Consider the following 134,673-nt stretch of genomic DNA (forward strand, 5'->3'; position numbering starts at 1 on the left):
AATTAATCTTATATTTTTTAATTTTTTTATGATAATTCAAAATTTTAATTAATTTAATTATATTTTTAAATTAATTTTTAACCTATATTTTTAACATGAATATAGTGTGATGTATATTTTATTATTTTATTTTATTTTTTTAATACATGAAAGGATATGAGTTAAATTAATTATAAAATGTTGATTTATAGGTATAATAAAAATAACAAAAATTTAAATTGATGTAAAAAAAATTGAAAGTATAAAAATAAAAATATTAGATTTGAGCTAAATACTTATTTTATTTACAACCGTAGTAATATATACAGTAGTATGTATTGTTGTATATATATATATATGTATACAAATTTAATATAAAATCTGACTATTTTAGATATATCAATTAAGCTGAAGTCAAGGGTGATGTTTTTGGCAACTTTTATACGATTTATTAAGCTGTCAGGAGATAAAAGATTGATCTTTTCTTCTGTTAACAATACTTTCCCTCTCTTTCTCTCTCTCTCCTGTTTGGAACTTTGGATCTGGAAATTGTTAAAGAAGCACTGACAATGAATTGCAGTCTGACCGACGTGCAGTGGCATTTATAGTCACAGCAAGCAATTTTCTTTGCCTTTTGTCATCTACGCGTTTCTTTCTCTCCTCTCATCTACTCTGAAGCTCAAATCAGACACACACGCATACACACTCTCTCTCTGTCTCTCAGTGAGTATGGCTGGGGACAGCAGTGGAAGGGAGCTTGATCGGACGCCGACGTGGGCTGTGACCGGAGTCTGCGCCGTCATCATTATCATCTCCATTGCCCTGGAGAAGATTCTGCACAGAGTTGGAAGGGTATATTCATCACCCGCAAAAAGTTGCAGAGTTGTTGGGCTGCTCCAAATGCTGTTGCCCTGATGTTTGGTTTCTCTTGGCTTTGACGATGGTTCCTGAAAAAATGATTGATTCTTTTGCCTTATGCGCTTTAATTTTGTTGAAGTTGCTCTTTATGGAAATAGCTGGTTGAGATTTGAGTCTCTTTTGGTGTTTCTGTTTGCTTTGATTGGTTGAGTTATCACGAGTCTTGCCTTCTTCACCGGGGAAACAAGTCTAGACTCAAATTTTTTAAGCGTCAAGGAGAACCCGCAACCATTGCTCTTTGGGGGTGCATTGGGTAAACTCACTAGGCACGTGCAAATACCCAAAAACCAAGCCTAGACTCGTTACTTTCTACATTCAAGCAAGGTTATGGTCCTATAGATATTGAACTCAAAACAGTGACTGAGTTTGTTATTTTGCTTGTGTTCCATGGTCTGTATTGCTTGTTTCTTTTTGTTTTAGATTGATCTGTTGTTTTCTTCTATGCTTGTTTCTGGATTACTACCCTTGCTATTTCTTGTTGGTTTAAGATTGCTACTTCCTGGGGTTCTTCTGATTAAAATTGAGGTTTGACCCAAACAAAATCTCATTTCAGTGGTTCACAGAAAGGCACAAGAAAGCTCTGTTTGAAGCTTTGGAGAAGGTTAAAGCAGGTAACTAACAGAAATTGTGATCACCTATAGCTGTGCATTTTCCATTTTAGCATGATGAGAATTGTTCTAGAACCTCTTCTGAACTTCGGCTGCACTCTATGCTCTTTATATTCTTTTTTTTTTCTCTCCTCAGGGTTATAATTAGCCTAAAAGATAGCAATTTACCGGGGTTTTCGTTTGATTATTGCAGAGTTAATGATTCTTGGTTTTATCTCGCTACTGCTGACTTTTGGGCAATATTACATTGTTAAAATCTGTATTCCCTCTAATGTTGCCGACACTATGTTGCCGTGTTCTTCAAATGACAAAACCAGTAAGGCAGAGGAGCATAGAAGGAGGCTCTTGTGGTATGAGCACAGAGTTTTAGCTGCTAGTAGCTACAATTTCAAATGCAAAGAGGTAAATGCTCCCAATGCTGGCATGTGTGATCAACTAACACTGTAGTTGTGGTTAGATCAAGGAGTGATGATAATTATTGGGCATATCAGGCGGTTTATTTCTTTGTTCATTTTTTTTTTTCTTATTCCCTATTTTCTTTCACCAACTCTATTAATAGAAGGGAAACCTTTGCGGTTATATTTGGATGTTGGATAATTATTGGGCATATCTAGTGGTTTATCTATTTGTTCATTTTTTTGTCATTCCCTCTTTTCTTTCACCGAGTACATCTATTAATGAAAGCAATACCTCCATGGTATATTTGGACCTTGGACCTATTATGGGAAAGTAAAATGAAAGAAACTAAACAGATTTTTCCGCACAAGATTTTTTTTCTTTTTCTTTTTAATATACTTATGGAATAATGAATATGGACAAATCTTATTTCCAAGGCAAGGGTACGATTGCATACAAAGACAATCCTCCCTGACTTGCAATGCAGGAAGCTTCCTACACTGGGATGCCATGTTTTTTCATAGAAAAATGAATATGATCTGTCTCCATTATCCTTCTGTTTTTATTTTCCCCTGAAAAGTTTGTGATTGGATTGTGGTTTAGTTGTTTGAATTCTTTCCACCGCTTCCAAGTAAAGTGGGCATATCCTCCTAGTCATGGCATGATATATATATATATATATATATGCTAAAGCACTGTCTTTTAATAAACTCAATATGTTTGATTTTATTTCAGAGCTTCAGTTCGTAAACATGATTTTTTGGTAAGTTTCAGCCCAACCAAATTGTTAGAAATCTGGAACATGTTTTTAATTAGAATGCATGAGCTATGCCAGATTGAATTATTTCACAAATTTTCCCTCAATCCACCAGAAATCAAATAAGAAAAGGGGACAAAATTTTCTAGCTAATGGGCGACTGGTTCCATCTGATGACAAGATGATCCAAGTTACACATAATTTCCATGTCTTCTATTACCAATCATTGGTCCAACATGTTAGCGTGGTGAAGAGGGTGGATCCTCCATGTAGGGAAGAGATGAGTGTTAATTATTGATACTCTCATCTGCATTTGAACCCCTAACACTATTTTTCTAGTGTCTAGACTCCTCTCCCTCTCTTTAAGGTAACATTTCCCGCCTTATGCTTCTAGGCAATCCAACGTCATCTCACTGATTGCTATACTTCTTGAACACTTCCTCAATGGTTACTTGGGCACACTTACAAGTAGTGCATTGCAATTAATAGGATTTTGAAATTTTTATGTCAAAGCTATAATCTTGTCTTTCTAGTCATGTTTGATACAAACTTGTTAGGAGTGTGAATGTATACCTATTATTCCGTTTTGACTTCAAAATTCTAGAGCTAAAAAAAGTTCAATTTATCTAATAAAACCTTCTAAGGTTGCTCCTTTGTAATTGGAAGGTCATAGGTTTGAGTTGTAGAACAAGAGTAAGACCATGTACAAAATGATCCTCCCTTGACTCTCTCAAAGCAACGGAGCCTCATGCACTAGAATGCCCCTTTTCTAATAGAACCTTCTTAATAAACGTGTGGACTTCCATTCACATTTTCTTTTGATATATATATATAGACGGAATCTCCTGCACGGGATGTTCTGCTTTGCAAGGGTTGAGGGAAAAATCATATTTGTAGGCAGTCTTATCCTTGCTACCAAAGTTCCCCTTATTTTGGAATTTTAAGTACATGGAATATGAAAATTATTTCCTAATTTTTTTATGATAAGATAGTAAGAATGTATTTATAATTTGCAAATTTAAGAAATAGTTTGTATTTGCATATAAAAAAATGAAATATTTATGTTTATTTGCTATGATGTCATATCCTTTTTTTTCTCTTTTAGAATTTCATGCGTCAACCTATCCGTATAGTATTGCACGCCTCATATCTCCACACATGTTTTTTTAGGTTAGTGATTATGCTACAAAAAAATGGGTGTCAATTTAAGTTTTAGGGCACTAGTCTTTTTATCATTTTGGTACTTTAATTTTTAATTTAAAAATTGAATTTACTCATTTTCTTATGTGCCCCCTTTCTTATTTCTTGTTATAGGCAGTACTAGCTTTATATTTTCTAGTTATTTTTCTGTTTCCAAGTTGTGTTTTTGTGTCAGTAAATAATCACCTGATGTTGTGAGAATACTTTCTTTTATCAGAACATTCTTTTTGCAGTTTAGTTGGTTTTGTTTGTTTTCATGGATTTGATAATGTACTGGTAACATTTGATGAAGCAACTTGAATGCAGTGTGGATATGATCTTTGTGTTATTGTTTCAGAATATCTTTTCATAAAGATAGATTGCCATAAAATATCGAAAGAGCAATTTTATGAGTTCAAGGTCAAAATTGAGGCATACCAAAGGTTCATACTTTGCAGAAATTCAGGGTTGCTATTTTTGGTGGTTATATTTAGATTCCATTGTCAAACATCTCTGGGACTCTTTCAGAATGTTGAAGAAATGCTCCACTTCTGACACCCCATGATTGTTATAAACAGTCACACTCTCAATACAATTCTGGACCAATTTTCTGTAATTGAATATATATTTGTTTAACTTATATGTGCATAATCAGATTGTCAAACTCATTTAAGTCTGTGTCTTATGTTTCTATCATTTTAACATCTTCTCCTTCTACAAGTTTTAATTGTGTGAAATAAAGACATGCATACAGCCTTTTTACATCAACCTGGTTCTTTTCAACAGGGAAAGGTGCCGCTCATATCTGTAAACGGACTGCATCAGTTGCACATCCTCATATTCTTTTTAGCAGTCTTTCATGTGGTATACAGTGCTGTCACAATGGCACTTGGAAGACTAAAGGTAATCTGAAATAAGAGTTTTAAATGTTTCCATTATAGTGCTGGGAGATTTTTCGTGATCTATCAATTATTTTATTTGATGGAGGTTGGTGTACTTTGGATGGTTATTTAAAATAGTTAATCAACACTAGTTTTATTTTCTCGCAAAATGATTATAATAATAAATTAAACAAATAGCATTGACATAATAGAGTGGAAATGCCTGGTTTTCATAAATTTCTTAAATAATCTTAGCAGGATCAGGATACCTTTAGCTACCATTCTATGTAGAGGTTATTATACAAGGAACACAAGCAAGCCAAGATAAATGATTTGCTCATCAAGAAACCCAAACAAGCTTTTAATCAAGTCGTACTCAACTTAAAACTACTCTTATTTTGGCTCATTTCATAGCTTTACTGCGGTTGTAAATGTATTGGCCAAGTATTTTTTGCTATATAGAAAAGTAAACTGGACATGAATCGATTTGAAAAGCACAACTGCACAAGTCTTGCAACCTAAGTTTTTATCTCAACCATATGTATTTCCTAAAATCCCTAATCTCAGGTTTGCTATGTATGTCCCATGCTCCAACCCAAAACTAGAGCATTTAACTTATATATAAAAGCTTAAGCTAGCTAATGGGCTAAATACTGTCTCCGTCAAACCCAAAGAGGAGAAACCTGTTGATATCTCTTTATCTGATATTCCAAATTTCTAGTTTTATATGCAAGGGTGTCTCTACATAATAACTTGATTAAAGCTATTTTTTGCAGATTCGTGGGTGGAAGCACTGGGAACACGAGACTTCATCCCATAATTATGAGTTTTCCAGCGGTATCCTTGATTGAAATCACTACTTCCTTGTGTGTCTAGTTTGAATTTTAGTTTTTCATTGTTATTTTTATTTTTCTTGTCCTGAACTTGACTTTCTCCTTACCAGTTATTTTTCACGATGGGAAAATGCAGATCCTACAAGGTTCAGGCTTACGCATGAGACATCTTTTGTGAAGGCACACACTAGTTTCTGGACCAGGATTCCATTCTTCTTTTACATCGTAAGTTATGATTCTGTCCTTGTTGTCATTTATTCTTTTTATATGAAATAGTATAATGTATTTAAAACACTGTTGAAGCACATAAAAAACTTCATTTCAGATTACCTAATGCTTTATGGGTGGTCCTACACCTTCTTGTGGAGTAGGTAGGCAAAATAAAGCAATGGTGATTGTAATAAAGCAATAATGATAATAATGATAACAACAATAGTGTATCTTCTAATAGCCACGGCTCCTTGAGTTATGTCATGGTTTAATCTCTCAAGTTCACAAATAACTTAATCTAATTCAAACTGATGTATAAGCATACTCTTTTCATATACTTCTAAACTTGCAGGGATGCTTCTTCCGACAATTTTTCAGGTCTGTCAGTAAGTCTGACTACTTGACCTTGCGCAATGGATTCATCAATGTGAGCTTCTGTGGTGCACTAAATCTGTAAGGAATTGAGGAATTGCCTCTATTTCTTCTAACCTTGCTATTCTTATAGGTTCATTTGGCTCCCGGAAGTAAATTTAACTTCCAAAAATATATCAAAAGGTCATTGGAAGATGATTTTAAGACAGTTGTGGGAGTCAGGTATGTTCTTTATACTTGCCATTTTTCTAAAATATTCTGTGGCTCTGAAAATATAGACTTATCTGAACTGGCTTAAGCTATAGTTCCTGACTCTTGAGTTAGTTTCTTCATGATGTTGACAGTCCCGTCTTGTGGGCGTCATTCTTGATTTTCTTACTCCTGAATGTTAGTGGTGAGGCACTCTTTATAAGATATTCATTCCACTGAAATTTTTTTCAGTCTTTTGTATCATTAATAATTGATGTTGTCTCATAAATCAATATATCTTTTAGGGTGGCAGGCACTATTTTGGGCATCCATAATTCCTCTGCTTGTAAGGAATCGCTTCTCAGCCATCCATTCCATAGGATAACACAGAAGATATGTTTTGATAGTATGATTAATTCTGAAGACGAGTGTTGATCGTATAATCTTTCTCAGATAATCTTAGCTGTGGGAACGAAGCTCCAAGCTATTTTGACTAAGATGGCACTTGAAATCACTGACAGACATGCGGTTGTTCAAGGCATTCCTCTTGTGCAGGGCTCAGACAAATATTTTTGGTTTGATCGGCCACAGTTAGTTCTTCATCTTATCCACTTTGCTTTGTTTCAGGTTTGTTATCGCCTTCTATTTTCTGGAAAATGAATATATTTAAACTCCTAACTCAACAGAGAGAATGGTTTCTACCTTGATTGATTTCTCAAAATCTGGAGCAGAGTAAGTATTCCTTCTTGTCATGCCGTACAACTGGAACATGCACGAGGGGGTTGCTTAATGAAAGAAAATTCACATTGAAGTTCATAAATTCATAATTACAGTCAAGGGCATCTCTCTAGAGACCTAGAGAACTCATTGTTATCTTTCAAAAAAGATTGAAAATAAATTTGATAGGGTTTCGTGAACTTGGTGATGCATTCATAAAGTTCCAAATGTCTATGGTTGGACCCACTAGGTCGAAGCTTCTCTTAATCTTCTGAAAAATCTTGTTTTCTGTTTTAGTCATTCTCCTTAGCGCTAGTGATATCTTTCTTCTTCTCATATATTCCTTTCTGTTGATTTTACATTCTTGGTTGATCTTCCTTCTTTTACGAAAGAATGTTCATTATTCTTTTTATGCTGCATGCAGAACGCATTCCAGATAACATATTTCATGTGGATATGGGTAATGAACATCTATTTCGACCTTTGCCATTAAAATACATGTTTTACCTGAACATTTTTTCCCAGAAGCCTTAACATAAATGACGGAACTTTGTTCCTTTGCAGTATGAGTTCGGGCTGCAATCTTGCTTCCATGATAATTTCAAGATCGTGATTTTTAAAGTCGCTTTGGGGTGAGCCTTTCTTCAATACTCTCTTATTTTTCGTCGTACGTGCAATTGAGATAGACATGTTATCTGGAAAATGATCACTCAAAGACACTGAAATTGACTTTGAATTTGCTGGGATGAACTTTGTTGTGGGTTCACAGGGTCGGGGTCCTTCTCTTGTGCAGCTACATTACACTTCCTCTATACGCTCTTATCACTCAGGTACTCGATTTGTTAAATTTTCCTTCGCTTATTTTGTTGGCTCAATGGGTTTTTGTCGAAAAAGCAAACTTACCGAAGCAAGTTTTAGCCAATGCTGACTCTTTTTTCGACTCCGTTCAGTCGTGACATTTCTTATGCTTCTCAACAGTCACAGGTTTTCCTTATCAAACAAAACTATCTAAATCAGGTCTAATAAATTGAGGGCCTTCTAGTTCCAAAGTGTTAAATGTTGGTGTTGCCTGTATCTGGTAATTGACTTTGCTGATGGCTGTCACGCTTGAACGCGCAGATGGGCTCGCACATGAAGAAATCCATCTTCGATGAACAAACATCGAAGGCCCTTAAGAAATGGCACATGGCTGTAAAGAAGAAACAGGGCAGGGGAGGAAAGTCTCCCCCTACTGGAAGCCCAATAACTGGATCGAATTCAAACTGGCACTCCTCTGGAGCCAGACTCCAGCGATTTAAGACCATAGGACACTCAGCCCGTTCAACGACTAACGAGGACCGTGAAACATCTGACTTAGATGCAGAGCCATTGTCACCCACATCATCAACCGACAACGTCATTGTCAGAGTTGATAACGAGAATCCAGAGACTGAAATGGTTGCATCCCAGCCTCGAGCAGACAGCAGAAACGAGGACGATTTCTCATTCAAGAAGCCTGCTTCATTCAAGTGAAGTCGGTGCTGATAATTCTCGCGTCCCCCTTCCAATTCTTCCATTACGCGAACTCTTCTCGATACACTGTGACAAAATACATGATCGTTGTTGGATTACAGCTTCGGCTTGTCTTGTATATGCTTGAGCTCGACTTACACTTGTTAAATCCAGAATTTTGCTACTGTTGTAAGATATTCAGTTGGCTTTCTGGACGGCGAAAAATAGATGGTATTGATGCAGAAACTGTTCGAAATCGGTGTCCATTGCAAGCTGGTTTTGTGACTGATTTGTGTAGAGAGTGGAGACATAACTGGCTGAATTTGATTTGAACTTGGAGAGGAGGGTGTCCCTTTGCACTGTCTTGGAATTAATGGATCTTAAATGTGTGAATTGAAAACGTCTAAAAAATTGGACATGACCATTCATACGGGGCGTGGATGAGTGGACATGTTTATTTAGATGTGAAAGGTGTAAGGAAAGAGATATATATCTTCACTGGAGAGTGTAATCTAGATCGTCAAGTTGCGTCTAAATATAAAAGAATGCGATTTAAAAATTCAAATTAAACTAAGTCAAATAACATGATTTTTTACGATTAGACACTTGACAACTATAAATAGGATTTCATATTGCATTTTCTCCATCAAAAATCAATTGAAGTTATTGATTTCATATGTTCATTTTCCAATATATTTTCATAATTCTCTATTACTTCCAAGTACAAGAGATTTTAATCTCTATTACTTCCAAGTACAAGTGTAGAAGTAGAGTACTATCAAATTTGGTTTCACCCGTAAAGATTAGTATTGTGTTATATTAATTCTTAGAAGAAATATTGTATCTTGAGAGAGAGGCGTCCATTAATCCTTTAACACCATTGAAGGGGTGAAATCTGTCTTAAGAATATTTGCTTTGCCATACCTCACTTTAGTATGATTTTATGTTCTTTTTTCAAATCTCTTTTCATTGAATAGTTGTGTTTATGTTTTATTGTTAATGTGAATATTATCCAGTCGAATTCACATTTTATTCAACATATTGTTGGCGACAATGGCTGCTTTCATAGTTTGATTGCAGAAGAATGAAATGTGCTAGTCCCAGCGGTGGCATGGGTCTGTCTGTACCCTTCAAGGAGCAAATCCTGCTGCAAGCTGGCCCCTCATGTAGCAACTACCCATCCATCTTTGGGCTCATAAGATGATGCATTCGAGCTCGTTTCACCACTAAGCTAATGGTGACACAGAGCATAAGGGACAGGGAGGACCAGCACTGGCCCCTTGGGAGGAAAGTAGCAGCCATTGTTGTTGAAAGAGGCAACTGAGGGAGGGGAAGAAGTTAAGGGCAAGAAATCATACAGACAGAAGGGGGCCCTATTTGCCTTTTCACATCTACTATTGCTTTAAATTTATTGGTACAACACATTTTTTTTTTTTTTTTAAGATTCGAATTCATGATCCCATACTTATCATTAAAAAAAAAAAAAAAAAAAAAAGTACTTATAGTTATGTTCATATAATTATCGAGACAATGATAGCTCCTCGTATTAAAAACTTATCGAATAGTTGTTAGTTTAAAAGGTTGTCGGTATCGAAAGAAGATATAAAGAGAAAAGAAAAGAAATATAAAATAATTAATAAGAAATACAAAAGATGATATGGTATAATATAGTTTTAAAATAAATAAAAATGAATTATTTTGTATTCTTTTTTTTAGAATGATATCATCTTTTATTTATTTTAATAATATTATTTTTATAATAAAATATAATTTTAAAATATATAAATTTATATATAAAAATAATATTATTAATAATTTTATAAATATCAAAATTAAGTGTAAAAATTAATTGAGATATAAATATGTCATCAATCATTTTGGCTTTACTTTCTTTTCCAGTTCAGTACTCTTTACGTATAAAAACGACCTAACTCTCAACTGTTTAGCAACTTCCCTAAACCCTTAGCCTCCTCTCTCTCTCTCATGAGTGATGACTCGTTCACCTAGATTCCTCGCAGGCCTAAACTCGTCTTCGTCATCGGAGACTGCGGCGGCGGAGCCTCCGGAGGCAGTAGCCGTGGAATCGGACTTTGTCGTCATCCTAGCTGCTATGCTCTGCGCCTTGATCTGCGTGGTTGGCCTCATCGCCGTCGCGCGCTGCGCCTGGCTGCGACGGAACGCCACCACGACCTCCCCCGCGCCGAACAAAGGTCTGAAGAAGAAGGTCCTCCAGTCGCTGCCGAAGTTCACCTACGACTCCGAGGCGAAGCTCGAGGCCGCCGCCTCCGCCGTCGAGTGCGCCATCTGCCTGGCCGAGTACGCCGACGGCGACGAGATCCGCGTTCTGCCGCAGTGCGGCCACGGCTTCCACGTTGCCTGCATCGACACCTGGCTTGGATCCCACTCCTCCTGCCCCTCCTGCCGCAAGATACTCGTGGTGGCCAGGTGCCGGAAGTGCGGCGATATCCCGGCCGTCTCCGGTGGCGCTGCCCCGACGGAGGCGGAGCTTAACACCAGAGGAAACGCTGTATCTTCTAGTGGTTTCTTACCGTTCTGATACAAAGAAATGGATAGGAGCGAACAGTGAATTTGTGAGGCCTTGCCGTGATTTGAAGGCAGTGTTCCACGTGACGCTCCGTGCTTTGACTTGTCTGGTAGTTGCAGGGGACTTGTCGCGACCTTGATTTTAGAGAGAGATCATTAATGCTCGATTTGGCTCGACATGGAAAAGCTGAAACCATTGGTCCCCAAGGTACTTATCCGAGTACATTAAACAACAGTAGGGAAGCAAGAAAAAGCTAAGGATATGAGTTTGAGAAATCGAAACCCGTGTTTTTGGTAATTCCTGTATATCTCGATTTACATGCCTTATTTTTCAATTGTTGTAAGTAGTCGCCGCCTTCTTCTTCCTCCTCATTTTCTTTCCCCCTTTTTCTAGAACGTGGATTTGAATCATTTGATAGTATCCATTCGGAAATGATGATATGGTGGCTTAGCTTATCCGATAGAGAAAAACACCGTCATTTTGATATCCATTTTGTTGGATTTGAATTAATAATCCCTCAAATACGGTGGTAGCTCACCCGTCACAGTCCTGTGAATCTCTCTACGAATAAGTCCATTCATTTGAGACGAAATCTATAGGCGCCACAAAATTAATCTGGATTCAATAATTCCTTTTGGAAACAAGACCTTGATTGTTTTTTTCTTTCCCTTAACGCATGAGCTGTCTCTTCCATCATCTCTAGTTTGAAGATTCTTGCCTTGCTAATATAGTAATATTAGCATCCACCAATTCTCTTCAGTGGCAAGAGTCCCCTAGTTAAGAAAAGGCATCACGAAGCTTGATTGCCATGGCTTAACTTTATACTGGCCAGTTGCCATAAAAACTAATGCAATCAACGAGTCTGCAAGTGCGGATATTGGTCTCGGGATCCCTTTTTGGTTGATTCTCAAATGATAAGAACGATAAAGTGTGAATTAAAATACCACAGCCGTAAAGGGACAAAGGCCATCAGAAACATAGATAGATTAGACTGTTTGTGTGCGCTTTAAGGCTTTAGGGTTTGTGATTCGTCTTGGCAACCACTGGATGGCTTTGGACATCTGACAGCCAGCACAATAAAGTATTCCTGATTCTAATAAAAGTCATGAAATTATATTTGTTAATCTGGCTAACTTTTGGCCCTGTGGAAACCCCTTTGAGTGTGCTTCTGGTAACTTACATATACGGCTCATCTGGCCTGGCCCACGGGGCAATAAAATAATTTTAAATTTTTTGGGTCTGAATAAAAGTAAAAATAAAGAAAACCAAAGGCACAGGAAACCATAATAAAGTAAAAAATTACTACTTATCCAAATAATTGGATTATTGAGGGAATTATTGAATACGGTAAATAAAATAACAAAACGTTCTCACCCAATTTACAAATTCACTACTTCTGCCATTGGCCACCTCCTCTTTTATCTTTTATGACCGCCTCGAGCAAGCTCCACTTGGCCATTGCCTCATCACCGTCTTCGCCTCATTAATCGTTGATGCATCATTTCGTTGCTCTGTTGTAGCGCCTCACGCGATCACAGTTGCATCTTGTCGCTGTACCATCTCGTCGTTGTCGTCCCTGGATGAATCTTGATTGGGCTTCGTGAAGCCATCTCGGGTTTCTCTCGTTCGCGACACCTTGATGATCGATGATAAAATTCAATTCAATCATTGAATTTGTCATATTATCAGCATGTGTGTAGTATGGTCCAATAAACTAACCCGTTAAATATTCTCTGGAAATAATTAATTATATAATGTGAGGGATGGTTGTGCTTGGCTTATGAGGCAGCATTACTTCCCCGACAAAAAGTTAGACATGGAAAAGAAAAGGAAATTGAGGATCTTCTGATAACTTGTCTTTTTATTTAGATACCTTGCATTTGCTATACTCTTAACAAAAATTGTAACGCCATCTCATGTCTTTAAATAAAAAGATAAAAATCAGTAGTCGTCGCCATTATTGACCACTGTTATGGCTGGTTTGGGTTTGAACCCAAATCCATCTTTGCTTCGTCCAACTCAATGAGAGACAAAAAGGGCCTGGAGGAAGAAAAACTTATGAGATGGTAATGTGCCGTGGTGATAAAAGGTAGCGGTTAAAAACATATTTATGTCTCTGATTTTTTATATTTTTTATGTAATTTTAAACGTTTGTGATTTTAAATATGTTTTTAAATTTAAACTAAGAGTGTTTTTGGAACGGGAAAATTTGTAAGATTCTTGAGAATATTAGATTGAGAATCTGTATTCCCATATTTGGTACAATTTTTTTATAAAAGAATCCTTAAAAATAGAATTCTAAAAATAATTTTTAAGTAATTTTTTTACAAAAAGATTTCCATAAGGGAGTTGGAAATCTATATTTCTCGTGGAATTGAAAATATTTTTAACAAAAAAAAAAATTAAAACACCCATTACCTTTTTATAACCATATACAAACATATTATATATATACATATATTATATATTAAATATAAAAATATATATTATAATATATTTATATTATTTATTATAAAATATTATATATATATTAAAGTAGATATTCATACAAACATATATATTATGTATATATTCTATATATATACACACATATATATATATACATAATGTATAAAAAAAATGACATTTTTTTTTACTTCTTAAAAATATTGTGGGTTCTAAGACTTTATATAGTAGAAGGAATTTATTATTTTTAAACAAAAAAAATCAAATAAAAGTAATTTTGGAAAAAGAATATAAATTTTCAAAAATATTGCATTTAAACCAAATATAAGAATGTAAGATTCTCAGAGTACTCAACATTTTTTAAAATATTTAAACCTAACAAAATATAGAATTGCATAAATGCTGAGAATCAAATATTTCCAAGAGCATTCCCAGAAATTATGAATCTCAGATTTTTAAAAACTTCTCCCGTACCAAACGCCCCATAAAAGTATATTTATACCTTTAAACTTCTCATGGTTTCAAATGTGCTCTTGAATTATACAAAATTACTTGTTTAAACACCTAACCAATAAATAATACACACACACATTAACGTGATAGTTTTTTTGCATCTCCTTAACTCCCTCACTTTTATCCGACTTGCATCATCTCTGGTTATATCTCATATCTTCTAGCATTTCCTACGTCTTTTCTAATTGGGTTACGTGCTGCTTGAATTAGACAAGTTACTGATGTGCTAGAGTCGATCACCTCATCGTTTGGGGGGATCGAAGATGAAATCAATTTGAGGGTAACATTTTTTTGTAGGAGATGTAATCATAGGAGACAAACGATTATGAAGTGAGAGGAAATACAACTAGAGCGAATAAGAGTTGAGGAGACTTTGGAAAGAGAAATGGAGCTGATGAGACGCCATAAATAAAGAAGAGAAAGTTGAGGAGACATTAGAAAATTGTTACGTTAATGCATGTGTGTATCATTTGCTGATTGAATATTTAAATAAGTGATTTTATATAATTTATGAACATATTTGAAATCTCAAAAAATTGATAATCTTATAAAAAATATATAAAAATTTATAGACATATATGGAATCACGCAAAATTTAAGATTTTGCAAGAAAAAAAACAAACACACAAACATAAATTTAGGAATGCTTTTCGCCAAAGGTAGCTGAATGAATGACTCTGAGAGGGGGGGGGGGGGGGGGGGGGGGGGGGGGGGGGGTGGGGGGTGGTGTTGTAAATAAGGGAAAAAGATAGAAAGAAATTGATAAATTTTATTTGCAGTTAATTTTTTTATTTTTCATAATTATCTTTTAATTAAAACTTAAAATATATTTAATTAAAAAATTATTTTTACTCTCCTCATTGCATCCACTTTTTTCCTCTCTGAATGGGTTGCTGCCACACGTGGCCGGATAATAAGCACATATTTTTTAAAATAAAATATATTTATTATATTTTAATATTTAAATAATTATATTACATGCATCTTATAATTATTTAAAAATAATATTAAAAATCATTACATCGCATTCACATTGAAAGGGATAATAAATAAAAAAAACAATAACACATTATTTCTTTATCTTCTCTAATAAAGGACATGACTCTTAATATTATTTTTATTTAAATATTAAAAATAAAATATAATAAATATATTTTATATAAAAATAAAGTACATTTATTACAGTAGTGCATTTCCTTTTTCAAAAATTGTTTAAAGACCATGAAATTGAATTTAAACTCAGGTCAGGAAAACCGGTTCTAGTTCGAACCGGCTGTTCACTGGAGTCGGTCGAGCGGTTCATCGTCTCAATAAATTGGGCCTGAACCCTGAAATGTGCCCTAGAATCTACAGAATCGAGATCTTTCGAGCTTTCCTCTCTTCGTTCTTCTGTTTCATCTCGCTCGATCTCTGGCTACAAAAGAGGACAGAAGGGAGGACGGAGAATCTGGCCGGCCAAGCGCCATTTCCGGCGAGCTTTAAGGTATTGCGCCGTTCTTCTTCTGCTTCTCGTCCGCCCTCTCACAGACGGCTCTGCCTTTTTGTTTATTGGTTTTAATTTGTTTCGTTGCTTTGCGATTGTTGTTGTACGAGAAGGATCATCCTTCCCACTTGTTTATAACCTGCATGTTCCTTCAGTAACTTGTCCTCTTTGCCTTTTACCTGTGAACTGACCTAACTCATACTTGTTCTAGGGCTTTATTTTCCTTTTAGGAAGCATGACTCCAAACCATAGCTGCAATAGTGTTAACAACTCATACTCAACTTGTATACAATTTCGTCCAAATGATCACATTTTCATATGTTCTGACGTTCTCAACTCTGGCTTTGTCAAAAGAGGCAATGCCGAGAGGACAAAGAAAGTATACTTTTCAGGGGTTTATTTATTTCTTCAAATTGGAATAAGTTTATGAGCTACTCTGTTTTTATTGTCAAATACAGATGAATTGCAGAAATTGGAGTTCACTATCATTTATAAACATGGCGTGTTACCCAATCCAGTGATACATTGTTAATTTTGGTTTCATGACGATTTTATTTTACATGACCAATAAGAACGTGAGGGCGGTCCCAGTGAAAGGGAATGGAAATTTACCGTAAGAAAACATTGCCAATTTTCTTTTCCATTTCCTTTACTTTTTTCCAGTCCGGTGAATGGGAATCATAATTTACTGTAAGAACTAAGAAGACAGTTCAGACATTAACTGGCCTCTTAGGTTGAAATTTCTAGGAACCTGAATTTTGTGGGTTTGAAAGAATTGAGTGTTCCAGTCAATTCACAAAAAATTGCATAGCCATGGTATGGTATAAATAAACAAGTTTAAAAGAAGTCATATGGAATAAAGGTAGGAAGAGAAGAAGAGGGAAGGGAAAAGAAGAGGAAGAAGAAAATCAGAGAGAGAGAGAGAGCTCAAAGCTAGTCCAAAATTTAAACTTTGCACTTGTTAATACAACGGTAATTTTGTTATATTAATATAATCCATATTTTTACACTTGATAAAGTACTTAGAATAATTAGGGGCTGTTTAGTTGTAGAGAACATTTTCCATCTCCAATTTTCTATTGTATTTCTAATTTTCCTTTTCCACAAAAAAATTTATAAAACGTGTTCAGAAGCGAAAGCAATTTTTTTTGTCTACTTTTGAAAATTAGAAAACACGTTCAAGTTATTTTAGATTTACAACAAGAATGATTGCAGCAATTCTGCAACAACAAAACCCGTTTTAGATTTACTGGTTTTAACAACATATGGATGATGGATCTTGTTTAAGATTAATTGCAAACAATAAATCAAAAAACATCACTGTGAAATTGTTAATAGCAGAGAGAGGGAGTAGGGGAAGGGGGGGAGGGGAGAGGAGGACTTGGTTCAACAATAGAGGTTGTGAAGTAAATTTTGGTTTGAGAGGAAGAGGGAAGGGCGATGAGGTAGAGGGTTCTTTGAGTGTGAGGAAGGAGAAGACTGGTTGAGCAAACTGCATTTTCAAATGGAAGGTGTGGTCTAATTTTGTCAAGGAAATTTTGGAAAACAACTTTTTCCAGTTTTCCATTTGATAATGTAAAGTTGGAAATCTATAAAATTGAAATCTGTTTTCTAATTAAAAAATTGTCATTTGAATGTGCTCTGCAATTTTCTATTTTCTATGGAAAATCCAGGAAACAAGGGTTGTTTTCCACTAGTGAACAACCCCTCGGTACTCCTTTCAAACTAATCCTATGTAGTATACAAATCTCTAATCACAAATTTGTCATAAAATCTGTTAAAATCTTAACATAAACAAAATAGCTCAAGATAGGCTTAAGCAAATATTTTTCAAATAAAGCTAGTAATTATCCTGAAAAAAGTACACCCTCAGTGCATGAGATTCCCCACTTTGCAAGTGTTGGGGGGGGATCATTTTTGCATACATCCTTACCCTTGCTTTACAAAGAGTTGTTTCCATAACTCAAATCCCTGACCTTTCTGTCACAAAAGAGCAACCTTATCGTTATTATCAAGAACCATCCTCAAAACTAGTAATTATCTTAACCCAAAAAAATTAATGAATCCCAGCATCAATGACTTTGGTGTGTTCTTCATTGTATCAAGAAGTAAGTCTATTCTATGGATTGTGGAACATCATCCTTAAAATTTTACTCAAAAAGTACTTTTTTTGTGTGAAATAGTTTGGACTATTAAAGCATGGATGTATATTCATGCATTTTATTTTTATAAGAATTTCAATCTATTTGCTGTTGTAGAAGTTTAAAATGGTCTCATCTGTCCAAAATTCAAAATCACATCCCTCTACCCCATTCAATAAGGGGGAAATTGATTGTTCTACTTTATATGTGGTAAAATGAACTGATTAAAAAAACTAAACACAACAAAATTTAGTACATGTAGTGCCCTTCATTTGACAATCACTGAATTGCAGTATATGCATTTCATTGTGACTTTGGGGATGAAGCAAGAGGTCAGTGTCATTAGGCTAGAGGGGAAAACAACTCGAAATGATAATGAAACTCAGTGAGAGACAAAATATGTTAGGTAGGTTTGTTGAGTTTGCGTGTTGTGTGAAAGTGACAGAGAGAGCTGTGTTACCAGACATCACTAGTATCCAAAATGTTTCACCATTTTGAGCTGATGTTTTGGAAGGGATATCAACTCAACAAGCCTACTTAATATAAACAGAGCTTTCTCAAGTGAAGCTCTGTAGATCATGTTATGTTACTATAAACTATTGTACTTCATAAAAATGGTGAAGGTACACACAACATTACAAATTTGTACTCAACAGTGACTGAAGGCCCATGCAAAATTACAAATGATATCTCTTTTCAATTGATAAAACCAGCTGAACTCTTCCCTTGTCCTAGCTCTGCCTGTCTTAGCCATAAGTTGCCTCTTGGTGTTTGAAAAAATCTGTCATTTGAGCACTCTTAAAGTGCCAAGGTTTTATAATGGTCAAACCAACCTTACACTATGAAATGCCTCATCTATCTTTAGGGAGATGAACTTTATGCAGTCCACCATGTTTAGATTGTTGTCTTAATTTAGAAAATAACTTTTCAAACATAAGGTTCACCTCACACCTCCATGTTTGGTGAAATGCACTTGTTTAGTGCTTTGCAATATGCCTCTCTCTGCTGAATTTGTTTAGTTTGCCATATTGTATTCAAGCGTGCTTTATGATATAACATGACCAGTGTTGCTTTTGTTGATGTTTGCCTTGTGTGTCAGTTTCATTGATTGTCGCAAGAACAAGTAATTATAAACAAGTTCCTTTGATGGTTTTCTTCCATAGAGAACTCTCTATAATGATCTAAATTCGTGTACCTGTCTCTATATGTTATTTATTTCACTCGTTACTTAAACTGCCAGTAGTCCTCAATAATGCAGATAATTTATTTTGGTGTATTGAGCATCTTTTATTTTACTTGTTTCTTAACAAAGTTTTTATGAGATGGAGCCATCCATATTCAGGTGTGATGAATAATAAATATGGTGAAGGAGCACAGGATAATATTAGACCTTTTATTCTGCTACTACTTGTACACGTAACCCAATTAAAATTTTGGATGGAATAGTATAAGGACCTTGACTGATTTCAAGAGAACCTACAGTTGCATGTTAGTGTATTATCACCTCAATTGTTCATCCTATGTTGGGCTTTCTTGAGTTCCATTTTTGTCTTGGTATATGGTGGAAACAGATAATTCTGTGAAGGTGACTTATCATATTGGACATCCTGTGCGAGACATTGACTCTTGCTGTACACTTCCAAGGGTTGGACACTTCAAAGTGGATATTATATCCAAAAATTGCTTGTTATTTGAAATTTTTTAGTTACGTCATATTAACATATGTGAATTATTTTCCTTGTACATATATGTGATGTCTCCATGTATTGTCGCGTCCGAGTTTCTCCATATCCAGAATTACCTTGTTGGTGAGTCTGTATCATCATGCCTGCATTCGTTGTCTTTATGTGTCCTTATTATATACTTTTGCAGTAACTTGGTAATCCATATACTGATGGTCAATATTAGAATTCTTGATTTCCACTCTTTTAGATGCCTGAATTTTAGTTACACTATAAGAAGGAGATGTCCAGTATGGTCTGTGATTTTGTTTTATCTTCAGAAATATTTTAGCTAGTTACCGACCTACTTGCTTGATGTGATGGGACTAACTTGAGCTGTTATTTCTGGAACGTAGTTGATTGAAATAGTTCCTCCTCCTTATCTCAAGTAAGAAGGCAAGATGCAAATGTTACCAAGAGAGGGTGAAAATGCTTTGTCTGTGGTTGGGCCACGACCTATGGAATGGTCTGCAGTTCCTTATAGAGGTCCTCCAGCACCTGGGCCTAATGGAAAGCAACGGACATCAAGTTTGGAATCACCTATCATGTTATTAACAGGTCATCAGAGTGCTATATACACAATGAAGTTCAATCCAGCTGGAACAGTTATTGCATCCGGGTCACATGACAAGGAAATATTTCTTTGGCATGTGCATGGAGAGTGCAAGAACTTCATGGTTCTGAAAGGGCATAAGAATGCGGTATTGGATCTTCAGTGGACTACTGATGGATCACAGATAATATCTGCTAGTCCTGACAAGACCCTCAGGGCTTGGGACGTGGAAACAGGGAAACAGATAAAAAAGATGGCAGAACACTCCTCTTTTGTGAATTCATGCTGTCCTGCTCGCCGAGGCCCTCCTCTTGTTGTCAGTGGATCTGATGATGGGACTGCAAAGCTTTGGGATATGCGCCAAAGGGGTGCCATTCAGACATTTCCAGACAAGTATCAAATCACTGCTGTCAGTTTCTCTGATGCGTCAGATAAAATTTACTCTGGCGGGATAGATAATGACGTTAAGGTATGGGATCTGCGGAGAAATGAGGTTACAATGACTCTTCAAGGACATCAGGATATGATAACTAGCATGCAGTTGAGTCCGGACGGCTCCTATCTTCTTACTAATGGCATGGACTGCAAGCTCTCTATATGGGACATGCGGCCTTATGCCCCACAAAATCGATGTGTGAAGATATTAGAAGGTCATCAGCACAACTTTGAAAAGAACTTGTTGAAATGTAGCTGGTCACCTGATGGAAGCAAGGTCACAGCGGGTAGTTCGGATCGGATGGTGTATATTTGGGACACCACTTCTAGACGCATCTTGTACAAGCTCCCTGGTCATACAGGATCTGTAAACGAATGCGTCTTCCACCCAAGTGAACCGATTGTTGGATCTTGCAGTAGCGATAAACAGATTTATCTTGGGGAGATCTGAACGGGCTAGATTCTCATGATTCGACCTTCAAGGGCATTACAGCAACAGCAGCATTCATTTATCTGGAGGGAGTGCTCAGAGGGGCTTGCGAAAAGCATCACGGATGTTAAGAGTTACTCTGTATCCTTAACCTGAATTTTGTCAGAAAGGTCTTGTAGGCGTTGATACACATTTAGCTCCAGTACTGTTGCTACCTGCTTCGCTGAAAGTAAATCTCGTTTGAGTAGGCTGCTGCCATCTTTGTATTGTTCCTGGGTCAGTCCTTTATTTGCTATGCTGGATTCATCCTGATCATCAGCCGTTGGCCCTGTCTGGTACCTCATTATAATATCCTATTCCTTGTGCTCTTTGATTTGTGAACAAAACCTCCTACCTTTCATTTGGAATATTATGGAGTTTGTGGTCACGGTATCCATCCCTAGCGTTGCTACCTTTTCTTTTCTTGTTTTTAATTGTAAAATATTTTTATTGGTTATGAAAAAAGTTTGGGCCCAAATTCATCGCAATGAACTAAGGCCAGCCTAAGTTCATCATCTCTCACCTCTGAGATGAATCTAGATTCATCACGGAGCAGCGAAACCTAGTGTATGTTTATTGCGATTAACCCGTGCCAATTTGGGTTTATCCTTCAACTCGCTTTTTCTTGCTTTCTACAAAGGTTAAAAGGCATACTCAGCCGCTCTCAACTCTTACCATTTAACCATTTTGTATACTCAGCCTCTTTCAACTCTTACCATTTAACCATTTTGTCCCCTCAACTCAAGGAAGAGCCTATTAGCCCCCTTAACTTTTAATTTTGAATTTATTGTGGCCCTAACTTATCAATTTTGTAAGAATAACATACTTCAGTCCAACAAGTATTGTGCGTGAGTTATACGCCCAGTCTGACATGGGCCCCACATTGACCAGGCCAATGAGGGCGTGTCAAGTGTCTTGTCGTTGCAAGATAGGAAGCGAGTCAACAGTAGATAATTGTTGGAAGACTATCGAGAAGGTGTAGCAACTCCCAACGCTCGCCTATGTTGTTGTTGGACTGATCGACAGATTGCTCGCCTCCCATGCCGCTGGCCAGATTTGCTCGCCCACGCCCAACTGTTGCTATCGTCACCCTCGACCCCAATCGACACCATCATCAGCCACCAATAGGAAGAAGACAAATGATCGATCGACTGCCCATCTTTCACGCCGTCGTCCCAGATTTGTCTGCTCATGCCTAGCCATTGTTATCGACCAACCCCTAACCTTGATCGACACCGTCGTCAGCCACCAGCAAGTCCAACACAAGGAAGACGAGCGACCAATTAATTGTTTGCCTCCCACGTCGCTGGCCTAGATCTATCGCCCACGCCCAACCACTACTATCGACCAACCCCCAACCCCGATCAACACTGTTGTCGATTACTAGCATGAGGAGGCGAGCTATTAGTTGACTTCTCACCTCTCACGTCGTTGCGACCACCGATAGAGCGAGAGCTAGAGGTCGTCGATGACGAAGAAAGGTTGAGAAGGAGGAAGAAGAAAAAAAAGATGATAACACGCACCTCAAACCGTGTGTAATTCACACGCTGACTCAAGTGTCTGATAGATTCAAAATTGAAAATTAAGGGGACAAAATGGTTAAATGGTGAGAGTTGAGGGGGTTTAAGTATGCCTTTAGCCTTCTACAAATAACCTAGTGGTCATATGTAGTCGTCGACCATTCATTACTAGTTGTTTGTTTTTATTTTTTAGATAATAGAAGATAGAGTAAGGAAAAGAAAGAAAAAAAGAGAAATGAATGATTAAATGGTCTTTTTTTTAGTCAATTTATTTAACAATGATGCTAGTTATTGTTATTATTCAAATGTTAAGGTAATTCTTGTATTTTGTTAAATTTTATAGGTATTCTTTGTAATTTATCCTTAAAACAATTTAAAAAGTTTAGGGTCAAATTATCATTTGGGAAAAAAAGTTTGGATGTAAGGAAAAGTAAATATTACATTGTTGTATCCTAAATTTTCTATTTTTTAACAGATTAGTCATTAGTACATTTTGATTTTTATTAAAATTTAATTATTTTTTAAAAAAAATTTAAATAAAAATTAACATGATACCCAATTAATATAAAATTTAAAATTATGTAATACTAAAATAAATTTAAATATATTGAATTTAACAAAAAATAAACTATACTAGTTATATAATAAAAATTAAAACATAATAAATAATATATTATAAAAAATAAAATTATAATATAATATAATGTACCTGTAATAAAAGAGAGAGGGAAAGGATACATACATATATATTAATAATATTATATTAACCAACTAAAAAAAAGACAAAAAGCATTTATGGGAATAATTTATTATTATTTTTTGGGCCAGTGTTATGGGGATCCCAATACTTTTATACGAGATAAATCAGATGACGTGGCTTCACCAACTCCACACACTTGGCTCACTTAGGAGGTGGAGAGCGACAGAAGCAAAGATTTATAATAGAAAAATACTATCGATACATCATTATATATATTTTTAGGTCACACACACTTTTAGGTTATATAATTATGTATCAATGTCTAAAATATTATTATCTAAGGCGGTGAGGTAATAATAGCACCATCTGCATTTATTATATTTTATAAATTCATTTTACACTGCTTTGTATTTTTGAGTATTTTGGTTGGATTTTTATTTTATATTATTAATTCTTTAAATTAGTTTTATTTTTTTTTAAAAGTGACTTTTTATTATTAATTAAATTAATCATACATTTTTAATATGTAGGTTCTTGGTTTAGAGTTCAGACATATTCTTTATTTTATTTAGTGACAAATTAATCATACATTTCTAAATTTAGCTAAATAATTTTTATTTTATTTGTAAATAATAAATTACTAGACTTTTGTCATTAAAAGACATTCCTTCAATTTTGACCCTTCAAAGATTGTGGTGATACAGGGAGGGAGGGAATGTCTTGGAGAAAAGACCAACATTAAAAAAGTGTTCAATTAATTTACTTTTTAAATATAAATGATCAAATTCATATTTTCCCAACTTTATATGAAAACCTTATTATCTTCCTAAACTTCAAATATAATATATTAAATATTTAACATTTATAATTTACAACTGCATAGCTTGGTTTAAAATAATGGGTAAGGGAACTAAAGAAAAGAAGAACAAAAGAATAAGTGACTAAACTAATCATTCATTCCGTCTTCTCTTTTGTCTTTGGGCGTCGTTTTGCTCTCATCTCTCATTAATTTGAATAGAAGAATTGAGTCTCTCACTGGTCGTCGTTGCCTTAACTTATTTCGACCCTTTCTTTTTGCTCTGACCAATGACCCCTGACTGACCAACCCTTCTTCTTTCTCTTTGCTTTGACTTGCGACTCGCAATCAACCCTCCCTGGCCCATCCTTTTTATTTTGACCGACAACTTGTGAATCACAATTGACCTATCCTTCCTCTTTGCTCCAACAGGTGACCTGTGACTAACCTATTGTTTTTCGTCCTTTTTGCTCTGACTGGCGACTCACAATTTATCTATTGATGAGTTTGTAATTCAACGGCTACTATGTGTGGTGTTTTGCTATTTTATTTTCACATACTTAATGACACGTCTATTATACGTTTAATACTAACTAGATAATTAGGTAGTCAATATGTGTAATTATAAAATATTAATTATTCAATATGTCACATTTAAAGTTTAGGTGTGATAGACATTTTATGTAAAATCAGGGGCGGATACACATGTGAGCTGCCCTGGGCTGAAGCCCAGGGCAGCCCACAAAAAAATTAAAATTTTAATACAAAAGTTTGCCCTAAATTCATTTTAGCCCAGTCCAGCCCACCCCTGATCCAGCCCAGCCTACCCCACCCCAACTTGCTGGATCCGTCCCTGTGTAAAATTCAAGAAAAAAATATCAGTTTAGCCAATATAGGTATCTAGTTTCGCTTGTCTATGGAATGTACATATGTATTTATTCAAGCAAAAAAAACACCTAAGTAAAGGGATCAAATACATCTTCCTGGCTACCTACTTTTCATTTGAAGTCACTATCTAACTTGGGGCTAAACCCCACAAGTAAAGGGATCAAATCCTACTTTTTATTTGAAGTCACTAACTAATTTGGGGCTAAATTGAGAGACTCAACCTTGCCTTCTCTTGCACAGAGCGGATGTAGGGGCGGCTGGCACGGACTTTAACCCGTGCCAGCCCCAAGTAAATAGTAATATATATTCTATATATATATATATATATATATAAAAGTCCAGACAAAGCCCAAACTAATTATTTATATAGCACAGTTTCAGAACTCCCCCTACATCCACTATGCTCTTGCATATGCTCATATTGAGGTAAATTTAGATGACCTATCTCAAACATCATCAACCAATTATTTAAAAAATATTTATAATTTTATAAATATCAAAACACGATATACAAATAGCATTATAGTTTAATTTTAATAGAAAAAAAAAAAAAGTAGATCTAACCTTAACCCAAAATTTAATATAAAACCTTAAAAGGAGCAAACAAAAGGTAGGTAGGTAGGTAGGTTTGGCCAAGATCCTTTAATGCATTTGGTTATATACAAATGTTGTGAGGAAAGCATGACCTTTTAAGAAAGTAAATATATAAATGAATAATGTATTGATAGCAGCCAAAGTAGAGGCTTAGTGGTGGGATATATTAGTTGGGAAAATATTATTGGTATATTTTTGTATATATTTTAAATTATATAAAGGTGTATTAATGATAAAAATATTCTTTATGAGGCGCATGAAGACGAGAGATATTTTTGTCATAATACCCATATCCCTCTGTGTAGTTTAAAATGTACAAAAATGATGTACATCTAGCATGATTCAATTAGTTATGAGTTGGAGATTATGGGTTCAATGTCCAAATTCACTTAAAAATATAAATATAAGAGTATAATTAAAATAATAAAAAATTAAAATTATTATATAAAAAATTAAAATATATAAATTGAATTGACTTAAAAATACAAATTTAGATGTGTAATTGGAACCAAGAAAATTTGAGTGATTATACAAAAATACGTGAAAGTAAAAAAATAAAAATATGGGTTTGATAATTTTTAATTTTATTATTGTTTAAATGGTCTTATATTTTAAAATTTAAAATTTAAAATTGAAAAATTAATGATATTATTAATTACCAAATTTGAACAGAATCTAGGACTGACCAGTAGGAGGGGGTCTCAAAAGTCTAGGATGGATGGTTAATTGGTTAGGAAGGAACGTAGGACACCCACAAAGCTGTGGGACACTTCCCAGTTCAGAGCGCCCATAGGTTCATAGGCACACCCCCACTAATATTATTACCTTCACTTGGTGCTTTTAATAATCTCCACATGTGAGTACCCTTAACAATGTAACGTGGACCTAACTTCTAGTGTTGATTAATTAAGATATAGATTGAGAAAAAATAAAATATAAAAAATATTTTATATTATATTTATTAAATTTATTTGATGGTACTTAAAAAAAATATTTAATTTTTTATTTAGAATTTTTTGAATAAATTTATCTCTCTCACTCTAGATAAATTTATCTTGGATCTCACAGATAAGAAAGAATGTCGTATATACTTTCCAATGAATTTCAAAAAATTTAACACATAGTCTGATAAAATTTTAAAATATTTCTTTCCCTTATCATTTCATATCTTGATCTGAAAAGTATTTCAACATTATTTTGATACAAATTTATTTTATTCATTTTAACAAACGTTATCTTAAAAGAACATGTATATGAAGAGATTGATAGTTCGATTTTTATTTTTGGATTAGAATAAGTTTATAAATTATTTTTTGTACCCAATAAATTTGTCATTTGGTATTACTCAAATCGAATAAATCGAACTATATCAAAAAACTAAATCTAACTGACCTCAAGATTTTTGAAGTCAATCTCTAAGGTTGCGTTCTTTTTACTGTTTTCAAGTTATTTTTAGTTTTCAATTTTTTAAAATAATAAAAACGTGTTCTCTTTGCTATTTTTAAAAATACATTTTTGAAAACAAAAAAAAAAATTGTAAAGAAAACTCAAAACAACAAAAAGTTGTTTTGACTGTTTTCATCCAAAACAAACTCTAAACTCAAAACACATTTATTTATTTATATTTTATTATTGTAATGCGAAAAAATATTACAAAATTCATTAACTTTAAAAAATATATATTTTTAATAATATATTAACATTAAATATTTATAATTTACTTAACAATCAAATTTATTGAATAAAATATCATTAAAAAAATATTTTCAAAATTTCAAAGAGAACGCATTTTCTAATTTTCTATTTTGAAAAATAGTTTTTCAAAATGACAAAGAGAATGCGTTTTCAATTTTCTAAAAATAGACTACCAAAACAGAAAACTGAAAATAAATTCAAAACTCAAAACTAAAAATTGAAAAGTAAAAAGAATGCAGTCTATGATTTTTTTTTTAAATCTAAATTTTTTATAAATTTGAATTCTGACACCTTATTGAACATGGGAAAACAAATCATACTAGACATAGAAAACAAAAATGCTATTTAGATACTATTTGAGATATTTATGTATTAATATGTGAATATTTTATATCACATTAATACAAATATACAATATATCAATACACTATTATCATTAAAAATATCACAAGACGGCCTAGTTGGGTATAAGGTGAGATAAGTTTAGGGAGGTGAGGTAAGATGAGATGAGTTTCACTACGCTAGACGACTTGAGTTTTAAAAGTTAGTATTTAGTAAATATTGAATTAAAGTGAGTTAAAATAGCAAAATGATTAAAAAAGGATAAAAAATTAATTTTATATTATATATATAATAAAATAAAATTAGACTTTAAATAATTGTTTGCTTTGCATTCAAAAGCCTTGAATTCAACTATAGAAATATGATGAGATATATTGAGTTTAAATCAACACAACTCACCTAAATCAACTCATCTCGACTAATTTTTAGTTTATCGAATATTTAATTAAAGTGTGTTTGATTTTACATATTTATCATAAAAAATGTGTAATTATTATACATATTTTTTATGGAAGTAATCAAACATTCTTAATTTTTCTATGAAAAATGTGTATGGTACAAGCATTTAAAGTTTAAAATTTTAAATAATAAATGCTTAAAAAATAAAAATCACTCCACCTCTTTGAAAAATAAATTCTATAAAAATAAGCTTTAAATACTTGTATTATATACATATTTTTTATAAAAAAAATTAATAATATTTAATTACTTTTATAGAAAATATATATATAATAATTATATATTTTTTATAATAAATATGTGAAATCAAATTAACTCTTATAATATTTAAATCTCAAATCACCCCAATTCATGTGGGAATAACTCAGAGCCAATCACCCCTCAAGTGTTCAAATAGTATTTTCAATGACAAGGACATTTGAAGACGTGTGGGCCCCATATCTTTTATGTATTTTTACTAGGAAAGATAGAAAAAAAAGAAGGCTAGATTGAGGTCCCCTACCCTATCAACTGACAAGCTTTCTAGGCATGACAATTCCACCAGGTTGTGGACTCCAAGCATGCAAAGCATAAACAGTGCTTATTCTATGCCATCACATGTACCTAGATATGTATATATATATATATACCTATATATAATATTGTTTAAGAAAGACTTGACCTAAAACAAATATTAGAACAAAAGTTAGGAATCGTGCTATTTGTATAGAAAATATATTACAAAATTATTTATAGGATAATAAAATATTTATTTTGCCCTTATAATACCAAATCTTTCTCTCAGTCTCTTTCTTATACCGTCGACCCTAGCGACAAGGCGAGAGGAGGCGACGCTAGGCAAGGCGACAAAGGTTGTAGCGGTGAAAAAAAGTGAGCGGCGACGAGAGCAGGCGAGGCGACTGAGGCGAAGAGTGACGACGGGTGGTCAGTTGCAGCAACTTGGGAAAGGGGGAGAAAGAGCTAAGAGATGGAGAAGAGGATGAATAAATTTTGCGATATTTTGATGTCAAAATATCGCGATATATCACCCTGTAGAGCATTCTGTAAAAATCTGTACAAATAACATTTTTCAAAAGTTAATTAGTATTTATTCATTTCTTGACATTATTGTAAGTGGGTCTAATCCAAAGACATAAAAGTCCATTGAAAGAAGAAATTCATAGAAATAAGTTACAAGTGTAAGAAATTATTGAATGATTGAGATACCCAAGAGACATCAATTAGGTGACCAAAACCAAATGATTAAAACTAAGATCCCCACTTAGGACCTCACCTGAGAGCTTCTCTCTCAAGACTCTCTTGTAAATTCAAGTGTCACTCGGCCATTATTATTCATGAAACTTTTGCAGGCTTCTAATATCTTTACTTACAAATTTGAAATAGAGTTCAAAATGTCCATCGGGGATTGTGGCTCACCCTTCGCCTGTTGGTCTCCCTTTCTCTATAAATGGGAAACTCCTCTTTTATTAAAAGTACATTTACAATCCTGATCAAACTACAACTCTACTTGCCTTTTGCATTCTACACAGTTATTCAGAGAGTGACTTAAGTATCAGATAGTCTGCGTGGGAGGTCATGCACGCCCCTAACCAATTTTTTCCTCGTAGGTCACTTACTCTTTGTTAGTCACTCACTCCTCACAAGTCATTCACAAATCTTGATTGAGACACTCTTCAATAAAAAAAAAAAAATGTAAAAAAAAAATATTGATATATTTAGGTAACAACAAATGCAATTCATATGTACTTCAAAAATTAATACACTTTTTTGTTATTTAGAATGAAGCGTAAACTAAATATCCTTTAATTTGTCTATATATAACAAATTGAGGGAGAAGAGGATGACGATACCGTCAGCAATCCCAAGTCTTAAATCCCTTTTAAGTAGGTTGTCTTGATTTAGTGTGAATATGAAAAATTACAAAAATATAAAAAAAATCTTTATTTTTAAAATAAGAAAAGTTATTTGTCAAATTAGTTCAAAGCTACTTAATTAAATGGCGTATTTAAATAAAATATAATTATTGCGAAATATCAAACCTAATTCTTGAAAAAACAAACGAGAAAACTATGGTTTAACTAAGTAATTAATTCACTAAGAACTAATTAAAGACGAACAATTAAGATATATAAAAACTGTAACACTAGTATAAGCCTCTACAAATAGATACTTTGTCACTAATAATTATCATTTACTAGCATTTCCTATGTAAATGTCACTAAAAAAACACTTCTTAATTTTGTGAAACTTTTATTGACACATTAAAGGAAACCATGACAGGGGATGATGTGTGTGTAGGCCCTAAGATTACTATTCGAACAAAATTCAAAACACCTTCATTTTTTAAAATGAAAAAAAAAAAAGAGTGACAATTACATTGAACAAATATTTGACTATGATTTGGTATAAAGAAACTAATACTATCATGATTAATGTCGACTAGTGTTATTAGGTACACGTTTAAAAGTGTTAGTATAATTAAATGAATGTAGTGGCATTTATGAGTGCAGATGAAAATGACATGAATAGTTAGTGGAATAATTAAGTAGTTTTTTAAGATAATGTGACTTAGTTTGGAGGGACACTTAAAAACTCTTTTTTGTCCAATTAGTTATTTATAAAGTATCCTTGCCAACTTTATAAAGTGTCTTGCTAAATGCCACTAAATGGTTATTTGAGGAGACCTTTTGGTCGCCTATATAATAACATTTTGTTATACAACCAACAAACAATACCATCTATTATACTTGACTTTTTAGCTTCAATCTCTCAAGGGTAATTCTAAGGTATTTGGAGGCATCACCACTGTTCTTAATTCCAAGGTATTTGGAGGCATCACTACCCTCACTGTTCTTAATTCTAAGGTATCTGGAGATATCATGACCCTCACTCTTCTTAATTGCACCACACCCCTTTTAAATTAACATATCCCTTACTCTTACATTGTTAATCTATTTTGTTTTTACACTACACCCTCCCCCTTATGTTTTACACGACACCACCACTTAAGTACTTTATACTTAATTTTGTGCATTGCATCCCTGTTTTTACCCCATACCCTAAGTATTGATACCCAAAAATATTGTGGCAATTAATGTCCATCTCTTAAAGTTATGATTTTGTATCTTAGCCTTTCAAATGAGTACTCTATACTAGCTAGTTAATTAAAAGAATGAATAAGAATTGATACTCGAAAGTCTCACCTCACTAACAAAATTTCTCATGCAATGTCACTACATGCTTGAATTTGGATTTGTGTTAGATTTATCAACCTCTATGAAAACCACCACCTAAGTTTTATTGACAAACCTCAAAGGGCTCCTGTATGTTTCCCTTGAATCTCGATCAATTTGTAGAAAATATATATATATATAATATGAGATAAGCAATATGAAAAAGAACACATAGGTCAAACCCTCTTGAAGCAACATGAAACTTAGTCGAATAGGTTTGTAACGACCTATTCTATAGGATGCATCAACCGGGTAAGTTCAAACGTGGATTCACAATACAAAAGTTGAATTAACTAGGCGTTTAGAATATATTATTTTGTAACACTTGAAATTAAATTCTAGACTGTTTTATAAGACTTGAAATTAAATAAGAGATTAATAGGTACGCACACAAAATAAATAAAAATCATTGAAAGGGATTACAGATTTAATTAAAGTTAACAATTCTAAGATCTGCAAAAATAAATTCGCAAACTAGGTTTAATTATTATCACATGGCAAATGATCTTCAACAAAAACAAAACCCACATCAAGCACATGCTGAAAAATTAAATTCAAATTAAATGTGATTAATATAAGATTGCAATAACTGGCCATAAATATTTGAAAAATATTGTTTTTGCAAATGAACAAGGCTTTAATTCAAAAGCATCCCTGTTCAAACTTGTAGTTAATTAATTTAATTTTGAATTTGGAAACAATATAAAATGATCTTGGTTTTAGCCAAAAACCCAGCAGCACCAGCAGCTTTAGATCTACACTCACAGAGTGATTCAAATTCAATTGTTAATTAATGGCCATGAGGCTGAGATGCAACTGCAACAAATTATATTAATTAGCATGCAAGCGCAATTGTTTTTTAGTGGCGATTGGTCTTTGTGCAGCCCATGAGGCCTTACAATATAATATGCAATCCTCTTTATATATTGTTTTAGTGGCGATTGGCCGGCCTTTGTTTCTCTCTCTATATATGTTGGGCTATCATCCTCTTTTCCTTCAACCTTCTTCCTTCTTGGAATGGCATCAAAGGAATCACTCTCCTCTCCCTCTTCTCCTCCCCTCTCTTCCAGCAGGTAAATCCCTAAATTTTTCTAGCAAAATCTCTCTTTCGGCTCATTTTCTCGAACCAAGTAGTTGAAAAACAAAAGGGCATGTCCGGTATACTAAACTTCTCATCATGCAAGTGTGGGGATCTTGGTCTTGTATAGAAAATATTATTTTGACGACCTAAACTTGACTTTTTTTTTTAAGAAAGATGCAATGACCTCTAAAACTTAATGCCCCTTCTCAAAATGTAGCGATGAAGTGAAGTTTATGCTTCAAGCAGCCATTTTGCTAAGTTGTGTAGTTATTTTTTCAATCTCTGTGTGTGTGTGTGTATAAGTGCATATGTCATGCAGGGGGGTATGCAGGTGGTGGTCGGAGGAGACAGTGGCGGTGGTGACGGGAGCAAACAAAGGGATAGGGTTTGCCATTGTTAAGCGGTTGGCAGAGGCGGGGCTGACTGTAATCCTAACAGCCAGAGACAGCGGAAGGGGGCGGAAAGCGGCGGAATTGCTCAGGGCTCTGGGACTCAACAATGTCCACTTCTTTGTCCTTGACGTCTCCAATCCCCACTCCATCACAACCTTCGTTTCATGGTTCAAACCCAGATTTCATGCCTTGGACATCCTCGTAAGCAGTCATCAATTAAACCAACCAATATTATTTTGTTCCTATGCAAATGCAAACTCCAATGCTTCTCATAACTCAAACTCGTGATTTTCTGATCACGAAATGTTTTTAACTTTTCGGTTGAATCATGTAAATTTTTGTATTTTATGTGTTCTTATTGTTTGTTGCCTTTTCATGACATCAAGTATATAAACATGGCTTCCTCTTCTTTCCTATTCTTACTGTGTATGTATAGGTGAACAATGCTGCAGTATCCTTCAATGGCATCCATGAGAACTCGGTTGAGCATGCAGAGACAGTGATCAATACAAATTTCTACGGACCAAAGCTGCTCATTGAAGCCCTCTTGCCCTTGTTTCGCCTCTCCACCTCTCAAGCCCGGATCCTGAATATCAGCTCAAGGCTCGGCCTGCTAAACGTAATCAAAATACATAACTCAGTAACTACAAACTATTTTGTGTCGTATTTTCAATTCTAGCAAGAGGGCGAGTCTTGGTAGTAACAGTAAGCTCCTCTGTGACTTAAGCCAAGGGCCTTTAAGTCGCGCATGCAAGCAGTCTCCTGCACTAAGGCCGCCATTTATGACTTGAATTGTACGGATCTGATCAGCTTCTTTGACCGATCTGTAACTGCTTCTGAACCATATCTATCTTCCTCACTTGCAGAAGCTCAGAAATCCGAAGATGAAGCAGATGCTTGAAGATGAAGAAGAAAAGCTATCCGAGGAGCAAATCGAGCAGCTCGTGAGTTTGTTTCTAGAAGACGTGAAGAAGGGCACATGGAAAAGCCAAGGCTGGCCGGAGTCATGGACGGATTATGCCGTGTCTAAGCTCGCACTGAATTCATACTCAAAGGTGGTGGCAAAGCGCTACAAAGGCTGTGGCTTGAGCGTCAACTGCTTCTGCCCTGGCTTCACTCAGACTTCCATGACCGGCGGCCAGGGAGCTTACACCGCCGGTGAGGCTGCAGAGATAGCCGCCGGGCTAGTCTTGCTGCCACCCCAACAGCTACCCACCGGAAAGTTCTACATAAATCGCCACGCTCTTGTACGTTCTAACTTATAGATTGATATGCATGTATGTATTTTTTTGAGGGTTTTGCTTATTTGCATGGGAGGAAGGAGAGTAAATATCTTTTATCATTTGAGAATTGTAACATAGCAGAGTGATCAATATTATCTAACAGTAAAAACGTAACTTGAACTACTCTTATTCTTTTCAAAATTTGTAAATCATGCCATACTTGTTTGTGAGAAATTAATAATGTATGGATTAATCCAATACCTTAATCAAACCAAGCAAATAATATGTAAAGCAAGAAGATCAATATCTAGAACCTCATTTTGCTATAAATAAGGAAAGTTACACGACCTTAATGTATCTCTGAAGGAACAGATATTACCCCAGAAAACACTCCCAAGATAGAACCTATGAGAATCTCAAAACTTAAAAGAAATCTCATCTCCAATGTCAAACAAGAACAAAATGCTGAAACAAACAGCAACATGGCATGTTGGATGAATATGAAAGCCATAGATTATCCCTATCCTGGTGAAAGATGATCTTCTTTTCTTTTTTTTTTTACCGAATTTGGAGTCATTCGATCCTCGCGTCAGCAGCTTGCTTTGCACCGACAGCAAAGAATTCTGTGATGACCTCGAGGGGCATTCCCTTTGTTTCAGGAACCTTAGCGAAAACAAAGAACCATGCAATGGCGCAGACAACTGCATAGATGCCAAAGACTCCAGCAAGACCGATGGAGTTTAGCATAACCGGGAGCGAGTATGTGACTATGATGTCCCCAATCCAGAATGTCATTGCACAAATGGCGATGCAGAGACCGCGAACTCGTGTAGGAAAGATCTCTGAGCAGAGGATGTTGGGGATTGGACCGAAGCCCATGACAAAGCAGCAGAAGTAGACCACGACACTAATGGTTGAGATTATAGCGTGGACGATTGAGCCCATGTGAATAATGTTCCCGAGCACCAGTACAACTAGTGATAGTACTAGGACTGGTAGAGTAGACAGCAACAGCCACCTGCAGAAGAAAATATGCAGTCAATGAGGAACAAAGTCGGGAAAATAAATCACTCCATTGTTTGCTTACTATGAGAAACAATGAGGTATCGAAACTGGTTTCTCTGAATCATCTTAACTTCCTTTTCATGTATTCATGATCTTAGAAATGAAGTTTTTAGGATAACACAAGCATATTAGAACAAGAGATAGGGGGACAGAAGAAAACAGTAATAAGTTGAGGCTAAAATGCTAGTTGATAGAAACCGGGGCCCCCACAGATTCAGGGCAGGAAAATTGAAGTTATATAGGGTTCAGGTTTCATCATCATTGAATAAAAGATTACCTTCTTCCTGCAATATCCATTAGTCTCATCGCAATCCCTATGCTTGGAAGCATCAACAGAGTTGTAAGAGCACTTATAAGCAGAGAGGCAGAGTCTGGACGAATGCCCATATTCAACAGAAGAACTCCCACACCTGCTTGTTCGAGAATTTGGGGAGTGTAATAGAGGACCCCATTTATGCCAGAAAACTGCAGTAGAAACAGAATTATCCACAACAAACTTCTTCTAAGAGATGCACTGAACAAAATATGAAGACCAGTTTTTTGCACCAAAATATGGCGAATTAAGAATGGCATGCTCTCAGGATTGAGTGATAGCACAGATTAGACGAATATATCAGGTTGAGAGACAATGCAAAGCATTTAGCAAAATCCTGGAGATATCAACATCCCTACCTCTCTCTCTTTTTTGGCGCTCTGTGTATGGTTTGTCCTTTGCGCCACCATCATCTTATTATCAGATCGGATCTATTTCTTCCCTTTTATTTCAGTTCTATATCAATTGTCAAGTGCACATCAAAAGGAGTTTAAAATGTTGCTATGTTTAGAATATACTCAAACATACTACAGTCCTCATGTCCTGGTATTTCATTAGCCATTCATGCAATTGCCTATAGCAGAATTAGAAAAATATTTTGTTCCCTAGTGATCTAAAGCCTTCCTCAAATGGGAAAAGATGTTCTAAATTCAAATCAAATTCTTAGAGAGGAAAGGAAAAGAAAAACTTGGAACCAAACCAACTCATCAAGATAGGTAGATTTTGAATTAACGATAAGCTGAAGTTTTTTACTTGAATTTACCTGCTGAAGTATTTGGATTCCTACACCAACAACTAAAGCATGCTTGACCCCTGGTTCAAAAAGATCTGCCCAGCTTGGACCTTTAGTGGCAGTTTCAGATGGTTTAATCGTATCTGTTTCAACTGGGAACTGACCAATAAGATCCATGGCTATAGCAGACTGACCCACCAGGGCCGAAGCATGAACAAAGTCACTTTCTCCTGGGGCATCACCAACCGGAAGTGAAAACAGAGACCCATGCCGAGAACCAGCGTTCTCCTGGTGCAAATAGACCCTTTTAAGTCCTCCATCCTTTTTGCCATCTTCACGTTTCTCCTCGGACCATTTATATGCCAGCTGCCAGCCACCACCAATCCCCATGCTAGTGACTTGTTCACCGGCATTTTGTTGCATCAAACTGCTGGGTTGTCGCATGTTGAATATGCTGACACTGGGACCAGAAGCTCCCATGTCCCTTTCCCCACGTGTGTCATTGCGCGGCAGCAATGGGTTTCGCAGATTGTCCTCTGACTCAACCCTAGGAAAAGATGGTTGGCGCTCAACCTCCCTTTGGGAGCTCTCCTCATCCCAGCGCTCATCTTTTGCTTGATCTGCCATATTACTCATGCTGCCAAACGTAGGGAAAATCGTATTTCCATCAGTCTGGTTCTCATGAATACTTCCAAAGAGAGTGACCACGGGATCCATTAAGGCCATGCTCTGATTTGCCATGCTTCCATGGCGGGATACCAGACCAAGAGTACTCTGACCAGTGACAGGTTTTGCAACAAACGAGCCCTCCTTCTCCAGCTCCATACAACCTGATTTGATCTTTTTCTTGAATATTTTCATGGTTTTCACTTAGATCATTGGCGGGGGTAATTATGTATTCTTCTATAGCTGTTTCACTTGCAGAACCCAGACCTTCGACCAGCAAAGCCATTTCACCTGAAATATCCGACAAGAATATAGGTATCCAATTAAGACCATGGTCCAAATCGTACGAAGGACTCAAGGGAAACCATTAATGAAATCAATTTTAATTGCATTGAGTTCTCTTTTTCTTAACTTGCACTTTAGCTAATGCAAATCAAAATGATGCATGTACTTCTCGTTCAAACTTTCTTTTAACTGTTATATAGCTTTCTAGAAAAGGAACATCAGCCAGTGCTTATCGCCATTTTACCTCACCTTGCAGCTTCTGTCCTCGAAAACAGAAAATGCGCCTCAGTTACATTGTCAATCCCAGTAGAGAATGGACAAAAAAGAAGGAAATACAATTGGGTTTTATCTAAGTTGAGAAATTACTGCCTTATGGCTTACTAAAGTTTCTAGATAACAGTATAAAAATATCTAATTGCTTATCTTAAAAAACAATCAAGTCGCCAATTCATCCATACCCATCCAACATATAAAACTTTTAGTTTGCTTAGCCAATGAAAACAGTCAATGTGTGTTACAAGCTGTAAAGCTAATTGTACATGTTATGAAGTGAATGAACTGGCATCAAGCATTAGACGTGCAACAAAGCAAACATCTACAAGCACGCAGTTTCCTCGTCTAGACAGACAAAGATTCATTAACAACTTCAAGGTCCAGAAACGTCCAGTTCACATGGTTAGAAGTAGGAACTAATGGATTCTTTGACAAGCTCACACCATTAATAAACATAACTGAACTTATTATGATTTAGGCTGAAACCATTTTCATAAAGTACAAATCATTTTGCAGTAATTTCTTCACAGGTTATATGCAATCATTGGTCTGAAGAGTAAACCCAAATCATTGTGTACAGATATCGATTACGGGCTGAGCATATGCTTGGAAGCAGGGAACTCTATTGAGCAGGAAGAAACCTAATGAAAGCAGCTAAGAATAATGCTTCCTCCAGATACCTCAGGCATCTACACTAGAAGAAAGTTCATACAAAATCTTGAGTTGGCGCATGAACAGTGAAAGGAGCAGCAAAATCAAAGGAAAGAGAATGCCTAGGGTGCATTCAATGTCAATGCCAAGACATATTAATCTCTATTATCTGAGCAATTGGGTTGAACAAAGCAAATAGTTCCAAATTGAGTTCTAGTTTAAAATAAACACATGAAGGCATATGCATACAAATACATTGGCTTAAACAACATAATCAAATATAGTCACATATGAAATGATGAAAATGCATGGAATACATAGAATTTCTAGAAGATAACCATAATATCTAAAGAGAATACATGACAAAATTGATGTGGTGTCAATTTCACTAAAAAATGGCACTAATGGACAAACCTGAGACATCATCCCTGCCTCGTAATCTCTGTAGAACCTCTTTAGCCTCCTCCATCTTCCCTTTACTCACCAGCCACCGAGGAGATTCAGGGAGGAATGATACTGCCAAAATGAAGTAAACAATAGAAGGAAGGGAAAGAACTCCAAGCATCAACCTCCAACTTGGTGAATCCATCAGTGACATTCCAAAGACCATGCAATACGAAAAGAACATTCCACTGCAGCCAGTGAACTGGGGCAGTGTGTTTAATGTTCCCCTTATTTCGGGTGGGGCTGTCTCAGAGATATAGACGGGAACCAGAGTAACAGCTAGACCAATCCCGAACCCATCCAGTAACCTTGCCATCAGCAGAACATAGACATTTGGAGCCCACAACATCACCAGGCCGCTAAGGAAATAAAGAACCGATGAGATTATCAGCATTGGACGGCGACCAATGGAATCAGATACAGGTCCAGAAAATGTAGTAATAACTGTGGCCCCAACTAAAGACATGGCCACAATTAGACCTTCCATTGTTGGTGCACTGCTCAAATTGAATTCCTTCTTGATATAAATAAGAGATCCTGCAACAAATCCAATGTATTCTTCTTAAGACATGAGAGTTCGAGATCTATCTCTTAAGTATTGCTGATTCAATGAATAGCTGATTCGACTTCCAAATCCCAAGTATTGCATCAAGAAAATTGGGTTTCTATTTTCCTACTTCTTTCCTAAGAGAGAGTGCATGTTCTATACATAGCGAGCCTGCTCTGCTATCAGCGTTCAAACCTCCCTAAGAGGGAGCCCAGATACAGATTTCTTATCCTAGCGGATACAGTTACAGAAGAAAATAGATAATGAGAGTGATGAAGAATGAATGGGATATACCTGCAATTGTTGCATTGTCCCATCCTTGCAACATGTTGCCAATGGAAGCAGCAATTGCTACTAGCACCGCTCCCCTCATCCTTGTGCAGTGAACCGAAATCTAATCTAATTCTGATTGAACAAGTCTTGGGACTTTATAACATCTAAAGTGGAAAAAGCCAACTATTGCCCAATTATAGCCAACTGATCTACAACCACAAAACATGGAGAAAACACCAAATGCCATATTCAAAACACTGAATAATCTGTACATAAAGTACTATGTAAATTCATGGAAATTTCAATAATCGGAGAGAAACCCAGAGATACATATATACACACACATAGACATGCACACGAAGTTCACGAACACAAACACATACACATTGATGGTGTTTCTATAAACAAGAACTTACCAGAGGAATTGTTCACCCGTCAATCATTCAACCCAGTTCGAAACAAGAAGAGAGCGAGCGAGAGAGAGAGAGCAACAGGGTGAATGGACAAAAGACAAAAAGAAAAAGTTTGTATTTTTGAGAAACTGTTCGATTATTTATTTTTATTCATATAAGATTTCTTCATCAGAGCCATGTAGAGACATCAGGAAATCTTTATTCTGTAAAGTGATGAAATCGGAGAACAAATGCGGAGAAGGAATCGCTATGAGTGTGAAGAACGGGAGGAGGTGGAAGAAGGGAAGATCGAAAAACCAGCTCAAATTGGGAAGATGCGAATACCTCGGACCAACAAATGGCCTAGAGTCAAATTTGCAAGCTTTTTGAATGTGTGTGTGTGTGTATATACAATACATATATACATAATTTGAAATATATAAACTTATTAGTTAAACTAAATTAGTCATATTTATTAAGGTAATTCTAGACAATAGTTATGATATATAAATGTATTTTATTTTTTTATAAGGTGTGTTTATTTCATATTATTTTTAACATATAAACATTTTAATTGGTTGGTGATAAATATATTATATTTTAAAATATTTAATCAATTAATTAAATTATTTAAATATTAAAAATAAGATATTATAAATATAACACAAAATACATTTACCATCTATTCCTTGGGCAAGATAGTTCTTTTGGAAAAAGTGGTGCTTTCTTAGGAAAATTCTCAAATAAATCTCCTTATTGCATAAGGTTCTATATTATATAAATTGGATCAAGTCATTTCTTTCAAAAAAAAATAATAAGAGAAACTCTTCTCTCGTACAATTATATCTAGTATAAATTTGAATAAATCACTTTTCTTTTCTTTCAAAGTATTAAATTTTTTATTTGAATTAAAAAAAATTAATTAAATCTAAAATTAAATGAGCCCTAATTCAATCTTCAATCTAAAAAAAAATTAATTTTTAATTCAATTTAAAATTAAAAAATCATTCAAAATGAATTAAATCTCCTCAAATTTGAACTCATGACCAATTAGTCTAGAGTGTAGAGAAAGAGACTTCTCATTCATTAGATAGAAAAAATCACCAAAATTTCGTGATCTGTTTTCGAACTTATTTCAATTTCTAAGAGTTTGAAAAATTGGTTGAGAATTAATAATAATAATAATAATAATAATAATAATAATAATAATTTGTAACTATAATATATAATTTAAATCAATTAAGACTAAACCGGTAGCCAGACCGGAAGAGAACTCCTCTCGCGGCAAAGGGGGAAGCGTCGTGTCCTCTGTAGACTCCATTGAAAGACTCGCTTCTGGAACAGAATAGTCGTTGGGGCGGCGAAGGCGAAATGGGGCTTCCTTGAAGTTGAAGGTGAGCTGAACGGAACAAAAGAAGAAAGAACGAAGGCGAGTTTTTGGGTAATAGAAACGAACAATGAGGAGGCTATTCGAAGGAGGGAGGAAATGTGAGGAATTCTCGCCAGAGTATTATGGGGTTTGCGCCATTGGAGGAATGCTCAGTGCTGGAACCACCCATCTTGCTATCACTCCCCTCGATGTTCTCAAAGTTAATATGCAGGTACCCGTAACTTGTTCGTCTTTGTGTGTGTCAGTGTGATCACTCACGTACTAGTTCTTAATCCCAATGTGTGCATATGGGTTTTTAGGATCATCGCTTTAAGGGGTTACCCATTTTCAATAGGTCTATGCAGAATTTCTGTTTAAACCATTTTCTTTTATTTGTTTTTGTATTCATATCTTTGTAGGGATTTTCAATCTTGTGGTGCGTATTTTGTTTAATTTGTTCATGCTCGTCATATTTTTGTTTAATTTGTTCATACTCGTCTTATGTATATTAGGTTTCGATTTTTGGAGGATGCTGTTAGTTTCAAAATGAATGGAGGTTTATTCACCACTTAGTGTTACTCGGTTGTTGATGTGAGCTGGTATATGCTGGCACTGGAGGTGCTAAACAAAGTAGAACAAGTGCTGCTAATTCATTAGCTAATATGTTCTTGTTGCCCAGGAAAATACCCAAGAGGGGGTGAATTGAGTTTTTCAAAAAATATTAATTTTAGCTCTTGTTGAAAACTCTTGAATTTGTGATCTTAATATGTGATGATTGTTAGTGTTGTGTGTCCTTATACTAGATTTAGATGACATTTAACGGGTTTGTTTTAATGCATTAATTGTATTTTTGTATAAATCAATAAAAGACAAGGTTTTCTTCATTTATATTTTCTCCAATCATTTATATGAACAAGTCACTAGATCTTATGTGTGAAAATCTTATTCTCAAGGTGTTGAGACTATGTAACAGGATTATCTGGTAATAAAACTTTTTAAACTATTCCTAGTTCTTAGATTCTTTAGATGGAGACTCCAATTAATCGAGTATGGACTAGTACAGGGGTTACTATTTCGTTCGGTATGGGGATACTGATGGGAGGATGGTGTGTTACACGCCATATGACATGAGATGTCGTTAGTAGAGGGTGGTCGTTGGGGAATGATCAGTCGAATGTGACGTCAATGACTGACCATATGGCCTGATGGATAGTAGTCGTGTCATCATGTTGCAATGGTGTGTTGATCCTTAAACTTGAACCGGCGTGGTTGTTTTTTGTATTGGTGTGCGGAATTTGCTAATGAATTGAACAATTTAATTGGAAAGTGAGAACGTTCATCAATGTGATTTCATATTATTAGTATATAGAGACAGATATTGGGAATAGGATCTATCGCCTTCGTCGGTATTTGATGGAGTGAACGCTCTATGTGATCTACTATTGATGTGACCGAACAGTCCCTGGCCAGGCAGATTGAAAGTCAGGAAAAATGTTTCCTGATGTGTCATCTAGTCACATTAATAAGGCCTGATACATAGTTACTGAGTTTGTGAGTTTGTCACTCCATAACTCTTGCTCAGTCGGGACGTTGGGTGATGGAAGAATTGTAGCACATGGTAATCGTCAATTGTAATAGGTTCACTTGAAGTGAGACTTCACTGTCACCTATACTATCCTAAACCACTGCTAGGTGCTCGGAACGTTTTCGGAATTTAGAGAAGTTCCGATGATGGGTCAAGGGATTAACCGATACTAAAAAGAGTTTCGGTGATATCTGATTGCTAGCGGATAGTGAACCTAAAAAGTCACACACCATACAATGTTGTGTTTGGTATCGACATTGTGTGCCCAATATGTCTCTAAAACTGGTTAGTCAAAAGTTGACCCTTGGCCCCCTGCCTAGTGCATAGTTGAAATGCACAGTACATAGTGTATAGTGCAATGCATTATTGCATGCATTATTAAAGAAGGGTGGTTGTGCAAACGTGAGAGGAGATTTAAATTAGGGGAGGGGAAGGGGGGTTTATTTAATGGCAGGGCCTCTTCCTTCTTTCTCATTTTCTCACATAGCTTCCTTTTCTTCTTCTTCTTCTTTCTACTTCCTTTGAAAATATCAGTAAAAATTATACGTGTAATTGTTATGTCTATAATTTTGAGACGTAGGCACCAATGATACGCAGATCCTTTGTGTTTAGCAAATGAATAGATGATCAGAACGGTATCTTGCTGCATACTAGGCGTGGACAGGCCATGATTTGAGAAATAATGTGACAGCATATTTAAAAAAAAAAAAATTATCCATGGGCGTTAACAAAAAGAGTTGCAAAAACAAGGACAAAACAAAAACGGCCGTTGAACTTCGGTCGACTGAAGTTTCCACTTCGATTGACCTAAGTCATCCAGCAACCTTATGCACAACTTCAGTTGAAGGATCGGTCGACTTAAGACAGAGACTAAACATTCAGGCCAACTTTAGTCGACCGAAGAATAACTTTAGTTGACTGAAGATAGAGGCCAAACATTCTAGCCAACTTCGATCGAAGCAACGGTCGACCTAAGATTGGAAACTAACATTCTGGTCAATTTCGGTCAACCTAAGATATTTAGCCATTTCAGCACACATTTTTTCAGTATAGTGAGCTTTCAACACAATGAGTTAGAAAAATATATCTCTATCATAAAAATAGTTTTGTTATCATCAAAATATATCTCTTACATTGCAAAAGGCTAATAAAAATATTTTTGTTATCATCAAAATATATCTTTTACATTGCAAGAGGTTAATAAAATATATTTATATCATCAAAATATTTTTGTTATCATCAAAATCTTATTTACTTACCTTTGAGCTGAACAGTTTTAAGGTTGGCCACTAGTTCTTGGAACTTCTTGCAAAATCTTCCATTTTAGTGGGTGAAAAAGGGACTGAGGGTTGATTGAATGAATTTTCCAAAATAATTTGATCGCTTTTTGCTAAGAGTCATTGGCATGAGTTAAGAGGTTTGTGAGTGTGGAATACTCCCTATGAGTAGCATTGTAATCTCTGAATTACTAACTGAAGTGAATTACCAAATATACAATGCATATCCACATTGATAATACTGGAGTTCGGATTTGTGTTCACTGTGCAATATCTTTAACAATTGGAAATTATGAGTAGGCTCGACTCTATTTACCCATCAATCGAGAGACTACCCTTTCTTTTTGCTAACTAGTTGCCTGAACTGTATAAATCATTATTTCAACCTAACTTAGCAAGGTTACTTTATTGATTTATAGGTTAACCCTGTCAAGTATAAAAGCATCTCCACAAGCTTTACCACTCTACTGAGGGAACAAGGCCCTTCTGCCTTTTGGAGAGGTAGTAGTGGCAAATTCTTTGGATATGGACTTCAGGGTGGCTGTAGATTTGGGCTGTATGAATACTTCAAGAAGGTTTACTCGACCTTCATGGTGGACCAGAACAGGACTTTCATCTTTTTCATTAGCAGTGCATCTGCTGAAGTGATTGCAAATGTGGCTCTTTGTCCTTTTGAGGCAATCAAAGTCCGTGTTCAAGCACAGCCCCACTTTGCTAAAGGCTTAATTGATGGCTTTCCAAAACTATATGCATCAGAAGGCCTCCTTGGGTACAGAATCTGAAAGTTATATTTACCATTATTTTGATAACCTGTCATCTAATCATCTCTTATTAAGGGTTTTCTATAATCTTGATTGCAGCTTTTACAAGGGCCTAGTTCCACTCTGGGGTCGTAACCTTCCATGTAAAACACACTTAACTTACATTTTATGATTTCTGTTCTATAAATTTTGGGATGTTATCTGTGTGTATCATAAGTTAAGGAGATAAATTCAGTTGTGGTCTAGGGCATAAGGTTTTAGATTTTGTTTATGTAGTTCTTATGTTCAACAGGTATAAGCTTTGACCACCTTAATGATGCCAATAAGGCTTCACATAAAGGTTTTGGAATAGATTGTCCGGTCAGAAGTCATTTTTCTGAACTTTGACAATCATGGATGTATTAGCTAATTCGTTCATTCCCATGTCTTCTATCCAGCTGACTGATATAAGCCCCTGGCATTGCTGTAGGTTTTGGACATGCAGGACACTTAACAGATAGGTTAACTGGAAGCTTAAATCACACCATTACTTCCACATTCGGATGTCTTGACATAACTTTTTCTCATTGTTTCAAATAAACAATTAGTCGTTTTGATTACAATGCAAAGATTTGGGCAATTCACTAAACTTTTTCTTTACATGTAAACGCTGACTAAAAATTTTGAACGATGCGTTCAGCCCAGGGATTCTGGTAATCATCTTATATGACTAGGAATCATGAATTTTATGATTCATTTTGTTGTTAATCCATAAAATTATTTCATACTAACCATTTCATATTTTTATTGGGCAGTCTCTATGGTTATGTTTTCAACATTTGAGCATTCAGTGAATTTTCTATATTGCAATGTAATTCAAAGAAAGAAGGAGGACTGCTCAAAATCTCAACAGCTTGCGGTGACATGCTTGGCGGGCTATGCTGCTGGATCTGTTGGTAGCATTATTTCTAATCCTGCGGACAACATTGTTGCCTCTGTTTATAACCAAAAAGCTGGTAGCCTCCTGCTGGTAACATCTTTCAGTTGCAATATTTCATCGGATTCCATTTTAATTCCTCATCCTTCTTGGTTCAAATTTAACCTTGCTGTTTTCCACTTTCAGGCTGTGAAAAAAATTGGGATTGGTAATCTATTTACCAGAAGTCTTCCAATTAGAATAATGCTTGTTGGACCTTCAGTGACATTGCAATGGTTGTTCTATGATGCCATTAAGGTGTTAAGTGGATTGTAAGCACACTTTGCCTTGACTTGCTTGATAAATTAACCTGTCTTTATTTTCAGAGCTCCAAGTGTCCCTGCCTGCATCGTTTCTGGGCCCCTATTTTTATTATGAATAGGTTGGAGAAGCTTCAAAGACACCTTCTCTTGGGATGGCCTTGGTGATGAGTTTAATTACCACCTTGTAAAGTGGGATTAGATATCTACCCTACAAGGTGAAGGTCTAGGGCTTAGGGAAGTTGTGTGCCTTCAATAAAGGTTTCCTAGGTAAGTTGGTATGGTGACTTCACGAAAGAAAATGAATGTTTGTGGAGAAGAGTGGTGGAGAGCAAGTATGGATGCACTTAGCAGGGGAGATTGGCATATAGGTGTTAGAAGGCCGGAAGTTCTATGCTTTCCTAATATGGAGATTTCCGAATTAATGATTGGTTTCCTAAAAGTGTTTGTATCATATATTCATTGTATTCTAGACTGACTTGATTGTATCAATAGCTGTATGATTTGTTTCCTTTTTGTAAATATTTCCTAAGCTAGATTAGGCAACTATTAATTAAGAATCCTCCCTAATTAGCCTTAGGATCTTGCCTATTCAGGATAGGCGTATGTGCATATATGTCTTGGCATTTCATTGAGATTAATAAGATCTCTTTTTCAGTCTTCTTAACATGGTATCAGAGCCACTTCAGATTGCTCTTTGATTTCTAGCCTCAAGCATTTGTTCTTTTTTTCCGTGTTCCTATTTCAGTCCTCTCTCTGATCTTCAGTGCCTTTCTTTGCCCTTTCGCTTTGACTGTTTCTGGCTGTTATTGCCACATTTACAGTCACCTTTCTTTTTCTTCCCTAACCTAAGAACCATGACCGACTCCATGGAATCCGACAGCACGACTGAGGTTCCTTTCACAGGCAGTGGTCTAACTTCAAGTGAGGAGTTACAAAATATCCAAACAGCCTGTAGGCTGAATGGAAAAAATTATCTTAAGTGATCTCAATTGATTAGGACTTTCCTGAAAGGTAAGGGAAAGTTGAGCCACTTAGAGGGAATCGGTCCCAAGGTGACGGATCCTACACACGCTGCATGGGATGAAGAAGATTCACTCGTGATGTCCTGGCTTTGGAACTCTATGGTTCCAGAAATTAGTGACACTGTGATGTTCCTCACAACTACTAGAGAAATTTGGGAAGCTGTGAAGACCACATATTCAAAGGTGAATGATGTTGCACAGATTTATGAGATTCGGACTAAGGTTGTAGCTACTAAGCAGGGAACTCGGTCTATAACCAAGTATGCTAATTTGCTGCAAACCTTGTGGCAGGAGCTAGATCACTATCAGTGCATCCAAATGAAATGTAGTGAGGATGTTGTTGTTTTCAAGAAGTCAGTAGAGAAAGAGAGAACCTACGACTTTCTAGCAGGATTAAATGCAGAATATGATGTAGTCAGAGTGCAAATTCTTGGCAAAACAGAACTGCCTTCATTGAATGAGGCAATATCGATAGTTCGAGTAAAAGAAGGAAGAAGAGGAGTTATGTTGGAGACTGGTCATATGGAACATTCAGCCCTACTTAGTCTGAAAGGGCGTGGTCAACAGAGGTTGCCAAAAGGAGATAAGAAGGCTATGGAGCCATTCAAGACCACAAACAAGGATGATTTGTGGTGTACCTATTGTCAAAAGCCTCGACATACGATTGAGAAGTGCTGGAAGTTACATGGGAAACCAACTAAAGGAGGTCCATCAAAGGGGCAAGCTTACATTGCCAATAATCAACAAGTTACTGAAACAAAAAGTTCCGAACAAACTGGGTTGATGGAGCTAAAGCAAGAAGAAATTGAGAGCCTGAGGAATCTATTGGGACTGCTTGAAAAAAAATCAGCAACAACAAGTGCAGTAGGAACCTCTAATCTAGCCTTCACATGTATAACTTCCACTTCTATTGCTTTTCATGCTTCAGATTTAAGCCTTAAAACTACTTGGATCCTTGACTCCGATGCCACAAACCATATGACTCCTTTTTCCCACAAATTCTTGTCCTATAAACCTTGTCCTAGTACAAAGAAAATCATTCTAGCAGATGGATCTCTAACAACAGTGGTTGGACAAGGATATGTACTGATAAATGAAAACCTAATCCTGAAAGATGTTTTCCATGTGCCTAAATTATTCACCAACCTTGTTTCCATTAAAAAATTGACCCATGATGCTAATTGTCGTGTTATCTTCTACCCTACCTTCTGTGAGTTTCAGGAAAAGGACTTGAGGAAGGTGATTGGGCATGCTAAAGTGAAGGAGGGGCTTTATCACCTTGAAGTTTTTGGTGAACAGATTTCTAAAAGGGTTTCTCCTGCATCATTCTTAGTGAAATCCAATAAGGATGTGCTTTGGCTTCATCATTTTCGCCTCGGCCATCCATCCTTTAGTGTCCTTCAAGTTATGTTTCCCTCTTTGTTCGAGGGATTAGATATTAGAGAATTTCAGTGTGATGTTTGTCAATTGCTAAACATAAGAGGGCTTCTTTTCCCTTCAATAATAATAGAAGTTCTTCTTCTTTTGCTCTTATTCATAGTGATATATGGGGTCCTTCTCCCATTTCTAATCTCACAGGTGCACGATGGTTTGTGCTTTTTATAGATGATTGCCCACAAGTGGTGTGGTTATATCTACTAAAAGCTAAATCAGAAGTATGCACTATCTTTCAAAACTTCCACACTATGGTTAAAAATCAGTTTGGGGCCGAGATTAAAAGAGTTTGGACAGATAATGCCAAAAGCTTCTTCAATCAAACGCTGTCCAATTTTTTCAAATTAAAGGGGATAATCCATGAGTCCTCTTGTGTGTCTACACTCCTCAACAAAATGGGGTACTGAGAGGAAAAATAGCCATTTGCTTGCTGTTACAAGAGCCTTGTTGTTTCATAATAATGTTCTTAAAAACTATTGGGGAGAAGTTGCCTTAACAACAACCTATTTCATTAATCAGTTGCCATCTAAAAGTCTTGACTCACACAGCCCCATTCAGTTTTCCTGACTTGAGTCCCTCTCATGGTCTTTATCCTAAAGTGTTTGGATGTCTGGCTTTTGTTCATAACCATTCGCCTAATAGAGGTAAATTAGATCCGAGAGCTTTACTCAAAAGGGATACAAGTGTTTTCATCCTCCATCAAAACGGTTCTTTATCTCAGCCGATGTGACTTTTGTGGAGGAAAGTTCCTATTTCAACAAGTCCTATCCTCAGGGAGAGACTGTATTCTTGGAGGATAGTGATAGGGAATTGTTCTTTCCTACTTTAACTTCTTCATCTTCTTGCCATCTCAAGAATATCCCATTGGATTCTCTAAATATGATGCATGGGGAACAAGTTTATATTAGTCCACTAAAGGTTTATTCAAGGAGAAAAGTCTCAGATCCTCTTGAACCTAAGCATGCTAAATTACCCGCACCAAGTCCAGATTCTCATCTGAGCCTTGATTCAGAACCCCATCCTATGTGTTGCCCTAATTCTAACACATCATAACCAAATTCCTCTACCCATCAAGAATCTGAACCTAATTTAGATGATCTTGACATTCCAATTGCCCTAAGGAAGGGAACTCGACCTTGTACTAGGCATCCCTTGCACCTATTCTTGACTTACTCCCACTTATCTCCAGCTCATAAAGCCTTTCTGACAAACCTACATTCTATCCCCATTCCAAAAACCTTATCTGAAGCATTAAGCAATAAAAATTGGAAGGATGCCATAAAGGTTGAGATGGCAGCTCTTGAAAAAAATCAGACCTAGGAGTTAACTAAGTTACCAAAAGGGAAGAAGTCGGTGGGGTGTAGATGGGTTTTCACAGTGAAATATAAATTTGATTTGTCTCTAGAAAGGTATAAAGCTCAGCTAGTAGCTAAGGGGTATACTCAAACATATGGGGTGGACTATCTTGAAACTTTTGCCCCGGTTGCAAAGATGAACACAGTGAGAGTTTTACTATCATTAGCAGCTAACTTTGACTGACCTCTTCTACAATTTGATATAAAAATTGCTTTTTTGCATAGGGACTTAGAAGAGGAGATTTATATGGAAGTGCCTCCTAGTTTTGGAGTTCAAACTCAAGGAGAAAATGTAGTGTGCCGTTTAAAAAAGGCTTTCTATAGACTGAAACAGTCACCAAGAGCCTGGTTTGGGCGGTTTGCACGAGTTATGGTTGGTTATGGTACAAGCAGAGTTAAGCTGATCACACTCTCTTTATACATTATTCAAAAAAGGGAAACTTACTGCCTTGCTTGTCTATATTGACAATATTATTGTTACCAAGGATGATAAAGAAGGAATGGAGCTTTTGAAAGTGTGTTTGTTTAAAGAATTTGAGATAAAAGAGTTGGGGAAATTAAAATATTTTCTAGGTATCGAAGTTGCTCGATCTAAGGAAGGAATATTTATTTCTCAACATAAATATGTGCTAGATCTTTTGACAGATGTTGGTATGCTTGGTGGCAGGGCTGTTGATACACCTATTGAGCCAAATCACATACTTGGTGCTGATTCGGAAAAAGGTACAATAGATAAGGAATCCTATCAAAGGTTGGTAAGAAGACTTATTTATTTATCTCACTCTCGACCAGATATTGCGTATGCGGTAAGTGTGGCTAGCCAATTCATGCATTGTCCTAATAAGAGTCATCTAAAAGCAGTGCATAGAATTCTTCACTATCTTAAAGGGACTCCTGGTAAGGGCATTTTGTTTAAAAAGGGAGGAGAATTGACTCTGGAAGCATATACATATGCAGATTATGCTGGCTCTATTGTTGACAGGAGGTCTACTTCGGGTTATTGCACTTTTCTTGGTGGAAATCTTGTCACTTGGAGAAGTAAAAAACAGAATGTGGTGGCTAGGTCAAGTGTTGAAGCTGAATTTAGATCCATGGCTCTAGGTATTTGTGAGTTATTGTGGCTGAAAATTCTGTTTGAAGACTTAAAGGTGAGTTGGTCAGCTCCAATGAGGCTTTATTGTGACAATAAATCAGCCATCAACATTGCTCACAACCCAATCCAACATAATAGGACTAAGCATGTTGAGGTTGATAGACACTTTATTAAAGAAAAACTAGAGTGGCTTGATCTGCACACCTTTTGTTCCTACAAGAGAACAGTTGGCAAATATCTTGACTAAAGGTCTCCTGGGTAATGTGTATCACAGGTTCTTGAGCAAGATGGGCATGCATGATATACACTCTCCATCTTGAGGGGGAGTGTTAGAAGGCCGAAAGTTCTATGCTTTCCTAATATGGAGATTTCCGAATTAATGATTGGTTTCCTAAAAGTGTTTGTATCATATATTCTTTGTATTCTAGACTGATTTGATTGTATCAATAGCTGTATGATTTGTTTCCTTTCAGTAAATACTTAAGAATCCTCCCTAATTAGCCTTAGGATCTTGCCTATTCAGGATAGGCGTATGTGTATATATGTCTTGGCATTTCATTGAGATTAATAAGATTTGTTTTTCAGTCTTCTTGACAATAGGTAAGTATTTCTTCTTTGTGTGGGGTGGGGCTAGAAAGCTATTATGATAGTTTAGGGAGAGTTTTCTAACCTTCCTTGTTTTAGGGTGGATGATCATTTTGAGGGTAAAGTGGTGTGGGAAGAGGCCTTATAGGAAGCTTTTCCCCAATTTGTTTACTTTTGCTTCTAATCTAAAGGTACTATCAGGTCTGCATTACAAAAGGGAACAAATCGAAGACTACTAGTGTCACTCAATATGGCACATATGAGTTCCTTGTGATGTCATTTGGTTTAACCAACACCCCTTCCACCTTTTTGTACATTTGAAGAGCAAAGTAATCCAACCATTCCTTTGTTGTGTTTACTTTGACACGACACAACACTAGTACTAGCATGAGACATGTGTCGAGCTCTTCATTTTTCAGGTTTATGTGTTAATTCTTATTTTTTATGTATTTAATTTACTTTTAATTTAAAATAATAAAATTAACAATTTATTTTGATTTATTATTTTTGTTAATTAAAATCCTTTTAAAATATATGTTTGTATGGGATCACCCATATTGTCTGCCTACCAATGACCATTTTATCCATATGTATAGTAACATACATAAAAAAGATTTGCATGTGTAGGGTTAAGATAATAAGATTTATTATTCTTTCTGTCATATCCTAGTATCCGTGTCTTACCTTTGGACATATTTCTTCATATCTTAAAATTCATTTCTTCATGTCTTACCTTTGGATACATGAATGTACCCAAGTCCATGTAACATAGACCACTGGGACACTAGATTTACAAGCAAGTTGTGGACATAGCTGTTTAAGATAATGGGCTCAAATCTTGGCATCTCAAGCAGTTTTCATATAGAAATAGATGGCCAGAATGGGCAACCAATGCCTTGTTGGCACTACATGAGTGGCAAACTAGTGGGGCTACATATGGGTCTAATATGATAGTGTTAGGGTCCATTTAGGGCATTGAAGTGTATCAGTGTTCCGTGTCAATTTCTCGAAGCCCTACCATGCTGAAGATGGGCACCCTAGTCAAGTTGTAGCGGGCACCACTAGGAGTGTGATAATATTATGACAGGGATGTGGATAGCATTTTGGCCTACTGCATGGTGGATTGTGTAGGGCCCCCACGAATGAAAGAGTATGTGGTTCGGTGGAAGGGGTAGCTAGATGACAAGACTAGTTGGGAACTGGTGCCTGCATGGTGACAGTTTAAGATGCACATCAAGTGGTTTTATGCTAAGGAGGTGACAAGGGTGTTTCCTGATTAGGTGGGATAAAGTTCATAGTATACCTAAATGATGACCACCAAGGACACCCATTACCCCCCTACACACATGCAATAGGACTGCAAGGGACAAGGGAGACAACATTTAGGGAAAACAGGATGCAAAAGCTTGGACATGGTTGTGGGTGCAGGCATGCAGTGTGTGTCTGACACAGAGATAGGCAAAAGCCAGTGTGCATGCAAGGTGCACAAGCGCTAGGCATGATTCACAGGAAGGAAACAAACGAGACACTAAAGGAGTACTTGTCCCATATCGAACTTCTATGAGCTTGTATAAGGGGCACATGCCTATAAATAAGCAAAATGCCTCACCTTGGTTGTAAGCAATCAAAGCTTTCCTGCATAAGAGAGCCCAGCTATTCAAGATTGCCCCACTCTAGTCTTCTTTTCCTCTTGGGCTACCTTTGGGTAACTCAAGTGCCCAAGGCAACATTTTTTGGGGCTTAAGTTCTTTGTCCATGATAATACCCAAGAGTTCCCCTCCTAATTTTTCTTGGTTTTCCTCTGCCTCTTTTGCTAGATACTTCTTCACAAGAGCCTGTGTTAGCCATCTTCTTATATGACCAAACCATTTTAATTATGAGCCACTCATCTTCTGTCGAACTTGGCTGCTTTTAGTTTAATACTCTATTGTGGTGGCACTGGAATGCTTAAGCATTCAAAATTGATCGAGGCTGTAGACACATGAAGCTGACTGCCATATCATCTGAAAGAACTGAAACTCTTCAAATTCTCACTTTTCTGAAAGTATATTTTTACATGGTAATTTGCAGGCCAACCAGTGGAGAAGTTTGCTCTGACAAAGAAGAAACAACAACATTGTAGGCTCATCAAAGTGGAATATTGTAATTGGACACCAGCCCTGGAAACATGAGGTAATCAATTAATGTTTTAGAACTTGTAATTCCAGCAGAGTGGTAGCCTTTGATCATTGTGTTCTGGGAGCAATGGCCTCTTCTTGCCAGGGGGATAATCATCACAGCTTGGTTTGGGCAGTCATTCAGAGGCATATTGCTGTTATTTACGTGCAAAACTGCCAGCAAATTTTTTGTTGTAACCATTAGACTCCTAATTGTTCTACATTTAGCAAGAAACGTGTAGTGGTAAATCTGATTCTAGAGCAAGAGCAAGAACATAAATATATTCACTTATTCTTGTAGCTCAAAGGTGGAGTTCATAATCTTCAACCTCTTGAACCATCACCTCTGGAGAGAGATAGAAGAAGAGGATATGCTTGTAATTTCTGGTAGGGCACCAGTTTATGGAGTGCTCCCATAATGTCTTTCGAACAGTCCTATTTTGCCAAAGAGATTTGTTTCCACAACTTAAACATAACGTTCCAGTTGAACGCCTTGTGTAATTTTCTCCTAGTAATGGATAAAAAAGGCATTTTTTCAAATGTTGTTTATTGTTGTGTAGTTGCTTGTTTCCATTGTCTCCATTCAACCAAGGAGCTATAAAGTGACAATAAAGAACAAAACAGAACCAATATCATTATAATTATGCTCATTCAAAATTAATAATTCATAACTTATAATTAGGTGAATACTACACTCTAATAATTTATACCCCAGAAACAAACAGAAAACTGCGTCTTGTGACAAAGTACTTCAGAAACACGAACAAGACCATTCTTAGAACTACTTCAAGGGCTCAAACATAGGTGTCAATCAATGATTTCCTCATTTCATCAACAATGGCACTAGGTTGGGCTTCTCTCAACTTGAGGACACTCTCAATGACAGACAGTTCTGTTGCTGTAGTGTCCGACCCACAGAATGCCGTCCAGTCATTCACTGTCAAGCCGGCAGCGATCACTTCGCTACCACGGTTTACGGTCCCCGCCACCAAAGGGACCTGAAGAAGGGTTGAAAGTTCATCTAAATCTTCAATGGAAGTATGAGGATGGACCTGCTCCACGCCAAGTTTTAATTAGAAAGAGAACAGAACAAAATGGAAAAAAAAAAAAAAGGTATTGCTATATATTGGGGAAGATTGTCTTACCAAGCCACCTTTATTTGAGAAGGCACAATAGCTACCCACTAGAATGTTACCAGCGATCGTCTGCCTAAAAACTTCCACTCCAAGAACATCAGCAATCAGCTCCTCAGTTTCCTGCAAGTCAACAGAGAAAAGTAAAACATGAGCAGCCTGAATGAAGTCTAGTAACAGATTAACATCAGAAAAATGAGGATCCATTATATGGGTCAGTATTGAGGGTTTAAGATTCCGAGCAATAACTTCAAATGGGTAGCAAATTTACCGAGAACAATTGTTGATCAAACTCTTCTCATCACACTGCAGTTAACACTAAGTTATCCTAAGTATGGATATAGACATGAGTTTTGGGCAATATACAACAGACATCCAGACAGCAATTTCCAAAAAAGTTAATACACAATATATTGGACACATCAAGAAATATATACTCATGTATAATATAAGTGAAATAATAATCATTTATTTATCTTTAAATTAAAAATATATTATAAAGACTATCGATAAATAAGTTCAAAGTTCAGCGCTACAAAACACGTAGATTTGAAAAATCTAGAGTAGTAAGGGGCAATAGATATAATCAACAGTTTTTGTTATTCAGTACTGATTTTCAGCTTGTTCTAAAACTTAAATGTGGCTCTTATCTGTTTAAGTGATTGGCATTGTCTACTATTTGTATGTAGGTAGTGTGTTTGAAGTATCCAAGATGTATCTGGTTTTAAGAATATAAAAAATATAAACACATTTGGATTAGCATCAAGTTACTTCTTCGTAGTAATATAAGGTCGCTCATTTGTGACTGGAAGGTCATGAGTTCAAATTGTCATATAACAACCTTCTTTAAAAAAAGCAAAAAGTTGCAAAACAAAAATGACCCTCCCTCAACCCTTGCAAAGACACCTGATGCACGCTCAGAAGTCAAGGTCAGCTCCATCAAAAAAATTTATTGCTGCTAGAACTAATTTCTCAAACCCACCCCCAAAACAATCCCCCCCCTCAAACAAGGATTTCATCTGCCAAAAGTTAAACACAAGAAAGTGTTATGTTGCATTTGGCAAAGAAGCAGAGCATAACCAACAAATTACAGGTATCTAGTATTAAGTTATTATTACATTACAGGAGCAGGAATAAAGTTTCTGCAGGAAGAAAACAAAAGGGAAAAAATATAACCTTAACCAAACTATACCAATACCTTATTTAAACTAATTAGAAATTGAAACAGAATTCATAAAAGACATTTCTCCCAGGGAAATAGGCAACTTTACCCTGTCGAGATCAGTGTGAGCTAGTGCAACATAGTCATTGCAAGCTATGCAGTTTCCAAGAGCAGATAGTCTCTCTTCAATGCGTTGGACCACCACTTGATCCGGAAGACTGTTTCTCAGGTGTTGAAGTTCTTACATAAGCAAAAATATTTGAAATTTAAGGTCCAATGGTCCTCCGGAAAAAGGCCAACAAATATAATCAACAAGATCACAAAGAATAAAGTTAATTCAGTTCAATAATTATGACAGAAGAATCAATTAAAATATGCACTAGATATTAGCAATGTCATGTAGGGCACGACATTGAAAAGCAATAGCCTCTAAAGGAAGGCATGACAATCATAAACTTATATATTCATAATTGGAAGATGAAAACCATGAAAAAAAAGAAGTTTGAGCTAGTAAAAGACAACCACCACACTCCCGTTTGCATTTAAACTAAAATCGCTAGAGCAATCAATCTACAGACTGTTGCACTTGCCACAAAGGTGATAGCTCGGCACAATTACTTTTCAGAAACAACATAACCTACATCATATCTTTAACTTGAGATAAAGACATATCCATGTTATTTACATCCCAATCCCTTGAAACAAATCTAAGAACCAACCGTAGGGATTTAGCAGGATGTGAGAGGTAAATCCCAAGGGACGGGGGGGAATAATTTGTTTAAAAGCTTAGGAACTACCACATGTAGTTTTAAGTTGTTTCAACCAAATGTGCAATTGCTTGACCACGCAAGATGGATTTCATCCTCCAGCCAAAAAGTGAGTAAATCACTCAACAACAAATCCTTTAAACCATGTGCTCTTTGATGATGATTTTCATCCCTTCTAAGACAGAAGGAATATGAAAATATTGATTGAAGTCAAAGATTACACACAGCTCAGTCACAGCAGTCTGCACAACAATAGTGCACCACCAATATCAACAATAATCACAAGCCATAATCCCGCTGGGGGGGAGTCATCTATATGAATTTTAGATCTCCAATTATCCCTATCCATGGTTATATCCTGTATATGACCATTATATACTGTGTCATTTCTAAGGTTTCCCAATGAGTTTTCTTAGGCCTTCCTCTCCCTCTTTTGCTACACATTTTCTCCATTTCATCCATTCACCTCACAAGTGCTTCCATCAGTTTTCTTTGCACAAGATTAAACCATCTTAATGAAACTCTCTTTATCTTATCTTTAATACGCATCACTCCCAAAATAGTGCACCATTACAACATAAAAGATAAAAGAGCAGTACTTTGTTCTATGATATTTTGTCCAAGATTTCAATGTCCCAAACCGAGGATAAAGTACACAACTTGTTTCACTTTTGCATTTTTAGTCTTTCTATCTCTTTTTCTATTTTTTTTATAAGCAACGAACAATAATTATTTCTCACCAACAAATATGACCTATACATATTGACTTTAGCCATATAGCATAAACAGTATCTGAACTTTATTTGCCGCTATCTAAGTACCCTGTCACAATGACTTGTGCACCTACTCAGGCTTCTGGTAAAGTTCTAAATCAAATTCACAATCTGCAAGTACGTAAAAACTACAGGACTTTCAAAAAGGTCGAAGCCACCACTCCCAACAACTAGTCTAACCTTCAAATAGTTGGAGGAGGTAGCCTGCCTCACCTAGAGAGCTCCTCCAGGATATTGGATGAGTACAATACACATATAATAATTTATTTTTGAATATGAAGGAAAGGTTACAGTATTGCAGCGTTACCTTGGTCAGTAGTGGTATGAGGCAGGAGAAGCCCTTTTTTGTTTCCTGCAATAAAAATCAAATGATTATATTAAGACAGTTACAATAAAGCTCAAGACATCTAAAAAGAAGTGCTTCCATGAAAATATAAGAGAATTCAAAGTCCTGACCAGCACAAAGCCGTCCAATGATCCGAGTGCCTCCAATGGAGGTTTTGACTACAGGGATAACACCTGCCAACTCAGCCTCAAACGTGCTGAAAAAAGGCCAGACATTAAACTTCTAGCTCCTTTTTGTAAGCCATAGACAGAACAAGACAAGATTCAAAAACACAATCCCAACACATAAAGAAACCTGTAAAAGCTTTCGGAACCTCCAATAGCAACGAGACAGTATGCATTGGTCAGCTTCGAGAAAACCCCAACTTCACAGGAGTTCTCAAATTGAAGTCCTGCACCAAACGCATCCACAATTCAACCAAGCACATAGAGAACGAAATTATTCGCAATAAACACGAGAAAACATAAATTTGTACCCAAAACAAATTGTATAGGCAGTTATTGTTATATGGATAGATACATATCAAACGGTGTAAGCAACTTACTAGTTGCCATGATAATAAGAAAACGAACCCAACAAAGGCGGGAGACACGGAATAACAGGATCTGCAAACACAGTCAACCAAACGAATTAACAATAGGGAATCAAAACAAATGCAGAAGCTGTTAACTGAACATGTGCAATGGATACACACATACATATCCTCCATACACAGATTACCTGGAAGACGATGACTTGCAGATTAGGTTTGAAACCACAGCGTCGCGTTGACAATCTCCAATTAGGGCTCCTATAATGCGTTAGGGTTCTATGACGGGAGAACCCAATATCAATCTGATTTTGGGGAAAATTACACTAATCACCCAGAACTTCGCCAAAAATACATATAATACCCTTCCAGTTTTGATAATAAAAGCTTTGGGTTTTTAGTTTTGAATTTATTTTTAATTTTGTGTTTTAAAATTTTTAAAAATATATTATTTTTTTTATTTTGAAAAATTATTACTTAAAACATAAAATTAAAAAACATATTTACTTTAAAAATTTTAAAAATAAATATTTTATAATATTTTACTCAATAAATTTGATTATTAAATAATAAAATTAACTCTTTTTATTTAAATTTTACTATTAAAATAAAATAATAAAATTAATTAATGAATTGTTCACATACATCTTAGCTAGAATTTATATTGAATTATACATTTAATAATATATTATATATTATCTTATATTTTTAATTATAATATAGATATACTATATTTTTAAAATTTTAAATAAATATATAAATTTATTTTCAAATTTTAAAATAAATGTTTCTTCTTATTTTTTATTTACTTTTTTTCTTTTCTTTATTTATCTTTGATTCTTCTATTCTCCGATACCTCGCATCTTCTTTGTCACTAGCAGCTATCGCCAACTAAAGATTCACATGATTAGAGTCTATTATTAGAAACTTCAAATCAAATAGGTTAACATACACAAAAATAGCCTAGATGTAACAGTTTAATTTTTGTATATTTAATTTTTTATTTTCAGGCACAAAATGAAAAATGCATTGCCTATCGTGATTGGCTACCGTGGGCGATCGTTTCCAGGGATTAAAGACAACCACCCGACACCCAAGGATCCATCAACCAACGTGTCCAAAAACTAACAAAATCCAATAGCCAAATTTTCTTATATTTAAGCTTAAATATTCAACCAAACCTAACACCCTATGGTATGTGATTTTCGGCCACGAAATTAACCACCCGACACCCAAGAGCCCATCAACTAACATATCTAAAAACAAGCAAGAGAATGAAGATGAGATAAAAGACAAGGGACAAAACCAACAAGATCGAATGGCAGATGCGGTCGATGGTGGTGATAGCAATAGTAGTGGCGAGCGCAGTCGACGATGGCGCGTGGCGATGATAGAGATGAAAGACATGGTCAATAGGAGAGGCTTGAGAATGAATGGAATATAGGAGAAATGAGAAAACATAAGATAATAACTGAGAAATACAATAGATCTGTGAGATTTGGGGATGCGGGGGGAGTATTTTGAGCGTTTTGGCATTTTCAACGTATTTTAGCTAAAAACACCCAATTGTTTTTGGTTTCCTTTACAAACAAATTTCTTATTTTTAAAAATGCATATTTTAAAATAGCAAAATAAATGGGTTTTTAGTATTTTAAAAAACTGAAAATTCAAAACGGGCTTAAAACAATAAAGATAATGCGTTTTATATTTTATTTTTGTGTTCAATTTATTTTTGTTTAAAAATAATAATTATTATATTATTAAACAATATGATTTATTTTTTGATTGCCAATATCCAAAGTTATGAATAAATGATATTTTTTTTAAATTATTGTGTTTATAATTAAATTATTTTAAAAAATATATAATTTAATTTTACATTATACTAAACAAACACAAATTGATAACTTTGACAATAATTAAATTTACTGAATCCTTAAATTATGATGCTTAGAAATGTCTCGGAAATGTTGTTTTGATATTTTTGAAATGTTTTCTGTATCAAAATGTCTATAAATACTAAAAAATATATATATTTTTATAATTTTAAAAATATTTTAAGCCCATTTGGTAATATTAAAAAATACCTCCAATTTTCATTTTGTATGTGTTTTCCATTTTAACCCTTAAATATATCTAAAATAGCCTTCAATTTAATATTTGTTATTTCGAATAAAGTTTGATTATTTTGGCTTTGCTTTTATTAATTTATGTCATTTTAGTTAAATTATTTATAATGAAAAAAAAGAATTGAAAGTGAAAATAAACAAGCGATCCCATTATCCAATTCATGCAAAAGACGATGTATGCCAAACTTATGGCTTGTTTGGTAAAGCAGTTTGACCGCTTAATAGTTTATAAGTTATTAAGAAAAATTGGTGAGTGTTTGAGCTAGCTTAAACGTTGTGGCAACAACTTTTGGCAAGAGCTATTGGAAGATAATTTTTGCAAAAAACTACTTATTTAGAAGCTAGGTTGACCAAGCATTTTATTATTTTATCTTCATATTTTTGCTAATGTCTAGTCATGTTATATTCTTTAACCTCTGTCTCCCACCTTCTTATTATTCTTTAACTATTTCAGTTGTCGTTGTCAACCATTGCTGTCGCCCCCACCAGCTATTTATTGCTGGTAATCACCCTCATTGGCAGCATCAACCATCGTTTCCCCGCCATTGCTCCCATCATCTCCTCGGTTGTAAGAGTTTGACCGTTGCCCATCATCTTCTCCGTCGCCTCATCGGCTGCTACCCATCGCCGTCCATGCTTCGCCTTATTTCCTTCTTACTATCGTGTCGTTTATGTGTATATATATATATGTAACAATAGTAACACATAATAATATATATTGATAATAATATATATTGTTGTTATATAACATATATAATAATATTATATTAATATATTTTTAATAATTATGTATAATTTATTAACATTTAATTATAAAATTTTATATTATTCAACAACATCTTTATTTTCGTCTTTTTATCAAGTTTGTAATAGTTTATCAAATTTTTCAAACCAAACATATAACTATTAACTGATAATTATTAATTGATAATAGTTTAAACACTACCTAACTTAAACACTATAACCAGCTTAAACACTAGTTTAAAAGTTATAAAATAAAGAGCCAATATCTGTTATCCCGTCCAGCCAATAAGAAACAGTCACATCACCCATTTTTAAATAGTAATTTTTGCTATGTTTTATAATCAACATAATAACATATATAAATCAACATATATTTCATTTATAATTTTTTTTGTTTGATTTTATAACTTTTTTTTGTAAAAATTATTATTTAAAAATGGTGATGCGGCTGTTTCTCATTGGCTGGACAGAGAAGGACAGCAAAATGGGAGAGATCCTGGCTCCAAAATAAAAGCCTTGCCAAACTAAGCCTTAACCTGAGTTAGAAGTATAACCCTACTGAGGGGTTAGGGTTTGGGCTGAAAAGTTTTTAACGCCTTGGCGCATACCCCTCCCTTCGGTCTGGCGGCGCGCGCGCGAGAGAGAGAGGCTCCGGCCAGCTCGGGCCTCACCGTAAGACAACGCCGTCCAGACTCAGACTCAGCTCCTGCGAGCTCCGGCTTTAGCGTAAGGCAACGCTGTCCAGACTCAGACTGAGCTTCTCTCTGTTTTCAGTCCTTTGATCGTAAGCTCTGTCTCTCTCTTTCTCTGTATGGACGTATATTCATGCATGTGTGTATTAATTAGTTATAGACATGTATTAAGCGGAGTGCACGGAGTCTTTATTGATATGTGGATTACGATAGGTAAGTCTATCGAACTCGGTTGCTAGACTTCTGAAAAATTCTCCCTACTTAGGGGCGTAGTAGTTGAAATTGAGCTAATCTCAATGTTGTAATCTGATAATTATCGGATAAGTTAGTTTTAATATTCTAGAATGGTTTCAACTTCTAGGATTAATAATTATGCTTGGAATTTCGTGTATTTGGAGCTTTTTTGGGAAATTTTCCTTTTTACCACGAGTATCCTGAAGCACTTTGACGAAGCTTGCTCGTGTATCGAGTTTAAAAGGCTCGTATGGATTAGTTCATTACATAGGAAATTTACCTTAAAACATATTTTGGATACGGTTTTTACTTATTTTTAAGCTTGACTTGAATTTAGTTCGCTAAGTTTATAAGCACTATAGTAATAAGTTAGTTAATCTTGGCTCTTAATTTGGGCTTGTTTAAGATTGTGTGGATTGGAGCAAGTATCAACCTTTGCTTATGACCTAAGCTCGTAAGATTTAACTTGACATAGGAACAACTTACTTGAGCAGAACCTGTGATCTAAGTTTGCTTTAAGATTTTACTCTACATACCAAGCTTGAATGCATTTGAATTTGTTAATTTTCTAGCCAAGCTTGAATAACCTGCTACCTGGCTTGGTTTTCATATTAATGGTTAACCATGAATTTCCAATTATGCAGGTTGAGTTAATAAATTTACTTCTTCTGGTCCCCGTGGAGCATTGCATATAATTGCTGAGACCATGGGAGTGGAATTAGCAACAGAGAAGGCAGTGTTTGTTCAAATGGAAGACGTCAATTTCACTGATTCAGAGTTGGTATGTCATGTGCGAAATGCCCTTCTATCAGTTAGCCTGGTAAGCATTCTGGAAACTAAGGATTATTGCTTGAGTTAGTTGCACTTTATTGGTCAAACCTCTTGTCACTATCATGAAATTTTCGTGTAAAGACCAATTGGGATGTGAGATGCAAATATGTACATAACCATGTTTATTTTTGGTTTTGTTCTAAAAAAGGTGATAAATTAGGGGTGGATTTATATATGTTATTGTTATATTTCAAGTTATTTTCTATAGTTATTTATTTATTTTTGACAACTAGATATTGGAAAACACATTTCAAGGAGCAACTTGGGATATGTTTTTTGCAGATGATATTATCTTGAAAAATGAGGCAATAGAAAACATATAAACTTCAAATGAGGAGAAAAACCTTAGAATCCAAAAGTTTTAAACTAAGTAGGCTAAAAACTGAGTATGTGGAATGTAAGTAAAAATATAAGTGTGAATTATATTCTTGTGAAACTTGGAGATGGTGTTTTTCCAAAAAAAAAAAAAAAAAAAATCAATTGTTCAAAAAGAAGGGTGAGAATATAGAGGATATTACTCATAGAATAAAGACATGATGTTTAAATAGGAGAAGTGCATCTAGTATTTTATACAATCATAAAAGTTCTTAAACCTATAATGGAAGTTATGTCAAATGACTATAAGACCATTTTTGTTGTATGGCTCAAAATGTTGGGCAGTTATACAATCATAAAAGTTCTTAAACCTATAATGGAAGTTATGTCAAATGACTATAAGACCATTTTTGTTGTATGGCTCAAAATGTTGGGCAGTTAATTTCCAATATGTACAATGAGCATAATTGGGATGAGAACATCTCAGTAGATTTGCGGCCATGTAAGAAAAAACAATAAAATATGAAATTATACATAAAATGGGAGAAATTTGTAGCAGACAGGAAAAGGAAGACCAAAGGCAATTTGGCAGGAAACTCCTTAGACATGACATAGGATATAGTGGAGTTACAAAAGTTATGACCATGAATAAAATTGGTTGGAGATCTAAAATTGATGTAGCCAACCCAAAAGGCATGTAATTGTTGTTGTTAAATTAGATATCAAATGAAATTATATTATTTAGCATATTGTTTCTTGAAATTAATTATGCAAGAAAATATCTGCAGGATAATAATAGTGAATTTTTTCCTCAAATTTTTAGCCACAACCTTACTATCAGCATATTTGTGTTTTTTATGTATGTTCTTTTCCCTTTCTTAAGAGAGCATATAAGAGAATTAATGTGAAAAATTTCTGGATTGCTAGCATTATAAATCCTCTGTTTCAGAAATAAACCATACTATGTTTCAAGACTTGCGTACCAATTCATAATATCATTGAGTACTAGCATTTCTGTAATGTAGGAGTAAAGAACTGATATTTCTGAAAATAAAAACAAATTTAAACTATCATTGGGCTTCATTTCACATATTGAGTGTATATAAAGTGATCAATTTACACTTTTAATGTGAAAACGCATTCTACTTAGTTTATGCCAAAGGTTTAACAAATGTATAAAACTGAAACTTGTGGCATAGGGTGACTCCGAGAGTTATAACCAGCTAATTGGGGTTCTCCACCACAGAGAAAGTCTTACCCTGGATGAGGTGGCACTTCTCGTGGTATGTAGCCATGACCAAATTTTGTGAAAAGTAATTTTAGATTTTTATTTCATCGAGTATATTGCACTATTGTTTCATTTTGGCAATTTCTTGCTTTGCAGACAAGTCTAAAGGCATTGTCGGGCGCAGTTTCTTGTATTGATAATGTTCAACATGAGTCTCTTCTTTCTTCTGTAAGTTGCTGTTGCATGAGATTGACTCCTTCGTGTATTTTATCCATTGACTACTATAAACTCTGACATGGGTGCTATTCAGATATTTGGAATGAGCATGTGGAACTATGAGCCTGACGTCATGGATGCATTGATTGAACTAATAACATCCTTGGTATGTGGATACCATACATTACAAGCAGGGTTATTTGGTGGATTTATCTTGATTATGTTTTGTTTATTGAATTGTATAGGCAGCTTCCAGCGGAAAATACGTTGATTCATGCTTGGAAATGCTTATAAGCAATTTTATGCCTCCACATTCTTTCACAGAATTGCTGAAGCAGCCATGTGGTGTTGCAAGAAAAAGTCAAGTTCTTTATCGCATCCATTCTGCGCTGAAAGATATTACTGATCTAGTGCCTCTTGCACCTTTGAGACTGTTGCCAATAGTTCTCCAGAGAATGCCGAATGTTTACAATAAGGAACCTGTGAGTTTCAGATAATGCTGTCAAACTTTAATTTTAAATGGTCTGTGCTACTAAATCTGTTATATATTGTTTCATGTTGCTTTTGCATGCCATGTTTTGGCAAGAGCATGCAAGCAGTGTTTACAAAAGCACAAGTAGAATCAGGTTGATTGTGTGGTAAGTTGGTAACCGTTGAGGCAGCATTCTGTTTGGTTGGGTGTTCATATCAAAAAAATATAAAATACTCTTTTGGTGCATTTCTCAATCAATCCGTAACTTCTCACTTTGCACATGTTTTGGTTTATGTATTTAATGCCCTGGTCATGTCATGCAAATTATATACTTGTATCTTTAAGATGTCATGGTTATCTACACATGTATCTTTTGTGGGCTCTTTTTCCACTTCTATATGTACTGACTTCATTGGATATGACGAGAGTAAAGTAAAGGTCTTTCATTTTGTCCAACCTTGTATCCGTATTGGAGACTATTGGACAAATGGATCCTCTAATTCTTGATGACAATTGTAGAAAATCAATGCCACATTTTATATTAAAGGGACTATTTCAAGCCTCCCTTATAGAGTAAGAGTTTCACTTTTCCTCCAAATAGTAGACCCTAAATAGTCACAAACATTTCACTCCAGTCTGCTTTGGCACATTGCAACAGCTAGATAGTTGATAACATGCATGGTTGAGGTATCATAAGCATGCTAAGGACATTTGATGGTGCTCTGAAAAACAAAAACTGATGTTTGGTTGTCTATTTTTTCTTTTAAAAAAAAAAGGTCAAACATTTTAGAAATATTTGACAAAAATGGATGCATGAGAGTGTTCGTTTTTCATTTCTTTTGTCTTCCCCCACCTGACCTTGAACCCCTCCAATTTATGTTTTTCTCTCCCAATCTTGTTGTCCTACTTTCTTTCTGTTCTTATTTTCTTCTTCCTCTCTTAGCATAGTGGAATTCCAAATTGCATCCATACCCTTCTTTCTTTTTCTTCTTTTTTTCCAAATGGAACCTTTGGCTAGATTTGGGTTTGATTGACCTGGATTTGGGTTCGGTATAGCTAGATTTTGCTTTGCCAAATATCTACTTGGCTAAACTGAATCTAGAAAGGAGGATGAGAGGAGGGAAGGAGAGGAGAAGAGAAGATGAAGAAGAAAGACCCACCATCTAAACCCAGAACTGGGGACTGACTGGGAAGCCAACTGGAAAAGAATGGCAAGAAAGTAAAAATGTTTCTATGTCAACGGTGTTTTTGTCCATATCAAATTAATTGTTATGTATATTTAATCATTAGCTCGCCTGCTGGAAAAGGACAAAAAAAGTAAACTGCTAAGGGCATTTTTGTTAATATCAAGTTAATTATTACATATATTTAATCATTAGATAGAGTAACAAAAATATTTATCGAACACCATATTTAGTTTTCATTTTCATATTCTTAGGAAACTGATAACAGGAAAACTAGCAGCTCTGTCAAATGGTTTATTTGTAAGGATGTTTGTTGCCCTTTTCTGACTCTGACTGATCTGTCTCTTTTCATATATCTTTTTGCTTTTGTAGTTAATTGTTGCATATGTTGAGAACATGTTAAGATTGGAGAGTGGTGCCATGGGAGAACTTGTTGGGAGCATGATGCTTATAGCAGTGGTGGACAGGCTTATAGATTTGGATGTGAGTTGTCTAAAGCTTCTTAACAAATTGCTGTGACGGCTGAACTTATCCCCTTAAATTCGACATTGTATTTCTTACAGGTGGAGATAGAATGGGAGGATATTTTGCAGGATGATTCTTGTAAAAGCATTTTTGAGATGGAACTGGAGGATATGGAAGACACGATAGATGAGGAAGATGCAATGGTGTGTCTGTTTAAGTTTTACCAATTTACCTTTCTATTTGCTTTTAGCTATTTTTCTGCCCTGCAAAATATATTTAGCTGGTCTCGCTACAGGTTGATATGTTAATTTAAGTTCTATTACCCATGTGATTTCTAGCCAGCCTGACCTAATATAACAATTCAAATCTCTCATTCAGCTTCAAAGAGAATCTTCAAGTGGCAGGAGTCTTAGGGGAAATGTTGTTGCTGAAAAATTAGATAGCTTGTTGGTGCTTATGTTTGAGCATCTGAAATCTTGTAAGGATGCTGGGCGTTTGAATAAGGTGGCCTCTGCTATCACTTAATTGAAAATGTTATATTTAGCTGTCTTTCTTTTCAGTATGGTATTTATTTCTTTCTCTGTAATGCCATGATTAGGTATTTGAAACTCTTCTTCAGTCATTTGAGGTTACTGTCCTGAGTGCGTACAAGTCAAAGTTTGCCCAGGTATTTTTTTTCTGAATCTTTCATAGAAATATGATTTACATATCTGTGATATTATTAGTATGTCTGGGTTTCCTTGCTCCATTGTATTCATGATCTTATCTGCCAGTATTACTTTATGAATTGATTTCGGTAAACCAGTGTTTACATTTTCTTCATGTAATTTTTTTATTTAAATTTGTGCAGTTTGTCACGTTCTATGCCTGTTCCCTCGACCCTGAAAATTGTGGCATGAGATTTGCTGATGCCCTCTCAGATATTTTCACAGGCAGTGCATGCCCCCCTGTCAAGAGGTATTGAATAAGATATTTAGTTTTAGGGTAATTTACTTATAAAATACCAAACTTGACACGATTATCAATTTTATGACGAACTTCAAAAATTATCAACTCTATACTGAACTTGCAAATCTACACCAAACTTCAAAAAATTATCTAATTGATGGTAACAAGAGCAGTTGAAGTGGCAGTTTGTTTCTCACAGACCCGCCGTCAAATATGAGCTTCGGACTAGGATTCTTTACACTAGGTGTGGTTGGCAACTTAATGCAACCTTTCTCCATCCCAGCTTGGTGGGCAGTTTGTGATAAGGAGTAATACCTTAAACACTAAAACTGTTGGGGGATTATTCAATCCACAGACATAGCTAGACATATAGTGTTATAAACAAAGATATAACACTAGTTCTGATAAGGCACAACTCAACTTTGCATGAGGTACACAGAGGCATGCACCTCTGCTAGAACGAGGCAAGGCGCCCTTTTCAAGCCCTTGCCTGGGCACAGAGGTAGGGATGTAAATGGGGCCCCAATTGACCCCATTTACATACTTGTTTTGATACATTTTCAAATAAGCCTTATATACCTATATTTCATTTTTATGCTTATTTTAATTTCGAAGGGGTCATTGGGGACTCATTTACATCTTTACGTGGAGGCATGCCCCTTTTACACTTTGTGGATATAAGATATAAGCCTCTTTGTTTGGGTTTAAGTCGTTAAAACTTGAAAACAATCTAAGCGTCTCTAGTTGACTGCAACAAAGAAACCCTAATCAATTGTAAATAAAAGCTCCAAAGGAACACTTCAGTTGACTTCATCAATTGTCAAGAGCTTCAGCCTTTGGGTAACTTGTTTTTTATTTGTCTGAAGGCATCAGCTTTGATTTGCCATCTTTGCTTCCTCTTTTAGTCAAGACAAAACACATGTTTCTTATAGATCTATGAGAGAGGATCCTACAGAGGCTGATCAGTGGTCCATCAGACTCATCATGGACCGAGAGAGTTGAACGTGTGAGGTTCACATGCAGAAGAAGCTTTCGCATGTTGGGGTGCGTGGCCATTCATCTAGTGACTTGGTCTTCGCTGGGAGTGTTACCGCGGCAGGCACACACATCAGTGGCTAGTTCTGGGGACCTGTTAGGCTATTTCTCTCTCGCAAGTTCTCTCTCTTGGTGCTCCTTCTTTCTCTCTTGCTACTTGATGTTTCATAGTCCACTGAGTTGGTTTACAAGCTTCTTTGTTTATTTTTTAAATAATGTATTTTAAATTTATTTAAATTGTGTTTTTATTTCATTTGTTTAAATTTATTTTACACTCTTACCATACATAGAGTTCTTTCTTATTTATTTAAATTTATTTTTCTAGATACTGTATTTTAATTTTTTAATTAATGCACCTCTAGGTGTTTGTCTGTTACTTTTTTTTATGTTATTATGGAACAAATTTTTTTATTTATTTTTTATAACATTTAGGAAATTTGTTATTCGTGATTTTATGATTTTGCATTTAACTGTTTATAATAATAAAATAAAAATAATGATATCTTATTATTTTATACACATTTTAAATAAATGTGTCTCGCGTCTATGAGGCACTTACCTGTGCCTCGTGCCTCACTCCAAGCACCCTTTTAGCCATAGTATGCTTTGCGACTTTGATGACTATGGATATAACCAGCATTATAATTGTTTGTACTGTTTGGGTACAACTTTGAATTTTTCCTTGTTGTGTTGAACCCTTATTGTGATGTTCTCTTTGCATAAGGTTGCAATTAAATCCATAGGGCAAATCATTTCAAGTTCTCAGCTTTTGTTGTTTCTTTCATGCATATGGTTCTTATTCTTCTATTGGTTCTGTGCAGGATGAGTGCAGTGGCTTATCTTGCTAGTTATTTGTCTCGTGCAAAGTTCCTTTCAGTGTCTTTTGTCATTAAGATATTGCAAAGGTTGCCTATTAGTTCCATATCCACTTGATGTTGGTTCTTGTTAATTGAAATAAGGAAGAGGAAAAGTGATTCTGATGACATGCTTCTTTTATTTTCCTTTATTATGACTTTTTTTTTTGGGGGGGGGGGGGGGTGGGTGGGTTCAGGTTAGTCAGCTGGTGTTGGAAATACACAGAGGATGAAGTCAGCAATATCAACCCAAAAGCTCACAGAGTTTTCTATTCTGGGTGCCAGGTATATTATGCTCTTATATTCTCATGGAAAAGGAAGATTGAAATAGCTATGTTGCATCAGTACTGGGATGGAATTTTTTGACTGATTGAAATTCTTTGGGTTTTTAAATGGAATTACTAAGGCTTGTGATTGTTGTTGTTCCCTACCCTTTTTGAAAAATAAAACAGCTGGATGGTAAATAAATGTTCAACTTACTTTCTGATGTCTGCCTGGCATTTTTTCGGGTCAGCTCTGGTAGTTGTGGTTGTGGTTGAGTGCATATGTTTTTGGTGCTGTATTTAGATTTTGCTATGACATGGTGTCTTATGATAGCTTTCTTTAGGATGAATTTTGAGACAGTTCTGTTAACTTGCTCTATTGCAGGCTATCATGTATGTGCTTTGTTTTCATATGCGATCAGTTATGGATATTCCTCGTCTCAAGTCCCAACTTTTTCTTATGCCTTTAGAGGCAATCTTGAAGCATCCACTGAGCCCCTTGAAGGTGAATCTTCTTTTCTGTCTTCTGAGAAGGATCTCAAAATTGTAAATGCACTTGGCACTTATGTTGGAACGCCATCACATTGTTTTGACCAAGGCCATATGAGTTCATGGTCATGCCAATCATTTAGCATCTGTTTAGTTGTGAAAAATGATTTCCAGTTTGCCATCTCCAATTTTCTATAAAATCTCTAGTTTTCGTTTTCCATAGAAAATATAAAAAATGTGTTCAAATGTTAGAAATACAGTAATCTAATTTCTAATCTAAAAAATTAGAACATATGTTCAGAAAATGGAGAGATTGGGGAAACTTGTGTAAATTGTGTGAGAGAGAGATGGAGATGATTTCGGAAATTTTTTATGGAAAACTGCATTTTTTTAATCTTCAAATTAGAAAGGAAAATTTGAAAAGCTCATTTTAGAAGTTTTCCAGGTTCAATACGATTTTGGAGAAATTCATTTTTTTCAAATCTCCTGTTTTTATTTGGGGATTCTTTGTATTTGAACAAATTTTCTAATTTTTCATTTTCTGTGGAGTATTGTTCTGGAAAACTGGGTCTGTTATTCACAACACCACAACCCCTTGGTAATTTTATGTCTGCTTGGTCTCATATGTTTACTTCAATAACAAGTCGCATGCCTGCATTGGTCATTGTTGACAATTTGAAATGCTTGCTTATGGGAAAACAACCTTACTCCTTTGTCTTCTGAACAGGTGTGCCTGCCATCCATTGTACAGGAATTTCTCCGGCAGGCAAGAGCAGCTCGTCTGTTCACTGTCTCAGAGACCTTTGTCTTCAACGACCTACTGGAATCTGAACTTTCCAGAGCTTTTGGAGGGATGGAAAGGCTTGATATGTTCTTCCCGTTTGACCCCTACTTGTTGAAGAAATCTGATAGGTACTTCTAAGTCTCTCACTTTAAATGGTTTAGAAGGAACAATTTTTTTATCATACCTTACATTAGGAACTGGATGCAAGTAATTCTTCTTACAAGACCAAAATTTAGTACTTAAGACCATAATTGACCTGAAGCTCAAAATTTGAGAGTTTCAATTCCTCCACCTCGTTAATTATTTTTCAGGGAAAGAGTCTGGGAAAACTATTTTAGCAGCCTGGATCAATAGCCCATGTCATACAGATTGCTTTGGCTCTTGTAATAATTCCCTGGGTAGTTTTTTCTCTGTTCTTCTGTGTAATGCATGTTCTAAAAGGCGGGTGTTTGTTTTATTATGTAGGTTCATCCGACCAAACTTTGTATACTGGTCAGTTGTTAGAACAACATATGATGAGGAGGACGATGACGACGAAGATGGAGGTAGCAGTGATGAAGATTTTGACGATTTTATAGATTGCAAGCGGGAGAACACTGCACGGGATTGGGATGCAATGGCTGGGAGTTTCGAGGAGCATGAAATTGATCTTGACGAATTTGACCATTCATTGAATAAAATGTCCATCACACCCAATAATTCATTAAGTCATCGATTTGGAGGTCGTGAATTGCATGGTGGTGCCACGCGGATGCCCTCAAGAATCAGGCCGTCCACTAGTCCAGAATCCTTGTGACAGCACAAAAATGCTCTTACCTTCTCTTCTAAGAGATCAATTAAGAAAATCCCTTACTGTGGTTGGAGGGGATCACCAAAAGCTCGAATGCCGCGGCAGAGCTGTCCCAAGATTATAGTGGTAACCGTGCTAGGCCTGACATACCGGTCACGTTGCAGAGTAGTATTAGATTTGTATTTCAACCAAGTGATTAAGTTTTGTTTTGTTTTTGTGTGTGTATTTGTGCACTTAACCGTAATGATGTGTAATATTAATGAGGGTATGGGTCTACACGACAAAATATGAATATGATTACTATTCTTTCCATGTTATGGAAGCTAGTCCAAATATCCAATCTGGTCGGGCATTGCTAGCTCTACAAGGCCCTTTCGTTTATTATCTTTTTGCTTTTTTGCTTCCTTTTCTTAGCATTCCTCCTCTAGTCAGGTTTTAAATATATATACAATTCTTTGATTACTTCCGCAAACATGCCCAGTGACTATATATTGCCTACTTGAGGGCCCCTTGAAGTTTGGAACAGGTACATAAGGAGAATTACTAGCATCCAGTTGAATCGAACTGCCCTTTTTTGTCATTTATTGATGTTAAATAATTTTCTAAACATTACAAAGAGGAGTGCACGTTATAATTTAATAAAACTTTAAAAATAAAAACTGTATATTTGGAGAGAACAGGTTGATTCGTCAAGTATTCTTCAGCGTCGTTTATTGTAATTGCCAGTCTTAAAGAGTTATAAAAGTCTGGGAAAAGAAATTGCTATATACGCTAGTGTTGCTTATCTTGTCTATATGGTGTGCAATAAACTCGACTGTTCTGTCGTGTGTGTACAACAGCACAGCTTTTGACGGTAGACAGGAACTTTGATTCCATTTGCCCCATGGGGGGGAAATAAAGGATGCATTCAGTCCATTACAAGAAAAAATTTGGCAAAGAAAACTTCAGTTTCAGTCTTTTTTAAGTGATTTGCTGGTAGAAGGTGATGGAAATGTGTTTCGGGTTCCAGCAACAGAAAATGCAATAAAACTATGGACCCAAACCCTGGGTCCAGACAATTCAAGAATCATATGTTGATTCTCTCTTTGTATTGATTGATTGCAGGAAACCATATTCCAGCAATCTATGAAATTGTGCTCCGCCAGCGACCTGCGTCCTGGCAAGAAGACACTCTGCCGTACAGACAAGTGAAAGGGCAATCCACACCCTTCAATGTTTTGGGACCAGGCTCAGTGCAACTTGGTATCTTACAAGTGACTCAACTGTGTCCTTGGTGACCATGACTCGGAAGACCTGCAATAGCATAAAACCAATCAAGTCCATCCATAGATTTTGGCTGAAAATTTTAAACAGAGATAACACAGAGCAATATATATAGAACACTATGATAATAGTAGAAATATTGTGATTTGTTCAGTGAGGGAGAAATTGAAGTGTGTGATGACCAATAATGAAAGCTTACTGGCTACCCTTCTCGAACAAAAATGTTAAGCCTCTCTGCAATTACTTAGTCTGACAACATAGATCATGTTTCTCCTTGACTTATTAAAAGTCAGTTTCAGCTTTGTCCTTCAAGTTAAGGACCTTAAGGTACTTTTGACATTGATCATCCTGCAGCATGTATTATACTAAATGTGGATTGGGTAAGACAAATGATTGGTCTTTGTACACAAATAAACATCAGTAGCTGCTACCTTTATTATCTCCTCCATCTGTCTCACCTTAATTCTACTTCACATCCACATCAAGCTGATGAAATTAGCTACATCAGTTCTGCTAACAGATCACTTAATTGCCAAGGACTACTAGAAGTAAAGCCAGTTTTATAATCATCCTACAAGATTACCTCCTAAATATCATATTCATACACCAGCAACACAGAAAGCTTGTCATGCATCTCACGCCTATGGGATTAAGGGATAGTATTGTCAATCCCATTTTAATATATATGTTTGATATAATACATAAACATATTATGCTAACTTACGCACTTTGTTTGGAGGTTAGGGACCAATTACCACCATCGCTGATGGCAGTGGCAGAGCTAGGATCCAAGGGTAGTGGGCTCAATATATATTGAGGCTTAAAATAGTATTAAAATAAAAAAACTAGCATTAATTTTTACAAATGTAATTAAGTCTGACTATCAAACAAAATAAAATAACTACAAACACAGTTTTTTGTTTATGATGACATTTTAAGTATACAAACGCATCACTACCAATTTGTTTAATGCTATCTCTAGCATGTGTAACAAAACACTCATTTACGAAAATATCTTCCATTCAATTACCCAATATCTTCTTGATTATTTTCATTGCAGAGAAAACTCTTTCAATGCTTGTTATTGCAACTAGTAAACTCAAAACCAACTTCAAAAGTAATCACACACACACACACACACACACACACACAGAGAAAGAGTACTTATATTTGTTTCAACCATTTTTTTAACAATTCTAAGGGTTAATTTTGTGGTAAAATGATATAGCTGTCTTCTTTACAACTATGGTTCAAACCACCTTAAGGACCGAGCCTACACCCAAATTTTTGTTTGATTTACTTGGCACACACCTAAAAGGTCAAATTGAGCAACATAAAGGAGACACACTAATCAAAACAATTATTAAACTCTTGAAATTGTCTCTCAGTAATATCATCTATGTTAGGAATCATAATTTTATGTGGTTTTGATCAACTGAAAATATCATTTTTTTTCTTAATTACTCTGTATTTTTTTATGACGGGTCAATTAACAATTTTTAGTTTTTTACTGGGTTAAAGTCTATTAATATTATTGAGCAAAAAATAAATTCAATGGGGTCAGTTCACCCCACTGGCTATATGGTGGCTCTGCCCCTGGCACATGGTATAACCATGTTTGGTAATTGCATGCAAAGGATAAATTTATCTGTGCACAAATTTATCCTTTATCCCATCTAAGTGGGATAAATCTATGCTCCTCCCCCCCCCCAACAAAAAAAAACAAAAAACAAAAATTAGTCCATGCATTTGGCAAGGCAAATTTTTTTGACACTTTTGACAATTTTCCTCTGATGCATTAAATACTCCCCAATTCTCTCTCCTTTGTTATGCATCCTCTCATCTCCCATAGAAGATAGACGCCATGACCAAAACGTCAATCCCCCATCTCCAACAATGTGACCACCAACACCAATCAAATTCACACCACCATCGCGATTGTCATCCTCAATCACCATCTTCTCTCCTCCTCCCTTGTTTTCTTTGCAACCAACACCACCACTACCTCTGCCATCTCCAACAACCCTTGCCTCTTCTCACTTGCCTTTCTCTATCTCCTCTACGCACTTTCAACTATTGCACCACCATCTCCAATATCTCTCAACTCCCAATCTTTGTCCCTCCATCTTCTTCTGTATCTTCTTTGCTGCAGTTTTCCCAATTTTTTCTAGAATATTGGGAAGAATTAATTATTAAAAAATAATAATTACCCAAAATTTAGAAGTGACAAATTTGCAAAAATGAACCTCAAATTCAAAATCATTGCATCAAAACCTGTCTATTGATATACAACTCGAGGGGCGTCGGAAGAAGTGGACAGACAAAATTCAAGGTGGGCACTTCAAGATACATGAAACGGGAAATTTATCGTGCAAAAATTTTTATTTTGGTAAAAGCTAGGGTGAGAAGGAAAACGAAAATACATATATCCATATATATGTGAGATTTAAATTTCAAAAGGTAAATTAACCATACCCTTCAATTTTGACTATTTGAATTAGGCACCCCCTAAACTTTAAAATTGGCCCAATTAGTCCCTAAACTTCCCAAAATTAGCTATGCCCCCCCCCCCCCCGGAACTTTGGGTCTCTGGCTTAGACACCCCATGGACTTTTTACTTTTCACCAAATCAGTCTTAGTCTTTTCGAGAAGGTTCAAGGACTAATTTGGTGAAAAGAAGAAGTTTAGAAAGTGTACGATCAATTTACTTAACATCATTAATAACAAATGAGGTGTTGTGGCTAATTTTTGGAAAGTTTAGGGACTAATCAGGCCAATTTTAAAGTTCAAGAGGTACATGGTCAATTTAGCCAATTTCAAAATAAGTGTGTGTGTATATATATATATATATATATATATGACACAAGCCAGGAAAAAGGGAGCAATTCATGTTACTCCATGCATGGAAAAAAGAAAGTATTCAATGCAAAGGGAGTGAAATGATTAGATAGAGAAGACGACATTAAATGCATGGAAATATGGGAAGACAAAAGGATTAAGCTAAATATTGGGGTTAAAGCATGACCTCAAGTTTGGTTGACAACACCTGAAAGAAAAAGGGGGGAAAGAAAGAGAGAGTGTCATAAGAAACAACTAAATGAAAATGAGACAAATCTCTAATTTCCTAATAACGTGCAATTAGAAATGACATAGGGATTATGGATTGTGTAATTGAGTAATTTGGATGTGATTGACAACTTTAGGTGGACTTTTAGTATAAAAGAAAAGTAAATTTCTCTTCAAACTTCTTCCACACTCCCAACTAAGTTAAGAGTGGCATGATAGAGAGCTAGGAAGTAGAGAAAAATGGAAGAAGAAGGGAGGAACTAAGCTCAAACTCAAGGTGTTTATTGTCTAGTTCAAAATAGCATGCTACATGACAAAAATATTATTGCAACATATTGTCCATTTCAAGCATAAAATTTATGTTTTTTTGTTGCATCAAGGAAAAAAAAAAATTTCCTTTGCATTTCTTGAAAGTATGGCCATAGCTTTAGATGGTAGGTGTTTGAAAGCTTTACACCTTTTATTTTGGGATGAGCATCAAAATGCATCCAAGACCTATCTTCCACATGGGTCATGCAGTAGAAAACTCTAAAAAGTTTATTACCAATCTCTAGTCACAAATGTATCAAAGTGAGGTCTATGCTCATGACATAAATCATGCATGGAAAATATTTTCTAACCAGCCCTAAGTGTTAAGCACTTACCTCCTACATTCAAACAAGCTCACATGGCATTGGATCATCTAAACAAAAGGAAAAACACACCGAGTAAATATGGGCTGCACTGATTTTTTTAGAGCTATCTTGCATGGTCAAAGAAATTGTTATGTTTTAGCAATGCCACTAAAATATGGAGTACAAAGTTGAGTCATTTTGTGGGTGTAGTTGGGATGATAAATATTTAGTTTTGAATATATATTAAAATAGTGAGGTTTGATGGTGTATTCTTTACCTTATGATTTTTGTATTGAATTGTAAAAATTGATTTTTGTATTGCATTGTAAAAACTAGAAATGTTAATATTTAAGTGTTATGTGAAAAGTGTTAATTTTTTTTTTTTTTTTAAATATGTTGGGGAAGTGTATGGTTCGAAACGGTGAGGTTAGAAGAAGCAAGGTAAGCTAGTACAAAGTTAAAGAGTTTGGAGTGCATAGTCCACATTTTGAGCTCAGAAAACACTGGTAAAGGTCCAAATAACAAGTAAAACAAAAAAAAGAGGCCCTTATGCTGAGCCAAGGGCTGCTCGAAGGACAGCATTGGGCCCTTGGCAAAGCTTGAGACACTATTTAATGCCACACCACTAAAAGCACGCCACCCAAGGATGGCCTTTAACATATATTATTATATATATAAGTATAGGTATATATATAGATATAATATTGAATTAAATCAAGGATATTAATACGTAAATTGAAATGTCGTGCATTTTGGAAATGAAAATTTTCAAAAAGGACATGCTGAAGATAAATAGATTAATTTCTTATTTTCAGTTAAGTTTCAAGGTTGGATTCTACATTTTTGTAAGCTTATTAATTTATTATTCTTCATTTTGGGTGTAGCCCACTAGAGTTGGGAGGGATAAACTTAACCCAATAAAAGGAATTGGTTTAAAATAAACTCCGGTAAGGGCAATCCGGGACTATAATTAATTAATTTATTAATTATTTATGCAAAATAATCTTGTTAATTTAGGGCAACAAATAACACCTGCGAAAAAAGCAAGGTGTTACAACTCACATTGGCCCTTGCCGGCACCCTAGCTCACTGATTTGGGGTTTGCCAGATTACTAAATTTCATATCTGATTTTGAATTTCAAAATTAACTTGTGTTGGTGACTTTTACTGATTTGGTGCTTCCATATTTTCAGATCTGATTTCCAAGTTGTGACTTTGTGAGAGTGAAATGAAATGAGATTGATTTGTGTTGGTGAAGGGATAAACTGGTCACTTGATGATAAATTATTAGCAATGACTCACTTCCAATTTTGACATGCCAAACATGAAATAATTATAACTTCAGCTAATATCTTTTTTTTTTACCAAAAGTGGGATAATATTATCCATCCATCACTATTTAGTCCTTATACCAAACAGCCCATTAATATATTATAATATCTTTTTTAGTACAACAAATTATAAAGTACATAACGTTTTATGATATATTATTATATCAACTTAATATATTATATATTTACAGAAATTGCAAAGTATAATTATGTAATTTAGAAAAGATATAATTTTTTTTTACATAGTTATATAATTACATTAATATTTTGTACTTACATTTTTATTCTTTTACTGCAAGTGAGATATCTATTAGTATAGCCTTTCCTTCTTGATTAATTTTAACATTTTTTGTCTCAGGAGTATCAATATTTTATAAGTACAGAATATTATATCTATCAGGGGCATATTGTTACAGAGTCCTTTTAAGGATTGATGTTCTGCCCTATCCTTTAGGAATTGATGCTGTACCCTATCCTCCACGAGAATTTTCACCTTTTCTTGTAAAACCTACTCAAAAAATAATATCCATTCTTAGTATACATTTGATGGTAACAAGATGCAATCCTGTTTCACCACCTCTGATTGCACTAAGTTCATAGATGCCACTGTTGCACGTGTAATGATAGATTGTCTTGGTCTAAGCAAGAAGGAAATGGCTGATTTCTGTTCCTATGTTACTCCCTCAGGAAAAATCGAGGTTTACATGATTATTAACTAATATCAAATAGAAAAAAGTATAAATCCTGCAAATGGAAAGAGCATGTTAAAAATCCACTTTAGACAACTTTGTTTTGACATTCATTATTTAAGCTTTAACGCAATTATACATATTCATGGACTTGAATTCTATGCCCTGTTATTAGCACAATAATGGGAATATTTAATTTTCTATGAACAAAGGCCTATGATAGGGTCCCTAGAGAAGTATTATGGAGGGTTTTAGAGAAGAAAGGAGTCCGGATAGCCTATATACAAAGCTCTTAAGGACATGTATCACGGTACAGAAACAAGGGTCAGAACATGCGGAGGGGATACTGAACCGTTTAAAATTACAATGAGACTGCATCAAGGTTTTGCACTAAGTCCATACTTAATTGCTTTAGTAATGGATGAACTCACTAAACACATTTAGACAGAGGTACCACGATATATGCTATTTGCAAATGACATAGTGTTGGTGAATGAAACAAAAGAGTGAGTGAACACTAAGCTTGAGTTGTGGAGAAACAACTTAGAATCTAAGGGATTTAAATTAAGTAGAAGGAAAACAGAATATATGAAATGTAAATTTAGTAAGAACGTAAGAGTAGAGAATGTTATAATAAAATTGGAAGACCAAATCTCATAAAAAAAAAGGACTATTTTCGATATTTGGGATTAGTGATTCAAAAAGATGGAGAAATTTACGAGGATGTCACGCATAGAATTAAGGCAGGTTGGCTAAAATGGAGAAATGCATCATAGGTGTTGTGTGATGGTAAAATCCCATTAAAACTGAAAGAAAAATTCTATAGGATAGCAATAAGACCAGTCTTGTTGTATGACTTAGAATGTTGGGCAGTCAAATACCAACATAAGCAAAAGACGAGCGCAGCGGAGATGAGGATGCTAAGATGGATGTGCGGCCATACAAAAAAAGATAAAATTAGTAATGAAGTTATTCGTAATAAGGTAAGAGTAATGCCAATTGAGGAGAAGATGAGAGAGACTAGACTAAGATGGTTTGATCATGCGAGAAGGAGACTAAGAGATGCTCCTGTGAGGAGAGTTGATGAAATGGAACAACTAGTCAAAAAAAGAGGTAGAGATAGATCCAAGAAGACTTTGGGAGAGACTTTAAAGTTTGATATGAAATGTATGGACCTAAATGAATATATGACAAAAGACAGAAATACATGGAAGTCTAGAATTCATGTAGCTGACCCCACATAATGGGATAAAGGTTAGATATGTTGTTGTTGTTTAAAATGCATTGGACTCCACCTAGTGCGATCCAAGGTTTACAATGCATTGGACTCCACCTAGTGCGATCAAGGTTTGTGATTGTAGCATTTGTAAATAAAATCACCATCCTAGTGATGTAAGTGAATGGCAAGCTTCTATAGGCAATGCAATTAAGAGCCCAACGTGAGGTAGGGCCATGAATGGCAAACAATTTTAGTAATATTTACCTGAACTGAACCCCAACTGTAGTGTGTGAATGATTGCTATTAGTGGCCTTAAGTGCAAAGCCATTTAAAAAAACTACATTAACCTTTTAGCCATTGGCATGAATCTTAAGGAAAGCAGGTAGTACCTCTTGAATGCAAAGACAAGTATTTGCAAGGCTAGATTCGAAGTCCGCCACTCAAGTAGCAGTTGGTGTAGTTCTCTCACAACTAGGGGATTGACTGTAGATAGCACGAAAGAGCCACAATAAAATTAACAATCGTGCTAGAAAGAGGTACTAGGGAGTAGGGAACAAACCATTGTACCTACCTTAATATTTGTCTCATTTTGTTTACCAGTCAACCAGCCATTGGATCAGAACCATTACTCTGAATGATTTGGGGAGGATGAGCAGGAAATATAATCCGTGCCTGTCCTGGAGCAGGAGCAGGAGCAGTTATCCCTGAGGAAAATCAACCAAGCAGCTTAAAATATACCCACACATGCAGCGTGCTCAGAATGTTTCTAGTTCTTACTCCAGCACATCATTATTCTTCTAATTTCATCTGTTATAGTTACAAAGTTGTAAATCTGAAATCATGAGATCAAATAAGGCAGTTCATATTTGACAGATGCTTCCAATCAAAAAGGAGTATTAGCAATGATATGCCATGTAAATGATATATGGCAACAAACATATGCACAAAAATGTGTTATGTAATTCAGATGAATATCATAAAAATTGGATTGAGTAATAAACAAAACACACACATAAAATATATGCAACACATTTGCTCTTTGTATATACAAACAAATTGAAAATTGTAAATACAAAATAATTATTGTATGATAGCAGTCTGCAATTCCATCTTTTCCAAAAGAAAATTTTCATGTTTTGAGTCTCAAATCACTTTGTAGTAATCACTGAACTATAACATCAAATGTAAACTATATGTCGGTCTATGTTTATGAATGCCTGGCCTAGGTGGATGAAATTACATATTTTAGTTGGCAAGCAATTTCACAAGGCATCAAAATCAAGGTAAAATATCATTTACAGATACAAACACTTGACTCACTTTATTTACCTCTGCTTCTCAAATATTTTGTGTGACACGTGTTCAGATTGGCAAACTTCCCCAGGCAGAAATGATACAGTTGGATTTGACCATCACATGCACCATTATTCTTTTACCAAATCTTTTGGCTCTTTTATGTGAGGCTTCTCATTTTTCTCCTTTTGCCTTTTTTTTTTTTTGTTTTTTCAGTTCCCCTGTTTTTTTACTGCAAGATACTGAAGTGATAACAAGATCACCACCCCATTAATTTCTATAGGTAAGGTCAGGTACCTTGTCTATCATCTCTATCCATAATCATATTTTCAGTAAAACCATCAGCACATGTTATATCTAAGAATTTTTCACCAAGTATCTTGTGGTGTTCCCTTACCTATTTTGATACAAACTTTTTCAATTACATCTAATTTTTGCACAAGCGCATCTCTTGACCTCACATAATTAAACCATTTTAATCATGTTTTGCACATTTTTATCTTCAATAGATGCAACTATGACCCTATTACAAATAATCTCATCTACAATTGTCTTCTCTTGTATAAGCACATATCTGCCATGACATTCTCATCCTGATTACACAAATTTTGTACCATGCAACAAAACTAGTCTTATAGGCATCCAACTAAAATTTTCTTTTAGCTTTAAAGGGTATTTTATAATAACATAAATGTTGAAAGCAGATTTTTTTTTTTTTTAAATTTAGCCATTCTGCCTTAATCATAACATCCTCAATAATTGTATCGTTTTTTTAAGAATTTAATCCAAAATATATAAACCAATTTTTTCTTAGAATGACTTAATTTTCAAATCTCACCACAACACCATCTACACTTCTATTTTTAATAAACTTGTTCTGGATTCTAAAATGTCCCTCCATATCTCAGGCTTAGTGTTCAAAACCTCTTTTGTCTAATCCACTAAAACAATGTCATCTACAAATAACATACATCAAGATACCTCTTCTTGGATATGCTTAGCGGTAGATTGTTGATATATCATGTTCAAGCTCTGTGATACACGTCTATAATAACTTGCATAAAAGCAACTCAAACCCTCTTCCTTCTAAACCCTCCATGAATCATAGGTTTTTAAATCTATGAACACCATGTGTCAATCTTTTTTTTTTTTAATTTTTTTGGTTCTTTTTTGTTTATCTATAGACCTTTTTCACTAGTTGCCTCAACAAGTATGTATCTTTCATTGTTGAGCACCCAAGCATGAAACAAAATTGATTTTCAACGAGATTGGTCTCTTTATCTTTACTCAATCACCATCTCTCAAAATTTAGTAGTGTGCCCCATTATCTTGAACATTCTGCAATTTTTACAACTTTGAACATTTTCTTTGTCCTTGTAAATAGACACTACATGCTTTTTCTCATCATCAAGTATCATCCTTGATTTAAGAAATGATATTGAATAGTTTTCTTAACCATAAAATGCTTAGGGTACGAATGTGCTGTTCTACCAAAAAAGAGGACACTTAGTAGTCTTTTTTTATGGAGAAGGCTGGAAGCATTTTGGTCAATCTTAAGATGAGTAAATTTCTTTTTTTTTATCTTGTCAAAATTAGCTCCTTGTTAAGTAGCCTAAATGAAGATGTATTCTGATTCATTATGATTTCCTTATCCACTCTTCCATACAAGGGTGTTTACCACTAGAATCATTGTGATTCCACAGGCCTATCCATCTGCCCCACTCAAGAGTTGATCCAGCATCCATAAGATGCAGACTCCAGATCTGAGTATTGCATTAACTCAGCTAACTGTAACACTGCACAAGCTCTGGATACGTGGTCTATGAGCCAGAAAGGGTATTTGAAGAAAGCATACCAGATTTGGCACATACCTGAAAAGTTATCAATGGGGGCTGCCCTTATCTTACATGTCCAAATGCATACAACTAAGTGACGAAATGCTAGGTATGCAATTCTATATTCCAATCAGGATGAAGCTAAACAATAAAAAAGCGGGGAGAGAGAGAGAGAGAGAGAGACCTGTCTGGTAAGGTGGTTGAGTTGTGACAACAGTTTCTGTAGTTACTCCATTCACACGGGGTCCTCCATATAGTGGAACATGGCCTGGCATCAAATTGGCTTGGATGGTTTGATAGCCTTGGCTAGGATGAACCATTTGCCCATACGGTAGAATATTTGTATTAACCGTGCCAGGTACTCCATACATCTGAAGGTAATTTTGACCCATATAAGGATTGTAGATGCCCTAGCAAATAGAGAAAACAGATTGCATCAAATTTATTTCTAAGCCAAATTGAGTTCTATAATAACCAAGTGTATTCAGATTTGAACTTACTGACCTGTGGGTAGAAATATTCAGATCCATAACCTGTATACCTGTCAAAGTAAAGATTAATGCCTTGATGTCAAAGACATATCAACCAGTTCAGGCTGTACAGAAATAGAAAAGGGAGCTCAGATGATCACATAATTGGGACACATGAAACTCTGAATCCATAAGCAATAGAAGATTTATTTTCTTATATTAGCAAAATTAATAAGACATCTTAGAGTCAAGAGATGGAGAATGGAAGTAACAAACAAGTCCCCCACCCCCCCAAAATATATATATATATATATTGGGGGAACAAATTTAGAGTTTTCTCATGAGACATTTTGAGACGTCGTAATATAATGCCTTTGAAAATTTTGATTGGCATACTGATGCCCCTCAGTCCATGTAAGGATATATAAACACACTATAAATGGTGTTGTCAGTGCAAGCATTGGCTCCCCCTTTGAGAAGGTAACACACTTCAAATGAAGAATGCACAACAAGGTGAACAATGTCTGTGGGTAAACTAACTAAACAACCTTGTTCTTCTTTCTTTAATATCAAATATCATAAGAAATTTCTATGAAGAAATTGCTATCTAATCTTAATTAACAGGAGTGAGCAATAAAAAAATCCAGTGTAAGTTAAATCGGCCTTCCAGTTTCCAAATAACACGACTATACTTTGAAGAGCTGGCAATGAATACACTACTTAAAAGGTATTAAGGGGAATCATCTTAGCAGATGGAAAAGGTTCAAGGAAACTATCGAGTCAGATGGTTCTTTACAAGTACAGAATTGGAATATTTCACTCAAACTCCAACAGCCATAGCAAAACAGCCAAAAGCTAACCTTACCTCTTGACATCATGATAACAATAGAGGCTTACTACTTGAAGGAAAACCACTCACCCATATGCTGGATATCCAGTCCCAGCTTGGTAGTTGAAAGAGACTGGTCGGTGAAAAATTGGGCTTCCCACATAGGCACTCCTAGGGATCTGAGGTATTCCATAATACTGCATTGCTGATCTCGGGTGTCCTAAAAATAAAATAAAGCATAGATTACCACCAGTTCTTAGGGGAGAACAGAAAAGAAGTATTTAAAACAACCAAAAAGAAACTGCAGTCCATCATATTAGAAAGCATGTAATTCTGTACTTCGTAATATTTGCATGAGTAAAATTTTCTCTGTAAAAGAGTTCCACACATCATGAAATTAAAATCAAGATTACTTGTTCAAATAGAGAAAGGAGGAATAGAAGAAATCACAATCATGATCTCTGGTTCACATGCAATTTTGGCCTTCCAACTGGAAATAAGTTCAATCAACCATGAATTTTGCACTTTTCTGTTTCAGGAGTGATTGGTTCTGCAATTATTTTCAACAGACAAGACAACTTTATGCAAAAAATTATGGCTCAACTCCAACAATCTGTACTTAGTTTCATTTTGTGATTCTGGTGTTTTTTTTTTTTTTTTGTAGCTTTCTTACTTTTGTCCTTAATTAGGGTTATGCAAGGACCTACTGTTTTACGTGAAGCCTGGTACGTGGCTATAGCCAAAAGAAGCTTAGTTGTATAAAATTGAGAGTTTTCTTAGTTTTCTCCAACTTTCACTATTAGTGTGTACTAGAAGCAACAATACTAGAGGCCTTTTTTCTTGGATATCTTGTTCAAACAAAAGTTTCTTCTTCTTCATTGGATGATAATCAACAAATCAAAACAACAACAAACAAGAGGTTAGTTTCCAGTGTTCGAGGATGAAACAAATAAACTCAATGCATCTATCCCTTCCCTTGCTTTCTTAACCCTTCAATATGCCTAGGGAGGATTTGGTTTTTTTACTTTCTACAGCCAACTAGCAAGGACCTGCTAGCAGAAAAGATCTTAGAAGATGGGGCAATCAGTAATGCACAAGTCCTCTTGGGAGAGGGAAGAGACACAATAGAGGCAGCTATAAAAGAGAGTAGGCAAAAAGGTATTCTGGGGTTTATTTGTTTAGGGTTTAGGGGTTTGTGTATTAATATATCCAGACTGTCCTGAGAGCTTAAGTCTCCCCATAGGTCATAAGGCAGTGGCAACACTTAGGGTTGTGAAAGTTGTCTTCTTCCTTTAAAATCTAACCAGATCTCCACATCATCCCTTTTACATAAGCAAGGGTTCCTATAGTTGTCATGAATGGCTCATCAATCATATTGCCATGGCCTATCCAAAAACAAAAGGTGGCTACATGGATGACATCATACCAAACTGTAACATGATGCATCTTCCTAATAGGTAATGGGTCCAAGCAAAATACCTTAACCTCATTGCTTTTTCTAAGTCATTGTAGCTTATAGAGGTTAGGATGTTCTTCCACGTACCCATTAACCAATAACCCAGAAACAATCTTTTTACAGCTTCCAACATCAACAATAACATTAATTCTCATGAGCCATGAAATTGGTGCTTAAGATATTATAACACAACCAATTTTCATCATCAATTGTTATATTGACATTGAGACACCGTCATGTTACCAAAGCATCATATTAATCAGCATGGGCTATCTCTTCCTCTTCCTCATCTTATTAGGTGGTGGTTTGATCTCTTCTTTTTGAACTTCTTCATCAATAAAAGCCATGATCTTGAGATTAGAAGGTGATACATCCAAACCCCTAACACTTAAAGCATCTATAAACATTAGAAATGAGGACAGCTATGTGTTTTTCTTCCTTCTGCACCATCTAGGAGGTACTGAGTTTAGCTAATGAACCTTTGGCACAGAACTCCCACAGTTAGAAGCCCCTACTTACCCTTTAGACAAATTCATTGTAGACAGCTATTGTTCCTTACAGAGGTATAGCCTCCCTCCCTCCCTCACACACACATACACAATAGCTAACTATCAAACGGCCCTGATGCTACTTGTTCTTTTCTCCCAGTACTTTATTGTACTCAATAAAATGTCCTCATGATTCATAAATTCTAATAGCCATAACCTTTTAAAATGAATATATATGTATTATTTTAAACTGTAAAGTAGGGAGAATTATCACGAGAAAATTAAGACTATAATGTGTTGCAAATTGGTACAATCATTCTAAATTAATTATCTAGCTAAAAATTGTTTTAAAAGGATTTCAATAAAGTTTTTCTGAGGAGAGAAAATATAAAATATAATGAATTAAAATCTAGGCCACGTGGAGTCTTATCAACACAAATTGAAAAGAAAAAAAAAGTGGTCGTGTAAATTATATTTCAAGATGCATTTTTAACACAATCTTTTTAAAATAAAAAATAAAAAAGAGTACATTGTATGATTTCTTTGGATGCTATCAAGTTAAAGAATCACACATTACGAAACCAGCTCTATGGTACTGTATTTCAAAACATGCAATACTTCCTTTCTCATTCAGCATATCAGGACTCACCTCCTGGGAAACATAGGTATAGAGAATTATTCAAACTAAATAACTAGCACCATAGCGGTATAAGTGCAAATGAAATAAGCTAGATTGTAAAAAAAATACCATAAGGAGTATAAGGTTGTGGCCGCCCAAGTGAAGCCAAATTACAATTTGCTCTTCTACCATCAATAACTGGATTTGGATCTACACAAGCTTTCTTGGCAGATTCAGGATCACGAAATGTAACCTACCCTCCAAACAAAATATTTCAGTGAATAGAAGATGGTAAATAAAGTGATCAATATCCAAAAACAAACACAAAAGAAAGTACATGGGAGAATGGGAACTTAGCATCTAGCATGTCATGTATAATGGACCTTATTTAGCAAACAATATTGAGAATAATTCAACAAAGTCCACTAATCAGCCTACAAGAATCATAGATTTTTTTCTCAATAAAACAAAACCAATTAGTAATCCATCAAAATCCTTTTTCCAAGATTCCTGTCCCAAAAACCTATATCGCAGAACTCGATGAATGATTAAACATAATGACAATTTCATGACAACTTGCCACATGGTTGGCATCACGTGTGATCCAAAACAACACGTAATTTTGTTCAGGGACACAAATTCTTTTCCAGCAAGGCAAATATGTATCCACCAACATGATGCCATTGCCAACAGACTTCAAGCTTTTGGGCAGAACAAAAAACACAAAGAAAAGGTTTCCAATTTCTCATCCTCTAAAAGCATAGCCAAGTCCGTGCATTTAAGACAACCCAGCAAAAATTTCAACTTGAACAAATAATCCATCGACGGAGAGATCTAACAAACACCCACATGCTTCTCAACTTCAAAATACGGAGGACATGTAGAACACAACCAGCTGGAAATTGCGACAAAACAGCAACAATACATCATTTAACAAGACTTCTTTCAGTGGCCATTATAGAAGCGTGACTCTTTCTGGATTGAGCGAACATCATCCAGAGAATTGAACAACGGAGCAACAAAAAAAAATTGAGAGTACTCACAAAGCCATATCCCTTCGATCGGCCGGTATGCTTGTCGTTTATGACGACGGCCTCTAGGATCTCCCCGAACTGCTCAAAGTGACGGCGCAGCGTCTCGCTCTGCGTTTCCCACGCCAGACCGCCGACGAACACCTTGGTATAGGTAGTGTCCCCAAAGGGATGATGATAATGATGATGATGGCGATGATTCACGAACTGCAAGCCCGACCCAGCCCCCGGAATCGACTGATGAGCCATGAATCCAATTCGCAGGAACTATATATACACAGATTGAAAGGAGTGAAGCATGTACATAAACCTAAACCTAAAACCCAATTCTCCAGAAGAAAGAACTAGCTAGGTTTAGGAGGAGGAGGAGGGAGAAGAAAGGAAGAGGCGGTGCGATTGGAAGGGGGAAAAACCCTAACGAGAAAGCAACACGGGGCGGGGGATCATCATGATGACCGGTGGTGGGGCTTGGGCGAAAGAAAAAATCGGAAAAACCAAAAGAAAAAGCTGCGCGGAAGTGAGCTGTATGGAAGGAATCTTTGAGATGGATTTATATTAATTACACGCCCAACCAAGACACAGTGAAGAACAGAACGGAGCAGAGCACAGCAGTGCAGTGCAGTGCAGTGGCTTTAACCTTAAAGAAAGAAGAACATTAGTAGTGTTGTCTGCGTGGATATTCAATTTATAGACAGATAGATGGATGGATAGAGAGACCCACCTGTTCCGTCTGGGATTCTTCTGTCGATGCTCCCTCCGACCAATGCGGTTTTGTAGATTTCCTTTTATGGTTTTTTTTAAGGTAATTTTGTCCAAATAAGTAAAATAAAATTGTATTAATATCAAATTTAAATATTTTATATGAAATGATCAAAATTAAAAAATATTTTAATATTTTTATCAAACCGTTTGTTAAATTTTTTAAAATGTACTTCAGAGTATATGTGTAATTTTTTCTTATCTGTAAGGTCTGAGATATGTTTATCTATAATGGATAAAAGACAAACATATCTAGAAAATATCATATAAGTTTAACAAATACATTAGAGATGATGAAAGTCAGGAATAATTTTTATATCTTACTTTTTTTCGGTCTATATTTTGATTAACAAATACTATCTTAAGTAGTGTTTGTTAAAATGAGTAAGATAAGACTTTATCAAGATAATTTATCTGTAACGTTAAATATAAGTTATCTAGAATGTGGAAATGATAAATTTATCTTAAAAATTTAAGATAAGAAGTCATGTGATTTTTTTTTTTCAAAAAAATTAATAAATACAATAAAAATATTTTTGTCTGAGATGCTTTTTATATCTCATTTTTTTTTTAATTTATATCTTAATAAATAATGATCTCTTGGGATATGACAAATGGTCCACTGTATGAGTTTGGGAGTTTAAAATATCATAAGACTGTGAATTTGATTCTATCTCTATGTAAAACTATATAATTACTATATTTATATAAAGTGACAAGGCCTAGGGTTTGGTTCACGACGAAAGTATCGATACACCTATAATCTAAACTCTATACTCGTATCGAAGCTAATTATGGATTTAGTTTTGAATAATAACTTTAATTGAGGGGTCCCTCCAATTTGTTACATTAAAAATAAAAATAATAATTGAAAAATCCTCGTTGAAAAGATTTGAATCTTAATGGCAAAGGAAAGAGACTAAACTCTTACACTAAACCTACCCTTTTTGGGGTGGGGAGGCTGTCGGGTTGATGTGAAAGGCCCCACTTTATATAGAAATGTAATTTATTTAAGACACTCCTTTTCTTTAAAGATTAAAATAATTTTTAATTTTTTCAATAAATAATGTCCTAATTCAAATGTTGGGTGTTATTTATTTATTTATTTATTAATTAATACCATTATATGAGTTGACTCAAAGGCTCGTTTCAATATGAGCATTTATAAAAAAAAAAAAAAACACAAAACTTTTATATAAAAGTAAAATAAGTTGGAATGTTTAAAATTATTTTTAAAATTTCCAAGTTTAGTTATTTCTAATTGATAAATAATTTCTCAAACGAGTCATGTTACTTGTACTTCATTTTTGTACATTTTAGACTACATAAAGGGATATTATGATCAAAATACCCCTCGTTTTTCATGTACCTCACGCATCTTTATGCGTTTCATGAGAAATTTTTTTGTCATTGATATATTTTTGTGTAGTTCAAGATGTACACAAAGGTGTACTAATAACATTTTTCTTCCTCGAACCATATAAATTTTGTTGTTTTGAATGGGTAACAAATTTATCGAACTGGATAGAAATTATGTTAGGCTCAACTGTAGGTAGGAAATGAACTATTCGAATTAAAATTTGAGGGTTGAATTTTTTAAATTTATATTTAATAAAAAAATATGTCATTTTCTTATTGTTTATCAATAAAAATAATAGACTGGTAGCAGTCTTTTCGATTATGATAGTGATTCTATTTTTTGTGGGTATATTGAAATCAAACATTTAGTCATTCGATAATGTAATTGTCGTTAAAAAAATTAAAATAAAGATTTAGAAATGAAGGAGTGATGATGAAAGGGCAAGTGCCAATGTTTTGGACAGTAGAGAGGCTTTAGAAATACAAAGCGAAAAGAAAAGACGAGGAAATTGCATGCATGGCGGCGTTTCCTGGGTCATCGTCGGCAGTGGTGGCAACGACACGTAAGGGACACGCTGACAACTGACAGGAATGCCGCGTTCTCTGTGCATCACAGATACCTTCTTGCCCACGTCCGCTGCTCTCCTCCTGCCCACCTTCGTTCCCAATAAAATTAATACTATTAGTATATTTTGTGTACATTTTAGATTATATAAAACTATATTAATATCAAAAATATTTTTCGTGAGCGCATAAAAATGAGGAATATTTTGATCATAACATCTTTTTGTGTAACTCAAGATGTATAAAAATGATATACCTCACGTGCCTCTATGCGTCTCATGAGGATATTTTTGTTATTGACATACCTTTGTGTCGTTCAAGATGCACATAAAGATGTATCAATAGCATTATTCATATTTTAATCCAAACCATATAACATATCGTTTATTCAAATCTGATTAAAAATTATTATAATCATCTGTGATAGGAAGCAAAAATTTGGTTTACTCTAATAAATCGAATCGAATTTATTGATTTAGTTTTTGATTTTTTTCTTACATCGGATCGATTCGATTAAATTTTATCAAAAATTTAATTTTTTAATTTGTCAGTTTAATTTTTTTTATTGAAACAATAGAATCAATTAAACTTTAAAGCGATGTTGTTTTAACATTTATAAAACGATATCGTTTTTTTTTTAGTTTTATATTTTTCTATCAGTTATTTGATTTTTTCAATTATTGATTAGTTTAATTTTTTAAGTTAATTGGTTGGTTCAATTCGATTTTACTCCTCAATTTAATTTGATTGTAGAATAGAAAAGAAGGATAAGAGAATAATATTATGTAGTTGGTGGGCTATAGGTCATGAGAAAATAAGTTTATATTCTCTTTGTTATTTTTAATTTTTTTAAAATAGTGAAAACGTATTTATTTTTATATTTTAAAAAAATTATTTTCAAGAATAAAGAAAATTTTTATAAAGAAAACTCAAAATCACAAAAAGTCGTTTTGGCTGTTTTTAACATAAACACATCGAAAATTTTCAAAACGCGAAAAAATAATATAGATAAAAATAACGTGTTTTCAATAATCTTAAAATAGACATTCAAACACACAAAACTAAAAATGAATTAAAAACTTAAGACTGAAAAACGAAAAAAACCCATAAAGTTTGAGTGTTTTTTTTTTGGTATCCGGGGTTTTATATTGTTGGTTAAAGATAAATTTATCTAATATATATACATATATCACTCGGGAAAATAATTTTTCTAAATCTAATGACGAGAATATGATTTATATGAAAAAATTACATTCTCAATAATTTAATATACGGAGGAGAGTGAGAGTCACTTTTCTCCTAATTAAATTCTAACGAATATAATTCAAATTACAGGAACAAACACAATCATAATGTCTATAAAAATGTGTCATCCCCATAGAGGAGGAGCCGCTTAATCCATATTTGCTAATCAATGTGTGTTTGGAAGGTGCCAAACACATATTGATGTGAATTGTACCATTGGACTCACTATTTTAAATAATTATATAATAATGGGTTAATTGGGCCTTGGGTGTGGCCCATTTAAATTCCACATTGTTGGACTCAGCCGACAAGCTTGGCAAGCCCAAAACATTCAGGACTTGTTTGGTAACATTTTATTTTTATTTCTCTGAACTGAATGAATTTGGAAAGTTAGCATTCACTTGGCCCCATATCTTAGCTGATTTTTAACTTTCTCAACTTAAAAACAACAGTAAAAAAAGAAAACGTCTCGAGATGTACTTATATTGTACTTTCTCACGGGTCATTTCAGTATCCTTATACGTAAATATTTGGACACGAAAATGATTAATTGACTATGTTACGTAACATCATTACATATGATCACTTAAATTATAATCTAAATTAAAGCGACTATCGAACAGTGATAACTTGCCTAGATAACCAATAAAAGATTTCGGAACGATGAAATCCACCTACCACTTTAACCTAAAAGATCCCATAAACATCATGAACTGATGGGCCATCGGGCCAAGTCAATCTATTACTTATTATTGTTTATTTATCATATGATTTTTTATTATATTTTAGTATTTTTTTCTAATAAATAAAATTTTTCTTAAAAATTTCAAAAAACACCTACAATTTTATGCTACGACATATCTCAAGTATCACAACAAAAATGAAAAAAAAGAGAATAAAACTAGCAAATAATTAAAGAATATTTCTCCGAACAAGATGAAAAATCATATACAACTATATGTAAATGTCTAGGAAAATCTTCAAATGACTACCTTTTGAAAAATAAACTCTTGATTATCATTTGTCGAATCTCACTAAGTACTTAAAAACTTTTTGATGTGAACGCTGATATTTGTGACGCCAATACTCAATTATTTATTTTGAATTATTTGGAGAAGACCCGAATATTTTTTAAAATTGTCTATTCATTTTCATCCCATATGATGCAATAAAAGAAATGCAACATATTTTCAAGATTTTATGTAATTTTTTTCCATAAAACACAACAAAGGCTTTATTTATTCTTCATAAAATAGTCTTTTCTATTCTTAAGGTCAAAACCATTATTGTTTGGATCATACATAGCCTTTTTTTAGCTTGTCGGGATGCAAGGGAAGTCTAATGCGCACGTACATAGAGCCAAAAGGCACATTGCCTGGCGTGTAAGTTACAAAAAAGTTGGCAAAGTTTATTTCACTTGCCAAACATTAATTAATAAATGATCCATACTATTGAGAGTAGGTAAGAGCTAGAGTTATTGACTAGGGTTTTAGACCCGATAATCATCAAATCGTAATATAATTATGTTTCTTTGAGTTTTTTCGATTGTGAAGTAATCATAGTAATACTCGAGCCCTATCTTGTTTGAATTGACTTTTCTTATAAAAAATGAGAGTAGAATTTAGTATCACGTTGAATCATTCAACACTCAAATAAGTCACTATATTCATGAATGATATAGTAGTAATATAATAAATATCATAATTAACTCTTAGATACTGCACTGTTATATAAGTGAGTTAAATGGTCAAAAAGCTAAAATGATTATATCACGTAGTTGGTCGAAGTTGACACTCTTAATGGACTAGGGGAGCCAACTATGACTTTGGGCTAGGGCTTTAACACTTGTTTGAGTCACCTTAGAGATAGATTTTTGGGTAAGTCAAAACTCTTGAAACCACATCCATCTTGAGTATCAAATTAAATTTGGGTTGGTGTAGACTTTTGGCCAAGAACCAAAGAACCCATTACCACTTATTATTAATGTAAACAATTATCCTTTCAAGTGGGATTTATCTCCAAATAACTTCTTCCTAAATTAATGTACTTTTGTCACCTTAAACTCACGTAAACACCTTTCTTCCTTCTTTGTATTCATTAAAACGTGAAGTTATGTACAAAATCATATACATAGCATCTTTGGTTTGAGTAGGTTTTGATAATAGTGATACAAAATGTTGGTATTAAGGAAAATTGTGAAAATGTCATTTTCAAACAGCTTCCTAAAGATAACATGTGGTCAGTGACTTCTTAGACCAAGATTAGGATCAAGTGATACTCTAGACTTCACGTGTTGGGCCTAAGAGCTAACTTGGGGGGCATATATTGCTTAAATGTAAGATCCAACCTGAAGAATCTAGCTCAAGTCCAAATGTGGACCCTGACCCATATTTGCCCTTATTAAGATTAACCCTTTGTTTTTTAAACGTAATTGTTATCATAATCATCCATTAAACTCAAATCTAATCATCTATTAGACAGGATTGTGGTTCTCCATCGACTCCACAATGTGCCCATAATGCATCATTAATTATATCATTATTGCATCACTTTATTTTGGGTCTCATAATTGATTTGATAGGAAGAGAATATATCAAGAGATAAAGTGCCACACCCTCATTCTGCAAGTCAAGCAAGTCCTAGACAAACTCAAGGTTGAGTACTGCTAGGAACATGTAGGGTAGAGAAAAGCTAACTAAGAGCACAACTTAGACAAAATTAATAATGATCAACTTTGAAACATCATGGATGGCTTTAGGCCCAACAATGTAGTTATAAGAGGTTATAATGTTTTTTTGTTGTGACGGGGATGTAACTAGGTTTAAATTGAAATAAATTCATGCACAATTTTATGCATCGGCTCATATATATGATTTTTAGGGTGCATTTGATTATAAGTCTGGATTTTATATGGAAAAAAAATATTTTATAGGTAATTGAATTGTCTAGCATTAAATTTCAAGGAAAATGTTAATTGAATGTGTTTGATTGACTTAATTTTTTACTTAGAAATTATAATATTTTTTCAACTTTTGATGTTTGATTGCCATTAAATTTTATCGACGTTCAAATTCAGCCGACCGTGATTTGTAGGTCCGCAGTGAGTAGATAAGTCAGAATGCAAAGAGGAAGAATAAAATAGAACTAACACAAGGAATTTTTACGTGGTTCGGCCAAAACAATTCCTACTCCACGACTGTTCTCTGATTATTCCGGCAGAGTCACAGTATAACATTTTGGTTGTCCTCCTTTTCCAATGGTATTTTTGACTCCTATTTATAGCGAACGGTGTTTACAATTGCATAAAATACAAAAGTGAGTAGATGACATCTTGGGGACAAAATATTTTTATCAATTCCATAAAATCGGGAGTAGGGGCTCCATATTACCAAGGATTTGGTTTGCATTGGATAAAGTAGATGGGTCTTTGCCTTCGATTATTCAGTAATAATGTTGTTATTCGAGCTGAATAGTTTGACCGGTGAGCTGAACGGCAGGCCAGCGAGCTGGAAGCATTACTAGGAGTTTGCTTAGTTCCGCCATTCAAGTTCGGGTTTCAACGGTGTGTGGACTTGCCTTGACAAGCTTAGCTTGGGCTTAATGGGCTTTAGGAGATTGGGCCGGCCTGCTGGGTCAAGCCCAGCCCATAAGAGGTATTGCAGGAAATACCCATAACAAATTCCAAGAAATTGCCTAAAAATAGATCAAATATACATACACAAAATATTCAAAAAATCAAATATAGATACACAAATATACATACACCCAGTGAGAGGATGAAGGAGCTATTGTCACTGGCTGCCGTTGTCATCGCCATCGTCATTGACCATCGTTGTTGCCATCGTCATTCACTCTTTAACTGCTTACCGTCGCTCTCGCTCGCTTGCCCTCTCTTGCTCAATCCATGACTACCTCTCATTCACTCGCTAGCCGCTCTCTCACTGCAGGACTTCTTCCAGATATTAGGGGAAGTCGCACATCAAAATAAGAGGATGAAGGAGGGTAAAAAATGAGAGTGTAATTGCCTAGAAAAATAATTTCTCTCCCCTCTATGAGAATTTTTTTCTTAGTAAAAGTGAAAAAAGAGCATCACGTGATTACAACTTGAAAAGTATTTTCTATGAAGAATTTGATTAATCAAACATCTCAAAAATTAGAATTTAGATAAAAAAAAATGATCATTTTTTATAAAAAATATGACAATCAAATAAGCGTAATTCAATCCACATTTAAAAAGTGTCAAGAGGTTCTCATTATTAATTAAAAACTCAAAAAAATAAATCTATTGACTTTGACCAAAGTGGAAGCTCGTTTGAGTTGCTGATTGTCTCTATTTTCCACTCAAATTAATCACAAGCCTCTCTTCCACTGAGCCCACAGTGCTATTGTTAGGTAAGTGTGCATGTATATATCATGAACCAATAACATATTAACTCTTAATTCTATTAATTATGATAGGTCTCTTCTCGTAGTTATCTAATATTATATATTTCATAAAGTGTTTTTATATCGTAAAATTAACAATATAGCATCATGTTACTCGTAACATGTCAAAACTATACAATTTTTCTCGTAAAAATATCTTCTTTTTTATTTTATTTTAAAAAGACTAACTATTTTAAGTCTGAATTATACTTATTTCTTATAGTTCGAGACACGAAATGTTTCAAAAGTTACTAATAAGTCTTTATTTCTATACGTTTCATTAAACAGCGTTTAAAATATTTTATGGCTCGAATTATAATAAATAAATGCAGTCAAGACTAAAAATGATTTTATTTTATTTTTAAAATATCTTACTTTTTCTTTTTATTTTATTTTAAAGAGATTGATTATTTTAAGTCTAAATTGCACTTATTTCTTGTAGTCCGAGTCACGAAATGTTTCCAACGTTACTAATAACTCTTTATTTCTATATGTTTCATTAAAGGATGTTTAAAATATTTTATGGTTCCAATTATAATAAATAAATACAGTCAAGACTGAAAATGATTTTATTTTATTTTTAAAAAATTTCCTTTCATGTGTAGCACGAAGTCATCTTTGGCTTACAATTAATTATGGATATGGTTGAGTAAGGATTGGTGGGTTTGACTAAATCCATCACCAAACATTTGGTCAAAAGAAGCTCCTATCACATTACTCCTAGCATGACACCCTTCAAAGAAACCATTGCATGAGAGCAATGATATCTAATTTGAAATTTGAATTAATATATTTTATTAATATCATGAAATTTTGACCACCAAAAAAAAAAACATATCCGTTAAGATAATTTTGATTACAACCCTCCTTAACTCGTTAAAGTCGAGATGTAAGAGGAGGGTCGGAAGCCATGAATTTGAATAGTAAAAATACCATTGAGATTGAATTATATACAAAAATCGAGAGATAAAATTATTAATTTTTTTATGAATAAATATTTCGTTAAACGAAATATCGATTAAGAGTTTACAACTAACTGCTAGAGCATGTTTCGAATATCATAACAAAATGAAACTTGATATAGATAAAACTAACAAAGAAAAAGTTTCGTCTGAACATAACAAAGAAACAAACTATATGCAATAGTGTATAAAAGTCTTTTTTCTTCTATAAATATAATAATATATACAAAAATCATGAGAAGTCTTCTATATAATAACTCCATGAGATAAATTGTCAAAAGTATCATTATCCAACCTTCCTAAGCTCAAGAACAAAACTCGAGACAAATTTTGAAAGACCATAAATAAGATTAGAACCCGTCGATACGTTAACGTCTCTAAATGTACGATTGTAAAATTATAGTCCTCTCGTAACATAAGTTTTGGACTAATAAACCTAAGAGCTGTCGCAATCCTCCTAGCTCCAAATAATTAATAACTTTCCATGGCCACCACTTGGGTTTAGGGGTTGTCTCTATGGAATGGGACTTCTTTATAAATAACTACCCAATTGAGTCTTCTACCTTAGCCCTATCACCAATCAAAACATATAAAATTGAACCATTTTTGAATTGTAGCATGTAGTAGGTGGTAATTCTAATCAATTTGAGGCCTTGCATTCGAGTTTCGAGTGCTCTCCACTATATCTCGTGTGATATAATCATATTTACCCAAAAAATATATGAGATCGAGTTTTTCAAATGAAGTCATCTTTATTTTTATTCGATTTTGAATTTAAAAAGCGATACAACATAATTTTATTATAAAATAAAAATATATAAGATTACGTACAAAAATATCTAAAATTCCCTCGAGATACCCTTTTGTTGGGGATATAGGATGCCTTGCTCTTGAATCAAGAGGTCACGCGTGTAGCTAATTTGTTGACATTAAATGCCGTAATTTGTAGGTTTGAAAGGTCCCAAGAATTTAAAGTGTACAAACAATGCACATCACCGGCCATCACCATGGAACAATTATTGTTTTGCTCTATTGCATGTGCCATATGCCATTGCATGGGGAATTTTCACTTTGCCAATTAAGATCCCATTATTAATGTTGATCCCACATGATTGGTTCATCAAGCAAACATTACTAAGAGGGCATTTTTGACATTTAAAAAAATATCGATAAAGAGATTGAATATGGTGATCGATATAATTAAATATAAAATTAATGAATTAAAATTTATGTAATAGGTCTTATCTAATAAAAACAAAGCTCGACTTTTTATTGGGTCTTTTTTTTTTTTTTTTTCTATGCCTACGACAAGCATCGTGGATGAGTTTTTCATGGTATGAACGAAAGAAAACTACAACACCAATTATTGCGATGTATATGCATGCATGGAGGTTGGGGTTTCCTTAAATTTTCTAGCTAGCAACGTGTTATGTAATTAGGTCAAGATAAACAATATAGGCCCCTAAGATTATTTAATTCGATGATAGCTATAGATTTGGATCCACTTGATGACAATTCACGTGAAGAATTTGGTTTGTGTTTGTTTAGATATTAAAAGATTCGAAATGATATCTTATATATAGTTTTTATACAAAAATACCATCAAAAATACTATTTGAACACTCTTTTAGAGTTAGGACTTCTCATGTGCAAATTTAAGTAAGGTCTGTCCTATATATAATCATATATCATCTTTTTTATTTTTTAGATAATATATATATATATCACCTTCTTTAGATTTTTTAATGTGTAGGGCTTCCATTAATTGTAAATTTTATTTTAATATTAAATTAAATTAAGATATGTTAATCTTACTATGGGGAATTTAAAATAAATAAATAAATAATATAAATTAATGAGTTGATACTCAAAAGTTAAATAAATGTGAGCTAAATTAATGTAATTACGAAAAAAGTCATAAATTAGTTATGGCTAATCTCGTGGGCTTTCACTATTTATTTTTTTTTTGTCTCGGACAAATCAAGACTTGCTTAGAAAGGACATAAATTCTACATTTAAAAAAGTGGTTGGATTACGTAACCGAAAAGAGTAGTTATATTCTAACAACTATTTAGATATCATTAAAAGCTCGAAAGAAATAAAGTTTCACATTGTCTCGGGAGTTGGTCGGTGCAATATTATTTTACAAATTTGCTACGAAAACTATTACGAATTGGGAAAAAAAAAAAAAGCTTTATCATATTATGTAACGATGCAATCTTAATACACTCTCATAATCGGTTAAGCTTCTTAATTAGATCACCCAACTACCGAGTCATACTGTTTATAACAAAAGACGACCCGACCCGACCCGACCCGACCCGATTTCATGACTGCCATATACATATATATATATATATAGATAGGAGATGTTTGCTGGCTTCTTTCTTGCTTGCTCGCTAATTCCAATGCAATTGCGCTGTCGTTTGCATGGCAGCCAATTCAAGAGCCGCTCGGTTTGGTCCCTCAACCAAACCAACCACTCAAGTGCCCAAACAATTATGTGCACCCCCATCTCACCTCCCTAACGGGTGTGATGCTGTTGGGAGTTGGGGTCCGAATCACCTTCTGGTAATTTTTATAACTACGGGACTTCGATTTTTCGAAATAAGTTTCGACAATTAAGTTAGTGTTTGAATTTTAAAGAACGAATTAAAAAGAATAGTAATATATGGATTAAGATTTGAGACTTCTCTCTTACATTCAAGATTTCGGACTTATATAGTTCGACCCAAGATGGTGCAAGCACGATTTTGACTAAATTATCTCCGTGAATCAGAAATGTGTCACGTGATAATTTATCAGACAAAGAACAAACAAGTTTTACCCAAGAATGGGCCATATGTTAGCTTTGCCTGTTGACAATTTTTTTTATCCTCCATCATTATCTCTACCAAATCACAATGGTTGTTGCAAATTAGGTTTGACTAGACTTGGATACAATACAATTTTATTAGTTATTATTAATTAAGATTGATTCAACTTGTTTAAATACGCCAAACTATATATTGAGATCATTGAGCTCGCTATACAATATGCAACGATAATCTTCTTTTACATAGAAAAATTGAAATATAAAAAATATTATATGGATAGAAATTAAAATGAATTTAATTTCAAATAAAATTAATTTCTATTTATATTTATTGAGTTAGTAAAATTATATATATTATATTTTAGGACTAATCATGAAAATGGTGTACATGATTCAATCTCTATAAATTTATATTTATAGTTGTTAATCTCGTACTATATGGTCATAAAATGGTATCATATATACTTAGAATTATTCTAATTCAAATACCAATTAGTATCGATCGTATTAATCAATACCATGTGAGATATTTAGGCACTGGGTGGTACCACTTAAAATTGGCAGCCAAGTATATATATTTTTTATCTAGAAAATATGATTTTTTATTTTATTTTTCATCGTTGACCTCTAATTATCTCTTAGCAAAACCAAAACTCACAATACTCCCTTATGATCTCAAAACGATGTAATTGTGGGTACCTAAAAAGTCCAAACTAAAAGGATAAGCTTATAAAATCTAATTTTATCATGGATCGAGATATGCAAGCTTGAGAACCATGGAGATTTAACTCTTAAGAATCCTGGCTCATGTCATCAGTTAAAATTATCCAAGTTCAGGAACTTTAGAAATTTAATTCTGAATATTCCAACTCACTTTACCCTTAGAGAATTTGAACCTAACACTATCTCTATTCGATTTGACGAATTCGTCACCAAACCGATATAACTAAGTCTATCTAGTTCAATATATTCTCTGTTAGTCTAAAATAATCGAGCTCGAGAGTCTCAGAGATAACTTCAAATATTTTAACTCACTTTGCCCATGTAAAGGCTAGGACTCCACAAGTAAATAAACAAACTCTTACTACTCATTATACCATCATTACTCATTTACTCTACTAATTTGAGTCATGGAAGTTATATCTCATTTTTTTTTTTAATAGATACTCGTATCGACCCAAGTGTAGTGATCGATTCAAAATATCATCGTTACTGTGCAAAAAAATACAAATTTTATGTATGTATATGTTGATTACTTGATTTTGAGATATTAAAATTTTGTTACTTTATATTAAAACTAGTTATTTAGGTGAAATTGATAAATTTAAATAAATCATATTAACTATTTTGACAGAATTATTATCTTGTTTTAGGTTATGGTTTTATTTAATTTTAAAATTTTGGTAGCTAAGAACATATTAACAAAATGTTGAATTTAATAATTTGATCATGTTTTAGGAAAAAAATAAAATTAAACACAAATTTAGAAAATCAAATGTCTTTTTTTTTTAATTTAATTAGCATTCAGCTAAAACAATTTGCCCTCGATTTAGATCGGTGTTGATTCAAGTTCGATTCAATTTTTGTAAGGGCTAGTGTTCATCTTTCTTCGGGCATAATTTTTAACGATCAAATTAATACTCTAAAACTAATGTAAATAGATAGGGGTTAGATGTATTTACCTGTTGGGACTTTACTCATTTATATAGATCAAGCGCATAACGACTAAGCAAGATTCTTCATTAAATTTCTCAATTGAGGTTTCCAAATTCTAGATAAGATCTATTAAGCGTAAACCTTTTCTCCAAGTAATAAAGGAATCGATAGTCCATGTGGCCCTATTTGACAAATCATGTGATATGTTCTGACTAAGACAATACTAACTAATACAATACATAATATATCATGATAGACTCTTCTCAAAAAAGATAAATGTATAAATAAATATAAGTTAGAATTTCTCCTTACCAGTGCTATGATTCTTCATTTATTATATATTTTATAATATCTTAATCATTACACTTAAAACAATGATTAATATTACCCACTAAAAAACGAAAATGTAGTTTCAAAAAGAATTTTTGGGTTAAGGTATATATAATAGACTTTATTTTAAACATTCAGATGCTTCTATTGATGGTAATAAATATATTATATTTTAAAATATATTACCAATTAATAAAAGTATTTAGATGCTAAAAAGAAAAAAAACATTAAATGTATCCTAAAGATAACCCTTAAAAAAATATGAAAATATTATTTTGACACTTACTTGTGACACTCTTATCTTAATATGCTATATTGATATGAAAAATAGTACATAAATATATAAATATTGTTAAAAATGTCACAAATAAATATTTAAATAACATTAACTAATATTGTCTTAATATTTAAACCTTAAACCCTCAGCTCTAATTTGAGCCTATACTTAAGAATAACATAATAGTTATGTAACTAATGTGTAATAAAAGTTGTACTTGACTACTAAGAGATCGTATTTGTATATAAACTGGTTGAAAGATTAATATAGATCAAAATGATATCACGTGAATGATTAAATTTAATCCAACTATAGGTGTGTACTCGAGCCTTTCTTTGCACCACTTTGCTTGGATTGTCTTGAGTCGGGTTTTCAGCTCCAACCCTTCATTCGACATCTCGTTTGGCCCTTAAACTAAATCTAAATTGTTGTGAACTTAGAATTTTATCTCAAAAATAAGGGATCCCATCATTATTATTATTATTCAAACTCAATGAGTTTATCTAAAGTATCTGGAAAGCATCAACCAATTTTCATAATAATCAAAAAAAACAATATTTTTAAAATTTACAAAGACTACCAAATCAAGTGATTGGGGGGACACTCTAACCATTTTCCAAATTAAAATTTTAACACTAATTGAGATTAGTGTCCTTTCCTTAATATTACGAAATTGGTAATAGTTTACATTAGATGGAACTTAAAAAGGGATTAAGGCACCCTATGTTTGCCCTAAAGCACTTCTTTAGCCTCACTTATTGCTAGAAGTTGTTGGGAACATCATTAATTCTCACTAAAATTTGCAAACGGTATGATGTATGACCTTATGGCCTATAGCCACTTAATAAAATTAGAATTTTCTCTCGAGGTAATATAGATAATCCATCACACAAATTTGAAAGATTAAGTTATCGCAAAATTGTGAGTTCGAGTTTATCTCAATGCGAGTATTGATATTTTGTGTCTATTTGAAAGGGTAAGACTTAAGCTTCAGTCCGTGATTTACCTGTTTGTCCGCTCAAGCTAAAGGTGTGGCAGATCATGAGTTTTAGAGAGAGTAAAACAATTCATGCTTTGATAAGGATCCCTCAAGTTTTTCACATTAAAAAAGAGTTAAAATTCAAACCCTAAAATTCAAACTTACAAAACCATGTTTTCAAATACTCTCATCAACTATTGAGAAATCTTATGATGCTTATAAATATTGGTACCATGCAAACTATAAAAGGTATAATGTAAAACACAAATAATGTAATATACTTATAAAAGATATATTATATTGTTATTATGCAAAAATCTTTATAATGTACTATCGCATTATGATGATGGGCAATGTTATAACATGCCCAACCCTAAAAGTTGGGCCCCAAGACAAAGAAGAACCAACAAGAACTTGACCTGTCTTCAAGTCTCCCCACCACAATTCCAAGACTGGCCTAGGGTAACAAGGGCCCATAGTTGGTCATCGTGACTTATTTAACAAATTGTAGCTCAACCTTTTAAGTAACTTCATCTTGACTATTGTGTGAATACGAACCACTTATATAAAGGTACATGGCTTAACAAGTGAGATACGTCATTTATTGTGTTCATATTATATCACCACTATATTATTCACGAGTATATAGTGATTGACCTAGACGTCAGAGATCTACTAAAGGACATAGTCTAATTTTTTTTTTTCTTAAATCCAATTTAGAACATGCTTGAGTCCGAAAATTATTGAGACAATCTCAAATTTGAGAAGTGCATGAACACGAACAAATCATGATTCAAATAGCGATTGACCCTCAACTCTCATCACATTATATATCATATTCTTTACATTATACAAAATACCGATACTCTTATTATTATAAAAGTTTCCCTATGAGCTTGGTTAGGAGAAGACAGGGACATGAGAGAGAGGGGGGGACAAATAAGTCCAGCAATGTGTACTGAATCAGTCAATCGTTTGGGTCTCTATCGATACATATTGAAATGAATTTATTATTTCATTTGGAATGCCACTCACTTCAGCCTTGGCTGGCCAACGAAGTCTCCCTTAATTATTAAACCATGTTTGGATGTTTAGTTGATTTCTTCTTGTTGTCACACCACTATCTTGTCCTATTTGCCTTGATTAATTTTAAAAAGTAAAATAATAATAAATATATTAAAAAAATAAAATAAAATAAAAATTTAACGTCATTGAGATTTAAATTTTCAATAGAATTACATTCGCGATGACTAATAATTAATCATAAGTTTTGAATGTAATTTTAATTTATTATGCCAATAATCACCGCCGATAGCCACCACAACGACTTAGATGTGGAGAATCCGTCACTAGGTTTTTTTCTTCTTTTTCATCATTAGATTTTCTTTCAAATCACTTTGCTTTTAATTTCTTCGAATATTCTCGCTAAAATTAAAGAGATTTTTCTCTTCATCCCTCAAAATTTCTTTTAATTTATGCATATATATATATGTATTGAATCTTCAAAAGATTAAGCGATACCCATTGACAACTACTACTTCTTTGTTGTTATTTTATAGATGTGAAATGTGAATTCTTTGAAGTATAAGGAGTATTTGTTACAAAGTATAAAATTAAAAAACTAATTGTGTTATTTAATCGAAAAAAATAATATAGAAGTAACTGTAAGACAAGTGAATAGAATAACAAAAAATTTCTAGAGAGATGGATTAAAAAAAGGGTAAATTATATGAAACCCCTCTGCACTTAGGGTCATGTGCAACTTACCCCATGTACTTTCGATTGTATCAAAAAACCCCCTTGTACTTTTAAAATGTTACAATTAACCATAATTTATTATTTTTTTATATAATTTTATGTAATTTATTGGTTGATTAATGCAAAATTTTGTATTTTTTTGATATATTGAAATTATATATGTAGAATTATGTATTTTGTATGTAAATTATTATACAAAATTATGTAAAATAACAATAAATTATGGTCTATTGTAACATTTTAAAAGCGCAAGGGGTTTTTTTGATGCAATCGAAAGCACAGGAGAGGTAAGTTACATATGACCCTAAGTGCAAGGAGATTTCATATAATTTATCCTTAAAAAAATTAAGCAAAAAATATTAGAAACGACTTAGACCATAAAGATGGATTGGTCTATAAAATTTATGAACCCGATCCCACTTAATAGTATTTTCTTATCACCCACTTAAATAGTACGGAAGACTTGGAATTTTGACTAAAATCTACTTAAACCCGTCAAAGTTTTTAACTCGGGACACTTACTTTTTGTGGGTTTTATTTTTTTATTGAGAACTCCCTTTGATATTAATTTTTAGCCAAAAAACTAAATTTACATGGGATATAAATTGGAGAGTAATTTACTTTTGTGATATAAAGATGAATGGGAGGGATTTCACTTTCCTTATGGATTGATTCATTTTTGCACTTTATTGAAGATAAATAGAAATTTTACTTGGGTTTAGAGATTGATTCGGGTTGGCAATTATATTTTTTCTATTTTTCTCTCTCGAACTAATTATCAATTGGAGTCGATTTCGTCCACTTATTAAAAGTAAGTTTGGTATTTTTATTTCTAATGGATTTATAATAATAATATAATTATTTAAAAATAATTAAAGTATTATAATCATTTTCTTTTTTGAGTATATAAATCCAATTTTGTTGGAAAAAATGATATTTAAGGGATTCTCGACCAAAAATAAAATTATAAGAAGGTGAAGTACTTCAACTTGTAAAGTTCGAAATAATTTAGTGAATTTTAGCGCATAAGTATTATTTTATAACTAATTACTAATATTATGTTAATAAAATGACATAATATCATCGTTATAATAAATTTTTATCCCCAAAAAAAATCTAACATTCTAACATGTGGGTGGCTCTTAATGTCTCCAACAACCTTGCAAACCCTTTCTAAGGGCAATAAGGTGGCTTGGTACGTACGTTGTCACCACTCATAACATGATCGACTCTAATCATACAATTTATTTTAATAACAATGAAATCTCGTAAATTTTTTTTTTGAATGTGTATTTGGTAAACTTTCGAGCTTGTGTAGTAGCTCACAAATCATTCATTGAACCCACGGGCCAACTTCATCTTATACTATTGCTTTTTAGACTTTAATTTTAATATATTATCTTGATACCATCTCAATTTGACCTAATAAATCCTTTACTAGATCAAGATAATCAATTCTAAAAAATTCAGAGATAAATCCAAGTATTCGGGCTTACTTCACCTATATAAAGACCAATATACCACAGATAAAGTATCTAACTGATAAGCGTTCATTACATCCCTCTTGCTCTCATTTATTATTTTTTTGGATTACGCACTATCACGAACATCTCTCCCTTGATGCCCCATTCTGAGGAGAGATGATAGATCCAGTATACCCAGGCAAGTAGTCACAAGGGGATTCGAACCTGAGTTCCAGGCTTTCTCACCCCCTGCCAAAATCGCTTGGGCACCCCTAGGGGCTGCTCTCATCTCTTATTAATTTAAGCATCGGAGGTTATATTAGAAAAATTAACTAGTTATATCAGGAGAATGAATCCAGCATTCTCTTACAGGTGCCCATATTGAGGAAAACAAACCTTAGTGATTGTTTCCAACCGTCTCAATATTTTTTCATATCTATCATATTAAAAATTTTAAAAAAAAATCTATTAATAAGAATGCAAAACCACTATTGATGAGACATACATTAGTTAAACCCAGAAGCATAATAAGTCACAAATTATGCCCCCAACCATGCACATAAAAATCAACCTATATGTAGTTTGGCCCCCAATAATTCAAACCCTAATTGCTCAAAAGAACTTTTTTAATTAAATAGACTCAACTTGTTTTATATCTACTTTTGTATTATTTTGATGGTCCATTACGTGCACTTAAAATTTATTTATTAATATCCACCCACAAGATGAATACTATGGGTTTCTCATCATTAAAAAAATCATTTTTTTTTGGGTATTTCATTTTTACAAGTTTTCATAAACTGTCCCACAAAACATATTTATTATTTCTTCTACTAAGGACAAGAAAGAGGCACATGAAACTACAAAACAAATAATGGAAAATTTGTTCCTTCATTTAGAGGCAACCAATCTACCAACCCCCACATGCCAAACAATCCTAGCACATATTCCTTTTAATTTTTATTATTAGGGGTGTGGCTCGTGTTATACACATAATATACAGATTAAAAAATATATAGTCTTTTAATGTTATTAGATAATATTTACATAAAAATGAGTTTTGGTATAATGATTTGTGCGAGAGTATGGGGTTTTGAATTTTATTCACACGATAAGTCTTTGTATTTTTAAATGAGATATTAACAAATAATATTATTAAAATTTAAAAAATTTAATAGGGTTTCAAAAAAGAAAAACCAAATGTTTATTATCTTGAATAATAAAATAAATTATTAATTAGAATAATGTAGAAGGGCAGGTGGGGGAGAAAGACAAGCAAATGGGGCTGAGGCAAATGGGGCTAAGGCTATGTCTAAGTTGTTGGCAGTCAAATATCAACCATTTTGTTTTTATTCAAATAGTAATGGCACCATTATTATTGGGCTCGTTTGATAGAATTTTTAGTTTTTATTTTTAAAATATATTTTGATCATTTTGATTGTCGGTTATGTGAAAATTTATGTTGTGTGGAAACGAAAATGGTTAACGGATTCAATACGAAATAAAAAACGAGCAAAATGACATTTTTCAAAACAAAAAAAAAAAGAAATGAAAATGTTGAAAAAATGGGTAAATAAAAAAAGCATAGAGATCTTTTTGTAAATATATTTTTTAATATAAAAAATAATTATTCAATCTAAACATAAATATAAATTACATAATATATTCAAACAAACATAAAAATAAATTCTATCATTCACGAATCATAACTTGCTAATTAAAAATAAATAATAAATTTTAAAGAATAAAATAATAAAAAATAATACAAACAATAAAGATTGATTTCGATACAAATATTATCTAAAAATATTTCAACAATTAGACGGTATCTTTATAGACAGAAACTCGTTTTCGATATTTTTTTAATATTATGAAATAATTTTAAAATATTTTTAAAATTACAAAAACAGTCAGAAAATATTTTTTGGCCTTTTTTGACTTTTTGAAAATACTAAAAGAGCTCTCTTGAGACATTTTTGTGTATTATAGGTGAAAACTAGAGTAGAAAATGAGAATAAAATTAAAAAAATAAATACATTTTTCTTATTTTTTAAAAATATTTTTGAAGACGTGAACAAGCAAAGTGGTGCTTGAGGGACTTAGGGTTGTTTGCTATCAAAAATTTCTCCTAGTCAAATCATTTTATCTTGTCCCTTTTTATATGGATTGAAGAAGACGAGATATTTTAACATTATTTTCGAGATTTGTCGAAATTCTTGAAATTTTCTTTAACATTCTCGAATTTAACTAATATTATTTAACAAAATTTTTAGTTTAAATTTAATTTCGAATAAATGGATCAGTTCTATCTTGAATTCTTTCGAATTGAGGTTTGGAAGTTAGATTCGAGAGCAGATTTTATTTTTTTAACCATAATAGTCTTATTTATGCAATAATAAAAAAAATTAAGGCAATAATAAATATGGTAATCTTAATTAATGTTTTCTGTTAAAAATATAATTTTCTTTTTCACATATATTTATAACAAATATATGAAATATGACGTAATAAAGAATTTTTATTGTCCCGTGTGGGTCGCTCGGCAGCCCCTCTCTCTCTATAAATTCTCCTAAAGCTTCGCGTCTCCCTCCGAAGCATTTCAACGAACAGTTGGGATACATTCACAACCGCCGCCCCTCCCTCTCTCCGGGCACCGCCCTCCGATAACGGCCGGCCGTACCTTAATCTCCTCTTCGTCTTTTCGGGGCGTAGAAAATGGATGTTCGCCGGCACCCACTCCGTCAGCCCAGGCCGACCTCCGCCGGCGGCGGACATCTCAAGCCCCACCACCACCACCCTGCCCCGCCCAAACCCTCTGACGCGCTCCCCGTGCCTCTCTACCTCACTAACGGCATCTTCTTCACGCTCTTCTTCTCCGTCGCCTACTTCCTCCTCCACCGCTGGCGCGAGAAGATCCGCAACTCCATGCCCCTCCACGTCGTCACGCTCTCCGAGCTCGCCGCCGTCGTAACCCTAATCGCTTCTGTGATCTACCTCCTCGGCTTCTTCGGAATCGACTTCGTCCAGTCCGTCCTCACCGGTCGCACTTCCCACGAGGCATGGGACGTCGACGACGAGACCGCCGAGCGATTCATCCTCGACGAGGACCGCCGCCGGGGCCCTTGTGCCGCTGCCGCCGACTGTTCGCCTGTTCCCATCCCGCCGTGCAAGGTGGCGGAGCAGCCCCCGCAGACGTCCGAGGAGGATGAGGAGATTGTCAAGTCGGTGGTCGCCGGGACGACGCCGTCGTACTCGCTGGAGTCGAAGCTCAGGGACTGCAAGAGAGCGGCGGCGATACGGCGGGAGGCGCTGCAGAGAATAACCGGCAAATCTCTGGCGGGGCTTCCATTAGAGGGGTTCGATTATGAGTCGATTCTGGGGCAATGCTGCGAGATGCCGGTGGGTTACGTGCAGATTCCAGTAGGCATCGCGGGGCCGCTTTTGCTGGACGGGAGGGAGTACTCGGTGCCAATGGCCACGACGGAGGGGTGCCTGGTGGCGAGCACCAACAGGGGCTGCAAGGCCATCCACTTGTCCGGCGGCGCCACCAGCGTCTTGCTCAGGGACTGCATGACCCGGGCCCCAGTAGTCCGGTTTGCGGCCGCGGCCAGGGCCGCAGAGTTGAAGTTCTTCTTGGAAGATCCCTTGAACTTTGACACCATTGCTCATGTTTTCAACAAGTCAGTATCACTATCTCTCAGTCTTCACCTTCATTTTCCTCTGAATTTTACTCTCTTTCAAGAAGGGCAAATCAGGATAACTCAAACGGATTTCAGAAACTATTTACGACACGCGAGTTTGATTTGCTGACATTATGGTCTTACTCTCGCTGGAGTTTGATATGTGCTGCTTCCGTGTCGTCAACTTGCTTATTTTTGGTTGATATTTTCCTGATGTTGATGTTTATTAGACTCCAGCCATATATTTGACAAAACCCCATAAAAGAAGATCTTGAAAAAGAATTAACTCCGAATGTATGTATATGTTTGAAGCACAAAAATTTATCTGTATCCCAAAGTAGGACACCTCTCTTTTTAACTAATTCATCATAGCTATGAATTTGGATGTCGCAGTGGAGTATTACTGGATTGAATATCTGAAACTAGAAAATAAGTGCAAGTGGGTTGTGTGCAGATCGAGCAGATTTGCGAGGCTACAAGGCATTCAATGTGCAATTGCTGGGAAGAATCTGTACATGAGGTTTAGCTGCAGCACTGGAGATGCCATGGGGATGAATATGGTCTCTAAAGGAGTCCAAAACGTCCTTGATTTCCTGCTCAATGATTTCCCTGACATGGATGTTATCGGCATTTCCGGTGAGTTGGGCAATCCCAAAAATTTCCTGTCAGAGCATCTTTATTTTTTCTTTTGGCTGGAAAAAGTCATCCTAGTACTACACGCCGTCATGCTAGGGTTGGACGAGGGTCGTTTTTTACCATTAGCTTTGCAAAATGGCTATTTTTGAACTGGAATCCATAATCTTCCAGTGGATGAATTGTTTGATATTTAAATCTGAAGAAAAGATTTGCTTAAACAAAAGATGGTTGTTTGGTAACAAAATAATGATAATTCTTTTTTATTATCTTTTTTGTTGAAGATTATTTGAATGTAAAAATAATTTTTTTGGTATTTTATGATTTTGGGTTATGACAAATATAAAATATATGTGTATATTCTAAATAAGTGGTCTGCTTTGTTTTTGCAAATAATTAAAAAAATCTCAAAACTGTGATTTTTCTTTTTGCATATTCTTTCTCTGTTTAGAAGTTAAAATGCTAACTGGAAAAATAAAAGTTAAGAAACACCAACTCCTAGTCATTTCTCTACTAGAAAAATTGAGGCTTTAATATCACTAGATGGGGTTAGCTATGTTCTATTTTGCTAATCATTTCTATCTATAATCACATTTTTTATAAGGCTATTATGATGATATTATGCCTAAGAAATTCCCACCAAGTATTTTTTTTTTTTTGTGTGCGCGCGCATCTTTCTATATATGTTCTGTTATTTTTCCTTCATTTCATTTACTCTCTTCAGAGGAGCATGTATTTATTGGTTTACTTATTGCATAATCAAATCACTTTAATCATGTCTCATGCATCTTTGGAAAAGAAAACAATTATGAAAATTGAATAAAAAATATCTTCCCAAAGTCAAAGGAACCACCCCTTGGGTACCCGAGATGGAGATGGGCAACTGAAGCAATTGTGGCCAAACATTAATGATCAGTCAATTTTTTTATTTTAGGTGGAACTGTTGTTTCATGATTTGATCCAAAACTTTCATAACGCAGAAAATGAAAGCAGGCCATGCGTTGTGTGTCATGCAATCACGATTTTCTATATGAAGTTGTCACAGCAAAAGTCGTTGTGTGTCACTGTTTCCTGTAACCTAAGTGTTCTGTGCCTTTTGGATAGCTGCCAAACTCATGTCTAATGCTCTTACCATTGTCCCTATCTTTTTCAGCATGGACCCTAACACCTTGCAATCAAACACAACTTCACTATTAGAAGAGGTTCATCCCAAATAAGTTTATATAATGTTTGAGAAGTACTTGACATCTTTAATATATATGTAATTCTGCCTAGAAACTTGACACTACAATAAAATACTACAAAGTCGTTAATTTTAGGTGCTGGTTTGATGTGTAAAATTAATGATTACTGGGCTCTGAATTGAACTGAAATAGGAAACTTTTGCTCGGATAAGAAGCCAGCAGCTGTGAACTGGATTGAAGGGCGGGGGAAGTCGGTTGTATGTGAGGCAATCATCAGGGAGGAGGTTGTGAAGAAGGTCTTGAAGACCAACGTGGCTGCGCTGGTGGAGCTTAACATGCTGAAGAACCTCGCCGGCTCTGCCATAGCTGGTGCTCTTGGCGGGTTCAATGCTCACGCCAGCAACATTGTCTCTGCAGTGTACATAGCCACTGGCCAGGACCCTGCTCAGAATGTCGAGAGCTCCCACTGCATCACCATGATGGAAGCCGTTAACGATGGCAAGGACCTTCACGTCTCTGTCACCATGCCTTCCATTGAGGTAACTAACTCTTTGTCACACTTTATCCTACCCATTTTTTGCCCATAAATTGTGAAGTCTCCATAGAATTTGATCCTGGTTGCCATGTCGCAATGATCTATGAATCAGGTGGGTACGATTGGAGGTGGCACCCAACTGGCATCCCAGTCGGCTTGCCTGAACCTGCTCGGGGTGAAGGGCGCGAGCAAGGAGCCGCCGGGATCAAACTCGAGGTTATTGGCCTCCATTGTAGCTGGTTCTGTTCTTGCCGGGGAGCTATCCCTAATGTCAGCCCTGGCTGCAGGCCAGCTTGTCAGGAGTCACATGAAGTACAACAGATCCAGCCAAGACGTTACAAAGGTACCATCCTAATTGCTGAAATGAAAACAAGTCACCCTTGTAATTTACCTGTATTGTATGTGTGGTGGCCCCAAGAAAGAGGGCCTTAAGAAAAATCTAGCATAGAAATAAGGTCTCTCAATGAAGAAAAATAGGAAGATTAATGGAAAAATTAAAAAAAATAAAAAAGACAAAGCAGATGGTGGAGAGAAATGCAGAAGAACTCAACCAAAAAAAAAACCTGTTAAGTGTCTGTAATTGTAATTTTTATAAGCAGAGAGAGAGAGAGGCATGTGAAGTGTGGACTCTTTCAAAGATGCATTAAAAGTAAGGCTAAAAGCCTCCCATTGTTTAGAAATTGTGGAGTTGAGCAGCCGCAGCCTGCTTGCTTCTGCTCTGGCTGTACTGTGCTCGTCTTCTGTTAGTTTTGTCTGATAAAAATACCAAAAAGTCAGTGGTAGTCATGTACGAGGCTTCAAATGAGAGAGGCGTGTGAAGTTGGGACTCTTTCAAAGATGCATTAAAAGTATGACTAAAAGCCTCCCGTTGTTGAGAAATTGTGGAGGAGAGCAGCCTCAGCCTTCTTGCTTCCGCTCTGGCCATACTGTGCTTGTCTTCTGTTTGTTTTGTCTGATAAAAATACCAAAAGCCAGTTAATCAGTAGTACTCATATGAGGCTTCAAATTAAAAGGGTCCCACTCCAATTTCCATTGTTGGATGTTTGTTCCATTGGCTTGTAATTCAGCAAGAAGGAATCCCCAAATTTTGGGATTCTATCTCTTGCATGAAAAAATACCATTAGTGTGAGTCACATCATGCTGTATATATTATAACTACTATTATCATAGGCACAAAAAACCCAAAAATGATGGGTAGAAACTCTACTAAAGTGAATTGTTGGGATTACTTTTGTATTAAAACTTTAAATGTCGATATATATATATATATATAAGCCCAAGTAAGAGTCATTGATAAGATGTTTTCACTCATATTCATTTGTATGAATCGGAAGCTTTATCACTAAACTGTATATCTACAATAACTTTACACGTGTTAGGTTAAAGAATTGGGGGTGTATTATCCATACCCTCAAATTATTTGATTTAATTTGGAATGCTGGTGGCTTGAGAGAGTTGAATTCATGCTGTTAGAAGTCTTGTCCATTGAAGCTTGTGGCTCTCCGTTCCCATCTGTCCTTAATTTGAAATGTCTTTCTCCATTGTGAAAATTACATCATTATAGCTTTTTATTAATATATTACTTTTAATTAGTCATTTCGATTTTTTTTACTAATGATCTGATTTCTAATTTTGTTACTCTTTATATGGCTCATATATTATATATATATATATATGAATTAGGTTCAGAGATAATTTTTTTAAGAGAGAAGCAAGTATATCATGATTTGGGGCAAATCTAGAGATTATTTTGTGATTTTAAGACATTTTGTCCCCATATTTTAGTGTCTCAAATTAAGAATTTATTGTTAATTTATTATTAGTAAGTGGTAAATATAAAAGTAAAATTTTAATTATTTACTTTTATCATTAATACTTAACAATAAATTATCGGTTCCGGACATTGAAATTTATTATATGAGAATTATTATAGTTTCTATTATGATAATTATGTTAAAGACGAAAATAATTTCATCTTTATTAATTTGGTGATCACCTCTGAAGTAACTTGTATTGATGTTTGTTTAAATAAATGATGGAATTTGGAATTTATATTTATATTTGATTGAATAATATTTTTTTTATAATTTTTAATATTAAAAATCATATTTACCATTGTATTTTTTAATTTTAAGCATTTTTCTCGCATTTGTGTTTCTTACTTTTTTTAAAATATATATATTATTTTTTTTATTTTCATTTTATATCATGTAAGTCCACTCCTAATAACCCAACATGGTGCAGTCTAAAAATTAAAAAAATAATATAAACAATAAAAAAAATTAAAAATATATAATATAATTCAATCGGATTGTGATACTCATCTATTAATATCTTATAATTATATTAATATCACATAAAATATAACAAACTAATATGCAAATATCACAAATAAATATCCGAATAACATTTTCATTATTTATTTATTACCCACTATAAATTAAATTCATAAGGAGTACAAGAGCCATTGTTGCCTTCCAGCACCAACTATATAAAACATTTATATATATATATAAAAGAATTAACATATCATCTTGGACCACCTAAACTCTGTGGAGGCAGGCCACCATTTTCCATTGATATGAGCAAATAACTGGAAAAATTACAATATGTATAATTTTATTATTGAAAAGGGTTTTTCACCAATTTAAAAAGTAACACACTATCTATGTCTTTACTCAATTGTTTTTAATATATCCTATTGAGTGGTATCTTTAATAATATGACCTGTCCCTCATAAATTAACTTCCTAGTAAAAGTTAGACAAATCAATTAGATTAGATTATTTTTTATTTCTTTTTCTTTCCACAAATCTTATTTTCCAAACACAACACTACGAGATTCTATTTTCCCTGAAAAGCCCATCATAGTTGTTCCACCATTTTTTTTTTTTAATTAATTAACTCAACTTTTAAAATGTCTCATTAGACATTTGTAGTTTAAAAAAAATAAAATTATTAAACACTTCAACAAAGAATAATTAATAAAAACAAAGGCTAAACGTGAAATGCACTCTACAGACTTTTCATGTTCTCGCTCATCATTCTCATCATTGAACTCATCGTTGTTCTTGTACTAAAATATCGAAACGCATTGAGCTTGTCATCGAACTAATTGAGCCCATCATCATTCTCGTTATCATTGAGCCATTCATCATTCAATTCCCGTCATTGTTTTCTTTTCAACTATCATTCCCTCTTGGAGTGATCGATTATAGGAGTGTGTGCATGTATAAGTATACATATAAATTTACTGTTGCTTCAATCGATTTTATAAACTCATTATTGCTCCAATCGATTGATTCTTTATATATATAAATCCACTATAACAATACTATGCTTCACACGTTTATTAATGTGTTCCCACTTCCTTTGTTGAAGTGTTTAATAATTTTATTTTTTTAAAATATAGATATCTAATAGAACATTTTAAAAATTAAATGTGCTACAGTATTTTTTTAATAAAATACAAAGATATATTTATGTCTTTATCCTTTTGAATTTATAATCTTTTAATGAGCATGTCTGCTGTAAGGGTATAGATGTTTTCCTCCTCCTTTATACCGACAATTCTTAATTAATCACTCCAATCTATAATTAATCTCTGTAGTAAATATCACTAACAAGGAAGCATAAAAGGTGGGTTGCACATGCACTTCAAAGTTAGATAGGGTAGTTGTCAAATGACACTACTTTTCTTAATGAGTATCACGGAATTGTTCCCCAACCAACACAAGCTGAAGGTTTAGTGGTTTAATTAATTAATTAATTGTCATGTTGGTCATGTTTACATAAGAAGCTATCTATGTAAATGCACACACATATATATTTGCATGCATGCATATGTATGTACGTATGTTAATTAGGAAAGTCCATATCCCCCACCTATAATTTCAGTTGAGCCATTATGCAATTGCAATCAGTGAGACAAACTTCCTCACCACATAATTCTAGTCAAAAGTACAAACTTCTCTTCAGCTGCAGCTGCAGCTGCCATTGCCAACCCCAGCCGTGCATGTCTACCATTTTCAAGATGTACTTTTTCATGCATCACTACTCTCTCTCTCTCTCTCTCTCTCTCTCTCTATATATATATATATATATATATGTTGTTTAGCATTAAAAATAGTTATCAAGAATTGAGTTAACTTGCAGTGCAATGAGTCAATTATTTACACAATCTAGCAACAAAATCCATATTTGCCTTCTTTAGATTACTGCTGGCTGTCTTCCTCCATAGCCGACTTCAATTGAGGACTAAAGATAAAATATACAATAATTGTTCAACATGCAGAAAAATATAGAAACCTAAATATCTAGGAATTGTTGACAACAAATAAACTAATTTAATCTAAGCATTCGATATCCTCAAATCCATTTGCTTGTTAAGAATGATGCAGAGAATTATATATAAGCTAAAACATATATGAAGCTCAATACAATTGAATTAGAAATCATAATACTATGATGATTAAAAGAACAAAATGTGATAGATACCCTGAGAGCCTAACAGGAGCAAAATTTTAGTTAAAAAGGTAAGAAACATAAGAAAGAAAAGGAACCACAAACAAGGAATCAGATAATGCTACTTACAAGCTCGAACAAGCATTTGCCACAACTTTCAAATTTGTGCCAGATTACCTAAAACAATGAAAAAGTGGAGAAGCATGAGGTACATTCATAAGAAAACCATTATGAAGCAACTTAAGGAATAAAATAACCCCTGCTTAAGTGACAAAAATTTATTTTCATGTACTGCTGTTTATGGGAAAATCTGTTTTTTTTTTTTTTTTTTTTTCGTTTTTAGCTCAAGGAAACACTAATTTGTTGCATCAGAACCATTTCAGTCCACAGGACATCAGCAATCACATCCTTCGAGATTTAAAAAGCACCTGATGATATGGAATTAATAGCTCAATATGACTAGGATTTCTCCATAGTTTTGTGTTTATTTTAAAGTTTCAAGTGGCAAGTCAACATAAACACTAGTAATTTGTGTCATTGTTGAAGCCTAGACCACTTTGAGAGCAATCTAATCGTGGATGGGTAGAGGTTTTGGGTGGAAATCATCCCCAAAATAGATAAAATGCTTCAAATTTTTCAGCCATTCAATTGAGAAACAGATTATAAAGCAGCAAGTATAAAATGCTGTTCATCTGGGGGCACATGCATTCTTGATAAGACAGTTCAATTTGGTAAAACACTTCCATGGCACCTAGCAGCCAATTTTTTTGGCTGTATAAATTTTGTAAGTACTAGAGTGAAGCACCGCTCTAAATCACATTCTTCGGTAATCAGTCACTTTTCCCCTCTTGTAATCCAATTTCCTGCAAGTAATGTTCTGCATCCAAGGCTGCCATACATCCTGCATCAACATGAAAACGAACCAAAATTAGACCTAACTAAGGTAATAATTTGCTCTTCAGTCCAGTTGAATGCTAATATGCCCCGGTACGTCTAAATTTTCATGTCATTCAATACAAAATAAAAAATAAATAAAAAAACTGAACTCAAGCTATTTATCAATTAGTTAGCATCGGACACAGGGACACAGCATTTTCCAACAAAATAGGATATAACACGGTCAAGGTATGTTAATTAATAAAATAAAATTGTGTATTGCTAATGGCACAATAACTATCAAAACTATATTCCTAACTCATAAATATGCATTTAGAATTCATAATTCAAAATTCCAAATGAACAACTTTAATCTAATTGGCAACCAACTCACAAGTCATTATTCAATATTCACTTCAGATTCAAACACCAAAAGATCCAAAACAAGTATTTAGGATTCAAAGAAAATAAAGACTAGAGTTAGGAAATAAATAAATACTAACAGAAGAGTATACAAGTGTGTCAAAATCCAGTCAATGTTCAAAAACAAAGGGAACAAATGCATAAAGATTAGGAAAACCGAAGAGTCCTACAATGAAAATGTGGAAAAACTGAATAGTCATGCAATAGCCAAGTCAGAAAATTGAAAAGTCATTAAGAAAACCTTATTTTTAATGTCTTCAATGTGTTTGCTAAGGAGACACACGTCATATGCGTGTTTCCCTCCCATGTCCTTTAAAAATAATTCTTAATTCTCTATCAAACCAATATCTTTGGAAGGGTGGAGATATTGGTGGCATGTCAGCATGTTGAGGTGTTCTACATGCCGTGGCACCGGCATGACAGCCCCTAGGAAGTGTCCATGCTCCTTTCATTTCAGTTAAACAATGTAATATGTTCCTTTTTACTACCATTATCATCCAAGTCATTTAGTGTCCTCCCTCCTAAGGTTCAATAGCATTACCCTTTGGTGTAGATCGTAGAGCATAACCCCCTAAAATAGATCATAGAACATGTTGCTCAAAACCATTTCAATTGAGTTTCTAATTGCATCTTGAAATGGATGCAACCTCCATCATCCTCTGATAGATTCAATCACTCCTAATCCTCCTCTCCCCTATTCCCACCAACACTCACTAGAGCATTGCTCTCTCAGAGACATTTTTTAAAATGTCACTTCTTAATTGCCCAACACTCTATTATAAAGCATGATTGGTCTTAAAATTCGTCAATAAAGTTTCTTTTACTTCTTAATTGTCTATCAAAGCAATATCTCAACCCTTCCAAATAATTAGCACTAAGCTTTAGTCTCATCCATAACTAATTGAAGCTAACCATACTTTTGTCTCATTCACTAACATAACAAAAGCAACAAATAACGTTCAATAATGGCCCCCTTTTTATATGACTATCAGTTATTCCATAACTAATGTAAAAAAGTTCAGGGGTTTAAACAAAATCTTTATCTTTATTAATCTAAAAGAACATAAAACTTGAGTTTCCTTCCACAATTGTTCTCACCATAGGAATAGTTTCATTGAACAAAAACGAAAGTCTTGTATGATTTTTCATGACGCTTTTCCTTCTTTTCTTTTTCGATACCCACAACATAAATATATAGAAGCTTCTCATATGCTCTCTTTTTCAGATAAGTACAACCCCATTTAAGCCCTGTAGTTGTTAGAAATTACATTAAGATGTTTCTTCTTTTTATACTTCTTTATTAGTCTCTTCAACAAGTTACTTATCTTGCTATCACCCTAGGCAGAAACATATCCATCATGACAGTTTCGAGTCTAAAATGTATGCCTCATTACTCTCTCCTGTAACTTTATACTACAATTCTTATACTTAACCCCTTATAATTTGTATAAATTTGAATATCATATTCTTATACATAGATGCAAGATGCTTTCTATTCATCGTTTTGCACATTTCTAATTGTCATAATTTTATGAAATATGATATTCTTACAAAACTTTTATACTGAAAATGAGATTAAAATGATGTAATAGTGATATTTTTGTAGCCACTAGCCAATAGCCAATTTAGGCGGTGTTTCCATTTCAAATGTATCTGCTCTAATGAGCCAAACCATTCTACATAAACTTTTTTATTTGTAAACCATTACCCTAATTTTATTAGATATTCTCTGATGCAGAACCAAGACACAAGAAAAGAAAAAAGAGAAGAAGAGAAGGGAAAAAAGAGAAGAAATTTGAAAGAAGGGAACAGCAGAGAAAATGGAGGGGGCAAAAAATCAGAAGAAGAGAAAGATACTAGAGAGATAACAAGAGAGAATGAGAAAACCAAAAACCTGTATATTCAAACTCAATCAAAACATGAGTAAATTCTACAGAAAAAACAGAGAAAATCTTTCCATAAATCAAAAAACTAGAATTATACTACACTCATCTACCAAATATCTAAAATAATAATTAAATGTATAATAAACTTAACCCCGGTTTATTAGAATTATTGCAATTCTTTTCCTTTAGAATGTCTTCATTTCTTGATCCCTTTCAGTTTTGATAGCCAACACACATCTACATGATTACATCTCCCAAAAACACAACTAGACAATTCCTAGGGGATGCCATACTGGTGTCGCTAGCATGTTGGACACTCCAACATGGATCAGATACACCTGTGTTGTGTGTCCAACACTTTCTTAAAATTTGTTACAAGAGGGGAAACACATATCCTTTTTTGGGACATTTCAAAGACTAAAAAGTAAAGATTTTCTTTTTACTCTTTGGTTTCACATCTTGGTAATTGCATTTTTTTTTTCCATGCTTTGACTGCATGACTGTTAAAATACAAAAAATAATTTTAGTAATTAACGTATCTCAATTGTGTCGTGTCCTATTTTACTTTATTATGCTTTAAAATTATTTTATTAATGAAAATGTCATGTTCCCATATATCGTGTATCGTGTCTCCCCGTGTCCATGTCTGTGTCATAACTCCTAGGCAAGCCCAGACCTCAATAAGCACCCTGCAATGCCGCTGTCATCTTCTTAAATGCAAAGATCATTCCAAATTCCCTTAAGATTTACCGCCCATAATTTTCTTGCTATTGTTGCTACTATTTGTATAAAAAAGCTTCTCATATATTTAATTTTATAAGCTCTCAAAATAACTTCTCCACTTCTCTTGATTTTCACATTTCCAGTATGATTCATGAATGTGCATTCTTGAAACATTTAACATGATTAAAGCTTTTAATTTTCATCTCTATATATATTCACCAAATTCCTATACATTATTTTCCCATGCTTTATTCCCATGTATAAAATCTTCATACGCTTTGAATTTAGCAAGTCTGACTTTTTTCTTTTAACTACTTTCTTGCACATTGTAACTATCATCGCTTTCATCCATTTTTATTAGTTTCCAAACTTCATTCTTCTTGACACACTTTAATTTAGAAAAATAAGGAACTCCAATTCAACTGAAACTAGCATTAAACCAGCTTCAGAGGTTCCCTTAGCTTAACAAGGCCTTCCTCAGTCCATGTCCCAACACTGTAATTAAGGTGCCCCACAAATTCATCGACAAAATATTTATTATCTCAAGAATAGTGATTAAAATACTTCAAGAGGTCACTCAACATAGAAATGAGACACATGCTGGAAGTCTGGTACTAAGAACCAGATTCGGGCTGTTTCTGAAAAATGAAGCAAAATAATGCTCCTTGGAAGGAAAAACAAAAAGAGAGAACAAAAGAATAACCAAAAAAAGGCAACAGCAGTAGCACATACACCAAAAGAAAAAGAATAAAAGATAAGATTGTGTGGCAAACCACAGTGGACAAATCCACAAGTCTACCAAGCGTGTGGCAAGCCACATGGTATTATAATCAACACCATTTAAGGTTGGGTTCGACAATGGGGTTTCTCCACAAGGTGAAATCACAAAGCTCAATAAATAGAACTGGGAATATGCACCTTCATGATCTTTGTGCCCACGCTAATTAAACATATTGAGGCTCACTGGTGACATCTCAAGCCTATAGAGATTTTTTCCAATAAGTACATCTGAAGACTATAGATATTGACTGGATGAGCTCATTTTGTAAACAGTAGCTACAGTGCACCAAAATGATGCCCCCAAAGAAAAGAACAAACATTTGTATATAGGGTTACAGGCCGAATTGTGACAATCAAATCAACTAAAGCAAAAAGGGAAGAACCTGAATGGGAGGGATAGAGGACAATCAAATCCATGTACTGCAAGATGAAACCAATTCTATGAAGTTCCAGAATAGGGCAATTAATTTGTTGGGCTTCATCTCCTGCTGTTTGATATCCGAGTTATTTTAGAATTTATAGCTCTAGTTATGTGAGATTTTATTATTTAGGAACTTTGGAGGATTATGAATGTCATGATTTTGCTTTCTACTTCAAGCAGTATTCCTAGTTTGATAAGATTTTGTGATTTTATAAATGGCTGACCTCGTGTGATGATTGAAGGAAAGCATAATAAGCAGATGAACTCCAATATTTCTTGCAAGAAAAATGATATACTGAATTATCGAGGTCATGAAGGCATTTAAAGAAAGAGTAGTCATAATCTGACTGACCAGAGCCAGCAGCAGTAACAGCCTGCCTGTACTTCTTATCCTGCACATCTCCTGCCGCAAAAACACCAGGCACACTGGTATGCGTCGTGCCAGGCTTCGTCACCACATAACCCTCAGAATCGAGCTCTAGCTGCCCACCCAAGAACTTGGTAGCTGGTTCATGCCCAATTGCAAAGAACAAACCCGACACCTCCAAATTGGAAACCTCTCCCGTAGCGACGTTCTTGACCTTCAGCCCCCCCAAAACACCCTTATCACCTTTTCCATATGCCTCAACCGCCACCGAATTCCATAAAACCTCAATCTTAGGGTTTTCCATAGCCCGATTCTTCATTATCTTCGAAGCCCTAAATTCGTCCCTCCTGTGAATTATATAGACCTTTGACCCATACTTCGTCAGAAATGTAGCCTCTTCCATTGCCGAGTCTCCGCCACCGATTACAGCCAGCGGTTGGTTCCTGAAAATAGGGGCGGCGCCGTCGCAGACCGCACAAGCCGAAATACCCCTGTTCCAGAACTCTCCGGAGCCAGGGAAGTTCAAGCGCTTGGCGACCGCGCCGGTGGCAACGATCACCGAGTCGGCCAGGACGGACTTGGAATCAGTGAAGACCTTGAAAGGCCTAGTGGAGAAATCGACCTGTTAGCATTAGAATAGGATCAAATTTGAATTAGATTAGATTTATCTCCATCCCATACATACTCTGTACATAAGCATGAAAAATTATTCAAAGCAATACACGATTTATTGTCCTGGACTAGACCTTTGTTACTGTCTCGGTGAAGATCTCAGTACCAAAACGCAAGGATTGACTTTTGCAGAGATCCATGAGGACCGAGCCGAAGATTCCGTCAGGGAAGCCGGGGAAGTTCTCGACGTCGGAGGTGGTGGTGAGCTGGCCGCCGGGGGCGATGTCGTTGGCCATCCATCCCTCGAAGAGCACGGGCTTCAGCTCGGCGCGGGAGGCATAGATGGCGGCGGTGTGGGCCGCCGGGCCGCTTCCGATGATGCAGAGGCGGGTTTTGAGTGTCTGCGCATCGTCCATGACGGTGGCGGAGCTCGAGACCTTGGTGGAGGTGGTGGAAGCGAGGTAAGCGGCGGCGGTGACGGTGGCGGCGGAGGTGGTCCAAGTGGCGATACTCACCAAGTTCCGAACTCGTTTCAACACGTCTCCAAGCTTGGGAAACCGGCGCATTTGTTTGTCACAGCCTAACAGTAGGACGTATTCATTGAAGCTGCTTTCGGCGGGAAAATCGCTTCCGCGGCTTCCCCACTGGAGGGAACAGATTAGGGTTCGGTCTCTGAATTATTTTAGTCACGAGCAAAGCGTCCGGATCTGAAAATGGACGATAATATGTGAGTGCACTAGATTAATCAATTAATTACATAATAATTTATTAAATCTACATATTAATATATTCTCGTGTTGCCCGAGCTCTAGATTAGAGCTTAACGAAACTCGACTCAATATATATAAATATAATATAACAATATATATAAATTTTATATGATTTAGATCATTTACACAAATACATTCTTGTAATAAGTTCTGTTATATGTATTTATAGCACCACTTTTTATGGGCTAGATTCGATCCAGTGGGATGATCTAATCGCCTAGAACCCAAAAAGTCTAAGGGACCTTGTCAAAAAGAACTCATACACTGCTGAAATCTAAGCTCATATTGCGGACCCGTGCGAGCTCCTAATGCACCCCAAACAAGACCTCTGTTGAGCTCCCTGAGTTATATTCAACGAGCTTTCGACAAAGCTTCCAGTCAGTTGGCCCAGCCGCTCAGTTAGTTGGCTTAAATCTTTCGGCTCGCATAGGCAACAAAGCTATTGAAAAGCTTGAAGACGGGGACCCATTCACTTTATCCAAAAGCAAATCATACTTCTCGTAATGAAGATTTCACTCCCGATTTTATGTAAGAGATAAGGATTGTTTGTCCCCTATTATATCATCTTTTTATTTTTATATCTTATACTAATTGTAAATGCCCCTCATTATTAAGAGGGAACAGAAATACCATAAAGGGGACAATAAAAAAAATAATCAGATACCGTCATTCTGAAAGAATAATTAAGGTACAGGCGTGGAATATGCATTGTTCCGACCGAACCACATAAAAAAAAAAAAAAAACATTTTATGTTTTTTCTCTTTGTATTTTGGACTCACTCACTACGGTCCAAACGAATCACAATCGGCTAAAATTGAACGTCGACAGGTTTCAAATCATCAAGAACCCATTGGTTCGTCAATGGGTTCTCGGTGATTTATTGAGTTAATTGTATTTTAGTTTAATCTCGCTAAAAAATTTTAAAGTGAATTTAAATTAATGGTGATTTAAAATAATGGTATTAGAGACAAAATGAACGCTTGAACCAAAAACCAAATCAAGTAAATTTAAAGAATTACTTTTTAAATCACATAAAATCTAAATGTAATTTGTCCTAAATGATACTTGAGGTCATTCTTTAGTACTTTGTTAAAGGCAATTTTAATCACTTCGTCAAATCTCTTATTTGAACTCAAATTTATAAATATTATAAGGTCGGGTATTAAAAAATTCATTAGATTTTTATTCCCAATACTAAATTAATTATTATACTATAAAAATGAGTAAATAAGTCACTAGATTTTAAGAGTTAAACCTGAATTAACGTATTTTAAAAATATGCAAATTATTATTGTATAAGTTATATTTATGTATGTATTTGGTTATTTTAATTATAAATATAGTTAATGATGTTTATAAAATTAAAATATTATTTTATGACATTAAAAATTCATCAATCGTAATAACTAACATGATTCAAATTTTGAAAGTGTAATAGTTTATTTAACACATTTTAAGGTACAATAATTAAACTAATTTCAAATTTAAAAGTATAACGACTAAATTGTATTTAGAATAATCATGGTTATTAAACTCCCGATTTTACGAGTACGATTTTATAATTTTTTGCACCAAAAATCCTTACAATTTTACGATTTTGAAGTTGAATTACACTTAATTTTACGATTTTACATATCGAAAACCCTCTTACGATTTTACGATTTTAACAACCTTAAGAATAATACAACTTAAATTATGAAATTCAACTAAATTTCACAAATTTATGTTTAGAATTAATTCAAAATTGAAGCCTTTTGACAACATCTTACAAACTTAAAAGAAAACATACATGGGATAATAAATTGTGGGTCTTGTTATAGGTGTTAAAATCTCAACCTAAATCAAAAGATCAAATCAAATTGGGTTGAAAACTTGGTCTTATTTTAGCGAACACTCCAAAATCTCGTCTTCATTTTTGCAAAAAAACAAACTCTATCAATCATTTATTTAATGTTAGATCTAATCAACAAAGTTGAAATGACTTATCTTTTTCACCGATCCACATCTCTCTCGCATTTGAACCCTAAAAGAAGAATGTAAACTCATTGTTTCAAACCTTAAACTCCAAAACCCCTCGACCCCTACCTTCTATTTGATGGGTAGTTTAATAGGATTTCAATTTTAATAACATTAAAAAAGTATTGATGTAGTGGATAAATTATTTAAAAGATAAGTTATTAATTAGAAATAATGAATTTAAATATTTTCAGCATATTTAATTTTTAATTTTTAAGTAATATATAAAAATAGTACTTTATTAACAAAGTGTATGACATTAAAAGGTTATATTTACTTATGCAATCATGTAGATATAGATTTAAACAACTTTTTGGGCCCCATTTTATGTTCACTTGGGCCTAATTTAAGGCTCATATTTTGTTAAAACTTGGGCTTGTGAAATTATTATTTTTTTCATCTTAGGATTGAGCTCCACGCCCATAAACCCAGTCTGAGCCCAAATGAAACCCAAAGTTTTCCACTCCAATTTCCTATTACAGGCCCAAAAATTTCTCTCTTGGTTTTTCTTGCTTCCCTTCGGGATTAATCTATATTTTAGACTTAAAGTAAAATTAACCATAATACATTTAATTCAAAATATATATTAAGTAATATATACACACACTTGGTTTTCAATCCAGACCAGACTCTGGACAAGTAGAAAATTAAAAATTAAATATTGTTATTTTTTTGTTATACATATTTTTCATACCACTTCTTATAGACTAAACTTAGTCTAATAAGCAGGCTCAATCGCCTAAAGCCCAGTAGGCCCTGTCGAGCTTGTCAGGGCAAGCTTATACATCGTTGAAATTCGAGCTCAAATCGCGAAATCAAAAAAGCTCTCATCAAGTTCCTAGTAAGACTTTCAGCGATATACCCAACGAGCTCCCAACAATGCTTCTGGCTCACTGACCTAACCGTTCAACTTGACGGTTAAACTATTCAACTCGCATAACAACACTGCTGCTAAATAACCGGAGACAGGGACTCACATACTTTATCTAATGCAAATCGAATCCTTGATAATACGGAAACCCCCCTTCCCCCCAATTTTATAAAATTGATAAAGACATATTGTCTCCATGATGTCATTATTCCACTTTTATATTTTATGCAATTGTAAACACACCTCACTATAAATAGGGGTCGAAATACCTCTGTAAAAGAAGGAGCACTGATAATATCATACTGTTACTATGCCAGAATAATATGAGAACAGTTATGAAGTAGGCATCGTTCTAACCAAACCACGTAAAAATCCCCATGTATGTTCTATTCCGTTCCTTCTCCTTGTATTTTTGACTTATTTACTCATTGCGAGCTTATGAATCATGATCGACTAATCTTGAACGTCGACATTTTTCAAATCAAATACTGAATTAGAATGGCTTGATCTTTGACCGAACCAATATTTTTAATTTAATCCAATTTAATTTTTGAGTTTAGACGGAAAATTGCACGCCCCTGCTCCAGAAACTCCAAATTTATCTCCAAAGTCATTGTTTCGTTTCAATTAGCAAAACAATGGCGATGTATTCCAAGGCCAACGACAAATTTGAGCCCATTTTGACCTCTAAACAGCATATCAAACACTTATCTTTAACCATTTTATTAATTCATCAATCATGGCTTTACCATAGAATAAAATATGAATTTTTGTGCCCGCCCTATATGATTAAGTTCGCTTTTGTAAATCGAATTTATCCTCGCCTTACATGATTAACTTTGCTATCATAAATCGAATCGTGCCCAATAATACCATGATTCGATTATTTAACCACCATGATAGTTTTACAAAACTATTTTACTAAACTAAATTAACTTAATAAAATATCATTTTCATATAACAAAATGAGGTATTTATTACAATACTCGTAGAATATGATGACCACATTGCAACAATCGTCAACCACTTACCAACGATAAGTAGGTGTTTGAGAATGGTCAACAACAGTTGCTAGTTGTTTTTTTTTTTTTTTTCTATTATAGAAATGTTTAAATTGAGATTCAATTATTAACTTAATGTAATTTAATTTTAGTTAACGATATTATTATCAAAAACTAATAAATGAGGTATTTAAGAAAAAAATTATAAAGATCGCCAAAAACATTTTTAAAACTCATTTAAAGTACTCAATCCATCAAAGATTTGGAACCAATTTAACTTCGAAATAATAGCCATTTTTATGTTTTGGTTAATAATAATTCTCACAAACTAAATTAGAACACATAAATTTATGATATTTGTATTTAAAATTAATAATAATTTAATTATTATTAATTTTAAATACAAATATCATAAATTTAAGGTATTAAGTCAATTTATAAATATTAACGAATTATTTATATGGAATAAACAATTCGTCAAGGATGATACATTGGAAGGAAGAAATCACTGTTGTCAAGCGATAATTTCTGTACAAAAACTCTGTAAATATGTTGTAATCCTTTCGAGAAAACAAAAACAGGAAATCTAAAGAAGATGCAAACTAGGAGATCAAACGAACACAAAAGTAGAGGAAGAGGAAGAAGAACAAACTGAGCTAGCGGATTGGATTCGACATTTGGTTGACTGGCTTGTACTCATCCGACGAAACAGAGCAGCGCTTGATGAACTCCAGGCAGTCGGCAATGGCTTCCGAGTAGAACGAATTCGACCGCCGGAACGATCTCAACCTAGCGTTCGTCGGCGCCGGCTTTCTCCTAGCGCAGCCGCAGCCGCCGTGACTGATCGATTCCAGCGTCCGCTCGCACAAACATCGGCATCTGCCGATCAAGAGGTTGGACAGGTGGAGGAACTTCACGCGCAGCCGGTGGATGGAAAATCTCCTAGGGTTCAGCCGGAAAAACCGCCTTCCCCGGCTCGATCTCCGGCCAAACTTCTTGTAGCTCATATAATTCATTGTAAGCAAGTCAAAATCAAATTGATCAACCAGTTGTTACCATATGATCTCCCTTCCAGGTTCCAGCTCTCTCCCCCTCTCTCTCTCTCTCTCTGTGGAAAGACATTTGAATGTGTATATATAAATTTGAAGTTGGTGGGGGAAGGAAGGAACTTGGAAGGGTTTTGAAGACTTTCGCAACACATGACCAGACTATATAATAAAGTTTATTAGCCTACTATAATTAATCGCGTAATTAAAAATAAAAAGTTCCCCGGATTTTCCTGAATAAAATAATAATAAAAAATCACTCCTTTTTCATAGTTATGAAATAGGATTAGACGAGACACATATACTTAATCATAATTAACAATCAACTAATTAACTATCCTTATAGCCCCATTTTCATTCATACATATACTCAATAATAATAATTATTGTATCAAAAAAATAAACCCAAATCCAAGACAAATAAGTCTTGAGGCCTTCCTGAATTGTCCACAAGAGACCCCCCCCCCCCCCCCAAGAACTTAATTTGGGTGCTACCGAAAAACTCTTGTAGTCCAAAAATATATTAAACCTACATTTGATGTCTCTATTTGAAAATTCAAAATAAATGATCAAGACGTGGATGCTTATTCACCTGTAAACTTTGAGCTCTATAAATAAGAAATAATTTTTTAAATAAGATAAAGATTAAAGCTTTACTTAAATTACAATTTTTTTATTTTTTTACATTTTTTCGTGAAAAACTAACTTAAGCATTGAAGAATCCGTAGAAGAAACACCCTATACCCTTAATCGCTTTCTCTTTTGCATGTCCCATAAAGATTAGATTAAACTTTACTTAAGTATTGAAGAACTCGTGGGGAAACACCCTATACCCTTAATTATTTTCTCTTTTGCATGTCTCTTGGAGATTAGAAGTTCGAGATGGATGGTCTCCTACAATTACAAATTTATTATAATATATAAACAACAATAATTATAATAATAAAATATGAACATTCTTCTTGATCGTCAATGTGAATATATTGTAATTGGATGGTGGAATACCTAGTATTTTAGTGAATTAATAGTTGGGTTGGGTCGGGTCAATTGAATGAATAAGACAACATGAAGGCATATTACATGTATTAGGCGACCAAAGTCGGTTTGGCTACTGCATATTAATAAACCAACAAATTGTGTGACAGTGCAACATTACAAACGTATTATATTAATTAAATGCAACAATCCATTTAGGAAACTCTAATAAACTTTATGTTTTAATAATAAAATATTGCAAACTTAAAAAAATTCTAAAACCCATATAAAAACTCTTTCATCAATTGTAGATTTGAGTTTGATAACTTTTGCAAGTAAAATGGATAAAAAGTTTTGAACGGAAAATGTAACCACTCACGTCCAGATATTCTAATCATTCGGACTATCCGAACGAGAGCACTTACGAAAAGAAGAAATAATGAAACACAGAGACTAAAACCACCTTGGCATGCATACTCAAAAATAAGAGCAACGGAAGCAAAGCTAAACATATGCATGCACTACGGGAATACCGCTAGCACAACGATCACATGATCAATAAATGAAAACAGACTCCTGTGCCGACATAGATGAGACTCGAGGAAAGACCTGCCACAATACAAAATAATAGAGTAAATCATACTCAACCATCAGAGTTGATAGGGATTGACAGGACTGCATGTACACCATACCGACTCTGTCGCTAGAAGCTGACCCTCTTGCTCATGGCCCACGCCGCCACTACCTGGAATGATGGAAAGCAAAGTGAGTCGAGAGACTCAGCAAGCATAAGGAAAGAAAGGCTGGAGGCTGTATAGATCCAATAAACTCTCCCCAGAATAAACGCCCAGGTACACATAAGTCATGAGATGCTACAACACAATAGCATAACATAATAAAAACACATACCGGTCATTGGGGCCCACACAAGACACACGGCACCCAAGTCCCATACCAACCTGCCGCTGCCCTGAGAGGCAACATGAATCTCTAACAAACTTGCACGCGCTGTCCCGGGTCGGTACTCCCGTCACCCGTCCATGTCGGTACTTCCGACATCCGAGCCATAGGCTCCCTCGGAACGGTATTCCCGTCCAAGAACTAATAACTACCAGTAGCCATGCAATGCACATAGAAATGCAATGGCGTAGTGAGCATCAACGTGATACACTAGCGCCCATACATTCAGGCATCAGGTCATACTCCGCCCCCATAGTAAACCACACGCGATGCATATGCCCGTACTGGATGCAACCTGACAAAGCTAGCATGTCCGTGTCCAAGTATATTCAATAAATGAATATTCCAACATGCAACCCATACCCATGTGCATATCAAATCATGAACAGTAATACAATGTATCTAATCATGCAGTAAATCACATACTGGCAGAGCTAGACAGTAGTGTCCGGCACCGGTCAACAGCCACTAACTAGGAGTGTCCACCCGACGGTCCACTTCAGGGCCGTACAATAGTCTACCCCAACGTCACCAAACAGCTGACCCCTGCCCCACTGCGCGATAGCTCTAACCGAACCATAATTAAACTCGAGAAAACTGAAAATAAATCCACATATCTAGGAACCTAGTTCCCAAGCTGGGTTCAGCATCATTCCCCAAAGAGTGGGGGCGATACAAACCCCCGTAGGCACTCAATAAATAACACCCTAGAAGTTTCGGATTTAATTTAAATTAAAATAATGAATAATCCTTAATAAATAATGCCAGACGCCGAATTAGAGTAAGGGAGATGATAAAATACGAGAAACTACGAAGTCTCTCACGAAAATTAAAGAACACAAGAAGAGGGTTAGGAGCTTGCCTTTACACTACTGTTTTCTGCCTTTCTTGCACTTCTGCTGCGAAGTAAAACGTTTGTTGGCAATAAATTAAATTGCAGCTTTAATTAAACAAATTTACCGTGTAATATAAATAATTTAACCGTCTAAAATTCTACGTAGACACACCGTAAATAAAACCCCAACGAGTCTTATATTTAATTTAAATTATATCACACCAATAATGTACTCAATGTATATAATTAATTAATTAATATATAATAATAACAACTCACCAATATGCACCATCAGTTCTTGCTTAGCTTATAAACATAGGAAAGTATATAAATATATTTGCTCAGCAGCGTATGCACATAATTCCATTAACCTGCAAACACGGCTAGGGCCAATTCTTTCATTTTCTTTTATTTCAATTCCCTACACTCACACAACGTGCCATTCACCCACCTGATCACTGCGATATATATACATATATATATATATATATATCGGCACACTCTGACAGCAACACACCTACTCTCACAGACAAAATATTATACAAAATATTATATAATCTCACGCACACAGCGCACTAGTATATATATATACTTGCACACCAAACATAATCACCCAAACTTAATAAAATCAAACTTATAATTAAATTCTAACCATATAAAATTATTAATAAATAGTTATTTACTTACCCGACTAAACCGCAATAAAACTTGAATTAATGCTCAATTTCTCCCAATTTCCTCACCATTTCCAGCTTCAACGCGCCATTTACTTCTTCTGAAAGCTCCCTGCTCGCTCACTGTTTTGCTCACAATTTAATCTCAATTTTTAGCTTCAATTGAAGCAATTTATAGCAGTAAAAATCGGCAGAAAAACATGGCCAATTTGGCCTTAAAAAGCATGCAAAACAGTGGGCGTGAGAGAGCAGCAACTCGGGCGCGCCACGTGGCCGCGGCTGGCTGCCCACCGTGCCGTTTCGGACAAGGTTTGGCTGAAAAATCACCCATAACCCCTCTCCAACGCACGCGCGTGCGGGGTTTCGATCCCGCGTCCCCCGCCTGGCCATATGCACGCGCGACCGCCCGCGCTACTTGCATCCTTCAACCATATAGTGCCTTCAATTAAATTTAAAGTGACTTTCAGTCACTTTCTAACTTTTACACCAACACCAACAGCTTTCCATTAATTACACACGCACCCCCTCTTAATAATTTCCCTTACACCCAAATTTCCTTAAATTGACACTTGCACCCCGAAATTTCACTAATTTAATTTATTTTTTCATTTTCATAAATACTCTCAATTAAATAATTATTTTTTCAAAATAACATAAATAAATAAATACTTTCTCTTAAATTTTTAAATATTTAATAATGTCCTCAAACGCCAATTTGAATAATTATTATTTATTTTCAAATTTTGAGATATTACAGAAAAATTTTAGCACGTTTCTTAGAATATTTAAATATGGGTTTAGTTTTTCAACCTAGATAAAGATCTTAGGCCAAATAATTATATTCACCTGTTCGAGTATGAATCTCCACTTATCTAGACTGACTAATGAGTTAGAATTTGATTATCCACATAACATGATCGCAAGTTTTCTCTATCTCATAATATAACTATATAAAAGTATAAATTCTAAACTTTAGAAATACATTATTTGTTGTTTATTATTAATTTGTTTTACTTTCGATACGACAAAATTAATAATTGGAGAATATATTAGGAAATCAAATCTCACCCTTTCGAATCGAGTAAGTTGAGAATAAATTGAATAATTACCGAATACACTCAAGTTTATTCTTGTAAATAAAATATAAACCAAGTGAAACTCACTCTACCTACAAAAATTGGAATTTATTTGGTTTACACTATATATTTATTCAAATGAAAGTTTGACTTATGGAATGACATTTTTCTATTAGGTGACCAACTTTTTTTTAGTTGTCCATTGGACCGAATTAATAAATAAATTCCAAAATCATTGCTGCAGAGCAGGTTGGAAGACAGCAAAGAAAATTACTCACATTTTGAAGTTTCAAGCTGCTTATGTTGACCTTATTGTAAAATATGTCACATTAATGAGTCAAAATCATGCCTTTTGTTCTTTAATCTCTTGCAAGTAAAGGCATTTAGTTCATTTAAGCATTTTACATGTCCACCTTTTTAATTAATTGATTTAAACAATAGAGATTAAATTGCATAATCAACTTCTACCTTTCTTTTTAGGTATCTTGTCGAGCTTAACTTGTGCTGATTAGTCCTCAATATAAAATTTATCGAAACGAGCAAAGTAGGAGGGGGTATGGGCCCACCCCCTACGTACTGGCGTCGAGCAACAAATCATTGCTTTGTAAGTGTTACATTACACTAAAATAAAAATCCCTATTCCACCTAATTATTTTTCATAATAAATTAAGATATTATGTCGTTTTCTCTTTTCAAATTGCATATTGTATTAAACTAAATTTTGTGTAAATTATCATTTACTATTATCATCTCTTTGAAAGCTAATGCTACAAAAAATTGATATTATTGTATATGTTTTGAACAGAAATCTAATATGAACTTATCCTAATTTAATCGAGTCATGTAGATACAATTTATCTTATGATTGAGTCCAAATTTAAGCTCCAATCACACTTAGTTCAAGTTAAAGTTCATGTAAAATTAAACCTCTCGACTTAGTGCAAATGATCTATCACCTAATTTCAAGAGTTTAGAATATCGTGAGGTTGCGAATTTAATTATATTTTTATACTAGAAGGCGCAATCCACTCTACCTATCTAAGAAGTCAAGCTCTCGGGCTTTCTCATATCGAACTTGTCCATTTACCTAAGGTTATTGAATAGATGAATTGTAAGTTTTACGAATGTAGAATAGATCTGAATCAAAGATTGATTTTGATTGATGAATCTCTCAAGTTTTTTATATTACAACAAAAAAATGACAAATTGCAAACTCCCTTAATATAATATACAGATTTCAGATACCCCTTGACAGATGTTTGTTAGTTAGGGAAAAAAAAAAAACTGAAATTTCTTAGTTTTGAAGGGCAGATGGCGCGGGTCATCAAGCACATAATAAACGGCAATTTTGCCACCGAACGCGGTCCGCCGCGGACGTCTGCCAAACGGGAGGCAGGTTGTGCGCCACGTGGATGGCAACCAACGCGACATT

The 134,673-nt window shown here is 34.6% G+C and overlaps 10 protein-coding genes and 1 pseudogene across 15 annotated transcripts in view; 7 read left to right on the forward strand and 4 right to left on the reverse strand.

The window, feature by feature from the left end:
- The first annotated feature begins 471 nt into the window (after positions 1–471).
- On the forward strand, positions 472–8,942 carry LOC127800034 (MLO-like protein 10). The gene is made up of 15 exons (XM_052334423.1): positions 472–831; positions 1,451–1,508; positions 1,699–1,907; positions 4,624–4,740; positions 5,495–5,555; positions 5,688–5,776; positions 6,114–6,188; positions 6,267–6,355; positions 6,478–6,527; positions 6,628–6,668; positions 6,776–6,949; positions 7,464–7,499; positions 7,604–7,671; positions 7,809–7,869; positions 8,159–8,942. Exons 1-15 carry the CDS (start codon positions 709–711, stop codon positions 8,549–8,551), a joined length of 1,644 nt encoding a protein of 547 aa, XP_052190383.1. The 5' UTR covers positions 472–708; the 3' UTR covers positions 8,552–8,942.
- Positions 8,943–10,443: 1,501 nt separating this feature from the next.
- On the forward strand, positions 10,444–11,561 carry LOC127800035 (RING-H2 finger protein ATL80-like). Its single transcript, XM_052334424.1, has one exon. The coding sequence runs from the start codon at positions 10,521–10,523 to the stop codon at positions 11,085–11,087; it is 567 nt and encodes a 188-aa protein (XP_052190384.1). The 5' UTR covers positions 10,444–10,520; the 3' UTR covers positions 11,088–11,561.
- A 3,795-nt stretch (positions 11,562–15,356) lies between these two features.
- Positions 15,357–21,223, forward strand: LOC127799167 (uncharacterized). Its single transcript, XM_052332927.1, has 2 exons — positions 15,357–15,516; positions 19,735–21,223. Exon 2 carries the CDS (start codon positions 19,780–19,782, stop codon positions 20,815–20,817), a length of 1,038 nt encoding a protein of 345 aa, XP_052188887.1. The 5' UTR covers positions 15,357–15,516; positions 19,735–19,779; the 3' UTR covers positions 20,818–21,223.
- A 10,792-nt stretch (positions 21,224–32,015) lies between these two features.
- On the forward strand, positions 32,016–33,941 carry LOC127799168 ((+)-neomenthol dehydrogenase). Of its 2 annotated transcripts, none has more exons than XM_052332928.1 (4): positions 32,016–32,135; positions 32,463–32,736; positions 32,972–33,154; positions 33,402–33,941. In XM_052332928.1, exons 1-4 carry the CDS (start codon positions 32,080–32,082, stop codon positions 33,798–33,800), a joined length of 912 nt encoding a protein of 303 aa, XP_052188888.1. In that variant the 5' UTR covers positions 32,016–32,079; the 3' UTR covers positions 33,801–33,941. The 2 variants fall into 2 exon arrangements, with proteins under 2 accessions (XP_052188888.1, XP_052188889.1); XM_052332929.1 differs by having other exon boundaries at positions 32,067–32,135; positions 32,447–32,736.
- Positions 33,942–34,077: 136 nt separating this feature from the next.
- LOC127799169 (monosaccharide-sensing protein 2-like) lies at positions 34,078–38,654 on the reverse strand (annotated as a pseudogene).
- Positions 38,655–40,670: 2,016 nt separating this feature from the next.
- On the forward strand, positions 40,671–53,777 carry LOC127799170 (mitochondrial phosphate carrier protein 1, mitochondrial). Of its 3 annotated transcripts, XR_008022553.1 has the most exons (7): positions 40,671–41,001; positions 44,051–44,400; positions 44,492–44,535; positions 45,187–45,401; positions 45,495–45,619; positions 53,170–53,271; positions 53,557–53,775. XR_008022553.1 is itself a non-coding variant. In XM_052332931.1 (6 exons), exons 1-6 carry the CDS (start codon positions 40,858–40,860, stop codon positions 53,219–53,221), a joined length of 930 nt encoding a protein of 309 aa, XP_052188891.1. In that variant the 5' UTR covers positions 40,671–40,857; the 3' UTR covers positions 53,222–53,775. The 3 variants fall into 3 exon arrangements, 1 of the variants encoding a protein (XP_052188891.1); XR_008022554.1 differs by having other exon boundaries at positions 45,187–45,387; positions 53,170–53,777; XM_052332931.1 differs by having other exon boundaries at positions 53,170–53,775.
- An 87-nt stretch (positions 53,778–53,864) lies between these two features.
- LOC127799171 (eukaryotic translation initiation factor 6-2) lies at positions 53,865–58,261 on the reverse strand. The gene is made up of 8 exons (XM_052332932.1): positions 58,157–58,261; positions 57,981–58,041; positions 57,731–57,827; positions 57,547–57,632; positions 57,398–57,442; positions 55,660–55,790; positions 54,401–54,511; positions 53,865–54,307 (listed from the first exon to the last, which is right to left on the reverse strand). Exons 2-8 carry the CDS (start codon positions 57,988–57,990, stop codon positions 54,050–54,052), a joined length of 738 nt encoding a protein of 245 aa, XP_052188892.1. The 5' UTR covers positions 57,991–58,041; positions 58,157–58,261; the 3' UTR covers positions 53,865–54,049.
- Positions 58,262–61,436: 3,175 nt separating this feature from the next.
- Positions 61,437–71,955, forward strand: LOC127800723 (RNA polymerase I-specific transcription initiation factor rrn3-like). The gene is made up of 16 exons (XM_052335500.1): positions 61,437–61,622; positions 62,409–62,584; positions 64,110–64,193; positions 64,295–64,366; positions 64,449–64,520; positions 64,600–64,836; positions 66,383–66,493; positions 66,574–66,678; positions 66,854–66,979; positions 67,074–67,142; positions 67,326–67,432; positions 69,280–69,363; positions 69,510–69,597; positions 69,961–70,080; positions 70,792–70,976; positions 71,314–71,955. The coding sequence occupies exons 2-16, from the start codon at positions 62,471–62,473 to the stop codon at positions 71,642–71,644; spliced, it is 1,905 nt and encodes a 634-aa protein (XP_052191460.1). The 5' UTR covers positions 61,437–61,622; positions 62,409–62,470; the 3' UTR covers positions 71,645–71,955.
- A 611-nt stretch (positions 71,956–72,566) lies between these two features.
- LOC127800724 (uncharacterized) lies at positions 72,567–88,478 on the reverse strand. 2 transcript variants are annotated; one of them, XM_052335502.1, is made up of 9 exons: positions 87,854–88,478; positions 86,940–87,063; positions 84,338–84,467; positions 83,453–83,489; positions 83,133–83,358; positions 80,392–80,524; positions 80,210–80,303; positions 75,927–75,947; positions 72,567–72,931 (listed from the first exon to the last, which is right to left on the reverse strand). In XM_052335502.1, exons 1-6 carry the CDS (start codon positions 88,088–88,090, stop codon positions 80,421–80,423), a joined length of 858 nt encoding a protein of 285 aa, XP_052191462.1. In that variant the 5' UTR covers positions 88,091–88,478; the 3' UTR covers positions 72,567–72,931; positions 75,927–75,947; positions 80,210–80,303; positions 80,392–80,420. The 2 variants fall into 2 exon arrangements, with proteins under 2 accessions (XP_052191462.1, XP_052191461.1); XM_052335501.1 differs by lacking the exon at positions 75,927–75,947.
- A 20,533-nt stretch (positions 88,479–109,011) lies between these two features.
- LOC127800645 (3-hydroxy-3-methylglutaryl coenzyme A reductase 2-B-like) lies at positions 109,012–113,145 on the forward strand. Its single transcript, XM_052335372.1, has 4 exons — positions 109,012–110,113; positions 110,568–110,749; positions 112,123–112,469; positions 112,578–113,145. The coding sequence occupies exons 1-4, from the start codon at positions 109,149–109,151 to the stop codon at positions 112,818–112,820; spliced, it is 1,737 nt and encodes a 578-aa protein (XP_052191332.1). The 5' UTR covers positions 109,012–109,148; the 3' UTR covers positions 112,821–113,145.
- Positions 113,146–117,551: 4,406 nt separating this feature from the next.
- The window catches only part of LOC127800646 (thioredoxin reductase NTRB-like), a 30,722-nt gene continuing 13,600 nt past the window's right edge, over positions 117,552–134,673 (reverse strand). The window contains exons 1-3 of one of the 2 annotated variants that reach the window (XM_052335373.1): positions 123,151–123,716; positions 122,390–123,026; positions 117,552–117,829 (exon numbers count right to left, since the gene is read on the reverse strand). In XM_052335373.1, coding sequence (XP_052191333.1) covers positions 117,759–117,829; positions 122,390–123,026; positions 123,151–123,582 — 1,140 coding nt within the window. In that variant the 5' untranslated portion in view covers positions 123,583–123,716 and the 3' untranslated portion in view covers positions 117,552–117,758. Of the gene's footprint in view, positions 117,830–122,389; positions 123,027–123,150; positions 123,717–134,673 lie in introns of those variants that run through there. The other variant, XM_052335376.1, reaches the window with a different exon arrangement.

Source organism: Diospyros lotus, chromosome 4, assembly GCF_014633365.1.
Source record: "Diospyros lotus cultivar Yz01 chromosome 4, ASM1463336v1, whole genome shotgun sequence".
NCBI lineage: Eukaryota > Viridiplantae > Streptophyta > Magnoliopsida > Ericales > Ebenaceae > Diospyros > Diospyros lotus.

Bases quoted from the DNA above. Each gene is read 5' to 3' on its own strand.
- LOC127800034 (XM_052334423.1), top strand. From the start codon at position 709: ATGGCTGGGGACAGCAGTGGAAGGGAGCTTGATCGGACGCCGACGTGG. The intron at 6,356-6,477 runs GTATGTTCTTTA...TGATGTTGACAG, and splicing joins AAGACAGTTGTGGGAGTCAG to TCCCGTCTTGTGGGCGTCAT. The intron at 6,669-6,775 runs GTAAGGAATCGC...AATCTTTCTCAG, and splicing joins CATCCATAATTCCTCTGCTT to ATAATCTTAGCTGTGGGAAC.
- LOC127800035 (XM_052334424.1), top strand. From the start codon at position 10,521: ATGACTCGTTCACCTAGATTCCTCGCAGGCCTAAACTCGTCTTCGTCA.
- LOC127799167 (XM_052332927.1), top strand. From the start codon at position 19,780: ATGCAAATGTTACCAAGAGAGGGTGAAAATGCTTTGTCTGTGGTTGGG.
- LOC127799168 (XM_052332928.1), top strand. From the start codon at position 32,080: ATGGCATCAAAGGAATCACTCTCCTCTCCCTCTTCTCCTCCCCTCTCT. The intron at 32,136-32,462 runs GTAAATCCCTAA...TATGTCATGCAG, and splicing joins CCTCCCCTCTCTTCCAGCAG to GGGGGTATGCAGGTGGTGGT. The intron at 33,155-33,401 runs GTAATCAAAATA...CCTCACTTGCAG, and splicing joins CAAGGCTCGGCCTGCTAAAC to AAGCTCAGAAATCCGAAGAT.
- LOC127799170 (XM_052332931.1), top strand. From the start codon at position 40,858: ATGAGGAGGCTATTCGAAGGAGGGAGGAAATGTGAGGAATTCTCGCCA. The intron at 44,536-45,186 runs GTAAAACACACT...TTTATTGGGCAG, and splicing joins CTGGGGTCGTAACCTTCCAT to TCTCTATGGTTATGTTTTCA. The intron at 45,620-53,169 runs GTAAGCACACTT...GGTAATTTGCAG, and splicing joins ATTAAGGTGTTAAGTGGATT to GCCAACCAGTGGAGAAGTTT.
- LOC127799171 (XM_052332932.1), bottom strand. The intron at 57,633-57,730 runs GTTTCTTTATGT...GCCTTTTTTCAG, and splicing joins GGTTCCGAAAGCTTTTACAG to CACGTTTGAGGCTGAGTTGG. The intron at 57,443-57,546 runs GTCAGGACTTTG...TTTTTATTGCAG, and splicing joins CATTGGACGGCTTTGTGCTG to GAAACAAAAAAGGGCTTCTC.
- LOC127800723 (XM_052335500.1), top strand. From the start codon at position 62,471: ATGGGAGTGGAATTAGCAACAGAGAAGGCAGTGTTTGTTCAAATGGAA. The intron at 64,194-64,294 runs GTATGTAGCCAT...CTTGCTTTGCAG, and splicing joins ATGAGGTGGCACTTCTCGTG to ACAAGTCTAAAGGCATTGTC. The intron at 66,980-67,073 runs GTGGCCTCTGCT...TGCCATGATTAG, and splicing joins ATGCTGGGCGTTTGAATAAG to GTATTTGAAACTCTTCTTCA.
- LOC127800724 (XM_052335501.1), bottom strand. From the start codon at position 88,090: ATGGCTCATCAGTCGATTCCGGGGGCTGGGTCGGGCTTGCAGTTCGTG. The intron at 84,468-86,939 runs GTATTTTTTTTA...TTTTATTTTTAG, and splicing joins ACAACCTTATACTCCTTATG to GACACCCGAGATCAGCAATG. The intron at 80,525-83,132 runs GTCTCTCTCTCT...GATTTTCCTCAG, and splicing joins TCAACCACCTTACCAGACAG to GGATAACTGCTCCTGCTCCT.
- LOC127800645 (XM_052335372.1), top strand. From the start codon at position 109,149: ATGGATGTTCGCCGGCACCCACTCCGTCAGCCCAGGCCGACCTCCGCC. The intron at 110,114-110,567 runs GTCAGTATCACT...GGTTGTGTGCAG, and splicing joins ATTGCTCATGTTTTCAACAA to ATCGAGCAGATTTGCGAGGC. The intron at 112,470-112,577 runs GTAACTAACTCT...TCTATGAATCAG, and splicing joins TCACCATGCCTTCCATTGAG to GTGGGTACGATTGGAGGTGG.